This window comes from Taurulus bubalis (genome assembly GCF_910589615.1).
Source record: "Taurulus bubalis genome assembly, chromosome: 6".
Lineage (NCBI taxonomy): Eukaryota > Metazoa > Chordata > Actinopteri > Perciformes > Cottidae > Taurulus > Taurulus bubalis.
Window position 1 is genome coordinate 4,757,371 of NC_136594.1, and position 144,179 is coordinate 4,901,549.

At 43.4% G+C, this 144,179-nt stretch overlaps 6 protein-coding genes across 6 annotated transcripts; 3 read left to right on the forward strand and 3 right to left on the reverse strand.

Annotated features, from left to right (window-relative positions):
* Window positions 1–14,456: 14,456 nt before the first annotated feature.
* On the reverse strand, window positions 14,457–16,905 carry LOC306737339 (interferon regulatory factor 2-binding protein 2-B-like). Its single transcript, XM_079219060.1, has 2 exons — window positions 16,083–16,905; window positions 14,457–15,729 (listed from the first exon to the last, which is right to left on the reverse strand). Exons 1-2 carry the CDS (start codon window positions 16,882–16,884, stop codon window positions 14,948–14,950), a joined length of 1,584 nt encoding a protein of 527 aa, XP_079075186.1. The 5' UTR covers window positions 16,885–16,905; the 3' UTR covers window positions 14,457–14,947.
* A 3,356-nt stretch (window positions 16,906–20,261) lies between these two features.
* On the forward strand, window positions 20,262–21,075 carry LOC306737956 (interferon regulatory factor 2-binding protein 2-B-like). Its single transcript, XM_079219769.1, has 2 exons — window positions 20,262–20,417; window positions 20,579–21,075. Exons 1-2 carry the CDS (start codon window positions 20,270–20,272, stop codon window positions 20,944–20,946), a joined length of 516 nt encoding a protein of 171 aa, XP_079075895.1. The 5' UTR covers window positions 20,262–20,269; the 3' UTR covers window positions 20,947–21,075.
* Window positions 21,076–65,512: 44,437 nt separating this feature from the next.
* map1lc3c (microtubule-associated protein 1 light chain 3 gamma) lies at window positions 65,513–68,288 on the reverse strand (the record flags this gene model as incomplete). The annotated part of the gene is made up of 4 exons (XM_079219304.1): window positions 65,513–65,675; window positions 67,894–68,000; window positions 68,084–68,139; window positions 68,228–68,288. The coding sequence occupies 4 exons, from the start codon at window positions 68,286–68,288 to the stop codon at window positions 65,513–65,515; spliced, it is 387 nt and encodes a 128-aa protein (XP_079075430.1).
* Window positions 68,289–70,374: 2,086 nt separating this feature from the next.
* Window positions 70,375–106,739, forward strand: strn (striatin, calmodulin binding protein; the record flags this gene model as incomplete). The annotated part of the gene is made up of 18 exons (XM_079220176.1): window positions 70,375–70,614; window positions 88,127–88,230; window positions 90,704–90,777; window positions 91,198–91,282; window positions 94,616–94,786; window positions 94,879–95,014; window positions 95,655–95,817; window positions 98,156–98,266; window positions 99,131–99,274; window positions 99,368–99,504; window positions 100,451–100,626; window positions 100,747–100,794; window positions 101,518–101,639; window positions 101,725–101,892; window positions 102,796–102,936; window positions 103,587–103,688; window positions 104,400–104,486; window positions 106,291–106,739. The coding sequence occupies 18 exons, from the start codon at window positions 70,375–70,377 to the stop codon at window positions 106,458–106,460; spliced, it is 2,379 nt and encodes a 792-aa protein (XP_079076302.1). The 3' UTR covers window positions 106,461–106,739.
* Window positions 106,740–110,669: 3,930 nt separating this feature from the next.
* LOC306738492 (BTB/POZ domain-containing protein 3-like) lies at window positions 110,670–115,256 on the forward strand. The gene is made up of 5 exons (XM_079220350.1): window positions 110,670–110,787; window positions 111,106–111,372; window positions 112,254–112,344; window positions 112,517–112,635; window positions 112,725–115,256. The coding sequence occupies exons 2-5, from the start codon at window positions 111,188–111,190 to the stop codon at window positions 113,755–113,757; spliced, it is 1,428 nt and encodes a 475-aa protein (XP_079076476.1). The 5' UTR covers window positions 110,670–110,787; window positions 111,106–111,187; the 3' UTR covers window positions 113,758–115,256.
* A 23,161-nt stretch (window positions 115,257–138,417) lies between these two features.
* LOC306738278 (E3 ubiquitin-protein ligase TRIM39-like) lies at window positions 138,418–140,600 on the reverse strand (the record flags this gene model as incomplete). The annotated part of the gene is made up of 1 exon (XM_079220107.1): window positions 138,418–140,600. The coding sequence occupies one exon, from the start codon at window positions 140,598–140,600 to the stop codon at window positions 138,954–138,956; it is 1,647 nt and encodes a 548-aa protein (XP_079076233.1). The 3' UTR covers window positions 138,418–138,953.
* Between the last annotated feature and the right edge of the window lie 3,579 nt (window positions 140,601–144,179).

Consider the following 144,179-nt stretch of genomic DNA (forward strand, 5'->3'; position numbering starts at 1 on the left):
AAGATGAGTGCCAGGAATTGAGAGAATTATAATAATTGTGTGAGGAAAAACTGTTAAGTATTCTGACAGTTTCATCTCATTTACAAGTCAAGCAGTTTGGGAGTCGGTCCAGGTGATCAATAACACTCCAATCAACACGTAGTTTTAGATGTGCTTAACTGCACATCTTATATCTTTTTTTTCAAAATGGAAACTCTCGAAGTGGGGTTGTATGGATACTCCCGTGTTCTGCGTAGTAAAATGACTGTTTTTGTCAACGGAGATTGGTGTCTTTGACGAGAGCGATGCAGTAAAATATATTTTAGTCAATATCAGTTTTTGCCGTCAGACCGTCCTTTTCAACGTGAAAACTAATCTCATCGCTGTATCATATCACTCATATCGACATATAAATATATATATATATATATACATATATATACTGGATATATGTGTGTGTATTTACTGTACGCATATGTAGCAACGTCATCATGCAGAAAGCTTCGTCAGGTCATGTGGGGAGACATTTTGTAGAAGTGTTTGGGGAAGAAGCATTTAGACGCAAAAACATAGATAGTTTGACCAAAAATGTATAAAAATAAATACTAATCAAACCGTCCTTTTTAGTTAATTTCAGTTAACTTTAGTTCATGACGTTTACTGTCCCTTCAGCTCGCTTCACTTCAGTTCTCTTCAGGCTGATGTTTATTTACAAGATTCACAAGATTCCACCAAACAAACAAAATGTAAAAATGATACGCCAAAGCAAAACAATGAGTAATAAAACGTCTTTCAATCGGAATGAATCTATACAAACAGAATAGACCGCTGCAGCTCGGAGCCCAGGGTGGGCAGGAAACCAGGGGTCAAAGGTCGCCGACCCGGCGGCCGCGTCAGAAAACAAAAGGTGGAAGAAAAGCAACCGAGCAGCCGCGGCTCTTTGATGTGTGATTGACACGACGAAAGCTCCGCCCTCCACACAGAAGAAGAAGAAGAAGAAGAAGAAGAAGAAGAAGAAGTGATACAAGCTGCAGGGCAAAACACTCGCTTCATCTCGCTGCCTGTGTGTGTGTGTGTGTGTGTGTACACACACTGTGTCAGAGCCTTTGAAATGATCAGAGCCGGCTGATTGGCTCTGACCTGCGGCGGGATTAGAAACACATGTCGGCACTTCCGCCCCGCCTCCAGATGAAACGCTGCTGACGAGGCAGGAGAGAGAGAGAGAGAGAGAGAGAGAGAGAGAGAGAGAGAGAGAGACAGAGAGAGAGAGAGAGAGGGAGAGAGAGAAAGAGAGATAGAGAGAGAGAGGTTGTTTATACGCAGCAGCTACACACATTTCATCACACCACATGTGATGTGTCAGTACATTTACACACAGATATACAATACATGAGTGATTATGTGTGTGTGTGGCTTGCATAACACACTTCGTAACAGTGTGAGTCACACACACACACACACACACACACACAGATAAAGTGGTCTGCAGTGTGATGACACCCTCGGTGATACAGTGAGGTGCTGGTGTAGGTTACAGGGTCAAAGGTCAGCAGCTGAAAAGGTTCTCACCAGCGTGTGGAGCCTCGCTGCCAAGTTAAAGACGCACTTATCAGTACTTTCATAAAATAAAATATAAAATGAAGCCACGGAGAGCTATCATCATTTCTGCAGTTCTTGTTGCACATTACATTTTTTTAATTCTTTTTTAAATTTTAAATGTATGTTCTTTCAGCAAGTACGGCAAGATTTTATTGTAGGGCCTAATTTACTAATTGACTAATTTATTAGTTGATTGAAGTGACAAAGAGAAAACGTGCTGATGAGGAAACATGACAAATATATATATTTATATTGCCAGTAATTGCCAATACCGAGTACCAGTATATTTACTAAATAATCCCAGTATTCAGATATTTCTCATTTTCTGACTGTTACAAATTAAATCTGCAACATGATGCTATCGGTGACATTTAAACATTCAACAGTACGGGATGTTAATGAGTAACCGTTCAACCGTGCTGTCAGTTAAACCATTAAAATAAATAATAAACAATACAAAAATCTAAGCAAAACTCAGAGATTGTCACTCTGAGAATAGCACAGGTCCGCCTTAAAGGTCAGTCCACCTTAAGTGTGCCGAAGAACACCAAATATTTGGTGTTTTTCTTCCGTGAAAGTGAAGACCTGTGACTCCACCCAGTAGTCACATGGTGTGTGGTGACGTTTTACCAATGTTCTGCTTTTGGGGGACTTTTTGTGAGTTGATGAACTCGAGCCACAGCCGGAGCCGCCTGATTGGCTGGTGAGGCTGCTGCGCCCGCCCATCCTGACACCTGGTCAGAATACAGACACATCCGATATCTGTGTCTCATATCCGTGTTTCTTTCTCGTGGAGGATTGAAGGCGGCCATTCTTCTGCTTCTGTTTCTTCTTCTTCTGCATGAATAATGGCGTCCCCCGCCACCACGCCCCACTGCCGTCTATTTTTAGACACCCATGTCAGGGAGAGCCAGCATCCTCTGTTGGCCGCCATTCACATGATGGATGATCTCAAGATCCTCCTCCTCCCTTCGTCTTCTTCGCTTTTCTTCCTCCCCCGCTGGGCTCTGATATCACCACGAGCTGGTGCACGGGAAGCTTCTTTTTTCATCAGGGTGGCGAATCTCAAACTCCACAAACCGGATTTTGAGGAGGAGGAAGATGAGGAGGAGGATGAGGAGGGAGAGGACGTTGAAAGTGAGAGCCGATTTCAAAACAATAAGAAATAATCTGACTTCCTGTCTCTGAGATCTGAGTTTGACTTTTATAATGGCGAGAATATTCCATTTAATTTCATTTTAAATGTGGTGTATATTTAAATAAAAAGAGATGAATAAGAAAACAAGTCAAGATGTGTGTAAATAATATGAATGACAATCCACATACCTTTTAAAAAACAACCTATTTTTAGGCCTCTGCTCGAAAATTGCAGATCTAAACTAAAAAAGGTGTATCTCTGCAACCACTAGGGCTATTTGAATATTTTGTTTATTGAGTATTATGTGAGATTCGGTTCAGATGTGTAAATATCAGTCTATATGTTACTGGTTAAGAGTAAATGAAGATGACATTTATACAGTTTTTATAGCAATATAGGTTTAAAAGGCACTTTAAAAACACTGTCTGGCAAATATTTCAGAATAAAAGCCCCGTGCTAAGAAATTAAGGGAATCCGTCTACAGAGAGACTATAGAGGGATTTTATTCTTTCAACAGGAAGGTGTTGATTTAGAAATAAAAATGTACTGTCTATTCCTGTCTGTGACACGCTCTCCAGATATAGACATCAAACTGGTAGCAATGTTGCCGGGATCGTGCCAATATCCCGTCAAAGGATCATTTTCACTGCAGCACGCTCCTCAAATCGCGATACGAGGCGGAACTGAAACGAAGCCGAGCGGCGCTGCGACCGCTCGAACCCGATAACACGGGCGCCGAAATGAAAAGCGCCAGTTGACTGACGCGCCAATTAGACGGAGCTGTTTCCAGGGTTCATGTCGTTGCAGCAACCAGCAACGACACAGGGGGCCGAAAGGTGCCAGTAATCTCTCTGAATACTCACACACATTCATTTGACATGTTTAGCTCATGTTCTGCGACACATTTATATTCCTTCCCGCCAGTTTTACCACCGAAGGAAACTAGCGGATTCATCCCCATTACGTATTAGAAACCCTGCTAATGACCAGGTCGGTTTCATGTGCCTGCAAATGCACGGAATTCAGAAGACGGCATCTGTTCTTCCTTTGAAGCCCCCCAAAAATCTGTCACTTTTCCCCCCGCGGTCCTCAGCCACATGTCGGACAGCCTGTCGGTCCCGACGCTGACGTACGTCCCGCTGATTCGTGCCGTCGGAAACTGGGCGCAGGGACGTGTTGACGGGCGGCATCTCGCCGTTAAGAGTTCGCCAAAAGAACTAAAAAAGGAAAAAAGGTGAGAATTTGAAAGCGTGGGTGTTTTCCTCCAGCGGGGCCTGCAGGGGTTTAGAGTCCTCTAAAAGTCCCTCCGGGTTTGTGGACTTTTATGTCGGCGAGGTGACATACTGCTGGAGCGCTGCGAGGAAGAACAGCAGTCTGGAAACCTCATGACTCCAATGAAAATAACCCAGACTATAAATCCTGTTTTCCAGTCGTTTTCCCCTCCCGCTCTTTGGAACGGCAGCAGGGAGGAAATAAAAAAATGTGTGTCCTTGTTTCAGAGCAGCCGTGACCTGATTTCCACTGCCTCCACACTGCCTGCATTTATCCGCCCGCTATCAGCTGACTGCCAGTCAGATGGGGAATCTCGGGCCTCCTCATCGGGACGCTAATCCGGTGCATCCTCCTCTCTGCGGGGTTAAAAGCGGCTTGTTTTGAGCTCTGGCGGTCCACAGGGAAGCGTACTGGGACATTTGTAAAGGCCTGCTTTCACGTGGGCTTCCGTCACACACACACACACACACACACACACACGCCGTGATGTCCGTCACATGGTGTAAACACTTTGCCGTTTGGCTAAATGGGCGCTACGCAGCGCTAGCAGGTCAACACGGAGAGAAACTGTCTGGAAAAAAAGAGCAGCAGACCGTCTGCCACCACGTGTTTGCTGTTGTACGACGAACCAAAGACCGAAGCTGCACGCACATTCCCCCTGGACTTTGTCTCTCAACAATAGTCCCATACTCACACACACACACAATACACACTCAATTCTCGGTATTGCCACATGGCCACATGGCGAATGTTGTAATTACAAGATAAGATTTGTATTTATTTCACAGCTTAAAGGGCAGATAGTCACAGAAAAGAAGCTGCAGAAACAAAAGGATGACACACTTTGTATATGTTTATTTTACGAGGAAACACTCTTTTTGTACTTTAAACCCCTTTTAAATGTTTTACAATCAAATCAAGCTAAAAACGTTTATGGCCAAAAGTATGTGGACACTCCTGTCGACCGGGGAGTTGAACCCCTCTAACCAGTCTACACCACAGCAAACTCTCAAACCAAACACTTAAAAGTTCCTTTAAATATTTTTCAGGTTTTGTCACTTTTTCTTTTTTTTTCTTCTTCCTTTTGTGCCCCCTTAATAATAATTAAGCCTGGAGCCCCTCTAGCAAATGTTTTCATACATTTGTGTTAGCACTGAAGAAGAAGAAGAAGAAGAAGAAGAAGAAGAAGAAGAAGAAGAAGAAGAAGACGACGACGACGACGACGACGAAGAAGAAGAAGGTATCCTTTATTAATCTCCTTGGATTTAACATACTAAAAAGAAACAAATAACGTAAAATGTACAACTATTTTAAACCATGAATATCACAAAATCTACAGACCTCGTTTTCATAGCTATTGTGCTGCTGCCTTTGACTGATTAAGTACCGTATGTAGTGTTGGTCTTCTGGATGACATTTACATGGCGCTTTTCTAGTCTTAGCGACCACTCAAACAGCAATTTGGGGTTCAGCATCTCACCCAAGGAAACCTTGACTTAGAGACTGCTGAAGCCAGGGATCGAACCACCAACCTTCCGATTAGCGGACGACCACTCGACCCCCTGAGGTTTGTAATCGTTGTGCTTAATGCTTATGATGCTGAGAAATGAAGCCAATGCGGAAGTGGCCAAAAAAACAGCTGTTTCTCTTGAGGCTCCACTTTGACCTCCATGTTAAAATGTCCAACTTTACAAAGTATTTAATCGTGTTTTGGTCTTTATGGCGATGATAGTTCATGACATCCGCACGGGGAGTAACTTTTCATATACCTCCCCCATTTGAATCCTATCAAGGCTTAAATCAGTTATAATTGGGGCATCCGCTATCCACTAATATTATCACTTTTTGCCCATTTTTAGTTGCGTCGTCACTGCCGACATGGCGACTGCCGGAGCCACGCCCCCTTTTGAGCTCCTTCGGAAACCTCGAGGTAAAAGAGGAGGCGTGCCGACATCAGCACACACACACACATCAAATATAGCTGCGTCCTGCCGGGGGGCGGGACCGGAGGCTGAGCTGAGGGAACGTTGGACTTTGATTTGGGAAACAACCCAAATATTGAGCAAGCCTGGTTGAAAGTGCTGAGCAGCTGTAAGACATTAACCAGAGGACGGTTGGCAGGGAAGCAGCTCTTCCCTCCTGTAAGCGGCCCGCGCTGCTGCGGGGGATATTTAATTACAAAGCAGATCTGAAGAAGATGATCCGGGCCCCCCAACGCGGCCGAGAGCCCGGCTCCGCCCTGCGCGGCACAAACCACACAGTATTTAAAAGCTAACGCTCAAAGCTGAGGCTAAACAGAAGGGGCCGGAAGGATGGGGAGCTCCTTTTTTTTTTTTTTTTTTTAAAGAGCAGACCTCTGAGATGTTTGCCAAAAAAGCAGGAAAAAAAAAAGCAGATGAAACAACGAGGCTTAAGGGAAGAGGAAGAGAGAGAGAGAGAGAGAGAGAAACTCTGCCAAAACTTGACACTCCGCAGACCGGATTAATGTGTGAATGAATCTTTAGTCAAAATCAAAGTGAGTCAAAAGAAAAGCTTGAACATGAAGGGCAACAAACAGGGAAGTAGCCAGGATTCATGAGATAACACCTGCTTTAGGATTTGTTCTGATCTTTTCTGAAATGAGAATCACCATCAGTGTTAATCTTTGCCTCCCAAGTCCATAGAGTGTTGGACTGGTTTGGGCAACCCCCCAAAACATATATTCAGAATAAGGGAAAGATAGTGGTTTGGGTTAAAATGACTCCGTATAAAATAAAAAAAATACTTGCTTAAGTTTGGGAAACAAAGATTAAGGTGCGTTTACATGGACCCGAATATTCCAATAATGATCCAATCAGAATAAGAATGCCTCATATATGTCTAGCTAGATTGGAAGGGAAAAGCAAGGTTGATGTTTTTGTAACACTAAACAAAAGCGCCACCTCTGTGTACTTGTGGTGTCTTGTGTGTACAGAACGTGCCACCGTAACAATCAACATGAACGAGTGAAACCAAACAGAACCGACTCCACTAACATGCTTTTCCTCTGCAGCACAAGAGCCTGACGTCACTTATTTCACTTCTTCGGCTGCACAACTGAACCGAGGAGTACCTCAAGGCTCGATCCTGGGCCCCCCTCTATTTACCATCTACATGCTTCCGCTCGGCTGATTCTTCTGAGCTTTATTGTTGGCCAGAAATTACAAACATTGTAGTTTTTTTTTGGCTAAACCCCACATGCACACCAACATATACACACCATTACATCATGTTTGGTTGATAAAAACATCCGTGACCAGATGTTTGAGAAAATGACTAAGCCTTTTTTTTTTTAAGGAAACTATTTATTTATTTGTTAGTCATTTCAGGGTGGGAAAGTCAGAAAGCATTGAGAGATGAGATTTGTTGTTATATATATTTTTTCAATAGATAAACATCTGCACCTGCAGCTCTGCCCAGAAACCTTAACGGGGACCTTTCTGGTCACATCAGTGTGTTCACACACACCTGGTTGGTGTGTACACTTCACGGCTGACTGAGTGCAAACAAGATCTTCAGTTTCCACTTTTAAAAAATCCATTTCACTGCATGCAATCTGTGTTATTCAGAAGACATACTGCATTTTTTTGTCGTTCCAGGTGTTTGCCTGACAAATCTCTCCTGTGTGTGCTTTCACTTTGGACCTTGTATCCAGCCACCAGATGCTTCCTGTCGGGTTTTTTATCTCTGTAGCTCTGACGTGATCAATATCAGATCTGCTCGGCTCCGTCTGCTGCGTAATAAAACTGTCGGCCAGATAAGGTGCACGCCGCCTCGAAACCCGCAGCTCTACTGTAAAACCGCCTCCCCAGCCAGCAAACAGTCCAGCCGGCTGCTCGCAGGTTATAAAGTATCGGCATGGATAAAAGGCATCGCCCCCCCCCCTCCTCCCGCTGTGGCCTTTGCTTCCTGCCAGCTCATTGACGTGGCAAATCCAGCGTCCCCCTCTGTTTACCTTGCAGCAGGGATATCCAGGCAACAGGGGCCCGTGGCTGACGGCGCCGGCTGCTATATTTGGGCCTCCGCTCCGTAAACCTCTTTTCCAGATAAAGAGTCAACACGGCAGCGCGTTCCTTTCTTGGTGCTCGCTGCTGGGAGTTCGCTGATTAATGGCACAGGAGCCTCCGCCCGCCTCGGCGGCTAATTATAGAGAGTGCAGCTGCTGGGTTTGACCCGCCGCCGCCCGCCGTCTGCACCTCCTCCACCGCCCCAACACGCCTTTCACAAGTTACCCTGCCTCCTGCGGATGCCAAGATGGGCCGTCGGGGGGATTTCAGACGGTTCTTAAGCTAGGGTCAGGGGTTAAGGTTAGGGATGATAATAAATGGGTAACTCAGCTTTTTTTTAAACCAACACTGCTCAGTTCAAAAGGTTCTAGGAGAACAAAACTCATCTCTTCTTGGATGTTGACATCAGATGATCTGAATATGGAAAATTAGAGCAGTGGGGATGTGAACCCAGGTGAACACCCGGACACAATGTTGCCGACCTTCACATGTTCTGTGATTAGCTTTAAAGAGAAACTTTAGCAATTTTAGGCTGTACTTTGATAAGACTTGTGGGGATGTGATCTAAAGACACTGAACCACAAGTTGCTCCCCGGCTGCTTCTAAGCAGCCCACTGCTCCTAAATGGCTGTGGATGGGTTAAATGCAGAGACATTTCATGTATGTATGTTCAAATATGTAATTTGACAAACGTAATAAAGTTTTTAAAGTGTAAAAGGGTTTAAAAAGGTATTTTCATTTCATCTCGACCGTAACGTCTGCAGAGGGTGTGGTGGTGGATGAGCTAACATCCATATAGTGTTGGCATCACTCGCTTCTTTCCCTGAACCTACAAACATGCGGTCGTTATCCTGTGCAGATGTAAATGAAAAGCGTTGAAGAAAGGGCAAGGTAATATTCCAAAAATGATTGAGAAAACAAAAAGGCAGCAGCCTTTTCATGCCAGGATTATCGAGTCAACGTTGGCGTGATTGAAATAATCTGATGAAATGTCGCTGAAAATGTCAAATGAAACTCGATAAAAAACACATCTGACAGTCTCTTTATTTATTTTTACGACGGGACCGTGGGACTGAAACACAAAGCATGAAATGTCTTATCTTTCTGTTATTGTTGTTTTTCATGTTTCTTCTTGCTTATTTATTCAATTTGCTTCTTTTTTTCATGCATATCTTCTATTTGCTTAAATTGTTGTTTTCTCCAGAGGGAAAATATTGTTTTATTATCATTATTATGGTCATTTGGGGTTTTGGTTAGTGGTGGGAAGTAACTAAATACATATACTCAAGTACTGCGCTCACAATTTTGAGGTACTTCACGTGAGTATTTCCATTTTGTGTTACATTGTACTTCTTATTCAGAGAAATATTATGTTTCTCACTCCACTTATTTCAGATTCTGATATTTAATAGAACATGTGATCAACAACTAAAATGTGATCTGTTTTATTATAAATAAAGATACCCAGTGGTGTATAAAAACATTCAAATGAGCTCCAACTTCACCGGCTGCAACATAAAAGTATCATTCTGCAATATGAGTACAATTACTTTATGTATTTGAAATATATTGTTATACTAATGCAGAGTATTTATATACACTGTGGTATTACTACTGAATTGAGATTTTCATGCAATTTCTGGTATTTCAAAGTGTCTAGTAGTACATCCTAGTATCAGTATAGGCGTGCATATTGACAGAGCACACACTGGGTCACTGTGTGTGTGTGTGTGTGTGTGTGTGTGTGGCTGATTTGTAAAAGTGCTGACGTGGCGGGGCCAGGCCGAGCATTGTGTGACTACAGCATGTTCTGCCCGGGCCGGGGTCGTCTTTCATGCGGGGGGCCGACTGACCTTTTGAACATCGCCTGGATTTGGACACACTCCAGATGAAGCGAGGCTCGGGGGCTCGGGGGCCCGGGGGCTCGGGGGCCCGGGCGAGGACACAATGACCCGGGGCCGGGCACAGGGTAAACATAGGCTGAGCCCACCCTAAACCCTAAACCCTAAAGCCAGCACAGCAGAACTGCATGGAGGAGGAAGAGGAGGAGGAAGGAGGCACTTGTTGCTAAGGCTCAGCAGCATGTTGGTCATGTGACCACGGAGAGAGCTGTACAGCTAGCAGTGAGGTGTGACCCAGACAGTATTCAGTGCTTCAATGTAAAGTAAATACTCCACTACACGTAAAAGTCCTGCCTTGAAAATGTTATTTCAGTAAAAGTATTTATTATGAGTAAAATATAGTATCAAACTAGAAGTACTCAATTGGTTCTCTGTCAGTGTTTTACTGTCGTTTAGGTTGTTTCTGGATAAATATATAATACTGCTGCATTAATGTGTATTATGTGTTTCATGTGTGTTTAGCGCCTTTATATGTAGTTTCATCTACAGCAATGTGTCATTCTAAAACATATAATGCACTGAGCTCAGAGTCGATCTCCATCTCACCTTCTTCACATGTCGATCGATGGGATATTTTCACAATGTTCATAAACCATGAAACAGCGGACGTGTCTGCGCATACGTTAGCCGTAGAAAGCTAACAAACGAACAGAAACCTTGTTTTTTTTGTTCTTCTCAATGTGTGACCAATGACACATCATGCACACTGGTGAGACTATTGGCCTGGATACTGGGAGGATACGAGGATTCCTCCAGGATGTTTACAGGGTAAGACGCTCCAACAACCCGATGACGAGCCGGTTCAGATCCGGTTCACCGTAGAACAGCTTCAGTTCCACATGTCCCGACATAAGTGTTGCAGACAGATCAGTTATCTGCTCGTGTTTGGAGAAAATGTGAAAACTTAGCAAGAGTTTAAAAAAGAAAAGTCGTTATTCTCCTCCAGTTTGCTTTCGTTTCTGCAGCGTCTTCCCAGTCTCCTTCTGGAGCGTTAGCTTCCCCAACAATCAGTTTATTTGTTAAAAACTCCCGTGACCCGGTTGCAGACAACTGTATTTTATGAAAACTGGACTAGTTTCCCACCTTTTAAGTGTGTAATAAATTAAACTGGAATTTAAAATGAGTAATTCCTCGTTAAACAGTCTTGCATTTTATTGGTTTTCGCGGAAAAGGAACACGCATTTTCGCGTCGCCATGGCGTTACGCTACAAATTGAAAGTTAGGTCCAAGCCATAAAACCACTTAGTTTGTTTTTTCGTCGGGTGCAGAGCTGCAGCCGGTCGTTATGAAATCACAAAGTATTTTCTGTTTCCACCACGTTGTTGCCGTTGGCGGCGCGCTCGGAGGTGAGAACAGCTGAGGTCTGTTGTTCCTGCTCGACCTGCGTTTCGCTGTTCTGCAGCCAATGAGTTCAAGACGTGTTTCCTCCAGCCCCATCCTGAAAGAGGAGGAAGACGAGGAGGAAGGTGGGGGGGTGCTTTGGGAGAGGGACAGCTGAACAAACAGAGGGAACAGAGAGAGAGAGGAACAGGAGGGGGGGAGAAAACCCAGAGTTTTTTTCTCAGAGTGTGCCACGTAATTTGAGCAAACCCATTAATCTCGGGCCACCGGCTCTTCGGGCCTCGTGGGTGTTGAGTTTCGGTGACAGATGAAAAGAAATGAGCTGGCTCCGCTGGAATCTGAGGCCGACCTCACGCCAAAGATGAACCGGCCTGAGAGGGAGGGAGGGAGGGAGGGAGGGAGAGGGCGGAGGTCTGGGGCTGGTTTAGATTGGCCGTCCGATTGGCTGGCAGACATCAAAAGGAGCAGCAGACCGAAGTTTTAACCCCATCTGAGAGGTTTTGTTCACAGGAATGTGACGGTGAAAAACTGAGTGGAAGTCAGTCATCTTCTTTCTTTTTTTCAATGAAGAACAAATTAATCCTCTGAAACCACAGGGACATGTTTTTTTGGGGGGGGTTGGGGGACCTCATGGACCCCTTCAAGGACCCCATGTGGTTCCAAAACCTGAGTTTATGAAACGAAACTAAGTTTAATTTAACAAAAATATCCAGAGATTTCAACTGCACCTCCTGGTCTTCATCGTGCTCCACAAAAAAAAGAGGTCAGAAAAGTGACTAAAAGAAGAACTGGACCCGCCAGATGTTTTGTAACAGAAACATCAGAGAAGCCGTCGTTGGGAACCGTCTGATTAAAAAGGGCAGGAACATAAAAAAAATAAAATAAATACTTTGCAGGTGATCGGACGAATCATCAAACTCGTTGGGAGAAGAGCGGGAAAAAAGAAAGTCAGTGCCGTTCTTCAATGGAGAAAATCTGACGCTATTGTAGCATCCGTGCTAACCTCTTCGGGACCCGCCATTGTTGTTTAGAACCAACAGCCTCCTCTCCGCGTAGCGTCGCACACATACGCCTAAGCCCCGCCCCCATAGATGGCAGTAGCTGATTGGTCCGTCTTATTGAACTCAAACGCGTCCCTTGAAGCCCGATTGAACCCCAGATTCACGCGTGATCTTGCGACATTGCGAGAGCATTAGAAGTAGAATCTTGATTTTCTTTGAACACCTGTACCTCCTCGGTTACTTTCTCTCACAGCTGTAACAGACCGTAAAACGTGCCGGGAGACGTTTGTCCACCTGTTGCAATAAAACGGCGAAAAGTGAAACCTTTAAACTTTTAGTACTTGAACAGCTCAACCCTCGAAATAACTTGACCTACATTACGTAATCAAATCAGCTGCTGACCCGTTAGTCTGTTGACCCGGAATGATTTAGTCTCACCGAGAGACCAAAACACAAGATTAAAAAAAGTGATTTTTAGATGTTTAAGAGCTGCTGTTATCGTTTACACACACACACACACAAACAGCAGTTTGGCATATTTTCTTTAAGGCTGCAACTTATTGATCTGCCTGTGATTGAATAAAAAAAATCTTCAAAATTCTTGTTTTTCCAAACAGTCCAAAACCTGAAGATATTTAGTTCACAAGGATATAAAAAACCCAGAGAAAAGCAACAAATCCTCACAAATTTAGAAGCTGGAGCCAAACAATATTTGATGTGTTTTCTTAAAATCTGACGAGAAATGGTTAAAATGTGTTCATATATTTCTAAAGCTGAAGTTTTGAGAAACACCCTTTTGTTTGAAACCAGTGTGTTGCCTTCACTGTCTCTAATGAGCCAATACAACTTCAGTACACACACACACACACACACACACACACACACAGAGTATAAAATACTCCAGCGCATGCAAATGTGCCACTTCGGCTTCAGGTTTGAACCAGACTCTGCCAGTAAAAAAAAAAAAAAAAAAAAAAAAGTGTCTGAGCAGGAGAAGCAGCCGGGGAGCCAGGAAGGGGTTAACGTTTCCTCCCCGCTGCTGCTGGCGGCTCTGAATGGCGGCTGAAAGCGACGGGGCCCCGGCATAAACACACACAGGCCCCCATTCATCCGCTCGCTGTGTGATCAACCTTGAACAGTGGAAGGCGTGTTATTGCAGCAGCGAGGGGGGAGGAGACAGGAGAAGGAGGGAGGAAGGAGGAAGGGAGGGGGGGGGGGACGGTGACTCAGGAATTCCACCGAGGAGCACGTGACCCCTGAGCAAGGCATTTATGTCCTCCCTCTACTCGGGAGGCAGGGGCCCCTTCTTCTTCTTGGTGTTATTTCTCTCTCCCTGAAGTCAAAACCAGCCGAGCGTGACGCAGAGAGAACATCCACAAGTGGCCGAGTCGCATTATGTCACACATTCCCTTCAAAAAAAATATATAAATAATAATAACTTGATGTTGGAGAGGTAACAATGGCAAAATAAACAAGATTCACAGAGCCCCGTTTGGATTGCCCCCCCGGGGGCCACAAAACAGAGCCCCGAGGCGCCGCCGCCGTCATCCCCGACAGCGCGAGTTATGCGGAAAAACCCAACGTTAGCGGTCCCCGCGGGGCCCGGCGGCTCGTGACCCCCGCGTCTCCTGGGAGTTTTTCACCGAAAATCGGGGCCGTGGGATCTGTGGACAAAGCCCGGGGCCCCCGAAACCAAAAAGACGAGCTCCATTCTGGGCCCACGAGGGATGAAAAAGGAAAAAATAAAAACCATCTAGATCCAAAAACACGTCAACATTGCAGAGTGAAGTGACATTTGGACGCCGCGGCTGCACCAACCACCGCGGCGCCGGGCGGCGGCGCTTCGAAGCATCGCTTTTCCACGGAAGGCTATTTTTAGGCCCTCGTTATCTCCCGACACACTCGCAGGACACGAGGCCCCCGGCAGCAGCGAGCGACCTCAGACCGCCTACGTGTGATTTACTGTACGAAACGTTTATGCAACACACTTCTACCCCCGGCCTTCACCCCTCCTCCTCCTCTTCCTCCCTCCAACTCTCCTGCTTCTCTTCTCTCTCTTCTTCCACCCACTCCTCCATGGAAGCCGGTTTGTGCCTGTTGGAAGGTATTGCATCATGGCTGAATCACAATCGGGCCACGGCTCTCCGACCAACTGCTGGCTCGGCGATTACGGAAAAATAAGCAAACCACACTAGAGGTATTATTACAAGGTCTGAAACTGTATTTGGCAAGTTTTCTTTTTCTTAAAACAAGTGCATACATGTACAGCTAGAAGCATTTTTTTTGTCTTTGTTTGTGTATTTTTTTTTTTTTTGCCAAGTGCTCAGATTAGTCACATTCTATGTTTGACAGGAACGTCTCCAGAACTAAAGTACACCAACAGATTGAAAAGAAACAAGTGTGATGAAGGGGGGCCTGTGATGAAGAGTACATACCTTTCCATCTTCAAAAATATAGAAACACAATGTATTGAAAAAAAAAGAATCAAAAAAAAAAATTATACAGCCATGTTTACGAAGTTTATACTTCCCTTGTGTCCAATATGTACATGTCCGTCAGTCTCTCCGGGGCCTGCTGGATGATTTATATTTGGGGGTGTGTGTGTGTGTGTGTGTGTTACTTTATGTCCTGCTGCTGTTGCCGTAGTCGGATTACAAAAGGAAAAGAGTTTGCGAACAACTGGCGAGCCTTTCAAGGGTCCCGCTCCTTTTTTACCTTTATGTCCCCGGCCAAGATTGTGGCTATTTCCCCCTGCATGAAGGCCCAGGGCACGTTGGAGCCGACCAGCGGGCAGCGCTCGCCGCTGGGGCAGTACACCTCGCCGGTGGCGCCCTGCTGCTTGATGCTCTCCCGGGAGCACGGGAAGCAGAACTTGTGCGACGCCACCGACGGGCACTGGACGAAGTGCGTGTCCTCCAGCCGCTCGTGGCACAGAGTGCAGCACAGCGGCACGCTGCCCGGCGGCACGGAAGAGTCCGGGATGCTCTGCAGCGGCGCCGTGTGGGGGTCCATGCCCCCGGCGGCGTGCGACGCCGGGGCGCCGGAGGGGTTTCCGCTGGCGGGGCCCTCCCTCTGGGCCAGCCGCCTCTGCGAGGCCGAGGACGGCGACAGGGGGCTGCCGCTGTTCCGCCGCGCGCCCGCCGTGGTGGAGTGTACCTGGTTGCCGTCCTTCGGCGAGCCCGTGCCGCCGGCGTTGTCGGTGGCGAGGATGAGCGCCGCCATGGGGGACTGGCCGTTCTGCGCCGCGGTCGCCGACGCCTCGGGGGGCGTGGTGCGGGAGTGCGGGGAGATGGTGGAGGGGGGCGGGGCCGAGAAGCCCTGCAGGGCGCCGGGGGGCATTTTCAGGACGTCGGAGGGCGACGGGAGCCAAGGTTGGCCCTCGCCGCCGTTCATCTTGGGGGCGCTGCCCTCGCCGTCTGGCTCCGGGGAGTTCTTCCTCTTCATGCTGCGTGGGTGCTTCCCCCTGTCTGTGGCTGAGGAAGAGGAAGAGGAAGAGTTAACACAACCACACTAAACACACCCAGCATGCCACTCATGCAGGAGGCACACAATTCTCAAAACACACGCTTTGACTTGCTTTGTTTATGCCGCTGCTGTTCTTGGCCAAAGCTCTGCGCACGCGCACAGGTGAGCACGTCCCGCTTTTAGCAGCGTGGCGTTACACGAGCGTGTCGGGTTTAAAACACACGTCACCGCAGCGTGCGTAAAAATGTGCTGACACATAACTCCTAGTACTGTTTTTTTAAGTTCCTGTTTTCAAGGTGCTGCCAATTAAAAAAAAAAAACTGTTCCACTGCAACAACAAAAATAAAAAACACATAAATACCTGTTTTTGAGGAAGTGGCACTCGTCTCGTAGCCCATCACCCTCTGCATGGCGGCGTGGTCCCTCTGCATGGCGGCGTGGTCCTTCTTGAACCGGCCGTCGAACGTGTGCAGCGCCATCAGGTCCCGGACCGTCTTGCCTTTGCCCATCCAGTCCTTGTGGCCGTCCGACATGTCCGACAGGCTGTCCGGCCTGTGTTTGTCTTTCAGCTCCTCCGGACGCTTGCCGTGCTCCTGCCCGGGGCCGGGCGCCGCCAGGACCCCGGGCAGACCCATCTGAGTCGGGCGGCCGTTGAGCGGGTGTATGGTCGGGATGCCGCCGTTCACCAACGGCACCAGGCTCGGGGGGACCGCGCTAGTCCTGCGGGGGTTTGGGCTTTGGCGGTTGAGCTCCGGGGGCTCGTCGGGTTTCGGGTATCCGTTGGGCAGCGGGAGGCCGTTGGCCTGCCTCCCCGGCTGCTGGTACTCCGGTCCCAGCCGGGGAGGCCGGTCGGAGAGCGGGTAGCGGTCCAACGGCTGCGGCGCGCGAGAGCCCGGGTCCCCGCCGGCCGAGTGGTTTATCTCCTTCCCGGCGTGGTGGAGCAGCTTCCCCGGGCCCGGAGAGCGGCCGTCCTGGAAGCCGTGGGCTCTCTTCAGCTGCCGCGCGGTCTCGATGACAAACTCGATCCGGTCCGCCCCCTCGTAGTTGACACATCCGCGGCAAATGGGCTCGGTAAAATCCCAGATCATGGCCCACGGCATGCGGGGCAAGTCGCACAGGTAGCAGGACTGCCTCCTGGAGGCAGCGACCGCCGCGGAGGACATGGTGCAGCCCCGGAGCGAATGCAGAACTCTCTCCAAAATGTCCGTCAGTTTGTTCACGTCGCTGGAAAAGGAAGGAAGAAAAAAAAAAAGTTGTATTTTCTCTCCCCCCTCAGAAAACGGCAGAGTCACACGGACCGGAGTTCATCGTCGTCGTGTCCTTCGCCTCGGCGCGCGCCTCCGTCTCTGAAGCTCGCGCTTACAATTCAGCTCGATCTCTCAATGTAGGGCCGTGACGTCAGCGCCGACACTCGGCGGCTCGTGCTCCCGGGTTTCTATTTACTGGATTCTTCGACAACCCCTCGGGCGCATGCTCACCGTTTCTCTATCTTTATCCGGGAGAGCTTATTGGTTGCGGGGATCGTGTATGTCTGAGAGGGAGGCGTCGCTCCGTGTCGGATTCAAGACCGAAGTTATCACGTGCTAGTTATTTAGTACACAGATAATACTACCCCAGTAAATACCATGTACTTTATACAATACAATTCATGCATCAAAACACACAAGTAAAAGTACTACTTATTATAAAGAATGACCAATTTCAGAACGATGTATATTTTTGGATTATAATTATTCCTCATGCTTTAATTTAGCAGCTGATAAAGGTGCGGCTAAATAAGTGCTTTATACTGATGCTGGGTAGTGTATTCTATAATATTACATTATTCTGTATTAGTAATCTTCATCTGCAAAGTAACTAAATGTAAAGTAATAAAAGTATATTATTTACCTCTGGAAATACTCACAATTATACATCACTTGAGTAACTGTGCTTACTTACTTTCACTGAAAACATGTATGCACGTAAATATAGTGAATAAAATGTAGTTATACTGTTTACAATCATGTCCAGGTTATGATGGCTAAACTATATTCTGGTAATAGTTGGAAAAGCATGAATCCCAAACCAAAAACAATCCATTTTACACCATGTGTATTTGATATGTATTTTTCCCTGGGTTCTGCTATTTATGTTAAATTCACTCCACGTCAACAGACTGAAGAGTAAGAAAAATTCATAATTTCAAGATGGTTCCCGGTGTTTGTAGCCTGCAGTAATACACGCTACAATTAAGCCAAATTCAACAATATGTGGCAGTAAAACCCAAATGTTAACAAACGGAATACCTTCTTTTTAATTAGCTGAAGCAAAAGCAAGCATTTGATCCTAAAGTTGTCGCCCTCGGCCTTGTTGTCTGCTGTATAAGCTGTTGTTGTTGTTGTTGTTGTCACTTGGGTCCATGTAATCTTGGCCTGCTCTGCTCTACGCCGACTTCACACTTTTGGCATCGAAAATGAAACTTGGCCTCGAAAACAAAATCATGAACTGAAAAGTAAACATTGGCTGGTTCAAATTGGATCCTGGAATCGGAGGCAGAGTGAGAGCTTGCTCCTCCCTTTCCTCCTCTCTGCCCACAGGGAACCAAAGAGGTTTTTATAAATACCAAAACCCAGAGCAGGGAGTTCAGCTGACACGCACACACACACACGCACGCACGCACGCACGCACGCACGCACACACACACACACACACACACACACACACACACACACACACACACACACACTCCTTTTAGTGGTCAACAAGTGCTGAATCCACATACTGTATTTTGGAAGACAAATTTAGATTAAAAAAAAAATCTATACATATATTATTATTTACATCTTTGCTTGCACGTGGCAACATTTAAAATAATACATTCAACATGGCGCGTGAAAATATATTTTAGGGTAGAATGCAGAATGAAAGCAACAAGTGTTGTAGCTTTGCCTGCAGGCTCGCTCTCTCTCTCTCTCTCTCTCTCTCTCTCTCTCTCTCTCTCTGTTGCATTCCAGTCAACGGTGCCAGGCACCCTTGACGTCACAGGGCCAACAGCCAATCACAGAATTCCGCTGTTGTTGCCAAGCAGAGTGCGAGTCCCTTTCTGCCAAACATGGGAGTTGCAGAACAAAATGTAAAAACCAGTTCCACTTTTTTTTTTTTGCTTTGGCAAAACAAACTTTGATCTGAAATATGTCTGACTCACATCTCTGAGATATTAACACATCAAGATGTGTTCACATGTTTATCACTACAACGGTTTTATTGTTCTCTTAACTATACTCCAAAAATCTGTTGCGAATCTCTTCTTGTAGTCACCTTGGTCTGTAATTTAATTTGAAGAGTTTTTTAAACCTCTCTGTGCAAATCAATCTGCTTCTATTAGGTTTTTTTTTTTATTTTTTTTTTTACAATAGTTTAGTTTTCTTTGTTTTTATTCAATTATTTGTTGAAATGTGACCCGTTACAGTCGCTTCTCAGAGAAGAAAGAAAAATAAATAATAAACATTATAGTTTTATTGTCATGGTTTCACTACAGCAACAGGCTGAATTATCTTTTATATTAAGATACAGACACTTTATTTGGCAGATTTTCTCATTTTAGGGCTCAATTATAGACATAAATTACACTATTAGCTTGTTTTTGTCTGGGCAGTGTTTACCATTGTGTGGGAGTATTGCAAACCTCTTATCTGCCACCATCACGTCAACGTTTATTTTAACATCCACCCCACAGTCTGTTGACCTCTAAAACAAACAGCAGATTCCAGCTGCAGTTCGGTCAACATAAATCTAGTTATATATCTTTTTGCCACAAAAAAAGTAACAAAAAGAGTAAATAAGCGTTGGTGTTGAAGTCAGAAGATGCAGAAAAGCATCCGGCTGGTGGGGTCAGCAGCGGCGTCTCTTATGCTCACAGCCCGTATCGCTGCTGTCGGGCTTCACTGCATCATGACATGACCCCACCAGTCAGCTGATGGGAAGACAGGAAGAAGAGAGGAAGTGTTAGCAGATGTGGTTTGCATACCCGGTGTTAACCCTAATATACTAATGGAGCAATAAGACAACGTGGGGCATCACCTCAGTTTCAGTGGAACTCTCTCATCCAAAGTAAAACTTTATTATCACATGTCAACTTAAGCACCTCTAATTGGCTGTTCTACTTGTTTCTGGATTAACCCCATGAAGCAATACACATATAAAACATATAATTGAGAACACATTTTGTGTGTTAACAGCATCGAAAACACAATCATGAACTGAAAAGTAAACATTGGCGTCGAAACACTTGTATTGTAGAAAGTTGTATTTTCACTGAAAAACCCCAAAACGGGAATCGTCGCCAACACTTAAAGCCGCTGTCCTTGGGCTAATGTGGTTCAAATTGGATCCCTGGAATCAGAGGCAGAGTGAGAGCTCTCTCCGCCATTTCCTCCCTTTTCATAAATACCAAAACCATGAGCAGGGAGTTCAGCCTGCACACACACACACACACACACACACATTTTAGTGGTCAACAAGTGCTGAATCCACAGACTGTATTTTGGAAGACTTGAGCTGAAAGACATGTCGGACAAGGACTGGATAGGAAAAGGCAAGACGGTCCGGGAGCTGATGGCGCTGCACACGTTCGACAGCCGGTTCAAGAAGGACCACGCCGCCACGCAGCAGAGGATGGAATACGAAACCAGGGCCGCTTCCTCAGAAACAACAGGTTTTATGCTTTCAGCAGTGGAACATTTTTGAATTGGCAGCACCGTGAAACTTAAAAACAGCACTAGGAGTTATGGGTCAGCACATTTTACGACACGCTGCTGTGAAGCCCGTTGAAACCCGGTTGTGTTAACCCTCCTTCTTCCTCTTCCTCTTCCTCAGCCACCGGCATCCCGGACTCTTCCGTGCCGCCGGGCAGCGTGCCGTGGCGCTGCACTCTGTGCCCCGAGCGGCTGGAGGACAAGCACTTCGTCCAGTGCCCGTCGGTGGAGTCGCACAAGTTCTGCTTCCCGTGCTCCCGGGAGAGCATCAAGCAGCAGGGCGCCACCGGCGAGGTGTACTGCCCCAGCGGCGAGCGCTGCCCGCTGGTCGGCTCCAACGTGCCCTGGGCCTTCATGCAGGGGGAAATAGAAACAATCTTGGCCGGGGACATAAAGGCGGCCATGGCGGCGCTCAACCTCGCGACCGACAACGCCGGCGGCACGGGCTCACCGGAGGACGGCGACCAGGTCGCGCGGCACATCGAGTGAGATCAGTCTCGAAGGCTCCTCTGAATCTGGAAGAAAGCATCGTCAACATGTCGTCAAGCAATACTTTAAAAAGAGGAGGTCTTAAGAATCCACATTAAATACTTGACTTCTTCCTTTTACAGGGATTGTACGAAGGCAATGAAATAAATACATGTAAATAAATAGGAGTTCACAGTTGTTTTAATTCCTCCTCTGTGAGAGGCTTGAAATGGGCCCCAAAACATATGAATGGGACATTAGCCTCTCTCGCTATGAATTGTGGGTAATTCCCGAAAGGCAAAGTCTGCAGAAATGCAGACGTTCGCAAAGTGTCCATATAACGTCTGCAAAAGGAGCTCTCGAACTCGTCTGAGTCAGGACGTTGGGATCGGGTCATTATGACTCGTTCACGTTACCGCGGTGAAGGAGGGCGCGAGTCATTTTGAGACTTGACTCAGACTGGAAAACTCAGATTTAAAATTCCCGCTGCTAGTATTAGATCTAGGCTGGGTTGCACCAACATGGATTACATTAATCCTGGTTTAGAGTTAATCTAGGGTTAGTGAATCTAGGTTTAAACTGGTTTATAATTAATCAGAGATGTGTTGCACATCTTCCTTTTAACCCTGGATTAGTTAAACTAGTTGTAGGTTGAAACCTATTGACTAGGTTTAAAGTTTGGTGCAACTAGATTAAAAGACAAACCTGGTTTAAACCTAGTTTAAGAGTTAATCCTTGTTGGTGCAACCCAGCTTTAGACAACTAGAAACAGAGCGGCACCACCACGCGTTAGTGGTCACGGTTGGAACTGCAGGTCATGTGACATTATTACAATGGCGGTAAACGTAATTAGAAAGACAAAAAAACAGTTTGAATTCGGATAATTTGCCCTTTAAAACTCCTCTCTTTTTAAATTTAATGTTCATTTATTTTGAACAAAAGTAGTGTGTTAAGAGCAGCCACTTTTTATTTTATTTATCTGCATTTTTAATACATAATGCTGCATCGAGCATCATGGCGTGATTGTAAAAATAGGGTGCCCTGATGAGGAATTCAGCATGCCTGGTCCTCTCTGAAGCCTTTTCTCCTATAATGACGCTTTACAACCTGCAGATTTAAACCCCCTCCTCCCCCATAAATCCTCCCAGTCAGCTGACTGATCATCCAGTCGCCTCCTGCCACAGCGTGGAGGGGAGGGAGGGCATTCTTCATGTGATTTCCCTTCCTGAATGGAAACACAAACACGAACTGACAGCACAGACGACATTTCCCACATCCCTCACTCGGCACCCGAACACGGGCAACACACAGGCGGGGAGATGTTATTTTAACATTTTGGGTCTCTGGGTCTCTGGGTTCCATCCAAACTGATCAACAGGTACAGAAAACATGAGGCTCTGACACACGTCTGCAGAGACATATATATATATATATATATATATATATATATATATATATATATATATATATATATATAGTTCAACATGTTTTTTAGTGCACCGAACCAGAACTATAAACAGACTTGTCTCACAGTTTCTGTACAAGGAAACTGTCAATTATGCTTTGAGGGAAACGTATTTTCTCCCAGTGATTATGTTTATGCTTGAAGTGTCATAAAAAAACATTTCTTATTTTAGTCAAGGAAAGTCGGCATCGAGTTTTTAAGCAAAAGCAAAAGTTTCACTTATTTCAATTCACTTCGGTAACTTAAATAACGTAACACACTTCTATTTTAAGCCAATCCATGATGTTTGCACTGAACCTGTCTGAGTAGTTTGGGTTATTTTTAAAAACACAGACAATTACGTGGATGAAATCATGACAGGAAATCAAAGAAAGACAAACTGGAATCGTCTTAATCGATGAATATGAGAACCACTTTGCAAAGATAGCATCACCAGTTTGTCGTTGTTGTTTAGAGGTTTTGTTTAATCCCTCAGTAGACCAGAAACTAAAGTATGAGGACATAATATATTATAACACTCCATTTGTTGCTGCAACGAAAATCCCCCAATTCTCTTCTTTATGGTCTGTTTGACTCTAAATGACCATAATTTACTAAATGAACATCATGCTGTATTGAAGAAGACTTGAAACTAGAGATTGAGACAAAAACTCATGTTTACAATGTTTACTGAGGGAATAAATCAAGAGAAGTAGAGTCATTTATACAGACTTCTATACAACCAGAGGAGTCGCCCCCTGGTGGTCAGTAGTTTTAAGAAACCTCAACAGCGTTTGACACATCTGTTCAGATATATGAATCACAGCCAACAATCAAGCAATGCTTGGTAACTTTCTGTCACTTTTTTAAAAAGTTAGATGGAAAGTGGGATGCAGCCGGGAGGAGAAAAAGTAGGAATACTTTCTTCTAGACGTGGGCGAACTACGTTTGAAGCTTCCTGAGGCCTTCACAATGAGCGCAGTAAGTAAGACACTGCTTCTCAAAGCTGCACGCCCTTCTGATTATGAAGCCTACAGAACAAAGCATTCCCGCGACCGTGTCAGACTTTAAACCGGCCGCAGGATGAGGAGCGCTACTAGCTAACGAAGCTCTGTCAGCCGTGTTTTGCCTGATCAGCGGGGTCTTTAAATAGCCTCCCCGTGGGCCACTCGGATGGGAGATTTGCAGACTTGGCCTGGTGTCTGCAGGGGTCGACCCAGTCAGTTTATTCAGCTTAGCAGTTTCACATGGGGGAAGAAGTCTCCTACGATGGGAAATCGGCCCCCGGGAGAAGGCAGAGCTTTTGAGGTGACGCTGAGGTCAAACTGGAGCTCTAGGAATGATTAACCGTTTACAGTCACTGAAGATATCCCTCATGTTCCTTCCTCGGCAACTTTACTAAGAGGGCTTCTGGTAACTCGACACGCCGTCTGTCTGTCTGTCTGTCTGTCTGCGCTGGAGGTCCGATCGGCTCTGCAAACATCTGATTTAGTAGCTAATCACCTCAGCAGAGTTACACGGATACAATTAAAGCTCCTATGAAACGCTGTGGAAAAGCAACGCTACCATACATTTAGCATTCAATACCAATACCAGTGAAACGCCATGATTGTTGATACCCAATTCCATGTCATGGTAAAAAACTAATAGAAAACAATAAATCACATGTACTTCAACACATTATTTTTTTCTCATACAGTCTTTTGCAAATGTATTATTAGATAATTTTCAAGTTTCTCACCAAAAACTAAACTTTACAAAATTGCATTTGAACACATCACAATAACGTTACAATTTACCTTCACTCAATACGTGTTTGCAGGGAATAGAGCATGAACGCATCATCGTGTAACTCAGTGCAACCTCCATTTTTAACAACTGCCGTAAAAGCTGTGGGCCGGCCAGACAAACAATGAGCTGAAACTCATTACAAAGCCCCGTAAAGCTGAGAGGGATCGCTTTCCCATCGTCATGTGATACGTTTTCAGTTTTGCCGTTTTCCAGGAAGTTCAAGTGCTCATTTCCTGTAGAGTCTTTTCTATCTGCTGGGGAGCGAATCATGTCATCACTGAGGGAAATGATTTATTTTGTGTTGACAGATACGCCCTCAAATGACCAAAAGTATGTGGACACAACACACTTCTGCCTACTTTTATGTCCTTCTGGTCTGGGTGTGTTTCCTGATTCTTCAGCTTTAGCATACAATGATATCTTAGACAACAGTGTTCTATAGCTGTGGATTGTCTTTGTCAGTTTCCTGTTTCAACATGATAATGTGCACAAAGCACCAACTACATAAAGAAACAGGTTTCCCTGAAATCTATCACGTGTATATTTTTGGCCATATCATTTGACATTGAGTTCCAAAAGTGGCTGTGGCTCAGCGGCAGAGGTTGTCCTCTGATTGGAAGATCGGTGGTTTGATTGTATTGTTAGTATCATTGGGCCAGATGCTGAATCCCAAATTGCTCCCGAAAGCTGTGTTCATGGCGTGTCCAAAATCTGAAGGGTGTATCCTCTGTGGAGTGTGAATGTTTTCAGTAAATATGACAGGAATTTGTCATTTAATTTTGGATGTTTCTGGAGAACAAGTGAAAGCTTTGCCCTGATTGTGGCGATGCAGGAATGGACACTGAAATTAGTAGGATTGCTCCTCTGGAGACCTTGAATATCAACAGAAAATTTCAAGTCAGTCTGTCCAGAGGTTGTTGAGATATTTAACTCAACACCAACGTGTTCAATGGACTTCCTCGGTTCCCGCGGGTGTCCACATATTGTTATGCTTTTTTCATTTTTACCAGCTGTTGGCTGATTCCTGTTCAATCAGGAGGTGACGCTCAGATCTCCTTCAGGCCTTCTGAGATTTAAAGAGAGACGTTTTGGCAGATCTCAGTCTGTGCTGACAGACATCATCAATTACAAAAGGCTTGTAAATACCATTTCCAACGGCTCGTCATTAAATAACGTGTTTGGAGTCGATCCCACCGGGACTGCGAAGGCTAATCTGTTTCTCTGTTTGAATCCGAGGCCAATTCTTAATTATTTGGAGCGCCGACAGTTGTCTCCGATTGAGGCGAGATAAAACAGAAATGTGTTTTTGCCCCGAATGCATCATCTGTTCCACATCATCAAAGCCTTTTTCTCTGTGTGCAGCGATGCTTCGTTCACCAAACGCTCTGTTTAAAAATTAAACCCGTTTTAACACATCAAAGCTAATACTACAAAGCTATTTGCTCAATTATTAAGAGCCCACACCCGCCCCTCCTGCTCCGGTGCCTCTACGGCTGTTTAAGCCAAACGTCCACTGACTCATGACTGACTGTAAACACAACAAGTTTACTGCTTTCATCAGGGGAAGGGGAAGCTCCCTAGTTTCTGTTTCAACTTGTTGACTGTTGCGTTCGACATTTGTTCTCGGTTTAGGAAAAGATGATGGTTTGAGTTAAAATAAGGTTTGTTTGGAACCGGATGCGTGAAGCCGGGAAGGACCAAAGTTAAAAAAACTGTTGGAACGGCTAATTTAATCATTTATTACGTTGTGATTGATTCCCATCTCGCTGCTCTGAGTCATCGCATTGACCGGCAGCATGAAGCTACGTGGCTAACGATGAGGGAGGTCGCGTTTACTTTTGTGGGGCGTTCAAGCTCTACTCAGTATAGATATGAAATAAATGTTAGAGAGGGAATTAAATTAACTTATTAAAACTAGCTCTAAGCAGCATATCCGACGAAATTAGAATGACTATTACTTTGACTAAAAGTATAGAAAGACAGAAAGAAGAAACTACAGCTGATTTCCTCTTTTCTTACCATCAGAACTGTTGAGCCCAAGGGTCCTGATCAGGGGCCCCATTTATATCAGGAAAATCAAGAAAAAATCATGATATAAATCCCCCCCCCCCCCCAAAAAAAAACATGTTAGGTATCAAATTAAACATAAAAATCAGGGATACAATAATATAAAATACCCATGTACAACCTCTAAACACAACTCAAACAATAAACACGATTAGGGGTTAGGGTTATCAGGGTTAGGGTGTGGGCTTAAAGGGTAAAGTCGTATTTTGATTGAGGACGCTTCGCATATTGAGACTGCAAACAAACTCTGTGGCTTTTAAATGGCGTCTTTTTGTCCGTTCAGCTGGTTTCTCCAAGATTTTTCCAATCTTGTAGTTTTCCTGAGTATTTTTGCCTGCCGGTCGACGTTTTGGCAGTTCGCACTAAACTCGGCATCGACCCTGCGGGCCGTATTACAGTTCTGTCCCTTCAGGGACTTTTGGGTAACCACCCCACACACCCAGCAGATGTGGTGTGTCTCCTGCTGTCTGCAAAGGGTAAACAGAACCTCGGCGATGCACTTTTATCTCCTCACTTATCAGCACATAACCTCGTTGTCAGGATATTACCAGTAATGAACTGCTTCCTGTTTACCGGGCCGCCGCCATTGCCTCTTTCGTCTCTTCCAGCTGCAGGACTGTTGGCGCAGGACCAACAACAGTCTGTTTACCATTTCAACAAACACATCTCCATCTCATTTAGATGCACAGAGCCGTCCGGGCAGTAAACGCCCCATGACTGGAAACATCCCCGACCACCTTCCTACAAAGACACGGTCTCAGGAAGCGACTCGCTGATCTATTGATAGACTTCTACACACATTTAAATCAATAAGTGCTGGGAACAGACGGCGATGGGACCAAAGAAAGGATGAAAGCATTCCAGCCCGGTTCCAGACCTTTTAATGTCTTTTAGTGTTTTAAATAAGCTCTGAGACGAGCTATAGATCGGCGGCGGTGTATCAAATAGTCAACTTACAGAAACAATAAATAAACCACAGATTTTATTTGCTTCTAAATTGACTTTCCTTAGCAGAAATCAGTGAACATGAACATGATGTCAGGTTAGCCACGACTGTCTTTTAATGGGAAAATCATCCTTTTGCTATGAAACTTGGTTGAATGTGTCCAATACTTTGGTTTCTGCCCAAATCCCTGCAGAGCTCATGACATTTGCATCAGCTGTACTTTGTGTTTCCTGCTAATCGGCTATACGTTAGCACGCTAATGTTAAAGGTATGTGTTAGAATACATGGTAAGCGTTATATCTGCTAACCATTAGCCACGGTGAGCTATTAGCATTTAGTATATAAAACACCTTCACACTTGCATACGGGAGTTGTTATATGTTGAGATGCCAGCACCGTGGAAACGATGCCAATGGAAAGTCGGGCACACACACACTTCCAGGTTTAGCAGAAACGCCATCGCGGTTTCATTACCAGGGTGTCACCAAATGTTCCTGGACTTCATCCCTTTTTTTGTGCCCCCCACATCACCCCGAGATACAGCACCCGTCGTCGCAACCTTTATAAAATGGACGGCCAAGTCAAATAAACCCGGTGGAGAAACACTTTTGGACGCCTCGCATCTGGAATCGGAGCGGTGATGTCACTGGGGGCGAAGTGAAAGGACAAGGGAAAAACAACAAGGCTCTCTTTTTCCTTTCGCCCGCCGCCCCCCCCCCCCCCCTCCTCTGTCCTAATCCTCTTTGCAGGCCTGCAGGGAAAGGTCGGCCAGCTGCCAAGGCAAGGGCTGCTGGGAAAACGCGGCCGCTGCCAAGCGGTGGCGGCGGCCGTGTGGCACACAGCTTTGTTCTGCCAGAGGCCTCGATTGAGACTCGGAGCTTTATGGTCGGACTGGACCGTCGCCAGACTGAAGCCCCGCCCACCTCTCTTTTGTTTACACACTTTAACTCTCTCATTCTGTCACACAGGCATACCCACTTTGTTGCTTTCTGTTTCTCTGCATGCGCACACAAAACCTCTCTCTCTCGCTCTCTCTCTCTCTCTCATTCGGGCCCGGCTCGGTGCCAAGGACTTCCTGCCAAACATCCGTCAGTTGCCATGGCGGCAGAGCGAGAGAGAGAGAGAGAGGGGGGGCAGGGGGGGGGAGGGTTGGAGCATCAGAGCAAGCCAAGAAAAATGACTCATTCCTGGAGCCAGATGTGCCACATCTGCAACCATGGTGGGGATTCTGAGATTGTGTGTGTGTGTGTGTGTGTGTGTGTGTGTGTGTGTGTGTGTGTGTGTGTGTGGGGGGGGAAGTGGGTTGGTGGTCACACGGGGAGGACAGGGCTTTTGAGTCTAGCGGTTTACATTTCCAAATAAACTGCGGAGAGGCGGGAGCAGCTCGGGCCTCCGGAGGGGAAATGATCGGAATTTCCCTTGAAGAGAGAGAAATGTTTTGGTTTTGTTTTGTGTTTTTTTTTTTTCAAAAAAGAGAAAGAAAGCTTTTTTTTAAAAAAAAAAGCAGATGGGAGGGGAGAGCCGCCGCCGCCGCCGCCGCCGCTCCTGAGATTCGGGCTCGTTACCGACTTGACATGATGATGATGATGATGATGATGATGATGATGATGATGGCAGAGTGGAGTCTCTCCAGCTCTCCTCTCGTCAGGAAAACGCTTCCAGACCGCAGACGATTTAAGAGGCAGCAGTCTCTCTCTCTCTCTATCTCTCTCTCTCTCTCTCTCTCTCTCTCTCTCTCTCTCTCTCTCTAATCTGTGAAAGCAGTCACTGGAGGAGACTCGCTCCAAGCCGGTCGACATTTCCTTTTTCCTTCCCCGTCGCTCTTCACTCTTTCCGACGGCGTCTACGGGGACCGACTGCTAAACTCATCAGCGGGGCAGCGTTTGACTTCCAGGAGTCTGTAACGGCCTCGCTGGTTGAATCAAACGTTCCTGTCACCCCCCCTCCTCCTCCTCCTCCTCCTCCTCCTCCTTCCTCCTCTTCCTGAGTGTGGCGCCGGCCTTTCTCCGTTCAGGTGCATTAGCGTTGCGTTGCCAAAAATAACATCAGCGCCACACGGCGAAGTTCAACCGTGATGTAAGCGAGGCCCCCGCAGCAAGAAAGCTGCAAATAATGACGGCTTGCGTAACGTCCCGACAAAGCCACAACCCAAAAAACCCACTGGGATTCGGGCGTCTTTCCAGACGGCTGACTTCAAACACCGAGCGCGACCAGGAGTTCAAAGCCTGCAGAAAAGGCGGACGGTGGAGTATTAGAGGGAGTTTCTCCTCGGTGGGTCAGAGACAGTAAACATGCTTCACGGCAGCACAAGGAAGCGGGCGTCTGTTTCCTTTTGAAGATCGAGGCCTTCAAGAACATCTTATCTGACTCGGGCGCGTCTCATATTTATTGATTAGACGTTGAGGTTCAACCGCTAAAAAGTAAACGGTCCCAGAAAGCTGTGCCGTCTAGAAGCAGAAAGAAAAGATGGCCGCTCGCCAAAATAAAACAAGCGGCATCCGAGCGGCGGCGGGATTTATGTTTTCAGCCAGGAGGCCGTCGCCACAGCGGGGACTGCGGTTAGCTGCAGGACACGTGTGTTCAAAAGCTAATCACACGCAGCAGGCAGCGAAGAAACGGATCCGCAATCAAACTATTTCTCAATAATACTCCAATAATGCACGGCAGCAAAGGCTTCATTCACTTCTTTTATTTCCGTGTTGTGCCGAATATTTGGCCCCATCCCACGTGGGATTACAAGACACGTTTTTATGTAAATTGTCCCGTCTTGCATATGCAAAGCATTGTGGGAAAAAGAAGAAAAAAAAGCGATGACATTTATTTTTTCTCTCTTTAAATAACTGGTTCATTTATGTTCCACATCTCAATCTTTGCACATCATCCGTATTGACAAAATATATGAAGTTGCATCTTCCCAATTGAAGCATCACACTGCTTGCGTGAAAAAATGTACGGAAGAAAACAAAATACAAAAAAACATTTTCTTCATGTAGATTTTGATTATGAATATGATCTCAGCTGACAACATGGAGATCTTTGCTTTTTAGACGGATTATTTATTTATAATTCTATAGTTTTTTTCAGCGTAAACATACTTCATTTAGGTGTAGTCAAGTAAAAAGTATTGATAGTCAGTCTATTGTCGATAGCAGTTATTGTGTTTGGTTCTTATATTGTCAATTTCAAATTGAGCTGGCCAGTTGTTAAGCAAACCCAACATTTTGCTAAGAGACTCCTCTCAGTTTATCATTTTATCATTTTTTTATCATTAATGTGTAATGTTGTGGTCAGAAAATCATTTGTTCAAATACATTCATTGCATCTAACTGATTATTTGTATTGAGTTAATTCAACTTTAATAGTTCAAGGCAATCGGTTTCCTTAAATGAATTGAGTAGCTGCTCTACCATTGTGAGCTGTTGTAACACAAGCTATTTAAGTTAGTCAGACTTAAATCATAGATTTGCTGTTACCTAATTTTAATGAGTTCATACAAACATTACAAATAAGTTTAAATAATGAATATGTTTTAAGTTCAATACAAAGAATGGAGTTAGTTCTAGTCATTTATTTACTTAAGTATACCTAGCAATAAATAAAAGTTAAGGGTACTCCATTTAAGCATTTTTTCCACTAAAAGGATTTGAGTTATTTAACTTGAATGTTTCAAGGCAATCTGTTTCTCATCAGGTTTTACAGTGCACATATCGTAATATCACGTATATATAAAACCCAATGTGTATATGTGCATACATCTTTGGACCAAGAAACCAGCAAAACACCCTCCAACAACTCGCTGCGTCAAAGACGTCAAACAAATGAATTTCTCAAAACTTCACAGAAAGATTTCACATGAATTGTCGTCAAACTCCAATTAAACCTTCCAATCGCCGACAACTCGTAGAAATCTCCATATACAGTGAATATAAACAGCTCAAAAACGTTTTTGTTTGTTTGATTACCATTGAAATATAGTTTCTATGAATTTTGAGTAATTTGTCGGATCCCACAAGCAAAGATGCTAAATTGTTATTTTTAGCACAAAAAAAGAACAAAACAGAAAAAACTCTCCCGTCTGCTCGTGTTCTTACGAGCACTTTTCTTTTTTGGGAGGAGAAGCTTGTAAAGAACTGACAGCCCCAGAGCCTCCCCGAGTCCTTGAGCTGCAGGAAACAGTTTTACGATGTCTAGCACATGAACCCCTAAACACACACACTTTTCCAGTTTTCAGACATTCTCCAGAAGCCCCGCCCTCCACCTCCACTTCTGTTTTTAATCCTCCGGCCGGCTGCTGGATTCCCTCCCCAGGCCTCCCTGCGTGGCTGAAACACCAGCGCTGCAGACGCTCGTCTGATTGCAGTCATTGGAGGCAGATGTGTGTGTGTGTGTGTGTGTGTGTGTGTGTGTGCGGGCCTTTGTTATAAACGCGGCATGCGTTTGATTCTTTCCAAAACAATCAGACAGGATGGAAACAGCATCATCCGTCTTTGTGTGTGTTTATTTGCATATGGTTATCTTTATTGTGTGTGTGTGTGTGTGTGTGTGTGTGTGTGTGTGTGTAGCATTGTTCCTATATTCCTTTTTCTATTCTCGGAGCTGCTCATAAAGCCAGTATAAAAACACTACAACTTTTATGAACAATAAAACTCTCCTCCATCACTGAGTCCCCAGATGACTCCACATTTCTGATGATTCAGAGGTTTAGTGGAGCTCAAATGTGTGAAGGGAAACATTAAAGTTACTGTGAGGAACTTTTTAACTGGTTATGAAACAGTCTCAGTCTTCAGCTGGTGACCCGGGCCGTGTTATTGGGCCCACTGGATCACAGGAGTACCAGAACCAGGACTGAGAGGGGCGGTTTTTGGAAACACTACCACCTTTGTCCACTGGGAACGCTCAAAATCAAACACAAAATTGAACTAGCAGCTTTAAAAAATCTATAATGGGAGGACGCATGGTGGAGAAAAATCCAGAAAATGTATATTTTTGTGGACAAAAGTAGTCCTGGTGGTAGATTTTAGATTGAAGGTCATCAGGGTTCATCCTCTGGGGACCAAGGATACTCAAGTGGAGTTGAGATTAGCGCCAGAAGCTTTTGAGATATATTCGTCTTCACCGACATGCTGGACTAATTCAATAATGAACTCACAGGAACGCGGTTTAGTGCTATCTAGTAATGAGGTTGCGGTTTCGGAGAAGTGTTTGTCGTTTGTCCGTTCTGGGCTCCCGTAGCAACACGACGGACACAAGAACACATCGTGAGAATATACCTCACAAACCTTTCTGAGCATTAGTCGCCTCACTCGGCTCAAAAGAGGAGCTCAGGAGTGTGAGTGAGTGTGTGTGTGTGTGTGTGTGTGTGTGTGTGTGTGTGTGTGAGTGTGTGTGTGTGTGTGTGTGTGTGTGTGTGTGTGTGTGTGTGCCTCACTCGGCTCAAAAGAGGAGCTCAGCCTTTCAACAGGGAACGAGATGCAGAGGATGTCGTCACGACCTGGAGTCAGAGCATCCGCTTATGTAACTGAGATGTGTGTGTGTGAGTGTGAGTGTGTGTGTGTCTGTGTGTGAGTGTATGAGAGAGAGTGTGTGTTTGTGTGTGTGTGTGTGTGTGAGTGAGTGTGTGTGAGTTTATGTGTGAGTGAGTGTGTGTGTGTCTCTGTGTGTGAGTGTGTGTGTGTTTGAGTGAGTGTGTGTGTGAGTGTGTGTGTGAGTGAGTGTGTGTGTGTCTCTGTGTGTGAGTGTTTGTGTGTGAGTGTGTGTGTGTGAGAGGGTGTGTGTCTGTGTGTGTCTGTGTGTCTGTGTGTGAGTGTGAGTGTTTGTGTGAGTGTGTGAGAGAGTGTGTGTTTGTGTGGGTGAGTGTGTCTGTGTGAGTGTGTGTGTGTGTCTGTGTGTGTCTGTGTGAGTGTGTCTGTGTGTGAGTGTGTGAGTGTTTGTGTGAGTGTGTCTGTGTGTGAGTGTGTGAGTGTGAGTGTTTGTGTGAGTGTGTGAGAGAGTGTGTGTTTGTGTGGGTGAGTGTGTCTGTGTGAGTGTGTGTGTGTGAGTGTGTGTGTGTCTGTGTGTGAGTGTGTGAGAGAGAGAGTGTGTGTTTGTGTGTGTGAGTGTGTGTGTGTGAGAGAGAGTGTGTTTGTGTGTGTGAGTGAGTGTGTGTGTGAGTGTATGTGTGAGTGTGTAAGCGTGTGAGTGATTGTGTGTGTCTCTGTGTGTGAGTGTTTGTGTGTGAGTGTGTGCGTGTGTGAGTGTGTGTGTGTGTGTCTGTGTGTGTGAGTGTGTCTGTGTGTGAGTGTGTGTGTGAGAGAGAGTGTGTTTGTGTGTGAGTGAGTGTGTGTGTGAGTGTATGTGTGAGTGTGTGTGAGTGAGTGTGCGTGTATCTGTGTGTGAGTGTGTGTGTGTGAGTGTGTGTGTGTGAGTGTGTGTGTGTGTGAGAGGGTGTGTGTCTGTGTGAGTGTGTGCGTGTGTATGAGTGTGAGCGTGTGAGTGAGTGTGTGTGTGTCTCTGTGTGTGAGTGTTTGTGTGTGAGTGTGAGTGTGTGTGTGTGTGTCTGTGTGTGAGTGTGTGAGAGAGAGAGTGTGTGTTTGTGTGTGTGAGTGTGTGTGTGTGAGTGAGTGTGTGTGTGTGAGTGTATGTGTGAGTGAGTGTGTGTGTCTCTGTGTGTGAGTGTGTGTGTGAGTGTGTGTGAGTGAGTGTGTGTGTGTGTCTCTGTGTGTGAGTGTTTGTGTGTGAGTGTGTGTGTCTGTGTGAGTGTGTCTGTGTGTGAGTGTGTGAGAGAGAGAGTGTGTGTGTGTCTGTGTGAGTGTGTCTGTGTGTGAGTGTGTGAGTGTGAGTGGGTGTGTGAGTGTTTGTGTGTGAGTGTATGTGTGTCTGTGTGAGTGTGTCTGTGTGTGAGTGTGTGAGTGTGAGTGGGTGTGTGAGTGTTTGTGTCTGTGTGAGTGTGTGTGGGTGTGTCTGTGAGTGTGTGAGTGTGTGTGTGTCTCTATCGCTAAATTAATGTCAATGACTGATTTATATTTAGATGAAGATGCTTACTGAGCTCAGATGTACTGCAGCTCAGTCGGTGTGTGCGTGTGTGTGTGTGTGTCTGTGTGTGTGTGTCTGTCTGTCTGTAAACGTACACATAAATTACAAACATAAAAGTACATTTTCTATTCAGCACTAAATCATAGCAGAAATGATCCCGTGACGTTTCCCTCTCGACCACATTCTGTCTTTACAGAGAACCAACGTTCTCCTGAGGAAGAGGGAGAACAAACCCTCTCCTCTAGCGAGGGAGAACACCTGGAGGAGAACCAAGACTGCCTCGACCGGTTGGGTGGAGAGGGAGAGAGACACTCTGCGAACATCAATAATAACAATTACTATAACTATAAAAGCATAATTACAATAGAACTGTAATAGAACAATGCGCCCCACGGTCCTAGTGCCAGCCATGTTCAAGGTCATTTATTGCCATTATTTAACACCAGGCTGCACAACAAGACGCAGTTAGAGTGCATTTTCAGCTGCATCCTCATGCGCCACCGTTTACTTGTGTATTTGAGTATTTATACTGCTACTTTTACTGAAGTATGCAGTCTGAGTACTTCCTCCACCTGTAGTACTACTCCTGTCAATCATGACGTGTCTGCTGTGTATCTCTGGACGTCTAGCTCTTCAAAAACCTGTTTTTTTCCACTCAATTTCACTTCCTCCAAATGGATCTGCACTCAGACTGCTTAGGTCTGCACACACACACACACACACACACACACACACACACACACACACACACACACACACACACACACACACACACACAGTGGGTCAGAGTACACTGGGTGCCCTTGGCGAGACAGATAAGCCGGCTTTATGTGATTACGCAGCTCGGCTATTGTGCAACCCCATGACTCAGTGCTCTAATTGGAGAAGGCAGAGAGCGAGAGAGAGAGAGAGAGAGAGAGAGAGAGAGAGCTTACCAAAATAAAACTCAAACCTGTAGAGAGCTGGAGTGTAAGGAGGAAGTGCTGGGCCTCCATTTACTTACATACTCGGAGACACGAGAGCTTCACGGAGATCAACATGAATCCATTCAGAGCTCCAAATGATATTGAGACAGATATTTCCCTCAGGAGGTGGTGGAGACCAAACCCTGAGCTAAAAGAGGAGAATGAACTGACTTTAATTCCGCAGGCTGATTGCAGGAGATTCAGTCACACAAAAGGAAAAAGGTTTGTGAGGAAAACTGTACTCTGGATGAGTGGTTTCATCCGCCATAACTATCACATTTTACACTAGAAGAACATATTCAATCAGGATCTGAAAGTTTCCAAAGGCACCGAACATGGTAATAAAAAAAGGAGCGCAGAAATAAGTCAACATGGCCTCAAAGATGAAATAAAAAGGAAACACTGGGTTTGTCAGCAGGGTGTTTGGCCCTCGATAAAACAGCCCTGATTGAATCCTGGTGATAAAAATAGAAGGAGCTGAATGGAGGCAAGGAGAGGATTAGTGTTTAGAGAAGAAGTAGAGGAGGGAGGAGGGAGGAGGGAGGAGGTAGGAGGGAGGAGGGAGGATGTCCTCTCCCCGTCAGCACTTGCTGCTCTACATTGTCGCGGCCGTGTCATCTCACCTCGCAGATGAGATCAAGTGATGGGTGGGTCGTGTGACCTCTGACGACCTCTGACGCTGAGGCCGACTGCTGACTCGGCAGAGCAGCCACATGACCTCACTGCACACGAAGAGCAGCTTTACCAAAACACGCTGCCAGTTCGTCAGCAGCTGACGGGAAAAACGTCCAGACCGGGAAACCTGATCTCAAACCTGCAGCGAGACCCGACTTTGAACCAGGAAGTGTCGTCACTCATCGGCCCTGAATGGGCGAGAAAACACAAGTTATTATTTAACGTGTTAAATGCAGTTTTTAATGCTTGGTTTGAGTTTCCTGTTGCCGGGTGGTTGTGTGTGCACCACTGTTCCCCAAACAAGGAGGAAGCACAAATCAATATTTGCAACATAAAGTGAAATTAATTGTTTTGCTCTTTTCTTGTCAGTCACTAGATTTCTTTAATTTGGGACTTTACCTCTTCAAGCCTCTAAGAGTGAAATCCACAAATAATCAGTTTTAGCTAATTTGGTCATAAACATGGACAGTATATAAACTGTAGATGGACGACACGTTCCCACTTCTTCCTTTTGTACAAAAGTGAAACCAAAATGTCCGGTTAGTGAGGGACAATCAAGCCTATCAGAAAAAGAAATACCTTAACATGAAGGAAACCATCTTTGGGACATTTTTATTTCTTGTCCCATCTGCTAGCATGAAGGGAGTGGGGTTATGACCTATACTGCATCCGGCCACCAGGGGCGATCGGAATGTTTCGGCTTCACTTTTGGGTTAACGTCGTCGATCTTTATATTCGTCAAATTGACTAAATGATTGGTAGTTATGACGGTTTGCAGGTGTCAATATTTTAATTATCAAAATCATATTCCAATCCCAATTACAGAAGCTAAAGATCTGCCCTAACTGCAGTTTCATTGACTTTAAGTCCCAAAAAATATATGCATTTGCACATGCGCAGCATATAAGGAAGATAAACAATGTCAACAGTAAGAACACAAATGACAAATAAGTTAAAGGTTAAATTCGGTCAATGCTGATGAAATAAAAAACATGCCCGTTCTCGGATGTCACAACGTCGGCCAATCTAACGTTTTGTTTGTCTGCTCTTGAACTGCCGTGAACTCTGTCGTCCTTTCAGACACGTCCACCTGCAGTAACACCAGTGTTCCCCATCACCTGACCTCCCCTGAACACCTGTTCCCACTTTCCACGTAGCATACAGTATACAGTATACATATATATATATATATATATATATATATATATATATATATATATATATATATATATATATATATATATATATATATATGTGTGTATATACTGTGTGTCTTTTGGGAACGCAGTGCTTTGTAAATGGAGGAAGGCTTGAAGGTGGCAGATTAGGGGTGACCTTGGTCCTTCGTCTCCGTTTCCTTCAGCACAGAGCCGGTTGATTGGAGCACGGCGGCTGAGGTGAGCTGGCTGTGCCAAGAACCCCCCCCCCCCCCCCCCGCCCACCCGCCCTCCCCACCTCCGCCTTACACTACAATGATGGCACAGAGCCAACAACAGGAATGAGTGATCTGTTCCTTGAAGGGCAGCAGAGAACAACATACTTCTGGAACAGAGCGAGTCGGGGGCTGAAACTAAAAACTCACCAAGCTGGAAAACCCGTGGAAGACCTTCTGAGCTAAATACTAATATTTCATATGTTTAACAGGTATCATGGTGAGCATGCTCAACTCAAAACATGAGGTTTACATGTTGTTGTTTTTGACCTGTTATGCTGCCCATTTTGTCATACCATGGAAATTCGTCTTTTGAGCCGAACCTTAAGCATCCCTCGCTTTCTGGTTATTTTCCGGATTTTCTTAAATATGTCACGGCATTGTTCTGTTGTTCTATTGTCAACAAAACACACAAACCAATCTCACTGGACTTTGGAGTTCAGAGTGCTCCGATCTAGGCCCCAAGTCCTAGATGTGAAAGCACCTTCAGAGGCTCCAGAACCGAACCCTGCGGGATGCCACATGCCGTTCCAACCTGCTCAAATGTAGCATGGCAACAACATGGCTCATACATTATCTTACAAATATTTCTACGGGGACCTGGCAAAGAAAATGCCTGACAACAAATATACAAACTGAAGAAAAAGAAGTTCAGTATAAAGCTCATACAGTTAACAAAACAGCATTCATCACCTTAGAAAAGGCAAGAAATATAATCAAAGAAACCCATCAAATCTTTTCACAGGATAGTTTAACTTCAGCTAAAGCACCAATGACAGATTTAGTCATTTAGAGAAAACAGCACTTTTCCTTTTATATACAGGCATATTTTTCAGCAATAACAGGAAGGTGTTCAGAGAATTACGATTTAGCTTTATGTTTATGAGAGAGTGTTTTTTAACCCTCATGTCACATTCCTTCCTTGTGATGCTGGATGTTTGGTTAATGAATTCTTGACATGATCTGACTCTCGGGCCACCAACCACAGCGATGAACGATACGTCTTCCCATTGCATGACATCAGCGGTAAACACTGTTATCGCACCAATCCCGAGGCCAGCAGCATGGGGTTATGGGTAAAAGGTTTTTAATGTGTCACCAGCTTTTCAGAGAGCGTGCTGCTCCGTGTTAGTCACTGTTTTTCCTGCTTGAGTTAACCTTTAGCTGTTGAACTGGACTCGGCGGTGAGCTATTAATAGGACGGAGGTGGTGAGACGATGAGGAAACGGAGGGCGCGTTGAGCGTGAAGCGTGAAGCCTTTCAGCAGCAATAAATGATTACAAATCAAGTTAAGATAAATCCATCATAAAACTGATGTAGCAATCTGGCGGTTCAGGGAGGGAACTCTAATTATTACCTTCACAACACAAAGGGTGCCTTTCATTCCTCTGACACAGAGGAAAAGCTGTCCAATTTTCTGCTGACGGACGATGGAAAGTGCGCCTCAATTTGGAGGAACACTTAAACTGGCGCGTTAAAGCGGCGGCCAATCATCTCAACCAGCGTCAGGCCAACACACTGAATACTAAAATCAGGTTTCAGGTTTTAATCCAGCGGCCATTGGCGAGGTCGTCCAGACAGGAATGCCTCATCAGCTATTTGGTGGTTCGTACATTTATGGTCCCCAGAGGATGAACTGCGATAACTTAAGTTATTGACTATTCCTCCAGCGCCGTCGTCATCCTTGCCATCAACTTGAGCTGAATGTTTTTGTTTTTTTGTTGCTCTAATTATCAAATATTAACATGCTAGCACGCTGTTCTAGCATAGTGACCATGACAAACAACCTACGCCGTCCCAAAAAAAAAACAGGGAAAGAACTATTGACTCGGAAAGAACGCAAATAATCCCTCTCACCACTTGTTCTCACTTTATTGACGTCTCCATCAAAGTTCAACTTTTCCGAATCGAACATTGCCAATGAACTTCCAGAGGCTAGCATTGCCACCACCGTGACTGTAGACTTTTGCTTGTTGACCCCGAGGCCCAACGATCCACAGAATTTCATCGAAATCAATGAACAAAATGTTTACACAACTGTGTTTTTGTAGCCGGTAAAAGTGAGCATGCAAAACCCCACAGATGATAAGAAGTCTGATGTGTTTACAGTCCCTGTTCATTTAATGGATATATTGATTATAATCGATGCGCTGGGTGTCTTCACAAAGGGATTAAACAAATGTTTCTTCCTCTGAAACGTAAGTCTGTAAATTACATCAAGAGTTTTTTCTTTCAAAAAGACGTGCACATAAATAGGTTTTCGAAAAGGCCGAATGGTCACGAGAAATTGACATTCATGGATGAAAAGAAAAATACCCAAACTGCAGTAGTTTGTTGTGCTGGTTGATACTCAGCTGGTTGATACTCAGCTCGCCCTGGTACTTTCCAGGTGCGACCGGTTTCAAAGCCTTCCTGCTCTCAGCTGATGTCGCTTGGCTGTCGTCGACCAATTTACAAACTCCCATTCATGTCCTTCCATAACAGTTCACACACCAGTGAACACACACAACGCCGCAGCCAAACATGATCGAGCTGAACTTTGTTCAGGGATTCCTGTTTGGGGAGCCAGAATCGTGGATGACCTCATTGTTGTCGGGGATGAATGGTTTGTTTGAAACACACACACACAAAAAAAACAACAACAACAAAAAAAAAAGCATCTGGAAAAAAGCTTTCCCAATCAGTCTGAAGTCCTCTGGGATGAGAAACACTGAGCAGGCCGAGTGTTTATAACAGGGCGAGTGTTTATGGTGGATTTCCTGCCATTGCCACCCTGACAGCAGGTGACCAGCTGCTCCTCCAAACCTTCATGTGTTCACTCAGAGGTTTCTGTCTTTGAACAATGGAGGGAACAATTACAGGAAAAGGCAGCCGGAGCGGAGGCCGTCACCACCTCTCTGCTCGTTTCCGCCTTCCCAATGCCGATGTTTATTTGAGTTCACAGACCCTTCAATGTGTTCACAGCGAACACAGAAGCATTAGGCACTCATGTTCAGACTTTTATTTATTTTTAACATAGACTGTACAAAAGAAGTGGAAGCAGCAACAGTGATGTCACCCCCTTTTGGTTTGGACTACCATCCTGAACAGGCGGTAACCTCCAGTTCTGAAAAGTGAAGCCAAAGCTAAAGGGTCTTAAACCTGCATTCTCCCTACTGGCCAACGGGGGCGAATCCTTTGGTTGTATAGAAGTCTATGCTTCATGTGTTAAAGCTGCATTCTCTCTACTGACCAGCAGGGGGTGACTCCTCTGGTTGTATAGAAGCATATGCTTCATGTGTTGAAGCTGCATTCTCTCTCCTGACCACCAGGGGCGACTCCTTTGGTTGTATAGAAGTCTATGCTTCATGTGTTAAAGCTGCATTCTCTTTCCAGAGCACCAGGGGCGACTCCTTTGGTTGTATAGAAGTATATGCTTCATGTGTTAAAGCTGCATTCTCTCTCCTGAGCACCAGGGGCGACTCCTCTGGTTGTATAGAAGTCTATGCTTCATGTGTTAAAGCTTCATTCTCTCTCCTGGCCACCAGGGGGCAACTCCTCTGGTTGTATAGAAGTATACGCTTCATATGTTAAAGCTGCATTCTCTCTCCTGACCACCAGGGGGCGACTCCTCTGGTTGTGTAGAAGTCTATATAAATAACTCTACTTCTCTCTTGATTTATTCCCTCAGTAAACATTGTAAACTTGAGAGTCAATCTCTAGTTTCAAGTCTTCTTCAACAGCATGATGTCAATTATGATCATTTAGAGTCAAACAGACCATAAAGCAGGGTATGATTTAGGGCGGGGCTACAAGGTGATTGACAGGTCGCTCACTCATTTCCTGTCATCTCGCCGCTTATGCTGTCCAACAAAATAAAAACGCCAAATATAATAATGTCATTGTCATCAGCCATCGAGACATTGTCATAGCACATATTGATCGTCCCAAACATCGTGACATCAAGACGTCGTCCGATTTCTATCGGAATCAGAATCCGGTCCGTCGGCCGGCTTTGACGTCCCACGATGCCGTCGACCGTCCTCTAGTCCGCCGCGATGTGAGCGGAGCTCCACACTGCCGCAGTTTGTTCTGCTGCATAAAGACGCCGCCGGTTCCACAAAAGCTTCCAGGCTACTGTTACCGACCAGGACTCTTTTTTCTTCTTCTTGCAGACACAGAACCTGAGACTTTCACATTAGCCGGTGCTGGTTTCTGACGGATTCCTCATCCTCTTCAATGCTCCGTGTGTCTCGCCTCTGTGTGTCCAGGGAGGACCGGGCCTCTCGCCTGTCCCGCTCCCATTGTCCCCCCCCGCTATTGAGGGAAGCAGCGTAAACCAACACTGCCGTTCCCATTCGGATTCAATATGGCGGAGACCCGACACCATGTGAAGCGACGGCTCGGCTTCTCTCAGAGGGATCTGGTTGCTAGGGGCAAGAAAATACAAAATAAAAAGAACACTCTGAGCTCAGGTCCATCGCAGCGTCACAGAGAGGGAACGCTGTCAGCAGGGTTGAAGGAGAGGAAAGAGTCCTCCTCTTCATCCCTCACCCTGCGCCGATGAAGATGCCTCAAGACGTGTTTTTTAAATTGTTCTTTCAAACTTCCCGGTGCAGAAAAAACACCTCATTCAGACTGCAATCAATCATCTGCAACAATTTCGGCCTCGGTATGTAAGCTCAATTAATGCAAAGAAACGTGCTGAGTCAGCACTCTTCAACAGTCAGTTCACTGCAGGTTCATATCATTTTGCTTTGGGGTTATTTAGGGGTTCCCGGGGGCATTTAACTACTTTTTCTTTGTTCTGCAACGCTAATTACATCTGTTAAATATATGACCTTTGCTTTCTTGCTCAGTATTTATTTATTTCATTTGTAAGATGAAATATTACACGTGCAGATTGGCGTTCGTATTGAACGGCACTAAACAAACAGGTTTATACTCCATGACTGATGATGTTCACTCAAACCGGATAGTGACAGATAATAAATTATGATAGCTTCCTCCATTCTGGGCTCTTCCGGCTCTCCGTTGCCTGGAAAGGGAAAACAGTCAAAAGTGGGGTCACCCTTGTATAAGCATGAGATTGGAAGAGAATGGGAGGAGCTATCTCCTCAGTTAAATAGCAAAAGAACGAAGAGAAACGGATGTTTTTAAATGCATAAATATGCAAATATTTTTTCTTTCCGCTCCTCGTAGCGAAACGTTTCACTTTCCTTTGCCGACTGAACTCCAGATATATTTTTCTTTGGTTTTCCCGGCTGTGAGCGAAAGACTGAGTGACAGTTTTGGCCGAATTTGCAGAAAAAGAATTAAAGGCACGGAAAGCAAACCGTCCTATAAACGCTCCACGTGTGACCCACTTGGCCGGCGAGCAGGAACAAAGCTGCAGTTTCCACTGAGTCCCGCTGACTGGTTGAACCTCATGTTTTGGTTAAATGTGAATCACATCATTCTTTCCTGCGATCATAATTTCCCCCTGGAACCAAACAGCTCCAAGTCAACGTCTCCGATTGAAACAACAGCAATCGAGTCGAATGGTTTGTCAGTGCTTTCCAAGAATGACTCACCTGAGAGTTTTTTTTCTTTTTTTACCAATGTTTGGTTGAGCTCAGGCCACTGAAGCTACCTGACGGAGGTTTGATGTAGTCATGAAATCAATGCTGACGAGGGGTGTGAGCAGAAGTCACGGCGGTTTGGAGCGGTTTCGGTTCAGTTCGGGGAGGGTATAATACACTAGGTGGTATTTTAGGATCTTGGAGATGTAGTTATTTAGGGGCACAGTATGAACAGGTGTGCACGTGTGAGGTGAGAAAAGGTAGGAAGTATGGGAGGCCTCTTTGCCGTTTTGAAGCCTCGAATTCGCGATTTTGGCCGCCGCCATCTTGGATTACGACCGTTGCCATGTTGTTGTTTTTTTGCAACTGATAAACGGAAGTTACCATATTTGTCGCAGCCTATTGATGTGGACGCACAGCTGCAAGCAATCTCATGTCAGTAAAACAAACTATTACCATTTTCCAAATGTCTTTTGAACAATTGTACCCAACAGCAATAATATGTAAGCGTACAATTCGGTCGTCAGACATCTTTCTTTGTTCTGTTAGAGACAAGTTGTTCCCCTTTTTTCTGCGTTTCCTCTTCTAACTCGGTGAGGTTTAACTCGCTCCCTCCAGACGAAACGCTTTCCTCGCTACGATAAGCGATTCAGACTTTTAAAATTCATCCCTTGATGTCAGTGAACCTCACACAGCCGGCCGCCGCTGCCGCTCCTCTGATTACCCGGCGGCGGAGCGCCAGCAGAGTTGTTAGCTCTGCGTGGGGAATACAGGGGGGAACTTTCTGCTTGAATGGAAATACCACAGCGCTCCTATTACCCACAATGCATTATTCAACCAGTCCGCCGCTGAGCCTAATAGAGAGATTTAAAGATCCATACGGACAGTTCTGCATGTTTTAGCTGATTAACTTCAGTATATTTTACATAAATTACATGCAGAACTTTTTACAAAAAGTTCCGTCTCCTTCAGTCCAGCAGCCGAAGTTCAAAGGGTCATTTTGCAGTCATTAGCTATGACTCATTTGAGTTATTTAGTTGTTATTTGTCTTGTGGAAATGGAAAAGTAATCAAATACATTTTGGGAACGCAACTACCTAAAAATTTACAGTACTTGAGTAAATGTATATATTTACTTTCCACCACTAAAGAATATCATCAGTTAAAAAAAAACTCTTGTTGCAGGATTTAAAGGGGAAAGTCTGTTTTTAACAAGAAGCTTTATCCTGCATGTGAGGGACCTTATGGGTTAAATAATGACTTAAACGGCAGGTCCTGTATTAATTTTTTTATTTTCAGGTGTTCCTCATCAAATGTTGGTCCAAGTACGTATGTCGTCAAAATACTTAAAACCTTTTTGCACAACTCACATCGACCGAGCTAGTCCTAGCGTTCACATTGTTCATAACGTTATGGATTAGCTTGCTTTGGTAACGTAAAGATAAAGAATGAGTGGGCGCTTCCTTTTGGAAAAACCCGAAAATGAACATGCAGATGGAGTCGACCTTTAAAAGACTTCAGGCTCTGAGCCTGCAGACACAGTGTTTGTATACACACACACACACACACACACACACACACACACACACACACACACACAGCCATGTGTTTGCTGCTGACGTCTTGTGCGTCGGTCCCGCCCAGTTCTGACCTACTCAAGTCCGTGAAACTCGGTACATAAAAGAGGCCGTAACAGGAGGGCGTGTCCGCTGGGCGCGCCGACCAAAACAACCACAGGGCAGACCTTGAACTGAGGCATGATGGGAAATGCAGGGGAAACCACGGGCGCGGCAGACCGCCCTAAATATAGAGCAGGGTGCGTGAAACTTTGAGAGGAGGCTGCGTGTTTACATGAACCCTTAATTGTGTGGCAGCCATGTTGGAAATACACACGAAGAAGAAGCGGAACCAGACCACAACGTTTTAAATCGGCCGTGAACTGAATACAAACACTTTGATGCTGGAGCATCATTTCACTCAGCTTTTTGTTTTACATCTGATGGAAAACCACAACCAAAGTAGAGCAGAGTGACTCTTGCCGTTGTTGTGTGGTTTCATCTTTAAGTCCAGCGCGTGCTCAGATATATTCTTGTGACATCATGACCAAAGAGGAAGCCTCGTAAACCCACACGAGGTGTCGAAACGAACAAAACACGTGAGAATAAAAACTGCGTTGAGCAGCCAGAGAGGCAGATATTTCACTCAGGAGTTGGCGGAGAAAACGGAGCAAAAAGAGAGAAAAGTGGACATTCATCACGTTGCTCTGCGACTGCCGGGTGTGTGTTTGTGTGTGTTTTGGTGTGGGTTTATGTGTGTTTTGGTGTGTGTTTTGCTGTGTGTTCATGTGTGTGTTTTGGTGTGTGTTTGTATGTGATGCAGTCGCATAATACCATAAAAAGTCGAGTTACAAGCCGCTACTACGTTCGGTCAGTGTCCCCGTTAGCTCCCCGCTGTAGCCAGCTAGCACTCATGCTAGCGCTCATGCTAGCTCTCTGACAACCACCAACGGTAGCGGGACCAGCCCTGACTCGACAGAAGCAGCAGAAGCAGCGGGGAGCTAGCAGCAGCTAGCTTGCGCTGCTGCTAGCTTACGCTGCTGCTAGCTTACGCTGCTGCTAGCTTACGCTGCTGCTAGCTTACGCTGCTGCTAGCATGCTACAGCGGAGGGGTGAGGGGGGGGAAACACACCGGAGGTAGAAGCGGCTTGTAACCTGACTTTTACGGTACTTTGTGATATCCGGGAGATTAGGATCAAACTGTCTCTCATCCAGGAAAAAATGGTCCGTTACGAACTTATTGCCTCATAAAGAATAACTACAGTGCAGAGTTGAGAACGAGGTGCACTTCCATCTGCGGGGACATGAGGGACGTGCTCCTTAGTCAGATTACTTCCATCTATATTGATTTATTTCCGCTGGATGGCGAGTTGCGCTTCAGGAAATGGAACCTTTTGTTGTTCTTTTTTTATTCGCCGGGCCCCGGGAGAGACGGCGGAATATTTCAGTTTTAAGACCGAGCAGAGGGGGAAATAAAGATACCAATCAAATCAAAGAATTTGCATTCTCGAGTTGTTTCGCCGCGTGTAGTCGTGCCGCCTTATTACCGTCTCTGAGGCGCTCCACGCCGCACCGACCTGTAACGTGGAGCGCTTTCACACCTGAACACACAACCACAACAGTTTCGATCCGTTAACTCCTTCCTGGAGGCGCGATGAGCAGTTGGTTGGTTTTATGTTTTGAAACGTGTGTGTGTGTGTGTGTGTTTTGCGGGGGTGGGCGGCTTAGCGTACTGTATACATAAACACACACACTCAGCAGTAATGGAAACCAGCAGCAGCCGGAGGGGACGACACTGTGGACGGCAGAGAGAATGAACAAACAAACAAAATGAAACAAAAAAGATGGAGGGAGGGAAGAAAATGTGAGAGAGATTAAAGCTTCAGCATGACATAAAAGGAAAGCGCAACACAATCAACGTGCACTAACGAGTAATGTGGCCTGGAACTGGTGCTATTTACACATCTACTCAATACCGTGGCATTTGTTTTTTCTCATCACTTCTTCTCCACCACATTTCACTGCGATGTGTGCAGAGAAAGCGCACGAAGAGTTAATAGAATGTGATGTTTTGTTGTGTTTGTTCAAACGATTAGTCCATTAATCAATTTGTCAATTCAAAGAAAATTAATCAGCGACTGTTCCGATGGTTTCAGTCATTTTTTTAAAAATAATTTCATGTTTCAAGCTTCACAATTTGCTGCTTTTCCTTTCATATCATCTGATATCTTTTGCCTCGACATGGCGGTCAACCTGCCGACGGCTGAACATTTTTATTTAGAGTTTTACTAGGAGTGTTTTTAGTGTGTTTTACAGTATTACCACTTTTACTGAAGTACAGGATCTGAGCACTTCCTTTACACTGTGAATCGTTCTGTTCCTCTGGAGGGATGCACGCCTTTTCCCTTCCGGCTCGACAAAGAGCGACAAATTTCAGCGACCGAGCTGACGAGCTGATGGCGAGGACGTTACATCAGAGGGGGAGAGAGAGAGAGAGAGAGAGAGAGAGGCCTGAGAACAACTTGTAGCCGCAGAGCTATTTCTGTCAGCCTCCCAGAGGAGCGAGGACGTGTATGAATGTGTGTGTGTGTGTGTGTGTGTGTGTGTGTGTGTTTAATGCAAGGCGAGCTGCAGAGCGAGATATGCACTTGCATTCCAATGAGAGCGTGGCTGTGCAAACCAAAGAGCTGTCCTTTCTACACGTCTCATCTTAATCTTCACCACACACACACACACACACACACAATGTATTACTCTACTTGAGAGGACCCTCACAGACCGTGTCTGACTTTCATTAAACATGTTTATAAATGGAAGCGACACAGAGGAACTTTATCTCACTGCACACAAAGGGGTCAAAACAACCGACAGTAGAAACAAGCAAATAAGTCACGCAAGACGAATCATGTTGGAGACGACAGCCGGACAATGAAGACGAAATGAAGTGAGAGATGAAGTGATGAAGGAGGGGTGAAGATCGGCCTGAAAAGCCTCAGCTTGTCCTCAGAGAGAGTGTGGAGCTAAAGGCTCCACTTTGTCTCTAACTGTGTCAGCGGGTTCATCAGCTGCTGGTGGAACCACACGGGGAGCCAACAGACCAAAAGAGGCCCGGTCCCCTGAACGATCCCGTACATGTAGAGCACACATCAACACGTCTCATGGGGGACGTTTCGGGGGCCAGAGAGGATGACGCTCGCAGCCGTCGCCCCGATATTTGCAGGATATATTTGGGCTTGCACAGGTTTCCTGCGCTCCAGCTTCACTCCTCCTCCTCCTCCTCCTCACACTCCTCGCACTCCTTCCTGCTCCTGTGCGCTCGTGTTGTCTCGGCTCTCGGATTTCTTTTTCTTTTTTCTTTTTCGTGCAATAATCCTCTCGAAATTCCCCAACCAATATCTCTGACTCTCAGAGATACAAGAACCACAAAACACACACACACACACACACACACACACACACACACACACCCACACACACACACACACACACACACACACCGACTGAGCTGCAGTACATCTGAGCTCAGTAAGCATCTTTATCTAAATTCAAATCAGTCATTGACATTAATTTAGGGGTAGAGAACACACACACACACACACACACACACACACACACACACACACACACACACACACACATACACACATGCACACACAGAGGCATTCTTACAATAAACACACACTTGTAATTACATGCAAGTCACACTCGTCCACACAAACACACACACATACACACACACACACACACACACACACACACACACACACACACACACACATACACTCGTCCTTGGCGCACCAACAGTCCATGCTGGGGAAGAGAAAGGACACCCAGCTTCCACATCCTCCCTCCTGAGTCGTCACTCATAAGAAAAGGCCAAAGCACATTTTTCTATTTTATTCTACGACTTTCATACCCACACACACACACACACACACACACACACACACACACACACACACACACACACACACACACACATCAAATAACTCCATTATCCCTCTCCTGCGGCTCTCTCCAACAAGGCCAGCCATTCATCTGCCACACAAGCCGACGTGCCCGGAATCAGATCGCTGCTCTTCTTGGAGCCGCTAAGCGAGCAGCACAATGATCAGAGTGTCCCGTGTGTGTGTGTGTGTGTGTGTGTGTGTGTGTGTGTGTGTGTGTGGCATGCTCACACCTGAATGCTAATAGGGGAGCATTACGTTTTGTGAGCCAGTGAAAGGAGGAGGAAGAGGAGGAGGAAGAGGACAAACAGGTGTGGTTTGGTTCGACAGGTGAGTTTATTAACAGCAGACTGAGAGCTGCAGTGAGGTCATGTGACTCATGAAGTGAGGTCATGTGACTCATGACCTCATAGCAGCAGCGTTCTCAATATCTAGCATGTGTGTGTTTGAGGAGAGCCACGGGGAGAAAGAGAAAACCTAAATGTGCTCGACCTCGGCACCGTAAATCAGAAGGTGGAGAACTTGCAAATAAAAATAAAAAACACAACACTTCTCGTCTTAAAATTGTAGTTTTTGTATGAATTGATGGTGAGTGGATTGTTCAAACTTCCACATTCTTACATATTTATTAAAATGACTGAAGAAAAAGCGGCAAATCGTGCACATTTGGGTTAAATGTTACATTTGTGTTACATAAAATAAGTACTTTTTTAACGTGTCAATGTTACGTAACGGGCGATAGTTAAAGTACGATTAGCTTTCATTGTGTGTTGATTCTGGCGGCCCCTGTGGACGCAGGCGGTAGTGTTTCGGAGCACCCGTCTCATTTTACATTACATTTAGCTGACGCTTTTATCCAAAGCGACTTACAATAAGTGCATTCAACCAAGAGTACGAATTCAGAACAACAAGAAACAAGAAAGTATTTCTTCAATAAAGTTAAACTACGAAGTGCTATCAGTAAGTATTTATTTAAGTGCTACTACGGTGCTGCTTTCCTTATTCAAGGTGTAGTCGAAAAAAGATGTGTTTTTAGTTTGCGACGGAAGATGTAGAGACTTTCTGCTGAGCAGGGTCTGACGGTCCTGGTCCTGGTCCTAGTTCTGGTCCTGGTCCTGGTTCTGGTTCCAGCCACATGGCCCAGGCCTCTCAGCAGCTGGAGTCTGAGCTGAGAGACTTTCAGATTTCGACTTGATGTTTCTGCCGCTGAAGCACGACTCGCATGCCGTGCGTGCCTGTGTGTGAGAAGCCGCTGACAGGAAGTATTCCGCTGTTGCGACATCAGCCTGAGCAGGTTCTGCTTTTCTTTTGTTTGTTTGCCAACAGCAACGGTGACAATGTGGCCGCAGCAGCGGTGACTCAGCAGCTTCCCCCAAACGGCACAAAGACACAAACCGTCCGTCCCACAAGCCGCCGCCGCGCCGCGGGAGCGGTGACATCACCGTCTGTCGGAGAAGCCGGGCCGCAGGCGCCGGTAAAGAAAACAGTCTTGTGACATCGCGTGAGGCGATGTTTAGACGTGTCAGCCGGAGGCTGCAGGTCACAGCAGTTTGACTTCAGGGGGTCTGATGGTTCTGCTGGTTCTGCTGGTTCTGCTGGTTCTGCTGGTTTGACGTCACGTCTTCATACATTTAAGCTCAGGAAGAAGAAAACTGTGGAAGGTTTTAGTTTCTTTTTTTAATGTGGAGACTGAAAGAAAGTTAGTTTTACTTTCTTCAGCAGAAATACAAAGTACTTTACTTGAGTATTTTATGTTACTTTATACTTTTAACTCCTACATTTATCTGACAGCTTTCATTACTTTACATATCACAGTTTTTCATCTTCTTCCTGTCCAGGTAAAACCTCGTATCTCCAGATGTGTTGATGTTGAATGTTCGTGATAAACTGAAGGATGACGTGGTTCCTTCATGTGTTGATAAGCTCCTCCTACTTCTTCAGATAAATAAACTATTTATAACTCTTTAAAAAGCCTCTTGGATCAGCTGGAAAATGCATTCGTCACAAAGCTGGAAACAGGTTTTTCTTATTGATGTAGAATAAACGATATTACAGGATATACAGGAGTAAGTAATAGCAGTAATATTTATCCAGAAACATCAGATATAAAAGTAAAACACTGACAGGGAACATTTTCCTGCACAATAAACCCTCATTTGACTTCACCCCAGTGCATGCAGGACACTTGCTCTACTGGTATTAGTGTTCACTGAGGGATCTGAACCCTTATCCCTCCGCTGCTCTTCATTCAGCTCTCCTCTCCTCCTGCATGTAATCACAGCTTCACACTCTCAGCGACGTTCCCAGGGAACAGGATGTGATGTACGTGGCGTCTGACGGGGTGTGAACACGGCGTGACGCTGAAGCTAATCAGGTGCGCTGCGCTCCAGCAACCTGCAGTGTTTCCGTCACACCGAACTGGTTTTCTCACCGTGAAAAACCAATCAAACCAGCAGAACCTGAACGCCTTCTCTGCAGTTTCACAAACGACCGGCTCTGAAAAGTTTCTCTCTTTTAAAGCTGCGATGAATCTCCTCGTGTGGAGCCGGACCCCTGCAGGCGGCAACCGGAACGACATCCCATAATACAGCAACAAGCGGACGTTTCAGCCTCCTTACCCCAGATCAGTTTTCACCCACACGATTATTGTGGCCAAAAGACACGATGAAAACATTTTTTTATGGCTATATTTATAAAAGCAAAAATGGAAAAAAGGAAATGTTGGTTTATTGTGAGTTTTGTCTCTGTTTTGGCCAATTAATTTCTCAAATATACGAGTGTATGGAGGTGGAGAGAGTCTGTACAAAAGCGTGATTTAAAAGGTCTTAGGTTATTCTCACAATATTAACATAAGTGTATCACTAACATGATGTCCAATGTTACATTTTTGTAATATCCCAGTTATCGTCAATATTGCCATACTGTGACACACCCATGTGGTAAAACGTTGTTTTTATTGCTAAATACATATAAAATAATTTATTAATACACATTTGTTGATGGTTTCCAGCAAGTGTCTTCATTTCTAAATTATGAAAATGTCAATAATTAAGCTTCCATTCCATGTTTTTTTTTCAAAAAAGTGTTTCCCAAACTTTTTTCCTGGTGACCCAGTTTTAAAAAATGACAAACTTTCTCGATCCAATTCGCTAAATCGTGAGAAGAGGAAAATGTGTGCATAAATGAACGCTTCTGACCATTTTCACAGAGATCTACAATCACAACTTTGTTTTTTTGTCTCTCTCTCATCAGTAAAACTTGCGTTTCATATCAAAAATGAACCTAAAATGAAAGACAATGGAAGAAAAGCCAGTCTTTGAGAATATGAATGCACTATAGAGCACCGAATGTGAATCAGTCCGCCGCAGAAAATAGTCCCCTACAAATGCACTATTTCCTCGAGTTTATTCAATAAAAGAGAAGCTGTAAGAAAAAGAAATGAAAGTATGTATTTGTGTTTTTAAAGAAAGGAAGTGAGACAGTATTGTGAGACGCACGAACATGTTATGAATTTTTGGGTCTTTTCTTGTAATTTGCTGACATAAAGAAAAATATAGCACACACACACACACACACACACACACACACACACACACACACACACACACACACACACACACACACACACACACACACACACAAAATAGTATTTTCCAAACCTTTCGCATTACTTTCATCATTATTATTCTGACTCCAGCTTTGTGCAGCCTCATGGCTCCTCCTCCTCTTCCTCCTCCTCCTCCTCTCATCAGGCGACCTTCACGCACCCACGCTCTCATCCCGTCTGTTACCTGGCAACCCAGATTTGACACGGGGCAGCGCGTTGCCATGTTAACGAGGATGTGTGTGTGTGTGGCGCTTTCTATTGTTTTGAGATTAGAGGGACTTCAGTTGTTTTATGAAAATCACGTTCAGTCCTTCAAACAAAAGAGCACTTGTTTGATTATAGTCGTAGTTTAGTAGATTCATGTAGAATTTAGTACATCATATATTTAGAATATACTGATTATTTTTACTTAAAAAAATGAAACATCTGAGCAGTATGATGCAATGCAATACAACAAGACGATAAAATAAAAACAGCAACAGAGTGTTTTAATAAAGACGGGATTTGTTCCTACAGATGTTCTTGTGAGTTTGTTCTTGCAGTCCAATAAAAACAAAAAAACTGTTGTTATTCATCGCTAAATCAAGTCTGAGGTCCCACCTAACAACACAAACAGAGGAGGAGGAGGTCCAGCAGGGTGGAGGAGGTCCAGCAGGATGGGAGGAGGTCCAGTAGAGTGGAGGAGGTCCAGTAGACGGGAGGAGGTCCAGCAGGATGGAGGAGGTCCAGCAGACTGGAGGAGGTCCAGCAGGGTGGAGGAGGTCCAGTAGAGTGAAGGAGGTCCAGTAGAGTGGAGGAGGTCCAGTAGAGTGGAGGAGGTCCAGTAGACGGGAGGAGGTCCAGCAGGATGTAGGAGGTCCAGCAGACTGGAGGAGGTCCAGCAGACTGGAGGAGGTCCAGCAGGATGGAGGAGGTCTAGCAGGATGGAGGAGGTCCAGTAGAGTGGAGGAGGTCCAGCAGGATGGAGGAGGAGGTCCAGCAGGGTGGAGGAGGTCCAGTAGAGTGGAGGAGGTCCAGCAGGATGGAGGAGGTCCAGTAGGATGGAGGAGGTCCAGTAGAGTGGAGGAGGTCCAGTAGACGGGAGGAGGTCCAGCAGGATGGAGGAGGTCCAGCAGGGTGGAGGAGGTCCAGTAGAGTGAAGGAGGTCCAGCAGGATGGAGGAGGTCCAGCAGGATGGAGGAGGTCCAGTAGAGTGGAGGAGGTCCAGCAGGATGGAGGAGGTCCAGTAGAGTGGAGGAGGTCCAGTAGAGTGGAGGAGGTCCAGCAGGATGGAGGAGGTCCAGTAGAGTGGAGGAGGTCCAGTAGAGTGGAGGAGGTCCAGCAGGATGGAGGAGGTCCAGTAGAGTGAAGGAGGTCCAGCAGGATGGAGGAGGTCCAGCAGGATGGAGGAGGTCCAGTAGAGTGGAGGAGGTCCAGCAGGATGGAGGAGATCCAGTAGAGTGGAGGAGGTCCAGTAAAGTGGAGGAGGTCCAGCAGGATGGAGGAGGTCCAGTAGAGTGGAGGAGGTCCAGTAGAATGGAGGAGGTCCAGTAGAGTGGAGGAGGTCCAGTAGACGGGAGGAGGTCCAGTAGAGTGGAGGAGGTCCAGTAGGGTGAAGGAGGTCCAGCAGGATGGAGGAGGTCCAGAAGGATGGAGGAGGTCCAGTAGAGTGGAGGAGGTCCAGCAGGATGGAGGAGGTCCAGTAGAGTGGAGGAGGTCCAGTAGAGTGGAGGAGGTCCAGCAGGATGGAGGAGGTCCAGTAGAGTGGAGGAGGTCCAGTAGAGTGGAGGAGGTCCAGCAGGATGGAGGAGGTCCAGTAGAGTGGAGGAGGTCCAGTAGAGTGGAGGAGGTCCAGCAGGGTGGAGGAGGTCCAGTAGAGTGGAGGAGGTCCAGCAGGATGGAGGAGGTCCAGTAGGATGGAGGAGGTCCAGTAGAGTGGAGGAGGTCCAGTAGACGGGAGGAGGTCCAGTAGAAGGGAGGAGGTCCAGTAGGATGGAGGAGGTCCAGTAGAGTGGAGGAGGTTCAGTAGGATGGAGGAGGTCCAGTAGAGTGGAGGAGGTTCAGTAGAGTGGAGGAAGTTCAGTAGGATGGAGGAGGTCCAGTAGACGGGAGGAGGTACAGTAGAGTGGAGGAGGTCCAGCAGGATGGAGGAGGTCCAGTAGACGGGAGGAGGTCCAGTTGGGTGGAGGAGGTCCAGTAGAGTGGAGGAGGTCCAGTAGAGTGGAGGAGGTCCAGCAGGATGGAGGAGGTCCAGTAGACGGGAGGAGGTCCAGTTGGGTGGAGGAGGTCCAGCAGGATGGAGGAGGTCCAGTAGGGTGGAGGAGTTATGTATGTGTGTTGCATCAGCATCAGAGGATCAAACAGCCGAGTCTGTTGGAGCGATGCGTTCGAGGACCAGCGGGAGAATTTCTCTCCCCAGACAGATCATAACAAACTGCATGACCACATGCTGCAGTTTAGACATCTGGACATCGGCTCCTTGTCGGTCCTCCAGTCCTCAGCGAGTTTAATGCAGATCACTCACCTGTCGGTCTCACCTGTTTCCCACCAACGTCACCTGTGTGTTTCCCCTCCTCGTCATAGTTTGAAGCCTCGGAGCACTGAGCAATATCCGCTATTTGACGCATTGGGGGACATTCTTTTTGCCTAAAACCTCACCAACTTGTTACCTGTGAAGACGGAGCTTTATTTTGAAAATACTGCATGTAACAAGCGGAAACCGCTGGTTGTGAAAAATAAAGAAACGTATTAAGATACGTTGACCTTTGTTTTCTTCACACGCCAGTTGAGATGCATTCACTGCTCGATAATAGTAAAGAAGAATTGGTCGGCCATCTTGAAACACACTTTCTATATTCACAGGGATTATTCATTGGTGTTCAGTTTGTCTTCTGCAGTCTTTAAAATATTGACGTCGGTATATTTCGTGCACATTTGCCTTCTTCCCTTTTTGAGGAAGAGGAGAGGAAGAAGAGAGGAAGAAGAGGGCCGGCGCTGCGGGGTGACGAGGTTCAGCTGGCTCGCTCTGTAAAGCAAACATGGCTGCAGTCGGGAGGGAAGACTTCAAAGCTCAGCGTGACATCTTCAGATAAAGACTTCAAACGGAGAGACGAAGGCTCTTCTCGTCTTCGCTTTCTGGAAAACAAACACGGCGGCGGCCGATTGGTGCGACGCGTTGGAGGGTGCTCGTGAATCTCAAGTTGATACGGATGAAATACATCTGACTAATAAATAATAGATTACAGTAAAGAAAGAAGGAAAAAAATACAAACTCTGGTCCGTGGGAGTTTCAGACATTGACATGTTTTCTATGAAACATGAAGGAACTTTGGAACCGATAATGATAAAGACCAGCTTTCAAATTGTGTCTGAACCGTGAGATTATACGCATGTGTGTGTGTGTGTGTGTCCTCGTGGCAAAATGGGGTCCTGGAGACGCCAACTGTCACAGGAACTCGACCACAGAAGCGGTTTAGAGTTCTTTGCCAGTTGTTTCACAGATTTTGTGACCATCCGAATCGTAACCCGTGCAAGATGGAGTCACGGAACTTTACAATTTAGAGAAGAGGGCAGATGAGATCAAAATGAAAGTAAAGTTTTAAATAGGCCCCGGGCCTGATTTGTCCATTTTGGCTGGCCCAAGCAGTACCCGAATGTCTGTACCTCACTCTGGAAAAAAGAGAAATTTTCAAAAATGTTCAATACAACGTTTCACGTTGAAATAACTCAAATAATCCGGGCTCATAAACCATCGAGTGCCGATAGGAATGCGTCTAAAACCCCAAATATGAGTCGGCCTTTTTTGCATTTCCGTTTCCCTCGTTTTTCGGCTGGATGCCTGAAATCCGGTCCGTGGTTCACGCGAGCCGAGGAGATTTTATCATTTAGTTCGACGACATCAAATTTGTCGGTTATTCCCCTCAAGGGAATTTTGAAGCTTTCACGTCTCTTTAAAAATAAGAAGAGGCTCAATGAGACGACAAAACGCCATCAGGGCGACTGTAACTGCCTGAAGCTTTGTGGTGTCTACGTTAGCCTTTTACCTGTGGCGGTTACATTTAATGAGGTGGTGTTCATTTCTGAAGATTATCTTCCTGAACAAAATGCGTAAAAGTCGGGTTACAAGCCGCTCCTACCTCCGGTGGGTGTCCCCGCTGTAGCAAGCTAGCAGCAGCTAGCGCTACTGCTAAATGCCCGCTGCTGCTGCTACTGCCCGCGTCCCCTCTGCCCGAGTCGGGTGTCGAGCCGGGGCTTGTCCCGCTACCTTCGGTGGTTGTTGGGTAGCTAGCGGAGAGCTAGCAGGAGCGCTAGCTGGCTACAGCGGGGAGCTAACAGGGACACTGACCGAAGATAGTAGCGGCTTGTAACCCGACTTTTACAGTGTCCTAAACATCTGTTTGTCTCAGAGCTTTATTATTCACAATAATCCAAAATCCAATAGAAAAAGAGCCGTTGGCTTTTTGGCGAGGGGAACCAGTGCGACGCTAACTTCCTGCAAAAACACACAAACTCCATTAAATAGACTAAACAATGTGCCATAAAACACAATTAGACACACAGATGTCAGAGGAACGTCTCACTGGAACACTTGTTTGCCGGCCCGGTTTGTGTTATTTTTTGGGGAATTTCCTGTCCTCAGTAGTGCCTCACATGGCAGATGTGAGGGAGCGAGATGGGATGATGACAAATGCGTCGACACATGTCGCGAATTAAGCCTTTTTCAGAGGTGGAGGGTCTCAGATGATGCGCCCAGATTCCTCAGGGACGAGTTCGCTTTACGACCAGCGGCAGCAGAAGATTCCCAAATACATCCGGCCGCACAGCATCACTTCCACTTTCTGTGTGTGTGTGTGTGTGTGTGTGTGTGTTTGATTTTTTGTGTGATTCAGAGGCCAAGACCTCAGAGTCAAACAACAAGGCTGACATCAACAATAAGAGAGGGAAGCAGGAAACATGAAGCCTCCCCGCTTCCCTCTCTCTATCTCTTGATTGTTGTTGAATTCAGAACATAAACAGGAAGGAGGGGTGTGTGAAAAAAAACAGAGAGAGAGAGTGAATGAGCGAGTGAGCAGAGAGAGAGAGAGAGTCATGGAGGTCAGATTGCATCATCACAGTTTCCCTCTCGCTGGGCGCAGTCAGCTCTCGGCCATGTAAACAGGAAACGGAGAGAGAGAGAGAGAGAGAGAGAGAGAGAGGAAAAGAGGACAAAGGCAAAGGCTTTCATCATCTGAGAATTTCCCCACACGACCTCCTGAGAGGATAAGAGAGATTAAAATACACTGTTATTATACGTGTGCATGCATTCCTCAGATTGCAAAAGGGCTTTGAATCCAGAAATAATCGTATAAATATGAGGATGATTTGGCTTTTCAGAGAGTCTTAAAGGAGCAGTTTGTGAATATGGTTTTGAAGGCTCAAGTTTGACGTTTTGAACGTCGCCATCTTGGTTTTTGGCCGTTGCCATTATGTTTATTTTTTGAAGAGCAAATAAGATATTTTTCGGCAACAACATTTTTTTACAATTAACTTTCATGAGGTGAAAACTCACTGTGAAAGAGTACGGACAACTTCCAGACCAGACAACGCTGTGGGAATGACATGTCAATCACAGTTAGCCCCGCCCTAAAGCGTCCCCTGCTTTATGGTCTGTTTGACTCTAAATGACCATAATTTACTAAATGAGCATCATGCTGTATTGAAGAAGACTTGAAACTAGAGATTGAGACATAAACTCATGTTTACAATGTTTACTGAGGAAATACATCTAGAGAGAAGTAGAGTCATGTATACAGACTTCTATACAACCCGAGGAGTCGCCCCCTGGTGGTCAGGAGAGAGAATGCAGCTTTAACACATGAAGCATAGACTTCTATACAACCACAGGAGTCGCCCCCTGGTGGTCAGGAGAGAGAATGCAGCTTTAACACATGAATCATAGACTTCTATACAATCAGAGCAGTCGCCCCCTGGTGGCCAGGAGAGAGAATGCAGCTTTAACACATGAATCATAGACTTCTATACAATCAGAGCAGTCGCCCCCTGCTGGCCATTAGAAAGAATTCAAGTTTAAGATACTTCATCTTTGGCTTGAACTTTTCAGAATCTGAGGTTACCACCTGGTCTGGACCTGGTTAGCCTAGCTTAGCATAAAGACTGGAAACAGGGGGAAACAGCTAGCCCAGATATTTTCAAGTTAAAAAGATACGGTCAAACTGTATTCATCCCGAGGGCAATTGTGCAGCGATTGCGTGAGAAAAGTGCAGAATATAAATAGTAATTATGTATTTGATGCAAAAATCACACTGAGGTGCAATTTCAAAATATTCACCCACCAACACAACTTACTACACAGGGTACGGCTTTATATTTTGTTAAATTAGTGTGTACACAAACAGAAATGTAAAAAAAAAAGAAAAGTAATTTGTGTCTAAGGCGATTTACAACTTTATCTTTACAACGATCACAGAAGTTTGCACCATTGTGTCGGTGATGAAACCAAAATAAATGTGTATTTTCCTGTATATAGGTCCCTGAAATAAATTATAGGATATTAGTAAAACACTGGCCAACATGTTTAGTGATGACATCCATGCATTGGAACGCACACAACACATACGTATAACGTGCAACGTTGGGTAATTTTGTTGGCGCAGGCTAAATATTCTGTCTGTGTATCGAATGTATTAAATATTCATGTTTAAGGCGGAGAAATTCACGTGTGCACGTGCAGCACCTCCCGAAAGCTGTTAGTGTGTAGGTCCAGACTGAAATACCTCGACAACTCCTGGATGGATTGTCCTTAAATGGACATTCATGGTCCACAGAGGATGAATCACAGTTACTCTAATGATTCTGACAACTATCGGATGTTTAATCTTAAACTCAGCATTCATTATTGTGCCAGAGAAAACAATAGAGTAAATATATATAAACACGTATAGACAATAGAGTGATCATTATTTAGTGTATAAGAAGTAATACTAACACCAGAGCCCAACAACAAATAAAAGAAATAGTACGAAAAATAATGGTATTCCTAAATTACTCTCAACCTTCAAGTGAGCTTAATTTATTTTTCCCAGTTTAAACCCAGCAAAACCGCAACATCTGATTCTCTGCTGAAACACACACACACACACACACACACACACACACACACACACACACACACACAAACACACACACACACTCAGTTTAACACCAGACACGTTAAACTGTAAAACTGAGGAGTGCCTGTTTCTTGTTGATTGGGCTTCAGAGGTCACTTCCTCTCAGCGTAAACACTGTTGTTCCTCAGAGGCTCTGCTGAGATGTGACGTCAGAGACTTCACTTTCAACAGACAGAGAGGATGCTGGGACGGCGGTCTGCTGCCTGGAGCCACAGCGCCCCCTGCAGGTGAGTCAATTTATTTGATTTAGTTCCTCACAGCTGTTTTCATGGTGTTAAAATCAACCAACATTCTTTTTTCTTTTTTTTTACAGACTCTTCTCATACTTTTATTTCTTTAATAGTATTTAGAAATATATGAAAAATACATAATCATTGAATGTTCTCTGCAATATGTTGCAAATACAAACTATGCTAATAGCAAACTTTACATCAGTGTTTTCAATCTTTGCAGGCTTTAAATATTGTTGATAAATTAATGACACATCATGTCCAACGTGTTGGTTTCTTACAGTGTATGATTTTACAGGGCAAACATTTCCAGAGGAATTGAATGTTCAGACGAAGGCTGCGACGGGTGGAATTTAAAAATGATTATTATAATTATATCAAGGTTTGTCTTCAAGATGTTTGGGCGTCGTCGTTATGATAATAATAATAATAATAATACTTTGATTTTCTATAGCGCTTTTCTGAATACTCAAAGACGCTTTACATAGGAATCATTCACTGATGAGAGGAGCTACCATGCAAGGTGCCACATCAGCACTATCTAACATTCATATGTGAATTCAACATTCTGGTTCAACATGATGTACACTGTAATAGCTCTTATTGTTAAAAACCCTCACACTCCTCCTGAGGGAAGACCTCCAAATGCAATATAAAGTCAGAATGTGAGTCTTTGTCCTGCTGCATAAAAGGTGTGTTAATGGTGTACTATAGAAGATGCACAGCAAGTATAATATTATGTGCACAGTATCCATTATCATATAATTGTTATAGTAGGTTCAAAATGGAGGATGATTTATATCTGTGGTTTCTTGTATGTGTTTTGTCCTCTTCTGATTGTTGGTATAGTTGTTTGTGATGCTGTTATGTATTATTATTATAATTATTATTTTAATTTATTTTTTATTTTACTTTTGTCTTCTATTTCTACTTTTTTAATAAATATTTTTCTTGTAATTATTATATATATATATATATATTTTTTATTATAATTATTTTTTATTATTCTTCTTTTTTTTCTTGTCTAGTTAAAGGTAACGTGTACCTTGTATAAACTTAAAATGATTGAAAGAAAATATAATATTATTACAATACAATCATAACTGGAACAGTAACATGCTTCAATAAATATTAAATAAATATTAATAAGTAGCAGAATATTACGATTCACACTCTGAGACTTTCGAGCACTTAATCAAATAGTTGTAGTGCTTCACAGACGGTGATGTCGTCCCGCTGATCGTGGACAGATGAAGTATTTGGTGCTTTGAGTCAAAGCGCTTGTGGCAGTTTTCCAGAGTAGTAAAATTCTGTCTCATGAGAAATATTAGAGACGCCTGTGAAGTGTTTTGGTGTTTAAATAACCTTCAAACTCACAAATCCGTTACTAAAACTGGCCCATCGCCAACCTGTGTGTGTGTGTGTGTGTGTGTGTGTGTGTGTGTTGTTGTTGTTTACACACATTCACAGCTTGAATACGTATAACTAACTGGTTCCAAACACAGCTTCCTGTCCTCTGCTGTGACCCAGACAGACAGACAGGACTGAAATGAAAGAGGACGAGGAGGACGAGGAGGACGAAGAGGACGAGGAGCAGAAATCTGAAGCCAAACAAGGACAGAGTCTGGTTTCGTGGAGGTGATTGTGTCATGAATATTTAAAAGCTCATTCCAGCGGGGCTGTGAAGGGAACACATGAACTTTTAATGAGCCGCAGGTTAAATGGGACATTTTATGTCCATAAATGGCTCATTGAGTGTGGCTTCAATGTTGGGTGAATATCAATAAGGACGGAGTCACTCTTCCTCCCTGTGTAACTGCAGTTTACTCTCACTTCTTAAATATAATAGAGACCCAAATATGCCACGATGGCAGCAGTTGTATGTATTACAATATGGCTGTTTTCTTATATATGCACATGACTTTTAAGTTTATTTTGTACAGGATCAATTCTGATATGATTCTTTATAAGAACATTTAAGAACATTTTCCTCTTTACCTTTGTCTTGTAGAAAACACTTGATGTGTGATGACCCTTTAGGACTCATAACACTAAACTGAAATAAGACAATACGAGTGTGTGTGTGTGTGTGTGTGTGTGTGTGTGTGTGTGTGTGTGTGTGTGTGGAATAGCAAAGATACATTTTGCATATATTAAAGTAGAACGGGTGGGCCCCACATTTGGGTAAAACAAGTTCGGACCCTACAAAGGAGGAAAACGAGTATGTGTGTGTGTGTGTGTGTGTGTGTGTGTGTGTGTGTGTGTGTGTGTGTGTGTGTGTGTGTGTAATAGTAAAGATACATTTTGCATATATTAAAGTAGAACGGGTGGGCTCCACATTTGGGTAAAACAAGTTCGGACCCTACAAAGGAGGAAAACGAGTGTGTGTGTGTGTGTGTGTGTGTGTGTGTGTGTGTGTGTGTCCACAGCTGCAGCATTAGGATGCTCCTCACACACTCTCCGTTACCGTCTCCATGAGCTGCTGATGACGTGACTCATGTCAACAGACGTGTGAGAGACTTCTTCTGTGGTGCCATCGTGTCCGTCTGTGCGGTGACGAGCCTTCAGACGGCTGTTCACCGTCACTGTGGCTCAAGAGGAAATAGTTCCAGCAAGTCTTATGACAGCCTGAAATTAATACTGACGCCTATGTATGACCTTCAGAAGTATCCAGACCATCAGCGAGAACCAGAACCAGGACTGAGCTGGTCAGACTGCAGTAAAATGAGAGGTTTATTAAAGGACCCTGGTGGTCGGAAACACTACCACTTTTGTCCACCGGGACCGCCAGAATCAACACAAAATGAAAGTTTCTCATATGAGCTTTTAGCAAAAATACAAAGGTACTACCATCAAAATGTATTTAAAGTACCAAAAGTAAAAGTATTCATTATTCAGAATCGTCCATTTTAAGTATAATCAATGTTAATTTCCCTGGATTATAACTATTGAAAGATTATTGTACGTGTCACTTAAATGCAGAGCTAATTTTAATTACTTTATATTCTGCTGGAAAGCTTGTGAATTTTACCAAGAGATCAAAGAAAGTCTCATCTCAATCTAGAATAATGCATCCCAATTGAATTGTTGATTCTATTTTGATATTATTAATCTGGATCTACAAAGTAACTGAATCTCAAAATGAATGTAATGCAATACATTGTACAATATTTACCTCTGAGATGTAATGAAGCTACAGTAAAAAGTTGTATATAAAATAGAAATACTCAAGTGAATTACCACAAAATGTGCACACAACTACTACTTGAGTAAATGCACTTAGTTCATTTCCACCACTGACGTTGTGAGATGAAACTCATTTATATGCTTTCCATGATTATTTCATTATTTTAATTAAAAGCGAGGGTTTTACCACGAGACTCTGGACTAAATGGCCAATATTACCAGTTAGAAAGCTATAGATTGACGCTCATTCAAACTTTACTGACTTTGGGAAAACTAAAGTAAAAGAATAAAAGTCTCTAATGTACATGTTTTATATACTCCCCGATTTCCTCCCCTCTAAACTCCAGAGGCTCCCTTGCGCTGTTAATTGATGAGTAAGACAAAAACCCATTTCCCAAACGAGACCGAATGAGAGTGGATCCAGACAGGCGTAATGAGTGTGTGTGAAGTCGGGACCATTACAGCTGCACAACAACAGGCTTCATTAACTGCAGCGATTGGCTTTTCCAGCGGCCCGCGGTCACCGGCTGATTGCTGCGGGGCCGTGAAGCAGAACCTCCGACTCCCGTCGCACAAACGTTCTCCCAGAAACACAAAACACACAGCTTTCACTTGAACTGACCCTCTGACACGAATCGGTCCGCTCATCCGCTCTGCGGCGTTATCGCCGTTATTTCGACCCTAATGATAAAATAACACGAGGCGACAAAAAAAAAAGAAGCAATTAGCTTTTTAATTGCGCTTTGGTGGCTTTTTTTTTTAACAATCTGCACAGAAAGGAGTTTAGGAAACATAAAGAAAAGCAATTGAGCGTCACTGCTGCTGAGTTAAGACTCTGTCTTCTGTCTACACAACTTAACAATAAATGTATTTATTTAATAAATGAACATCATATTGTGTTGAAGAACATTTGAAACTAGAGATTGAAACATAAACTCGTGTTTACAATGTTTACTGAGGGAATAAATCAATAGAGAAGTAGTCATTTGCTATAGACTTCTATACAGCCAGAGGAGTCGCCCCCTGGTGGCCAGTGAAGAGAATGCAGGTTATAGGACACTTCTGCGTTGGCTACCCTCGGCTGGTTAAGCCACTCTATCGCCGCATGAGGCAACATTCTGGTGATTGCAGCGTTACGAACTGTGTCTGAAGAGAGATCCAAAAATACACCTGCAGTTACCGCTAATCGCCATAGGTGTCGCCAAAGAGAACAAAAGGGAGATCTTCGAGATTCTAACTAAGGTTTTACCGATACTTGGAGGTAAAAGTACACCAAATAATTAAAATCTCAAACCTTCACAGGTGGTGTGAAGGGAATAAAATGTCCTCCTATGAGTTGATTAGATATAAGACCTTATTGATAACATATTTAATAACTGAAGTCGTCAAACTGACAGCTCTGTGAATTTGAACTTGCCGAGCACGCTCATGTTTAGGTATATATATATATTTAATGTAACGGTATGTCCGTCCGGTTCACCGTCTTAGTTTAGCCGTCAACACGGAGCACAGCTGAGGCTGATTGGAACGTCATTAGTTCTGCAGGTATTTGGTCTTAAACCAAAGTATTGGACTTATAGTTTGGACCAGATGTTGGAGTGAGTCGAAAGATGAAATATGAGATCCCCAAAGCTACAGATTTTGCCGGTCAGGTATACACACACACACACACTTATATATATATATATATAAATATAAATATAGGGCAGACTGATGAGTCTGTGTTTCCTCCTCGGTTAAGCAGCTGGTGGAGATTCAGTGGACGTAATCAGTTTTGTTAATTCAATTACAGCTAATGGACCATAAACTAACAAGTGAGATCCAGGAAGAAGAAAAAAAAACACTCGTCAACTCTTCTAATGACGTCTGTAATGAAATCTAGTAAAAGGAGGAGGTAACGACTTAATCGCTGAACGAGCAGATGAAGGAGAGAGAGAGAGAGAAAGAGAAAGAGCGCCTCCATGTGGACGTTGTAAGATCTGATTTACTTTGAAATTAAAAATTAAAACATCTGTCCAGCTGTTCCTGTGACAACATATTTCGGTCTCAGGGCACAAACAGTGGCTGTTAAAAGTGAGGATCTGTGTTGTACGTTTGATTGTCTGGTTTTCTCTGAACGAAGTCTCGACCAGAGGAGACTGAGCAGCTCTCTGCTGCCATCTAGTGAGCAGAATGAAATAGTCACTTCATGGGAAGATTTATATCAACTTCTTAAAAAAAAGAAAATGAAACAAAGATGTTATGACAGAAGCTGAACTTAGTTTACACAAGGTTGTCTGCTAGAAACACATGGAACAAAAATAAAGCAGAATATAAAAACTAAAGCTTGCTGAAAAACAAAAAAAAACTTAAAGAAAAAAAAGTTTTTCCTCCATTGGGAATTTTTGTAAGACTTATGTAAACAGTCAATACATTTAGGTCATTTTACTTTGTGTTAGACTGAATTCAAACATTTGAGTCAGAAAAGAAATGGCTTCTTAATGAAAGTAATAAACTAGGGAAGTTTAATTTTACTTTATTCATCTAGAGTTTACAAAACATATCTTAAGGCTTCATTCTGTGAATTAGAAACTTCTCAAACAAACAGAAATCCTCCCTTCAGTGAAAACTTCCCCATTTCATGCATAGTTATAAAACGTTGTAATCTTAAAAGCATGGTGCAAATTGATTTTCTTCATGGCCGTTGACTGCGAGTTATGATATGAAGAGATCCCTTTCTTCAGAATCCTTTGACTCAAGGTCAACAAAATTAAAGAATTTGTAACCAGGAGTCATTCAACATTGTGTTCTGATCCAGGAACGTCTGCAAATTAGCTCCCATTTCATATGACAATGCATTATTTTCATATTTAAAAACAGAATTCCCCCCAAAACGTATTAATGCAAGTTAACTGGTGAAGTTGTGACCTTGACTCTGTATGAATACACAAACCACCAGTTAATTACACATAAGATTTATTGGATCCAATACTTCAATTAAAAACACACTATATTTATTTCTATTTACAGCCGATCTGGAGGCGTGGCTAACGGCACATTGAGTCTAAAAGCCGAACATCTCCTGCGAGGCGTAGGTCATGTAGAGGAAGCCGTCCTCGTCCTGGTGGTCCTTGTACACCTGCGCCATGGTGAGCGACATGCTGGCCAGCCCGCTGTTGTTGATGAGCAGGTAGAAGGCCTGCGACGGCAGCAGCGCCATGCGGTTCCTGGGGGCCGAGGGGAGGTTAGTATGAGGGCGCATACCTGGGGCCCTCACGCGGGACGCCGACTCGGCACTACAATGTGGCGCCGCCATTGTTTCGTCTCCTGCGGCCGCATGCCATTCTTAATGCCGAGCATTTTTAAGTGTTGGTTGTGTTCACATTGGAGAAGTGATAAGAACACATACACAGGATTGTTAGTATGCAGACTTTGAGTGTGCTCGCACTTCCCCCACAATGCATTGCATTAAGAAATGAAGTACTGCGTGACAATTTGAGATAATCAGCTCCAGGAACACGTCAAAAAAATATCCGAGACCATGTAAATGGAGCCAAGTTAAACTCAGCATTTCTTTTTTTAATATGAGATTAATCTGCACTCCTTGGTTTAGATTTTTTCTTTTGTTCAGGCTTAAAAAACAAAACCACACTTTCAGAGACAAACGGTACAAACTCACAACAACAAATCCAAAATGTTATCTAAATGAGCGACTAGTGACCACAGAATAAGTATAAAACTAAAGACGGTCAATGTCAGCTTTGACTCATTTCAGTACCAAATAAATAATCATCCTTTATTTTGTTTCATTCTGGAACCTGATTGGCTCTAAACCAGCTGTGATGTCATAAAGTCTGCAGATTAAACTGAGATTTAAAAAGAGAATAATGCGCCAACAAACTCTGGAACAAAACACAAGGCGCCAATTAATGTTTTGTAGTTTGATACTAGTAGAAAACCTAGAAAAAGTACTGCAAAGAGCAGCCAGCGCACCATTAGCATGTAGCATTGATTTGGGACGCAGCCTCTTGTGACGCCTCACATCCGTTACTCGTGCAACGACGCCTAAATTACAATGTCGCTCCAATTGAACCACGAGCTGTAACTGATCCCAGAGCAGCCATGTGACGCGTCAGTAGAGCGTTTCTCTCTGAAAGAGGGAAGAGACTGCAGCCGACTTCCTGCTGCGTAATCATGAGCAAGACACAATGAAGGAAGCAACACAACTGAAGAGATGCAGAGACTCACAAAAAAAAAAAAAAAATCTGAGATCCATTTATATCCTCAGTTATCTGGATTCAGTTCAGATAACGTTCATTATGGAAGAGAAGCAGACGTATTATCTTCCTCCACCTCAAACGATCACAGCACTGAAAGATTTAAGGATCTCTCCAATGTGTTCAAACTACAAAAAAAAAAAAACACTACTGAGGGAACGTCCCCACTAAAATCTTTATAGCAGGTTTGTGGGGAAAGAAGTGACGTTGAATTATCAGATTTAATACATTTCAAGGATCTGAGCTCAATGAACTTTAGTCCATTTACATCCTCCAACTTTAAACTGGGGCGGACGTCCCAAAGACAGACGCCTCACAACCTCTTTAAATAAAACTAAAATATATCTGCATATGGAGATAAGACAGAAACTGTTCTTGTGAATTAAAAAAAAAAAAAAAAAAAAAGTACATTTTAGAGACACATCCTTGCAGGCAAAGAAACCAACTTATATTTAAAACAATGTGACATCAAGTTAAATATGTTAATCAATGCACTTAAACATGTTCCAAAGTGACAAAACAGTTCGTAGTGAGACTGATGACGAGGGACGGACTCAGTTTCTGCTGAGTAATCATGACCAACAAGACTTCCAGTGAATTTGAGGTTTATATTGGCATTTCCAGAAAATAGACCAGTCTGTGCAGAACGCCAGATGTTCTAGCCCATTCTTTCACATAGTAACTTCAAGCTTTTGCGTGAATTCATAGTTTGATTTTTTTTTCTCCAACAAATGAAGAAACCATTAAGGAAAAAAAGTTCTTTGCCCTGAATATCCTACTTTAAGAAACTTTAAAATACATTTTCCACACTATTTTGAGATGACACAACTAGCCAAACTAGGGGGGGGGGGGGGGGGGGGGGGTGTCTTATGATAATAATGAGTTTGAGCGTTTGGTTGAACAAAGAGGATTGTTCGTAATTTATTTTCAGGCATTTTTTTAGACCATTAATCAAGCAAACCAGCACGTTAATCAATAATATAAACAAAGACCACTTTCTTCCATCACTGCATTGAAGTATTTAAAGTTAATGTCACCCTGTTTCCTGTCGCAGCTCCAGCAAATAGTCAGAATCCAAAAGTCTCGATGATTAAACACATTTCTCTCCCACTCTGAAGTCATTATTCATCCCTTATAATAAACGTGAAGACACCGAGGTGCGCGTTACCTGATGATGGTGACAAACTGGGTCATGGTGAGCTCGTGCGGCACCAGGAACTTGGTTTTGTCCAGAGGAGGAAGATACTTCTCCCGCTCGTAACGCTCGATGATCACCTGGAGCATCATGCGGAAGTTACAGGACATTTAGAAGCAAAACGATTTACCGGTTCAATAGGAGAGTTTTACCGCAAACTTACCGGGATTTTGTTGGGGAATTTCGACCTGATCCCCGCCACCTCTTGTTTCCTTGTAGCTGCACAGAGAAAAAAAATTATCAGTTTTTTTTTTTCCTTCAAAGTTGCCAATGGAGTTCCCTCACATTGTTCTGTGGAGACATTTACCGAAGCTCTTCCTCTGTTTGAACGGTTTGTTCTGCCCCAGGGTTTTGTCAAACGGAGGCATGCTGTGTGAGTGTGCGCGTGCATCCACGCGCACCTGTGTCTGTGTGCGTGTGACGGAGCTGGTGTGCGGTGCGACCCGAGCGGGCGTTAAATAGGGCGGAGACGCGGCTGCGGCGCATCAGCTGATTAGCGCGTGGCCGCGGGACACACAGTCGGAATCATCCGCGCGCGCACACACACACAAAATGTTACTTATATAAGTAAGAGCATGTAAGGGCCTTAATATAGACCCTTTTTCCAAACATGACAGAATAAACATTATAGATGGGACTTTTTGTAACTCACTTTTTTGCAATGTTTCTTATACAAGGAACCAATAAAAGAAGGAAAGGAATAAAGGCTCACAAAATGTTTTAATTGTGTATAAACCATCATATATGTGTTTTACCTTTGGAAAAAGAAGAAGAAAAAAACAAAATATATGATGATATGATATACATATATTTTTTTACTAAAAGTCGTTTATTTTTTTATTTTATTAAATTAAACTCTAAAGTTATAACTAAGCACATACATGAATAAATGCACTCGGAAGTACATTAATGAGTTTCATGAACTTGGATTTGCTTCCCACAAAGCTAGTCAGGCTGTTTGGAGGCGCACCTCCAGCTCTTCTCTAATGGGATCATTTTCTTGTCGTTCATCCGATCAGCCAATGGCGTAAGAATATATACGATAGTGGGCGGGGCTAAGAGGTGTTGATGTCACCGCTCAGGTGTGTCAAGTGGTTTTCAGTTAGCCATAGTGATACCGGTAATGAAATGATTGTGCCTTCAAAATAAAAGCTTGCCAACGTGATCGAAGTCTTAACTGGAGATAAATGTGTGCATGTTAAATGTTTAGCATGTCCTATCACACAATAGACATGTGTAATACTGGAATGATGTCATATGATCAATCAAATAGGGCCGAAGTATTAATCACTAAGATTTGTTTTCTGTTTGATTTGGGTAATTTGTCAGTCAATGTGTGTGTGTGTGTGTGTGTGTGTGTGTGTGTGACATTTTGTAATAAATTAGCACGCATAATAATGATTTCTATACTGGCCGTGTTGGTATTTATCACATAATTCATATGTAGGCTACTTTATTATTTACAGTACTTTGCTGCACATGTACATTAACAAAGCCAGGGACCCCCAATGACTCTGACTCTTACCCAGGACAGTTTCCTTCAACAGCCTTGCACATCTTTTTTTTTCTACACACTTAAAATACCCATTTATAATATATACCTGTTTTAAAGTATTGTTATAGATAGATAGATAGATAGATAGATAGATACATACATACATACATAGATACATACATACATAGATACATACATACATACATACATACATACATACATACATACATACATACATACATGCACACCTTATTCATCCTCAAGGGGAAATTAGTTTGTCACAGTAGCAAGCAAAGTTACACATAGAAGACACACAAAAAAAAATCAGGAATGAAAAATACTCATTAAAAACAACAAAACAGCAGAGCATATTAATTTAGGAAATTAAACAATAAAGAAAAGGCAACAATGCAAAGTATGTGAAGTGTATATGAAGTGTATATAAGTATGTACAGTGACTAACTAAACAACAAAAGCGGTTCAAGGGCTATTGATGTTGATTTTGAGTCAATTGATGTTTGTTGGTTTTATTATTTGTCTTGTTTTATTCTATGCCTATGTTGATTGTTTTTAATTGTTTTATTGTGTGTCTATGTTTATTGTTTGTATTGTTTCATTCTAATTGTATTATTTGGTATTGTCTTATTGTTTTATTGTTTGTCAATATGTTATGCAGCTTTCACTGAGTCAAATCCCTTATATGTGCAACGTACTTGGTCCGAATAAACGATTCCGATTCTGGTTGCCTTTTATTTTGAAATTCCAAACCCGGAAGTCCCGCGTTCGTGTTGATTCCGGTCGCTCGACGGCGCTTCTCATCATCTGACAGCTGGTCGAGACAGGAGTCGTGGTGGCCAGCAAGAGGGAGAGAGGACTGTTGATGGATCCGGTTTCCTTCAGGAGGATCTATTGAGTGTTCCGGGACTCGAACCAGACGCCATCGCAGCGCCGGTCCGGCCATGGACGAGCAGGCGGGGCCCGGGGTCTTCTTCAACAGCGGCGGCGGCGGCGGCAGCGGCAGCGGCGGCAGCTCGCCCGTTGGTGGGAATATCAAAGCTCCGCAGACTGGCGACGTCGGGGGCGGGGAGGCGGCCAGGGCTCAGTACAACATCCCGGGGATTTTACACTTTCTCCAGCACGAGTGGGCCCGCTTCGAGGTGGACCGGGCGCACTGGGAGGTGGAGCGGGCCGAGCTGCAGGTGAGCGAACCCCGCGGTCACTCAGGTGTCCATTGTTGTGTTAGCGAGCGGAGCCTCGCGCCGAACCGCGTCGACAAACTACGGTTTTTCATGTTTCACCGCCTATCTGCAAACACAACAACCCGGTAAAGTGACAACCACAAGTTAGCTTGACTGGAAAAAGTCCGTTATTTAATTCGGCATAGGTGTTACCCAGAAACCAACGCGTGTTTTTACGTAACATTTGTACTTTAGCGGACGCTTCGCCGCTCGCCGCGTGACGCACATTCTGTCTGACATGTAAAGTTTTGTTGATGGACAGTTCTGGTCCGCAGCTCATTGTGATGCCGAATTAAAGGACGAGCCCACGTGGGTCCAGTGCACGTGTTGAATTCTGCCATGACGCGCACGAAAAGATATAATTGCTTTTTTATTTAAATGTCTGTTCCTGTCGGTGTTGTGCTTTAGGATGCAGCTGCTACCTGCTAACCAGGTTAGCTGCGGCTGAGATTTTTTTTTTTTACTTCTTCGTTGGTGTCGAGTAGTTGTAGGACACTGCACGTTTCGCTTATATGTTTATAATCGATACATCTGCGTTGTTTTTAAGTGCTGTCGTGCAGGCAGCTGGAGACGTAGCGTGTGCGTGTCGTGCGTGATGTGCGTGAGTCACGAAACGTTGGCGTGATAGTTTATTTGGGGAGACCTGGTCCAGTTCCCTCTGGAGTCTGCGTCAGGCCTGCAGGATGCTCATAACGAGGCTTATAGTAGTATTATCTAATCCAGGATGACCTTCTGGACCTGAATCATTGGCACATTAAGGAGGAAAACAAAATCGGAATAATAAAGATATTTTTGTGACATTGATGATGAAATATATTCATGATTCTGTGCTGGACGACAATAACAATAACTCGCATGTTCATAGAGTTAAATGGACTGGCATACAGTAAAGAAACTGGGACCAGGAAGTGTTCAAGACCTTTTTTTCATACTGGTGTCAGCTGCAGTTTGGGCACTATATATATATATATATATATATATATATATATATATATATATATATATATATATATATATATATATATATACTACCGTTTCAAAAGTTTGGGGTCACTTAGAAATGTCCTTATTTTTCAAAGAAAATCACTGTTTTTTTTCAATGAAGATAACATTAAATTAATCAGAAATACACTATACATTGTTAATGTGGTAAATGACTATTCTAGGTGCAAACGTCTGGTTTTTAATGAAATATCTACATAGGTGTATAGAGGCCCATTTCTAGCAACTATCACTCAGTGTTCTAATGGTACATTGTGTTTGCTCATCGCATAGAAGACTAATGGATGATTAGAAAACCCTTGTGCAATTATGTTAGCACAGCTTAAAACAGTTATGCTGGTGAGAAGTTATAAAACTGGCCTTCCTTTGAGCTAGTTGAGTATCTGGAGCATCACATGTGTGGGTTCCATTATACTCTCAAAATGGCCAGAAAAAGAGAACTTTCATGTGAAACTCGCCAGTCTGTTCTTGTTCTTAGAAATGAAGGCTATTCCATGAGAGAAATTGCGAAGAAACTGAAAATTTGTCTGGGTGACCCCAAACGTTTGAACGGTAGTGTGTATCAAATCCATCCAGACGCCCACAGCCTCCTCCATGTTCATCCCACCTGAGGACGGACCGGCAGGAGATCACCGATCCTGCCTCTAATAGCCAGACTCTTATCATTGAAGATGTTCATGAAGGTCTGCAGGAATACACGGATCCACCGAGCTATGACTCTGCTGCTGTGACTCACCAGACATTCGCTGCAACATCCTCCATTGTTCGGCCTTTATTGGACCCATCTGGCGTTGTCACATGAGTCCTTCAGGTGATCCTGAAGGGCATCGGAGCGTTTATCGTTTCCAAGCTGGTGCTCCAGCCGCGCGTTCAAGCTCAGTGCGTTTTTTTCTTCTTCTAAAACGAGCTGTTTTATTACATAAGTAAGAGTCATCGGCCGACCCCGCGGCGCAATAACATCCAATAAGGGGAGTCACTTCCTGCGACAGTGAGCTGTTGAGTGCTGGCTCTGTGTGGCGTCTGTGCACCGGTCACCGTTTTACGACAACCTCCCGGCCTCGGTGCCTCCGCTGGCTGTCGGAGGGCTTTTCTGTTAAAAAGGAAAATGGAGTTTTGCTTCGCAGAGCAGAGACTCTGCAGCACCGTTTGAGTTGTTTTCATTTTCCTTCCCATTGAGCCGATCAGAGCTGCAAAAGCAATTTCTGCTGCAACAGCTGGCACCAAAGATGGGAAAGATTGAATTATCCCCCCCAAAAAACACACAAAAGATTGAGTGTGAGTTCGCTGAGGAGACGGTGAGACCTTTAAGATTCAACCTCTCACCTGTTGAGCTAGTTTGTTGACATCGTTTCCAACCAATCCTCCATTTTTTTAAAGCTGATTTTGATATTGAAAGTAAAAAAAACAGATAACTTGGATAAGGAACCACATTTTTGGTGAGGAACCAACCGTTTAATTATTTAGATGTGTACATTTTACAGTAAAAAAACAACCCAAAAACTAGATGAAATAAACCTTTATTGATCCCCAGTAGAGAAAAAAGACAGAAATCCATACAAATGAAAAGTGTAATAAAAATCAAAACAAATCATTCATTCATTCATTAGGTTTATAATTCGGAATATAAAAATAAGAATACAACACAAATATAAACTGTGTAAAAGCCCAGCAACGTGCAGTGTATGTGAAGTAATATACAATATGATTGAAGTACTTCTCTGTGTTGATATGGAAGTATAATGTACTATATCTATATTTGAGATCTCTTGTATCAGATCAGATGACCGAGTGCAGAGGAATTCTGGGTAAATCGCCAAACAACCACCTTTCTTTATGGTCAATTACACTCCAAAATAAATAAAGCACTTTTTGGCCCTGGGGGTCCGGTGGGAGGGGCTGCTGGGGTGAAGTCATGCGTGAGCTTCAAGAGCGAGATACGCGCAGGATGTTTGGACGCTCGGCTTCCTTCCTCTCCGGACTCGGCTATAAATACACCGCCGAAGAGGAGGAGGAGGATGATGACGACGGACACAACAAGAGGAGAGGAGGAGAGATGGAGCGTCTTGACATGAGCGCACTGGGCTCACCCGACACGTTACATTCCTAAAAACCTTCTCCACAAAAGAGGGTTTCCATGTCAGATCATTTTAATTTACAGTTTTGAGTTGCGCTCCTCTCGTCAGGAGCTAAAGGGCCTAGAAGCCGTTTTGAACATCGAAGGCGGTTGTGGGTCAGAACCAAGAGACAAAGCCGTGAGACATTTGTGTGCTTAAGAGTTTCAGTTTCTCAGGAACTTCACTCATAAAGTTTCTGAGCTGCTTGGAGCTCGACAGAAGAAAAGGAGCCTGACGCCTCGTTTATGTTGTTAACTTTGGTTTGTGACGAGTTTATTCAGTTGATGGGTCCCTCATTCTGTAACTTATGTCAAAGTACTTTTACCACAAGGTAAACAAATACTACAACTAAAGTATAATAGATGTAAAAGTCCTGCATTCAAAATCTGAATTGAGCAAAATTAAGTATTATTCAGAATGTGCCCCTTCAGATTCATGTATATGATATTATTACATGAAATTAGGCAATTTCAAGTATTTGTTTATGCTAACAGGTGGCATACATCATAATCTAAAATCTATTATTCATCATTTATATTTTACATTTATAATTTAGTAATGTGTGTAGCTGATGTTGGCAAGTAAATGTAGTGATTCCAATATTTATATAGAGTATTTATATAGAGTATTTATATAAAGTAGCATAAACTCAAAGTGCGGCAACATTTTCTGCTCAAGAATAAATCAACGCAGCACTGCGTTCACTGTCCCGTTGTACGTTCTTGCTCATCGACGGTAGAAAAATACGGGATTGGGAGCACAGCGGCATCACAGATCCCCAAAAGTGAAGTCAAAAAACCTCCATCGGCCCCCTAGTGGTGTTGGGGAGCACTTGATTTTAATTATCATAATTTTAAGAATCAATAACGCTGTTGACGATGTTCACGGTGCCCAAAAAAACGTGATTTTGATTAATTGTGCATCCCTCGACGTCTCAGACCGCACATGGTGCACGTGTGTGTACGCCATCAGAGTAAAAGTGTTACGGTGCACAAGACCTTCGGCGTGTCATGCCATCACTGCTGGAGCGAGGAGGAATCCTCCCGCTCTTATCTTTCCGCTGCTTTTGCTTCTGCAGCCTTAGCGTCCTTCGCTAATTAAATGATATTTCCCGGCGCAGAAAGACAGATGTGCTCGGGCCTCTGGTGCTCTGTGTGTGTGTGTGTGTGTGTGTGTGTGTGTGTGCGTATGTGCGTCACAGGGTTCACATCCTCCCACGTAGTGCAGCCGCGCACGTGTTTCCCACAGGAGGTTGAGCTTCAGTTGAGCTTTTTATTTCTTTGGTTTGTGTGGATTGTGCGTTTTTATTGTGCAAGGAAATCCACTTCCTTCACTGGATCTGTGTCTTTATTTAGCAGAAGCCCATAATTGATATAGTGTGCTAGTTTTTCTTAAGATGCTCTGCTTTGATCATCAAAACATCTCGTGTCCTTTTATGATTTATAGCTTCATTGCAACAACTTTTCGGGTTCGTTAACAGCTCGACATGAAGGGTCACGGAGACACAAAGTTTCAATGTCTGGGAGAAAAAACAAACATATTATAAATAAAATGATTGCATCCCTTATGTATCATTCTAGATGTTGGTGTTGAAATACACAAAGCGAGGAAGAAAAGACAGAATCCTGAAGAACGGTATTCCGGTTGTATCTCCTCCCACTGCTCCCAGTTCATCCATCTGCTTCTTCCCATCACCACCTTCTATCAATGTGTAAGAAGTGGACGTAGTCATGGCGACGTCACCCGTTGGTTTGATGGATGGACGACCATTTTCAAGCCTTGAGTTTGTCGATTTCGCCGTCGGCCATCTTGGATTCCGTCCATCGCAATGTTGTTGTGTTTTTTTGCAACTAATGAACAGAAGTTACTGTATTTGGAATATATTTACAGGCACGCTAACATTCCACTATTATTCCTAGTATGTAAACAGCTTATTATATTATAAAAAAACGGAATACATTTTGCATTTAAACATACGTTTGACCTTTAACTCCAAAACATTGTGTTCAGCTAATTCCACCAACCCTGCCCCGCCTACTTCAGCAGATGCCCCGCCTACTTCAGCACAAGCCCCGCCTACTTCAGCACATGCCCCGCCTACTTCAGCACCTGCCCCGCCTACTTCAGCACATGCCCCGCCTACTTCAGCAGATGGGCGTACACCTCTGTACTCGGCCACGAGTGGATTTATTCAGTTTGGTAAACGGACTCGGCCGCCTCTCGCCCAACGGCGTGCCGCTGCAGTGCATTGTGTGTAAATAATGCAGCTGTGTGGCTTCACGCATGAGGAGGGAAGAGGAGTGTGTTATGTAACGCTGAACCTGACGATCCTCGGCCCGAAGCCGCGACAGCAACCCGTCCTCCTCCTCTCTGAGCAACAACACGACCTCGTTCCTCCTCAATCCGCCGTATAAGGAATGGCATGCGCACCTGCTTGTTTTCTCAGACGGGCGTCCGCTGCCACCCCTTGCCCCGCCTCGGCGCTGGAAGAGGGCTTTGTTTTGCCGGGACTGCAGCCAGGGCACGATCCCCGTCGGCCCGACGGGAACTGGGAGGGAACGCCGCCCAGCCGGGGCCGAGGTTTAGGAATGAAATCGGGTCGGGTAGCGTTTATTCACCTGGAAACCCCGTTAGTCACCAGAGTGGAAGCTGCTGCTCCGTACAGCGCAGTGTAAAGTCAAATATGTGATTTACAATCCAAAGCAAACAACAACAACAACAACAACAACAACAACAAGAAAAACGAGGAATCTCCAACCAAAACAGAATAATCTGTCAAACAAGTCAAGTCAAAAAGGGAGCAAAAACAATGAACCAAAAAAAGCCTTCAATAAATGATCAACAATGACAGCAAATGACAAGTTACATTATTTGCCACCTCGGGATAATCGCCTCGTCTCTGGGGCCGCGACTCACTTCCTGAGCGCCGGCAGGTTCGTCCAGAGGCTCGTGGATCTGACTTGGCGTTCGGAGCGAGTTAGTCGGATCCATTTCGATGGCGCCGGTGGGACACACACACACCCACCCACACACACACCCACCCACACACACACCCACACACAGAGCGCCCGGACTCTCCAGACCGCCGTGAAGCTTTGATGACTGATTCAGTCCGACCGGTGACCTCATTCCAGTCTGACCTCTTCTGAGCAGATCAAACCCTCTGCTGCCGGAGAGGGAGTTTCTTTTTTGTATTACTTACGTGTGTGTGTGTGTGTGTGTGTGTGTGTGTGTGTGTGTGTGTGTGTGTGTGTGTGTGTGAGAGAGATCTGAGCTCTGCACACGAGGGGGAAGCCCCTCTGGATGCTTCATCAAGTCCTGCTGGTTGTTGGCACCGTCTATCCTCCTGAAACGGGGACGTTAACGTCAGCAACTTCACTTCAGGTTTTCTCTGCGAGGAAAAATAACATAAACTCCAGTCGACAGAAGAACGAGGTGTTATGTTTTCATCTTTTGGCTTTGATGACCTTTGACCCCCTCGAGTGTTACAAGGTGTGAGGCTGATAATTACCAGGAAGTGTTGATAACTCTCTCTCACACACACACACCCCAAGCGTATCTGGGGTGTGTGCAGAAACACAAACACACATTCATGCACAGTGAATTCCTCTGCTCTGATAGATTGTGTGTGTGTGTGTGTGTGTGTGTGTGTGTGTTTTACTGACTCCATTAAATCCGGCGAGCAGGACTCCCAGCCCGCCTCAGACTCTGAAATTAGATCCACTTAACGAGTGTGCTGATCAGAGGAGATAATGACGCTGTAATATTGGATAATAACAGTCTTTTCCACACAGCGGCAGAAACCTCAAAGTCCAGGAGAACAATTTAAACCTTAATTTCCTCTCCGGGAGCTTCTGGGTTTAAAGTGTCTTTTCTCTGTTTTGGGGCTATTGGTCGGTCCAGGTATTTGCAAATCTATTGGACTTTAAATAGCCTGAAAGATTAATATATATCAACATATGTTTCCATCATAAAGAGGTGCATCTTCCTGAGCGTATTCAGTATTTTCATGCTGCAGATGAGAGGCTGCCTGCTTTATGGATATTATTAGGACACCACTCAAATAAAACTAAACTGTTGGGTGAAAAGTACTCGGCTCGGGTTAACCGTCAAAAATCCCACTGTGCTGTGGTTTCATGTGAATGACAGATGTGGCGTTGGGAGATGTCAGAACTCACAAGTCTCATGCGCCGATGAGCCAGAATAATGCTTCACTCCGCACTCGCTCTCCACCAGCCGGCCTGAACGCGAACGAACATATGTGTGTGTGTGTGTGTGTGTGTGTGTGAACGTTGAATAAACTCCAGCAGAGGGAACATGATCCCTCCCTCCTCAAACCTCCTGATGAGACATAATCCGGCCGAGTTTCTCTCGCAGGCTTTCTCTCTACATTGCTGACATACTTTGCATACTTTTACTTTCTCCGAGAGGAAAGCGTCTCACTGCCTCGACCGTCCTCCTGGTTTCATCTGTACTGGAGCGAGTCCAAGTCGAGTCCTCCTCAAATCAGGACTTCCGTGTCACGTTTTAGTCAAGTTTCAAATTTTAATTTGATATAAATCTAAAGCTCGTGATAGTGGGCATTTAAAAAAAAACAAAAGTTTGAGATTAAGAAGTGGACATAGTCATCCCGTCACCCGTTGGTTTGTGGACCGACGTTTCGAAGCCTCGATTTCGCCGCCGCCATCTTGGATTACGGTCGTCACCACGTTGTTGTTGTTTTTTAACGTAATGACGCCCAAATCATACTCCACTTTCCAACTCATGTTTACAATGTTTACTGAGGGAATACATCAAGAGAGAAGTAGAGTCATTCCTATAGACTCCAATACAACCAGAGGAGTCGCCCCCTGGTGGTCAGGAGAGAGAATGCAGGTTTTAGACACTCGACAGAACCGGAGGTTGCTTCCTGGTCTGAGCATTTCATCTTCACTGATAGTTTGGACCCATTTGGTGTTTAGATAATGGTTCTGCTTGTAATCTCGCTCAAACTTCTGTTGATCGATATCTTTCTGGATTTTCATAGATTATCCCGGCGTGGCATGAAATATTGTATCCTCATACGCCAGAACACAATACACTGTTATTGTGGTCACTGTCTCCGTCATGGAAAAGGATTCCTCCTCCGACGAGGACATTCTTTGTTCTGCTCCTTCCTCCTCCTCCTCCTCCTCCTCTTCAGCTCTGCTCTTGAAGGCTTTATGTTGTTCTAATTAAATTCTTGTCAGCTTCAGAGGAGCATGCGTGTCGCTCCCCGAGGGGAAGAAGTGACTTCGTCACGCCGCTATTCCTGTTCATCCCAAACCTCCCGCCCTCTGGGCATCATATCAAAAGACCTCCTCCCATCATCCTCGGTCTGCGTACCCCTCCCCTCCTTCCATCCGTCTCTTCAAGTCCGTTGTGAAACGTGCTGCCAGCAGCGTGGGAAGTTCAAATGCGCCAAATAGAAGGGAAGAGAAAGGAGGATTGTGGGAAATTTGAGCTCATTACTGTCATGAGCTGAGGGATTGTATGGAGGAAGCGCTTGTTTTCGTCCTCCTTCTAGACTCGGTCGTCCTCTACGACGGTACCGATTGCCGAACACATATAATAGCCGGTGCATCCAAACATGCACTCATAGATGTGAAGTTGCTAATTTACCTGATCAGGTCGTCTCACGACTCGTTCACAACAGATTAGAGCTCACTTACCCACCAAACGGGCAAATTTTGTTTAGTTTTTTTCTTCTCAAAGGCCGTTAAAAATCTCCTGTGTTGAACGGTTGAGTGGAGGATGTGAGCGCTGCTGAGAGGCGACGACGGAACGTGAAATAAATGGTGAAAATACAGATTAAAGGCTGAAGTTGCACTAAAAGAAAAGAGTCTGCCATGTAAAAATCTGAGATGTTTTATTGAGCGCCACCATTTTTAGGTGGTCATGTTGAGATTTCTTTTTTAAATAACTATGTAAAAAGTCTTAAGTAAAGGCGGTTTACGTTTTCACAACCTTGTGCTGTCGTCATTCCAAGGAAATACATTTACAACACATTTTACTTTAAAAGTAAAGTCAACAATTTTGGACGCTTGTCAGTGCCCTCTAGTGGACACACCGTGTCATGACGACCTCAAACACACAAACACCTCATGGAGGTTCCAGGTGTTCACTTGGGTCGACTTCGGGGCGTATTCCTTTCATATCTTCGACTCTCGATGAGAAGGAGGCAAGATCGCTCACTCCTTCGCTGCTTCCATCATCTTTTTAATTGCGTTGGTGAAAGCATACCACGGGTATGAAGGCTTTTCCCTGAGAGCGGATCAAGACTCAGACAGACCCCCACCGCCCAAACCTGTCTCGGCAGCTTATCCTCCCTTCGCCCTCTCATCTCTCCGTCTCTTCATCTCCTCTCCGAGGAATAATCCCCTCGCTGCTCCAGATTTAAGCAGCGGGAAATCCCCCTCCCACAAGAGTCTCTTCTTTGTGTCCCAAAAAATATTGCCGCAGCATTAATACGGCGTCAGCGAGAGGTCATACAGAGTCATCGGGCGTCTTATGGCCGTCGTGGTTATGGAAGGCGGTTACATTGGGTTGCAGAGTCTTGGATGACTGTTATTGAGAGAGGAAATACACAGTTTGACCTTTTGTGTTCGATGTATAATATAATTGCAGCTTTCACCAGTGCTTTTACATGTTTCAGCCCATTTACTGCAACTCATCGCTGCTTACAGTTCCCAAATTTCAGTATTTATCTTGATTTCATTCTTTCTAGCTTTCTTTTTGTTTCCATTCATTTCCTTTTTAAGTTATTTGAGATCACTGGATGCATGACGGAGGACAAACACTACTTTCTTTGGTGAGGAAGACTAAGGTTTTATTTAGTGAAACGGAATATTTGAGCGGCGTACAGTCACGTGAGGGATTTCAATCAAATCCTTTGCATTTGATTGGCCTGTTGAAAAGTGGGCGGGCTCACGAATAGAGAGCTGGAGCCACGTTCATTCCCACGAAAGTGGCGCATGACGCACAAAAGTTTGACTACAGAGTTCAAAATTACCTCGATCTTCCTCATCGACGGGCCCATAAAACAAGCCCCGCCTCCCAGCCTCGTTCTCACGCTCATTCACATGAACCGAGGAAAGAAAACAACTCTGAATTCGGCTAATAGTGCATTTTACAACTCGTTTAAATAAGTGCGACACAAATGTTCGTACTGGGAAGTTGATTCACCTCTTTTTCCCATTTACGTCCATGTGGAAAAAGTCATTTTTGGGGACCAATGGCGTCACGTTACGGACATGGAAGTTATAACTCAAACATTTGGCCACTAGGTAAAATGTGTTGTGGCCACACACGCCTCCCTTTTCACTAAAAGCTAATTGATTGATCCATTGATTGATTGATTGATTGATTGGATGGCATGAGTTGATGTTGGTTGGTACTAGCTTGTTTTATTGTTGGTAGATGCTCAGCTTTGAGTCTTCCCACGCCGATGTGGACAGCAGCTCCCCAGAGGCTTGTGGTGTGTGTGGGAATGCACGGAAGTGAATATTGATTTCATGCAGAAATGAACTCCTGTAAAGTGGTATCTGTAAGAATAGACATCGGTATTAAAGAGACATCAAAGAACTCGGCGTCCCGCTCACTTTTTAAGTTATGCCTGCAGACGCATCGACTGGTCTCTCTTACTGTCAATCAACACATCAATAGCTCTCGTCCTTTATTGTTTTATGACTTTGATATCGTGATAATGCAATAGCATAATCATGCAAGTGCAAACTTTCAAAGAGCAAAGATTCTTTGAGCCTAATTCTCCATAAGATTCAGACATGGGAATATATATAAAAATAACAATGACCAAGTGTCTTAATGGGAAATTCCTGCTCTTGGCAAAATTGTTGGATGCTTTTTTTTATTTTTTTTAAACACGCATGCATTAAAAAAAACAAGATGTGTGCGGTCACAGTGAGTATGTCCATTCTTATACAGTCTTTGGTTGTAACGCTCTCATAAAAGGACAATGAGTACTACTTTAAATATGCAATTCAAGCACACGTCATATTGAAGATGATATAAAGGCGCTGTTGCTGTTGAATGAGGTGCTATTATATGTATATTGTCCTTTTCATTTGAAGTTATATCATCAAGTGGAAAAAGTTCCATCAGGTCGACTCGGAAGTAGATTTATTTTTTTAGAAGCTTCTCATGTATTAAAAGAACTTCTCTCTGTGCAGCTTTTATGAATCAAAGCGGGTCTATTTGTATTTCTGTGATCCGATGTGGAGCACCGACTCGCTCTAAAAAAGAAGAAGAGGCTGATGGGAATTCTTACCAAGTGGGTTACCCAGTTTGCCCTGCATTTAGACTGAAGGCTCCCCTCAGGGGTTGCCCTCCCTGACCGATAGTCCCTCCTCTGAGGCTGAACTCCTCCACCTGCTTTTGAACCACGAGGGTTTCTGTTTTGGGACTTTTAATCGGTTTATTAGTTGTTCCAAACGTTTTCTGGTCATTCTTACGGCCACACAGGAAGTGGATGTTTACTTCTGGTTGGTTTTGAATGAGTAGATGGAGAAATAGGCGGTTGGTGGTATTGATAACGAAGCAGATGATACGAGGCTCCTTCTGGTTTCTGATGGGATTTCAAGTCTTCAGACAGAAGGGCTGCTACCCGCCTGCGTCTGTAAAACGGTGGATTTTCTTTCTTATAAATTCCTCGCAATAAAAGTCCCCCGACATTTTTGCTGCTTTTACTCATTCCTGCAGTATTAGTATTGTTTTTAATTGAGGAATAGCTGATGGCACCGTACAAATCCCCCTTTTTATTGTTGTTATTTAAAAGCTTTTATTATAAAGCCGCAAAATCGGCTTTATTCAGCGGTCGGCAAGACATCGCCCCAATCTGCTTGGAGGCGGGTCAGGCCAAGTGTCAATGGTGCAAATGGACTTCTATACAACCAGAGGAGTCGCCCCCCTAGTGGTCAGGAGAGAGAATGCAGCTTTAAGACACTCACCCAGGACTGGAGGTTACGTTCAAACCAAAGCCCACGAAGGAAAAACAAGAAAAAACATTGATTTTGAGACCTGATTCATATCCTGTTTTAGGACTCGTTCCTGCAGCACTCCACTGACACACATGACTACAGTAGAAAAGTGCCACAAGCTGACATGAACACAAAAATCTGCGTTTTGAACCAGAATTGAAATAAAGATGTAATTATGGCTACTGTAGACGTTGTTAATAATTCAATTTGATTGTTGGACCATGCGTTGTTTCCCGCTCTGATGGGATTTCACATCCTGGGATTTCGATACGCAGCGAGCATGACGGGAATGTTCTTTCCAACCCGTTTAACAGATTCACTGCAGCAGATGATTTCCAGCCTAACTGGAGTGGAATAAAACAACACGACTGCGCCAAGAGAAGAAGAACAAGTCGAGGTCATCAAAGCGAATTTAATGCTAAAACCGGTGGAAGGCCTTGTAATGATGGACCTCTGCTATCGATTATCTTTCCTGCCTCCACACTGGGCTGTGAAGCGTCTCATTGGCTGCTGCTGGAACATGACATTCAGATGTTTAGTCAAATCTATAATTATGAGAAGACGACTCCCACACAGAAGCTTCTTAGACATCACCCTTCCCACGAGTCACTGCAAGTGTTCAGGATCTAAACGGACTTACACTCAAGAAACTTGTTTTGTGTTTTAAGAACGTAGAGATCGTGAATCAGTCGGATGAGTTTTTGTTTCCAGCATTATGACAATTCTGCCAGGAGGAAATTGGGATTTTTGTAATTAAATCATAGGAATTAAATTTAGCTTAAATGACAACATGTCTGACCATTCAACTTATTAACACACTGTAAAATATTTACAGTGAAAAACTGTCAAATCACAATATATATATATATATATATATATATATATATATTTATAATATATAATAATCAGCCCAAACCATAATTTGTGCATTTATTTCTTGTAAAAAATACATTTATTCACTGTTAATTGTACAAACATTGTACTGATAACGGAAATACACCGTTATATGAACAATAATCAATTCCATAACTTTTGCATTTATTACTTAAAATATTAATTTAAATGTTATGTTGTCGCTGTTAAATGTACGGATCATTGTGCTGACAATGTAAATATTTATATTTAAAACTTATTATAAATATAACAGCCAGCCCTGGAATATTTTCATTTATTATTTGTAAAAGAAATCACCGCTTGTGACTGTTAAATGTACCCACTATTGTACTGATTACAGAAATACACCTATATATATATATATATATATATATATATATATATATATATATATATATATATATATATATATATATATATATATATATATATACACATACATACATACATACATATACACATATATATACACACACATACATTCTGCTTCCTCTAAACACTGATGAACAGTTTTTTCTGTACCTGTAGAAACCCAAAGATGGTGCAACGGCTGCTCTGCTTTTTCATCGTGAAGAAGACCTACAATGTGTAGCAAGACGAGTCTTTGTCGCTGAATTAGACTCTGACGCATCGGCATGAGTCACACGATGACGGCTTTGTGGCCTTTTTATTCAAATGCAGCAGCGCTTCTGCTGTTTTTCTCTGAAGGTCCGTGTTATCAAACCTCTTCGTTGCTATAGCATTATTATTGTATCCTTCTGAATATGCCCGCAGATCAGTGGTGGAAGAAGTATTCAGGTAATTTTATTAATCGAAAGCTCTTAATACCACACAGTGAAAATACTCTGCTACATGTAAAGGTCCTGCATTTAAAACCTGTTTAAAAACAGTGTGCAAAAATCCCCCTGCGCCTATTATCAGACAAAAAACAACAACATATTATCTCCAGAACCACATCGTTGTTTAACTTAATTGAAATTGCTTTAAAGATGCATCTGGTGTAAAACATAATTAAAGTAACCGTTAAGTTTAAGTATTTACGTAAACTAAATTTTTTAACCGAACAACACAGTTTTTTGACTGAAACTCCTTTGAACACCCATATGCTGTGTTCGACTATTTTTGTTCCATATTCTGATTCTTTAGGCCCTACTCTTTCCAAAAAGGTGTCTTATTACTATGTGGGCTGCTGTTGGGGCACCACAATACAGTTTGAAAAACTCGGTGTCCGCTCAAGGCATTTTTGCGTTTGTGTTTATTGTATGTATTTGCTGAACAAATACATACAATAAACACAAGTATTGGAATTAATTTGGGGTTCCTACGACAACTCAAACACAGGGAAAAAGAAAAATTGGTTCTTCATGGTGCTTAAAGGGTGTAAACATGTAAATAAGTATTTTCAGTACAATGTATAACATTTGTCAGATAAATGTAAAAAATACAATATTTACCTGTGAGACGTAGCAGAGGGGAGTAAAGTAGCATCATACTGAATACTCAAGTACAACTTCCATGTACCAGTACCTGAGTAAATATACTTAGTTACATTGCACCACTGTCAATTAGTCAATTAATACATTAGTTAGTTGATCAACAATAAATGAATACGCAACTATTTTGGTTATCAATTCATCATTGAATGTTGCTTTTTCAAGCAAAAGCACTAAATATTCTCTACTTTCAGCCTCTTAAATGTGATTTACAGCTTTTATTTTTATATTATTTTAAACTGAATATCTTTGACCTTTTCAATTGTTAAGAAATTCAATTATACATCAATAATTGAGGAAATAATCTGCATTTTAGACAATAATTCAAATACTCAGATACATGATAGTGGCACTCCTCTACCACAAACACACACTTCAGGTCCACATGTACATTTTTGTTTTTGCCTTAACCAGCAGTTGACTCTTAAATCTCAGTTGTCGGATTGCTCTTGAACACAACAGCCGTTGTCCTAAATCATCTTTTGATGATGTCATGCGAGCAGAAATTCACCACAGAGCCCCAGAGATTAAAAAAAAAAAAAACTGCACGAAACGAAGCAACAAAAATCCCAGGATGCAATGCAGTCAGATATTTGTGTTTGTGCGTTAACATCCCAAAGCAGGTTTGATCTGTGATGTCAGGGAGTCATCTTCACGCTCAGCTCTGCGTGATGAAGAGCTGGAAAGCGTTTCCCAAACGGAGCGCTCGTCTTCTCCGAATAAAGTTTACCGTCATCGTCTCTGAGAAATTTGAGATGCAGTCGCCCCGAGTGTGGAGCGACCCACTTATGATGTGTGTTGGACATGAATGAAGGGCTCAGTGTCCTACTTCCTCCTCTGTGTGTGTGTGTGTGTGTGTGTGCACAGTGTGTGTGTGTGTGGGATTTAGTTTGCAAACATGCAGTTAGTGTGTGAAATGGCCTGGAAGTGACGCTCACAGAGCAGAGCAGCAGCCTGCAGCGGCCGCTCCGCTCCGATCAAAACAATGAATCACACGTTCATGTGTTCACTAACTGGATCTCCTGGTTCTGGAACGTTGTGAGCGATGGAACTGGAGATGAAACGTTGTTGTTGTTTTACAGGCCTGTGTGAGCGTTTTCTTCCGGGACTCGAGCGGCGACCTTCGTTGCCAAAAGCTGCAGTTCCTCAAATGACCACTGGAGGCAACAGAACTACTGAGTTAGGTTCAGGAAAAGATTGTGAAATACTTAGTTAGGTTTATGCAGCAACACTACTTAAGTTTAGGAATACAACAACAACTAGGAGGAGCAACAACAACAACTAGGAGGAGAAACAACAACAACTAGGAGGAGGAGAAACAACAACAACAACAGCAACAACTAGGAGGAGAAACAACAACAGCAACAACTAGGAGGAGCAACAACAACAGCAACAACTAGGAGGAAGAGAAACAACAACTAGGAGGAGAAACAACAACAACAACAACTAGGAGGAGAAACAACAACAACAACAACTAGGAGGAGAAACAACAACAACAACTAGGAGGAGGAGAAACAACGACAGCAACAACTAGGAGGAGAAACAACAACAACAGCAACAACTAGGAGGAAGAGAAACAACAACTAGGAGGAGAAACAACAACAACAACTATGAGGAGAAACAACAACGAGGAGGAGGAGGAGCAGCAACAACTAGGAGGAGGAGAAACAACAACTAGGAGGAGGAGGAGCAACAACAACAACTAGGAGGAAGAGGAGAAACAACAACAACTAGGAAGAGGAGGAAGAGGAGAAACAACAACTAGGAGGAGAAACAACAACTAGGAGGAGAAACAACAACTAGGAGGAGGAGGAGAAACAACAACAACAACGAGGAGGAGGAGAAACAACAACAACTAGGAGAAACAACAACGAGGAGGAGGAGAAACAACAACAACGAGGAGGAGGAGAAACAACAACAACTAGGAGAAACAACAACAACGAGGAGGAGGAGAAACAACAACAACTAGGAGAAACAACAACAACGAGGAGGAGGAGAAACAACAACGAGGAGGAGGAGAAACAACAACAACTAGGAGGAGGAGGAATAAGAGAAACAACAACAACAACAACTAGGAAGAGGAGCAACAACAACTAGGAAGAGGAGCAACAACAACTAGGAAGAGGAGAAACAACAACAACGAGGAAGAGGAGAAACAACAACAACGAGGAAGAGGAGAAACAACAACAACGAGGAAGAGGAGAAACAACAACAACGAGGAGGAGAAACAACAACGAGGAGGAGAAACAACAACAACAAGGAGGATGAGGTGTGACTTCAGGGCTGATGTCATCACCCAGCTGGGGAACAGCTGGGTCTCTGCTCACTGAGCCTGCAGCTCCAGAACACTCGGTGATATATATATATATATATATATATATATATATATATATATCTCTCTCTCTCTCTCTCTCTCTCTCTCTCTCTCTCTCTCTCTCTCTCTCTCTCTCTCTCTCTCTCTCTCTCTCTCTCTCTCGCACGCCGTTACCTCGTTGTTTACGACCTCGAACCTTTGAGCCGCTTCCCGTGTCGGATCTAAATGAACTGAACAAGTTTCAGGGTTCTCTGCTGCGGTCTCACTCGTTGACCTCTCCTCGGGTCACATGGCGTCTGTTCCCACGCTGAGAGGAGACGTTTAGACGGATCAGACGCAGAGACGCGTCAGTCGGTCACGAGTTGCCTCGGTCCTCGACAGATTTCCCAGGAGGCTTTGGGGCCCGCTGACCTGACGGAAGAGTGAGCTCTAATTGAAAGATGCTCAATTTACACAAATACCTGTTTAATCTGGGAAAAATGCACTAAAAAGGAAAAATACACATGTGGACAGATGGATTAAAAATGTACTTAATTGCTTAGATGCTTTAGGGCGGGGCTACAGGGTGATTGACAGGTCTCTACGTATACGGCGTATATGTTCACTTCAGAGGTTTTCATGGAGTTCCTCTGTTCCCTCCAGGCTCAGATCGCCTTCCTGCAGGGAGAGAGGCGGGGCCAGGAGAACCTGAAGAACGACCTGGTGAGACGCATCAAGATGCTGGAGTACGCCCTCAAACAGGAGAGGTGAGCGCACACACACTCACTCTCACACGCTCACACACACATACACATACACGCTCACCCACGTTCACACTGTGTCACTCACTCTCAGACACTCACACACTCTCACACTCACTCTGACACTCACTCTCTCACACTTACACACTCTGACACTCACTCTCTCACACTCACACACTCACTCTGACACTCACACTCTCACACTCACACTCTCACTCTGACACTCACACTCTCACTCTGACACTCACTCTCTCACACTCACACACTCACTCTGACACTCACACTCTCACTCTGACACTCACTCTCTCACACTTACACACTCTGACACTCACTCTCTCACACTCACACACTCACTCTGACACTCACACTCTCACACTCACACTCTCACTCTGACACTCACACTCTCACTCTGACACTCACTCTCTCACACTCACACACTCACTCTGACACTCACACTCTCACTCTGACACTCACTCTCTCACACTTACACACTCTGACACTCACTCTCTCACACTCACACACTCACTCTGACACTCACACTCTCACACTCACACTCTCACTCTGACACTCACACTCTCACTCTGACACTCACACTCTCACACTCACACTCTCACTCTGACACTCACACTCTCACTCTGACACTCACACTCACTCTCACACTCACTCTGACACTCACACCCACACTCTCTCACACACTCTGACACTCACTCTCTCACACTCTGACACTCACTCTCTCACACTCACACACTCACTCTGACACTCACACACTCACTCTGACACTCACACTCTCACTCTGACACTCTGACACTCACACTCTCACACTCTCACTCTGACACTCACACCCACACTCTCTCACACTCTCTGACACTCACTCTCTCACACTCTGACACTCACTCTCTCACACTCTGACACTCTCACTCTGACACTCACACTCTCACTCTGACACTCACACTCACTCTCACACTCACTCTGACACTCACACCCACACTCTCTCACACACTCTGACACTCACTCTCTCACACTCACACACTCACTCTGACACACTCTCACTCTGACACTCACTCGCACACACTCTCAATCTCACACTCACTCTGACACTCACACTCACTCTCACTCTCACACTCTCTCTCACACTCTCTCACTCTCACTCTGACACTCACTCTCACACTCACTCTGGCACTCACTCTCACACTCTCTCACACACTCTCTCACACACTCTGACACTCACTCTCACACTCTGACACTCACTCTCACACTCTGACACTCACTCTCTCACACTCACACACTCACTCTGACACACTCTCACTCTGACACTCACTCACACACTCACTCTGACACTCGCACACACTCTCACACTCACTCTCACTCTCAGACACACACACACATATGCAACCATAAATCCTAAATCAAACCCTTATTATACTCTTTTTTTAATTCAATTATATATATATATATATATATATATATATATATATATAGAGATATATATATATATATATATATATATATATATATATATATATATATATATAGAGAGAGAGATGTTGGTAAAATCAGTTCTATGTGTTTTTAAATGTCAAAAACTATAATAATACACTTGAAAAAAAAACAATTAGATAAATAAAGATAAATGCATAAGTAATAGAAGGTTTTATATATACATTATAATAAATTTGAATTAGGAAAAAATAAATAAAACTAACAAGCACAATGACAACATAATTGCATAACTTTACCTACACATTTTCTCTCCTACATATCAAATAACTTCATTGTTTTATTGACAATAACACAATGTATTACTTTAAACTCAGGGTCCGACCTCAATGATCTGAATGAAGTGTGACGAGGAATTTGAAAGGAGTTGAAGTGACTCCGATTGACTAATGCGATCAGGGTGGGAGTTGATCCCTCCACCTCAAAGAGCGGCTTATCCTCTTATGGAATTATTGGTAACAAATCTCATAATCTGGCGACGGATTCTCGCGCAGTTTGGTTGTCTGAGTGTTTGATTGACAGGTCTGGAAGCTGTGAAGAGGGGTGTTGTGGGAAAACCATAACAGACAGGGCGGGACACTGCAACTCTTGTTTAGTCTGAACAGCACTTTAAAGGACCATTGTGGTGTTTTTTAATTCATTAGTTGATTAATTACAAATTGCTACATTGCTGATGATCGTTTTATTTTTTTATAATTCAAACTTTTAAAATATTTGTTTCCTCCCTGTTATGCAGCGGTTTCAGTTCATGTCTATTATAGATCCACATGAATATTTTACATTCAGCTCCCTTTAAGTGAACAATTATGAGAACTATATATTACTCTTTAAAAAAATCTAATCGGTTGCAATAAGATAACATCTGAAAAAAATAACCATGTGTTAAAAAGTATTGTCTTTTCTTTTTTTTGCAATACATTTGTTGTGTAAATAAAGAATAGTGATGTTCTGATATCTAATTGAACCAATGTGTCACCCTCAGGGCCAAATACCACAAGACGAAATATGGAACGGAGCTGAACCAGGGAGAGATCATACCTCCCAGTTATGATTCAGGTGAGACGAACCTCTCTTCTCTCTGCTCGGCATGCTGGGAAATGACGCCGCCTGACGAGTGACCGGGGTTCAGATCGGGGTTCAGATCAGGGTTCAGATCAGGTTCAGATCAGGACGCCTCTCGGTCGCCTCCCTGTGGATTTATTATGCAGAGAACATCCTGAAACACTCCGGGTTATTCATCCCATCTGGGGACCCGGCAGGAGGAGCTGGAGGAGAAGAGAAGGCCGTCTGGAAGAATGAATGGACAGAAAGAAACCTGTTGTTTATTCTCTCTCTGTCTCTCTCTCTCTCTCTCTCTCTCTCTGTCTCTCTGTCTCTCTGTCTCTCTCTCTGTGTCTCTCTCTCTGTCTCTCTCTCTCTCTCTCTCTCTCTCTCTCTGTCTCTCTCTCTATCTCTCTGTGTCTCTCTCTCTCTCAGATGAGGGGAATGACAGCGAGACTCCCAGTCCTCCAAACAGCAGCCATCAGCTCAGCTGGAAACAAGGACGCCAGCTGCTCAGACAGTGAGTTTACACACACACACACACACACACACACACACACACACACACACACACACACACACACACACATGAACACACACACATGAACACACGCGCACACTAATTTAGACAGTGTCATGGGACGGCTGAAAGTGTGTGTTTTAAGTGTGTGTGTTTGTCTCAGAACACAAAGCTGGAAGCAGCAACTCAATCTTCTTAATGGAGATTAACTATCTTAATGGGAATACAACCCACTAATCCACTGGGACCAGTTGGAGCCGACAGCGTTGAGATCTGGTGCTTAAAATGTGAAAATACACCATCACAAGCAAAAGTCAAGAGTGTAGGACTTAAGTAAAAGAACGGAAGTATTAGCAGGAAAGTATGAATAATAAATATGACATTATGAATGTAAATATAGAAGAAGCAGCTGGTAAAGTTGGAGCTAATTGATTCACTTAACTGCTCTGTAGAGCTTGTGAATAGTTTTATCTTAACTTATGCATTATTAATCTGATTCTGAATCTTCACAGTAAATTATTCAACAAAGTTTTTTGAGTAAAAAGTGCAATAAATCTCTCTGAGATGTCGTGGATTAGAAGTATATAGAAAATGCACTCGTATTTAAGTGTAGTACTTAAGTTAAAGTACTTAGTTACTGTCCACCGCTGCTGTTCAGGAGTTTAATAGTTAATAACATCGTTTTTTATGCACTGGTTTTATGCACTGTTTTTTTTTATGCACATAAAAACTGCAATCTGCAAAGTAACTCCAGCACAACAGCTTTTTCTTCCCTGTTAAATGTTTTTTTGGTGAGTTTTTCCTTATCCAATGTGTTCAGATAGTATAAATAAACAGTAAAATGTGTGATTTTAGGTGATACAAATCCAACCTAATTGACTTGGGAAGGGGCAGCAGCAGAACCCGTTTGAGACAATCAAATAAAACAATATTAGTTAAAGCGTATGACGTATTGAGAAAGCATCTGTTTATCTATTTATTAAAGCGGTTTGTTATCTGTATCTCTTCGTCATGTTTAAAGTGTTGACACCCGTCATCATTTAGCAGCTGGACTACATGGATCAGACCATCGATTGCTGCATCTCTAGTTTGTTTACCAACACACGGCTGAGACCGACTGGTTGAGAAGTGTTAAAATAATTTGGGTCCATTATGAATGAAATGGACTTTGGCGGGTCGCCACAGTTTAGTGTGTGTGTGTGTGTGTGTGTGTGTGTGTGTGTGTGTGTGTGTGTGTGTGTGTGTGTGTGTGTGTGTGTGAGGTGGCAGTGAATGGAGGATTGTGTGGAAGTGTTGAGGCCTTCTGCGATCGGAGAGGCTGGTACAGAGACCGACCTCTCTCTCTCTCTCTCTCTCTCTCTCTCTCTCTCTCTCTCTCTCTCTCTGTCTCTCTCTGTCTCTCTCTCTGTGTGTGAACAAACACACTAGATGCTATTCAGAATTAAACCTCCGTCCTCTGAGGGTAAAACCTCTCGCTAGAACGCTGCTCTCAGATCAGCCGGCTCCTCAGGGTGAAGGTCCAGTACAGAGATCAGCTTGAACATCTGGATTCTTATTGGACGCTGAGCTCCTTAAAGGGTAAACTTTACTTCTTTGCTCAGCTATTTTGTCATGTGAGACTAAACCGAGCTTTCACTTTTGATTTCTCTCATCAAATAACGTGCCAACATTTCTAGTTATAACTTATTTGCGATATACAAAACAAACAACTTAGTATGGTTCAACTGGCTGAACAACCAGTCGGTGTGTGTTGGTTATGAACGTGGTGGCGTGGCCCTTTAAGGACGGCGCTCCATTGAGATAATTGTGGTGTTGTGCAGCTCAGCGGGTACAGCAAGGCACCGACGCTGCAGGGAAGAAGACGCTGAGAAACAGAATGAAGAGAAAACAGTTGCTTGTATATGACTTATTGTGGCCTGGGTCTTATCTGTGTGGAGGTTTTCCAACGCGGGTCATCAGATTTATTGGATGAGATGAATCTGCATCCTTTTGATCCTTTCTGAAGGCGGCGCTCTGCAGGAAGGAAAGAACACGGCTGTATTTTAACATGAAATCGCATAAACATGAAAGTTTGATTTGAGTTTTCTTCATACTAGACTGTATATAAGAAGTCATCGTCGTGACGCTGGTTTTGAAGCCTTGAACTCGCCAACTTGGCCGTAGCCATCTTGGATTTTGGCAACCAGGAAACGAAAGTGACCATATTTGGAATGCGGAGGACGCCGCTCTGGTAGCAACCCGTCAATCACACTAAGCCCCGCCCTAAAGCGTCCCCTGCTTTATGGCTTTTATTGCATTGTTGTAATTAAAACACTTCAAAGTGAATCACAATACAAGACATGGCTAAAGATGTTCGGTTCAGACGAACGTAACGGACACTGCTCCAAATTCAGCAGCTCATCATCAGATGATTAACCCTCGATCGTTCTCTATGTCCCCTGAGCCTCCTCTGACCTGTCCCCTGTCTCCTGTCCCCTGTCTCCTGTCCCCTGTCTCCTGTCCCCTGTCTCCTGTCCCCTGTCCCTTGTCTCCTGCCCTTCTTTTCACTTGTCTCCTATCCCTTGTCACTCCTGTCTCTTATCCTTTTTTGTCTCCTGTCTCATGCCCCCTATCTCCTCTCTCCTGTCTCTTGTCTCTCCTGTCTCTTGCCCCGTGTCTCTTGTCTCCTGTCTCCTGTCCCTTGTCTCCTGCCCTTCTTTTCTCTTGTCTCCTGTCTCCTATCCCTTGTCTCTCCTGTCTCCTGTCTCCTGTTTCCTATCCCTTGTCTCTCCTGTCTTATGTCTCCTGTTTCCTATCCTTTTTTGTCTCCTTTCTCATGCCCCCTCTCTCCTCTCTCCTGTCTCTTGTCTCTCTCATGCCTCCTCTCCTGTCTCCTCTCTCCTGTCTCCTGACCCATGTCTCCTGTCTCCTGACCCTTGCCTCCTGCCCCGTGTCTCTTGTCTCCTGTCTCCTGTCCCTTGTCTCCTGCCCTTCTTTTCTCTTGTCTCCTGTCTCCTATCCCTTGTCTCTCCTGTCTCCTATCCCTTGTCTCTCCTATCTCATGTCTCCTGTTTCCTATCCTTTTTTGTCTCCTGTCTCATGCCCCCTCTCTCCTCTCTCCTGTCTCCTGACCCATGTCTCCTGTCTCCTGTCTCCTGACCCATGTCTCCTGTCTCCTGTCTCCTGACCCTTGCCTCCTGTTTCCTGACCCTTGCCTCCTGCCCCCTGTCTCTTGTCTCTCTGTCTCTCTCATGCCTCCTCTCCCCTGTCTCTTGTCTCTCCTGACCCTTGTCCCCGTCTCCTACCTCCTACCTCCTGCCTCCTGTCCCTTGTCCCTTGTCCCCGTCCCCTCAGATACCTGCAGGAGGTGGGCTACACAGACACCATCCTGGATGTGAAGTCTCAGAGGGTGAGAGCGCTGCTCGGTCTGACCGGAGACTCGGGGGAGAAACCTTCGGAGAGGAAAGCCGAGCCGATGGTCAACGGCACCGAGCCGTCCTCCCCGAAGGACAGCGGCGTGGTCAGGTAGGAGACGAGAGGCGGGACCCTCTCCCCGAAAAAAACAGTTGTGTCGTCGCGTCTCTTTCTCACCTTCCCTCTCGTCTGTCTCCTCCCAGTAAACCCGACATGTCGGACTCGGCCACCGTGCTCGAGGCCTTTAAGTTCATAGAGAGCGCCGCGGCGGAGTTCAGCGACGAAGACGAGGACGAGGACAGCGAAGGGCCGGACAAGACCATCGTACACATGGCGACAGTAAGACACCAACACACCTTCAGTACCACGCAGGGGACGTGTTCAGATCCTTTACTCCAAGTATTATCAGCTAAATGAAAAGTCAAAGTACTCCTTTTTACTGTTTTACTATTATTTATGATGTTTATGGATTAATATCACAGCTGCATGAATGTGTATGTTGCATTTTTACTGCTTTTAACTCCTTTATATCCTGTTGTCTAGTTTATTCTACATCAATGCATCACATCGTAGCGTAAGAACCTCGTATCTCTAGAAATAATTTTCAGCTTTGTGACGATGCATTTTCCAGCTGATCCAAGAGGCTTTTTAAAGAGTTTATTTATCTGAAGAAGTATAAAATAAGACATGAAGGAAACACAGTTTATCACAAGCATTCAACATCAACACATCTGGAGATACGAGGTTTTACCTGGACAGGAAGGAGATGAACAACTGGAATATAACTAAAGTAAAAAGTGCAAACTCCTTGCATTGTTATTGTCACAGAGATGATGCAGGTTTATGTGAACATGTGTGCGATTATATTCCAACATAAGGTGGTTTTATGGTTGCATTCTTACTCACATTCTGTGACTCGAGCTGCAGAGAGGAGACATTTCCTTTCCCGTCTGACGTTTCTTCCCGTAACGTTTCCCAGATGGTGAGGAAGAAGCCGTCGTCCACCCCTTCCTCCACGGCCTCCGACCTCAGCGACGACCCCGACACAGAGGAGGCTCTGAAGGGGTTCGATTTCTTGGCGAGTCCGGACGAGCTGGACGGGTCGACGGAGTCCAGGAGTGGGGAGGACAGCGGAGACTGGGGTGAGGAAGTTAAATTCATGGGTTCACCAGTCATTCCAGTCATCTTCTCCTGGTTTAAGATTGTTTTGTTTTTTTACCACACAGGCCTCCTCACCCTCCAAAAACAAACGTACCAGGGGATTACAACCGGCGTAAACACCGAATAAAGCAGTTTAGAAATGAATACAGTTCACTCAGATCCAGACGTCCAATAACTCATTGGTTTAAAAACATGAAGTTAGAAACATCCCAGATATAAAACGTAATATGACGCCCTTGACCAACTGAAAACGGACCGCTATTATTCAGGATTGGGGTGATTTAAGTACACAACTCAACAAGATACACAACAGGTCGAGTCGGTTTTAGACATTTTAATGCGGACATATAATACCTTTTTAAATACCGTACACGTAAAGTTGAGTATGAACCTGAAACTTGTTATCCACGTATGAATCAAAACCTCATTTGAAAAGAAATGTGTTTGTGAGTGTTCCTGTGCCGACGCACTTTCCTGTCTCTCTTCGCAGTATAAATACAACTCTTCTTCATAAAAATAAAGGTGGCGACCCCGCCCTCCGCACTTCACTCCACAATCCCTTCGTTTTCTGCTGTTCCTTAGCAACGCATTCAGTGTCGTCCGTGACGACGAGAAAAAAGAATAGCATCCCCCACGCAGCTGGTGATTCACCACTTCACCGTCCAGATAGTTGTAAAGGAGCGCTGACTCGGCGCAGAAGGTCTCGCCGCACATTCAGGGCGAGGGGAAAAAAAAAACTTTGCCGATTTCCTCTCACTCTCTTTTTTTATTTCGATCTTCTGATGCCGCTGTTGTTTTAGGCGTCTTCACCCTCGGCTGCGTTATGATGTGGTGTTGTCATCCATCACTCCCTCCTTTTTTTTTTTGTAGATGAAAAGAAAATCACGGAGAAATCTGATTTTTAAATCGGAAAATTTAAGAGAAAGAAAAATGAATGTTTTGTCACCGTGATGGTCGTGATCATGTTGGTGAAATGGTGTTTTCTTCCCTGTTTAAGGGGATGGTTCAAATGTTTTGAAGTGGGGTTGAATGAGGTACTTGTGCATAATTATAATTATTATATGTATATTTAATATATATAATAATGTCCTGCTGTGGATGAGGGCAGCTGCTAATTACTAGTTGTATTATACTACACTTAATTGTACTCATTTATGTCTGTTCATGTCTCAATACTGTCTATTCATTCAAATGTTCTTGCACAGTCACATTTGATGTATGACTTGTGCTATATCAATAAAGTTCGATTTGAATAGTCACTGCAAAACAGCCCAATTACCCCTTTAAAGGTTTCCGTGGCTTCTTTAGTTCAACGAGTCGCTTCCAGAACTGCAGAGAACCATCAGAGTTTCATATTTATTGATTTATTTGTTTGTTTGTTATATCTCACCTTGTTTGTGTCTCGTCTGTTTCCACGTATTTGTTTCACACCAGAAGAGGCTTGTGTTGACGTTCCTCTTGTTTCTCATTCATGTTCAGCAGAGTCTAAAAGTACACATTGCTCATTATATGGTATTTATATACTAATACAATAGACACAAAACACTTTATTTTGTAATTTTTTGTTGAAAGTTACAGGGAATTCATATTAATATCCTATTTGTGTAGTTTTAGCCCCCGGTGAGCTGCAGAGGGAGTCACAGTAATACTGGATTAACGTTTTAACTGGAGTCGGGTCGTGGTTAGCGTAGCTTAGCATAAAGACTGGCAGCAGGGGGAAACGGGAGCCCTGCTGCCAGTCTTTATGCTAAGCTACGCTAACCACGTCCTGACTCTAACACAAACAAAAAAATTGATCTGGTCGGTAGTATTCTTAAAAATCATTTTTGGTTATGTATCATTTACTTTATAATTGGTCGAGCCGCCTGCCCGTTTAGCTGATCATTGCTCTTCATCAGAGTCTTCCTCAAGCTGCCAGCTGCCCAGCTAGCAGTAACAACAACAGCTGTGTTCGTTGTTCATGTTCATAGCGATCATTTTAGGGTCGGTGTTGAAAACGTGCCGACTTCCTCGCTAGAATTAGCGACTTCTGGAGCTAATGCTGCTACGTTCATTGGAAAAGAGTTGAAACGCTTGCTGGTTTCTCACCAACGCTTGAAGTATTCATTTAAAAGCAATGTTACTTTTGTCTATATTTGCATTTTCCACTTCTAAACCAGAGGTTTAGAAGAAGTAATGTCCAGAAACATTACTCCTCATCCCATCTGCCTCAGTAGTTTATCAAAGTAAAGTCTGATGTGTCGTAGAGCATACAGACACGTATAACAGGTTTCTACCCCACCTTCCTCCTCCTCCTCCTCCTCCCCCCTCGGCCTGTAGAGAAGGAAGAGTCTCCCCTGGGTGAAGTGAACTGGGACGTGGACCAGGAGCTGATAGCGCAGCTCAAGGAGCGGTACAGGAAGGAGCGCAAGGGCAAGAAGGGGGTGAAGAGTAAGTCCTGCACCGGCCGGCAGCTCCGCCTCTCTCCTCATCCCGGTTTATGTTTTTGTTCCTTTTGATTCTTCTCTGTTTTTTCTGTTTCCTCTCCTCTCAGTCTGCCGGGGCCTCACTGTGCTGCTGACTGATTTAGTCCACAATTTAGTCACAGTAATAACTCGGATAACTTCCACTCACCAAAACTATAATAACCCTGTGATCTCCCTTCATCAGCTGTTTGACTCCGTCTGTTTCTGAGGTTTCAAAGTGTCGTCTGCGTCTCTGTTTCCTCTGCCTCCTTTGTTTTGTTTTCTTGGTTGCATTTGTGTCCCTTTTTATTTTCATATATATATATATATATATATATATACACACACAGAGCCATCAGTCCAATCTCTCCCTCTTGATTCCCATGGAAGCTTTAGAGTTTAAATCCATTTATCAGCACCAGAGAGATCCGTTCACTGGTTTTCTCTAAGTGGATTATGATGTTGACACGATGGCAGTTTTTCTGATTTTGATGGAATCGGATGAAGTTCGGTAACGATAAGAGTTCATTTCTCTGAAGATTCCTGTTTGTTTCCTCACTGTCTGCAGAGTTCTTCTTCTCTGGTTTTATTTCCCTTCATCTCCTCTGTGCAGAGCTGCTGCTGCATCATCTTCTTCTTTATCTACGTCCTTCATTTTGATTTAATTCTCTTTTTTTTGTGACAATATGAACTCATGAGACTTATTTTGCCTCCATTGTGCTGATAACCGTTTTTCTCCTCTCTCTCTCCTTTTCTTTACATTGTTCCTCTGCCTTTTTCCTGACTCATATTTTCTGTTTCCCCTTCTGATTGTTGTCTCCTCTTCCTCCTCCTCCTCCTCCTCCTCCAGGGCCAAACCGGTCCCGGCTGCAGGACATGCTGGCTAACCTGCGGGAGGGTGAGGAGCCCTCCTCCCTGCAGCCTCCAGTGACGCCGCCCTCCCGCCCCAGTGTTCCCAGACTCAATGAGCAGGAAGTGGGCCGACCTGACGACGGTAGCCGGCCCTCCTCCTGCGTCTTCTGCTCATTATTAGCTAGTTATTAATAATCTCTCTCTCACTCCCAGCTGCCCGTTTTTGTCTCCGCAGAGGCGATGACGTTCCTGCCGTCCACCGGGAAGTCGTTCATACTGGGCCGAGTGGACGAGGCGGTCTCTAACGAGCTGGGACTGGGAGAACTGGCCGGACTGACGGTCGCCAACGAGGCCGACAGCCTGGCGTACGACGTGAGGAACAAACATGGAGTCTGAGCGTTAGAAGCAACAAAGCATTAAACAACTCCAGCCGTCAGGCCCCACCCCTAATGACACATTATAAATCACAATTAAGGGCTACAGGCAAACAAATTCATTATTTAAAGCTGTAATTATTTGAGCTTTTTTTATTTCCAATATTCCATTTTAATTATATTATTATTTTTTTATTAAGAATGACTTTGAAAAACCCTTTTAAAGTTTAAGGAGACTTCCTCGAGTCTCGTCATCGCTTTACATTTTTACACTGAATAAATTCTCACTACATTCTAAAACTGTTTCCAGTCTTTATGCTAAGCTAAGCTAAGCTAAGCTAAACAGCTGCTGGCTAACACTCTGAAAACAAAGTGCTTTTCCCAAAATGTTACTTTTTCATTTCACTTTTTCATTTTTAATTCGATTTGTAATGACTTTCCATTTCATTTACCTTTTTTTTATTTTAATAATAATAATACATTTTATTTGTATAGCGCTTTACAAGGTAGTCAAGGCCCTTTTACATGGTAAAAAACAAACAATAGAAGCAACAACAATATAAACAAGAGAAATGACATGACTCTAGGAGATGTAACCTTTAGATTGGACGAAAATAGTTTGGAATAAAATATAAAGTTTTTGTTTGGATTTTAGTTTTTGGGTGAACCTTTCCTCCTTATTGTTCCGCTTCATTCACAAACTGGGATTGCGGCTCAGAAACCAGCAGCTGAAGCCTGGAGGGAGTTCCCTTTAAATTATGACCGCAGAAACGACATTAATGACACTAACTTTGTGAGTTCTCCTCTCAGAGAAAAGATCTTTGATTCAGTTTTCTGTAAAGTTGACACGGTTGTTTGCCTCACACATCTCTGAGTGTTGTCTAGTGGAGTCATTCTGCTCTGAAGCCCCACAGTGCCTTCATCCCGTGGATTCTGTCCCTCAGATCACCAACAACACCGACGCTCTGAGGAAAACCTGGAACCCCAAGTTCACCCTGCGGAGCCACTTCGACTCGGTCCGGAGTCTGGCCTTCCACCCGGTGGAGCCGGTCCTGGTCACGGCCTCCGAGGACCACACCCTGAAGCTGTGGAACCTCCAGAAGACGGCGCCCGCCAAGAAGTGAGCGCGAAATACGTATCTTCATGCATCCGCATGCAGCGATCTGAATGCGGACGGTTCCAGAGACGTTTAGTGTTTTCTGTTGATGCTAAACTCTGTTGTGTGTTTTTAATCCTCCAGATGTGCTGCGTTAGACGTGGAGCCCATCTACACATTCAGAGCTCACAGGTGAGATCCTCTTCACCTGTTTGTGAAGCTTCTCTCAACCGTGGACTGTTCTTACACACTTTGACTTCAGCAAATTAAAGTCATACTCCTTATTATTATCTTTGTATATGCATTGTGGGTTACTTACATGAAGAAAGGTTCAATAAAATATGATAAAACTTACCAAAAATCTAGAATTCTGACTTACTATCGGTAAAAAACTAAGAAGTAATCCTTAAATTCGAGTCATAATTCATAATTTCATTCATTAAAAGTCTTAAAAATGTTAAAGCTTTAATGAAACTGCACTCATACACATATATATAATATTATTAATGTACATTTTTGGGGATACTGGTACAAAACCTTAAACAGGGTTCTTACGGTCATGGAAAACCTGGAAAAGTCATGAAATTTTTAAAATGGTTATTTCCAGACCTGGAAAAGTCCTTTAAAAAAAAGAATGAAATCCCAAAAGTTTTGGAAAAGTCATGTAAATGTGTTATATTCATGTGATATTTAATCATATGTAATAATGAATATGCTTTTAAAAGAAAGACGCTCAAAATATAAGCAGGCATACATACAGGCATCTATATAAATGTTTATTCTTTAAATCAAACTATTGTCTCATTCATTTGTGTCATTTAAGGTTTACTGTATGCTTTGTGTTCTCATTGTTAGTTTAAATAAAGTTTAAAAGTCATGAACACTGCTAAAGTGAAGGACGTGTCCCCCGTGCAGCGGCGCCGTGTTGTGCGTCACCATGAGCTCGAGCGGTGAGCAGTGCTTCAGCGGCGGGGTGGACGGCACCATCCAGAGCTGGAACACCCCGAACCCCAACATCGACCCCTACGACTCGTATGGTACGTTCCGGAGACGGTTCCTTCATCCTCCACGCCGCTCACGCTTCTCTCTCCGTCTCTGATGTTTCGTTTTTCTTCCCCGCAGAGCCCTCCGTCCTGCGCGGGGCGCTGCGCGGCCACACGGACTCGGTGTGGGGCGTGGTCTACAGCTCCGCCCACCAGCGCCTCCTCTCCTGCTCGGCCGACGGGACGGTCCGGCTGTGGAACGCCGCCGACACCTCGCCGGCTCTCGCCGTGTTCAACGAGAGAGGAGGTGAGAGTTCATTATCACGGTCACTTCCTGTGGGTGAATAACCACTTCATTTACAGGACACCCTACAACGAGCGCTTCAGCGTTCATCATTCATTCATCGGACGCTTACTATACATTTCCAATCCAGGCATAACACTTTAAAAACACCTATTTTTAGGCCCTTTCCTCGAAAATGTCATGCCCAAACTAAAAAGGGTGTATCTCTGCAACCACTAGGGCTATTTGAATACTTTTTGTGTTGTAATAAAAGGTACACATGTGAGATTTTTTTTCAGATGTGTAAATATATGTTGTATACTATATGTTACTGGTTAAGAGTAAATGAAGATGACGCACAGCAAAAAAAGAAAAGGTTTCAGGTCCGCCTAGAAAATGGGGCCCATTTGGGCTATTTACCAAACCATATATTTCACTTGTATATTACTTATGGTGTTCCATGCATCTAAATACAGCAGTTTTGGTTTTTTTTTCAGAAAACAAGCTATGATTTACAGTTTTATATAACAATCGCTGAGTCTTCCCCCACTACAAGTAACAGGTCTGCATTTAAGATTAACTTAAGTTTACTTTTACTTAGTTTGTAGTATCAGCAAAATTTACTCAAATCACTTAAGTGAAATGTAGTGTTCAGTAAAAAGTTCCCTGCCAGTGTTGTACTATTAACTATGGATTAATATTACTGTTTATTTAACATTTCAGTGCCGTAGATGTTTAAGTAAAAAACAGTTAAGGAGCCGGGGGAGGGGAGTATGTTTTACCGACTTCAGAAAATGTTCATATTTATATACACTGGATTATAAAACTAGCAACATGTAACAATGTGACACAAATCTCAAAGAATACTCTGCATGAAGTCCTCTGTGTACCGGCGTGTGGTTAAAGCGCTCCCTCTGCTGCGCTCAGAGCTCGGCGTGCCGACGTCGGTGGACCTGGTGAGCAGCGACCCGGCTCACATGGTGACGTCCTTCAGCAGCGGCCGCATCGGGCTCTTCAACATGGAGACGCAGCAGCTCGTCCTGCAGCTGGAGTCCGCCGGACCGCCAGGTAAAGCCACCGACCAATCACAAGGCTCCAAGGGAGACCACAGAATACTACGGCTGGATGCAGTACTTTTACCTGTGCGATGTAGTTTTACATCGTTGTGCCGCTTTTTTTACTTCAGTGCAGGATCTGAACCGCTTTTGTTCATCTTATTATGTATTTAGTTTAGTGCAGAATGTTTTTTAAGATGCTATCAAACTGAAAGTCATGTTGTTTTAGAACCACTGATGGTTCCTTCTGAAGATACACATTATTAAAAACACAAATATGTAGTTTAATGTTTAAAAATATGCTCGGTATTTTCCTAAAACGGCTCACTGTTGTTTTTTAATCAAACAAACGGGAGGAAGTAGTGCATCGGTTGGGGACTATTTTCAGCGGCGGATGAATCCACATTTGTGTGTGTGTGTGTTCATGGTGATGGAGGAACATGTGACACAGCTCTCTGGTGTGTTACCATGGAGATGTATGCCACAGAGGAGGAGGAGAAGGCTTTAAAACACACAATACCTGTTCGTCAAAACATTCGCTGTTGGTTGATTAAAGTCAACAAATCTAACTTCACTTCCTGCGGCTCGCTCCCTTGCTCCCTCGCTCCCTTGCTCCCTCGCTCCCTTGCTAACGTTGTCCCTCTCTCCTCCGCCCCCACACAGAAGCTCCCTGCAAGATCAATAAAGTGCTGAGTCATCCCACGCTGCCGATCACCATCACCGCTCAGGAGGACCGGCACATCCAGTTCTTCGATAATAACACAGGTAACATCATCTTCATCATCTTCTTCATCATCTTCTTCATCATCACCAGCTGCTGCAGAGGAGGCGTTTCTCTTACATTTAAAGGAACACGCCACCAATTTCACACAGGGTTTTCTCAGCTTGAGCTTGCAGGCGATGCATTTCTAACAAAAACCTGCATTACAAACTTAAGGTTTAATGTTTATCAGGCGGGGAGGCTCTAATATGAAAGATGCTACCGAGTTGCATTGTGGGAAATGTAGTTGTTTGGAGCTTGACCGATATCAGTCGGGATTTCTCTGCTTCTGCTGCTTCAATTCTTCTTTTTATCTCTCAGGGTCTAAATAAGAGGTCGAGATTAGAGACTGTAGTTCAGCTATATTAAAAACATATCACACTTATTCATCTAAATATGAAATTCAGTGCTGATGTTGACATTTTCTTAAAAAAAAAAGAAAAGAAAACCACAACCTACAAACTAATGAAATAATAATGTCAAGAATATTCATGCACTTTTCATCTGATAAAAGACAATGAACAGATAAAATAACATTATTTAACATATTGATCGATGTACTATATGTTACCTCATGCGTTGATTACAAGTGGAGATAAAAAGTAATTTGATCTTTTTGATATTTCTCAATAAAAAGTGACTCACCGTGTTTTTATATATTTTTTTCTTCACATAAATCCGTATCAAAGTGACATTCTTCTCCTCCTGCCCTGAAGGTAAACTGATCCACTCGATGGTGGCTCACCTGGACTCGGTCACGTGTCTCGCTGTGGATCCCAACGGACTTTACCTCATGTCTGGAAGTGAGTGCTCGAAGAAATATGATATTTATTGTGTTCAGATTTACACACGAGTCTCCACCAGAGCCCTGGAATGCGCCCATTCCTCTCTTTGCAAGATGAGAAGATCGAGGATCAATTAAGTGTGTATTAGTACACAAAATACACAGTTTGCCACATTTTCTGAATGCAGAAGACGTTGTTGTTGATTTAGAAACATTTAAACATTTAATTGGTACAAAATAATCTGTCGTCTGCTTCAAAAGAAATATGTGAAAGTACGTGAAAACAGAAAAAAATGAAGTCCTCAAAATTAAATTATACCCTTTGAAAGTTGGCGAAATGCGAAAGAAAACATTCAAGAATACATTTATAGTATGAAGTTCCAACAAAATGTATGTAAATAATCCTGAGTGGACAATCATGCTTTAAGATAATGGTTTGGCCAATCAGGCGTCTCTGGACACGCCCCCCTCCTGAAGTCCTCTGCCCTCATTCTCTCTCTCTCTCTTTCTCCTTCTCTCTCTCTTTCTCTCTCTCTCTTTCTCTCTCTCTTTCTCTCTCTCTCTCTTTCTCTTTCTCTCTCTCTCTCTCCAATTCAATGAGCTTTATTGGCATGAATGTAAAAAAACGACAATATTGCCAAAGCATTAAAACAACAAGGTTACAGTAAATGTGTTAAAAGACGAGGAAACGGTTGTTTCTTGTCTCAATGAAATTATTAATAATTGTGTCTCTCTCTCTCTCTAACTCTATCTCTCTCTCCCCTCTCTCTCGCCTCTCCCCCTCTCTCTAACTCTCTCTCTCTCCCCCTCTCCTTTTCTCTCTCTCCCCCTCTCCTTTTCTCTCTCTCCCCCTCTCTTTAACTCTCTCTCTCTCCCCCTCTCTTCTCTCTCTCGCCTCTCCCTCTCTCTCCCCCTCTCTCTCTCTCCCCTCTCTCCTCCTCTCTCTCTCTCTCTCCCCTCTCTCTTGCCTCTCCCCCTCTCTCTCTCTCTCTCTCCCCTCTCTCTTGCCTCTCCCCCTCTCTCTAACTCTCTCTCCACCTCTCTCTCCTTTTCTCTCTCTCCCCCTCTCTTTAACTCTCTCTCTCTCCCCCTCTCTTCTCTCTCCCCTCTCTCTCGACTCTCCCTCTCTCTCCCCCTCCCTCTCTCTCTCCCCTCTCTCTCTCTCTCTCTCTCCCCTCTCTCTTGCCTCTCCCCCTCTCTCTCTCTCCCCTCTCTCTTGCCTCTCCCCCTCTCTCTAATACTCTCTCCACCTCTCTCTGCTTTTCTCTCTCTCCCCCTCTCTTTAAGTCTCTCTCTCCCCCTCTCTTCTCTCTCTCTCCCCTCTCTCTTGCCTCTCCCTCTCTCCCCCTCTCTCTCTCTTTCTGTCTCTCCCCTCTCTCCCCCTCTCTCTCTCCCCTCTCTCCCCCTCTCTCTCGCCTCTCACCCCTCTCACCCCTCTCTCTCGCCTCTCTCTCCCCCTCTCTCTCACTCTCTCTCTGTCTCTCTCGCCTATCTCTCTCTCCCCCCTCTCTCCCCTCTCGCCTCTCTCTCTCTCCCCCTCTCTCGCCTCTCCCTCTCTCTCTCCCCCTCTCTCTCTCGCCTCTCCCTCCCCTCTCTCTCTCCCCTCTTTCTCTCCCCTCCCTCTCGCCTCTCTCTCTCTGTCTCCCCCTCTCTCTCTGTCTCCCCCTCTCTCTCTCTCCCCTCTCTCTCCCCCTCTCTCTCTCGCCTCCCCCTCCCCTCTCTCTCTGTCTCCCCCTCTCTCTCGCCTCCCCCTCCCCTCTCTCTCTGTCTCCCCCTCTCTCTCGCCTCTCCCTCCCCTCTCTCTCTCCCCTCCTCCCCCCCAGGTCACGACTGCTCCATCCGCCTGTGGAACATGGAGAGCAAGACGTGCATCCAGGAGTTCACGGCTCACCGTAAGAAGTCGGAGGAGTCGATCCACGCCGTGGCGTTCCACCCGACGCGCTGCTTCATCGGCAGCGCCGGCGCCGACGCGCTCGCCAAGGTGTTCGTATGACCTGCAGCTCCCCCCCCGCACTGAAGGTGACTGTTTACCGGACTGCTCCTTTAAGATTTGTTGAATATCCCTCCCTTCGGACTTGGGCTGGCCCGGGTCACGAAACAAGCGAACCTCTGGACGAGACGATGAATGAAGCGGCGAGTGGCAAAAATATATAAAAACACAAGAACTCTCGGTACATTGTTTTTTAGTGAAAGCTGGAATTATAATTTTTTATTTTTCTTTAACATAAAAACTCTCCGCCGTCACCGACCCCAGTAAACACAGCCGGTGTCCGTTGTTCATGATTAATGTGCCTTTTTGTTTCTTCGCAAAACATGAATTATTTTAGGTGTCGAGGAAAAAAGATCGACCTTTTTTTTTTTTTTTTTTTTTTAAATAAGAAAAACACCCGATTCTTAAAAAGAAAATTCTGCTGTCGGAATATTCCACGAGCTTCTCCAACATGTGAAGACTGAATCCACTCATTTCACCTCAAGACCACGCCCCTCTCTGCACAGGATTCAATGGATTTGTTTTTTAAAATCAATTTGATGTCATTTTAATTTCCCCCCAGTTAAGTTGTTGCCTGAAGAAGACTTTTTATTCTGTCTGCCTGATCACGAACATCGGAAGAGTTTAATTTCAAAATGAGAAAAACCTTCGACACGTCAGAGATAAGAACAATTGTTTTTTTAGCAGCAGTGAAAAATGTTAAAGACATTTTGTGTTTTGTTTTTTAAACGTCCTAAATTGTGAGTTTAAAGGATCAGTGTGTGGGATATAGAGCCCTCTAGTGGTGACGCCGCAGATTGCAATCAACTGAATACCCAACGTCATAGATGGTGGTAGATATGAAGCTGACAAAAACACAATGATTCTTAGTTTCAGGGGATTGTACACTAATAAAAACATAGCTATGAATATTAGATTCCATTTCCGCCAAGAGATCCCTTGAAATCCTTCACGCTGGCCCTTTAAGAGCGCTGCTGGGGTCAGAAAATCATGGATTTTATGATTTATTTCAAACTTCCTGTCTGAATAATTCAACAACACCGACTTACAGCTCTTTGGTGTTGTGTTTAAAGTCACATTCCCACCCCCGTTCTGGAGCTTTTCTTTCATATCTGACCCCGTATACCGACAGAGGATGAACACTAGGGAGGAGTTTGTATTTTCTGGCTGTCATTTTGAAATGAAACGCTGCAGAGTGTTGAAGCAGCAGAGCTGTGACGTGTCAATGATAGCTGTAATTTACCGTACCGGGCCTCCGCCACTTTGACAGGTTTAGATCAAATCAAGAGCTTCTCTCCAACGTTTGAGGAAAAAACTACAACAACAAGAAATGAAATATTTCAGGTTTTAATTCTTGGCCGATGAGTTTCAGGTTAAAGTTTTGTTCTTTTTCTTTTGCACGGTCGTGAAATATTTTGTATGGAATCTCTTCAGATTCATTAGTTTTGATCAACATTGTGGTGGCGAGGCTCCGTTTGAAAACCTGCTGCTTTTTTTTTTAATTGTGTATTTATAGTTGAACGTTTGTGACAAACTGCAGCGTAAAAAAAAAAAAAGCAACAACAAAAAAAACCTGCAGTGACGCTTTTTCTCTCATTTATCTGTTTTACTTTGATCATATAAAGTATTTATTAATTACTTAATGACGCCAAATGAAAGCCAAAAGATCAAAGCGAGGCGGCGAGACGCTTCCTACTAAACCCGACAGTTGTTGTTGCTACGCTAACTAGCTCGTTTTGTCGTGCAGCACTTTTAGAAAACAGCTGTTTAGCTCCCAAACTGCACACAAGCTCCTCTCCAGGTCTGTAAACGCTTTATATGCTGACTGTGTGTAATTATTATTATTATCATTATTATTATTGTTACATTATTGGGAGCGATTACTAGTTTTTTAAACAAGTTTTTTGTGTTTTGGTGACAGGCTTGTAGGAAACAAGTAGTTTTTTTTTTTTAGACGTTTTCTCTGTTTTACTTGAAAAGTGAATTTTATTCGTTTGGGGTGTCATAAGTAGTACATAGACATGACTTTACCTCTTAGCACTACATAACACTTTGTCTTTTTTGCCTTTTTACCAAAATGATCATCTCAAAAGCAACGCAGACGTGTTCGTGGGATGGAGGGAAACTTTTGGGGGAGTTTGTGTTGCGCTTTCTTTTCTTTTTAACGTAAAAAAAACAGATGCGTGTACAGTTTTGAATTATTGAAGCAGATTTATTTATAAATGTGGCGTAATTTAATCGTTTACCGCAACGTGAGACTTCTAATTGAGCCGAGAGATCAAACCTTTATCTGAAGTTTTGAATTTGGCTTTTCCTGCAGAATGCCGTGGAGGAGTCTGGTTCCCCTCATCGCAGTGAACTGTTCCTTTAAAACAACGCTTTTAATTTGACTCATTCATTTAGAGAACCGGATAATTTCAGGTTCATCCGAAACACGTCCAGTTTGGATTTTTCTTCTCCAAAATACACTAAATTATCTGACTTTGGCACAAAAACATGTTTCCAGGTTGTTTTTCATGAATAATTGTTCCCTCTTCACTTCCCTTCCACACAGCAGCATCAGGCGACATTGTTAACCTTTCACAATAAAATACACAAGTGGTGTGTTTTTTTTCTTTTTTCATTTCTTTTTCATGTTATTTCACTCACAGGGGCGCACGATGCTCTCGCTGCGATTACCCATAACGCACTTCTCTGCTTACGTTCGTGTGTATTTTTGCAGAGCAATAATATTTCTGATATTTGAACATTGTACAGAGGAACAAAACGGAGAGAAAAAGACGCAGCTGGCTTCTTGTGGACGGAATAAAACCTTTCAACCGACAGGAAAGGTTCTTCACAGACACGAGATTCAGTGGGAAATACGACTATTTGTAGACTCGGCTACAGTCAGAAGGAAAGGAGAAAGATGTTGAATGGAGTCTGGTGCCGTTATAACACCGTTATAACACTAACTGTCTGCAAATAAAATAAAGTAAAGGTGTTTTTTTTGCTACATATTTTTGGTTTATATCCGACAAGATCCGAACCAGAATCAGAATAAACGTTAATAACACCAGACTCCTTTCACATTTACTGTATTTCACTTTCACAGCAATAGAATCGGTCTTTTTTTCCATTCCTTTAATCCCATTTACCATTTTTTCCACCTAGTTTATTGAACGTTTCAGAGCAGGTTATCGTCGCTAAGCGGTCACACAGTAGTGATGTAGGCAGCTGAACTCTTTTCAGATTTATATTTTGTTGTCTTCGGTGGCCAAAAGCAGAGCTGAACCTTCGAACTGAGTAAAAAAACCTTTTTCAGTTTGCCTGTAAATGATTGTTGTCCTTAAATGTGTACAGTGAAACTATTAAAGAGATTATAGATGCTGTACATTAAGTACATACAGGTGTTTCTTTTGTTTTTTTCCATTGTTGTTGGGTTTTTTTCAAAATGGGAGAGCGATTTATCAGTAACAACAATAAAGAAATATGTTGTATATCATGATGGTGACGTGTGTTGCTTTATTTGTTTTTTATATCCGACCCCGTATACCGATGTTTTTTTTTTTCCCTAGATAGAAGCTGCAACATGTTAGCCTCTAATTGCACTAGTAAAGCAATTAAACATTTTTGCATTTTTTCAGACATCACGAGAAAAAAAAAAGACGATTTAATAAAATGTTTAATTTATTACGGAAGACGTTTGAATAACAGAGAGAAAACTACAATAGTTCAATGTACTGACAATAAAAATAAACCTCAGACAAACATGAGAAAAAGGTCAAAATATATCAAACTGAAATATGTTACCTTTTAAAGAAGTTAATTGAAATGCAAATTAACTGTAAAGGTGTAAAAGAATATAGAACACTTAATTCTACATTTCTTATTCTACATTATATAATATATATTATATAGTGTAATATATATTATAATATATATATGTATATACACTATAAGTATATATATATATATATATATATATATATAATATATATGTATATACACTATATATAATATGTATGTATATATATATATACATACATATTATATATATACACATAGTATATGTTCATATATGGGGAAATGAAATACAGAATATATGTAATTACTTGTATAACTGTATTATAAACAGCGGGAGACGTCAGTTATTCGGTGTCGCTGCACCTTCCGGCCGCCAGGCGGCGCCGCTGCGTCGTCCAGGATGAGACTCCGCCCGTCAACGGGAACAGAAGAAGCCAGCTAGCTACTGTAAACAAAAGCTGAGCCGCTAGTCTGTCAAACAAACTCCAAACCTGCGTCACGTGGACAGAAGATATGACAACAGAGACGTCTACACGACAGTAAAGTAAGTGGAAACTGAGTTTATCATCAAATAGTTCAACAATAACCGAGAGATTAACTCGGGAAAATGACCTTTTAGTGAGTCAGCTAACTAACTAGCACGAGCATGCTAAAGTTGGGACTGGAGGGACGTTGAGTAGCTGGCTGTGTGTTTTAAACTAAAGTATTTCGACTATTATATACATAGTTAGTGAGGTTTTATCGGTGTAACGTCAAGCAAAACAGAGTTAACTCAGCCAACATCGTCACCTCCAGACTTTTGAGGTGTAAAGTCCTTTTCCGTGTCCCAATATGAAGCGCATTTCCCGGGTGTTCTCTCCAGACTCGGCCGGTCCGGCAGCAGCAGCAGTTCAGTCCGGGACCCGGAGCTGCCATGACCCGGCCTGCAGTCTGACTGGAAGATAATGGCTGCAGAGCTGTTTCCCACCAAGAAGCTGGTCCCCTCCGCCTCAGCGAGCAGCACCTCTTCCTCCTCCTCCTCTTCCTCCATCCAGCAGCACCAGCAGCAGAACCTCACCAACAACAACACGAGCAGCGCCGCGCAGCGCTGCTGCAACTGGCAGGGCCTGTTCCCCACCATCCGAGAGAGGTCAGCAGAGGTCAAGCTGAGGCGTCAGCACGTCCGGCATGTTCACAGCGTCACTTGGGTCCATTGTATTTGTACTCATAGCTTTTAATTACATCTTTTTTTATAAACAGAAGAAGGAATATCACGTGAGAAGTATACTTTTTACTCTCTCATAAAACACGAGAATGTAACTTTTGCTTCCAATACTTTTATGTACATTTTGCTGGTGATACTTAAATGTTGCCTGTGGTGTATTTTTAGACTCTGGTGTTTCTGAGTTCAAAGGATCTGACCCACGTCTTCAATCGGCACAATTCTCATTGGTTAAAAGCGTCCTGAAAGACTGCAAACTTCATTAAAACGACCTTGACGAGGTTACAGAAAGGTCGGCGCTAAACAGTTTGTACTGAACGGGGAAGTCCGGTTCAAGTCGGCAACAGACTGGACTTAAAATCAAGAGCGATTGCTTGGTATTTAAATAATTTAAAAAAAGGATCAAACTGAATCCGCTGTCACTAAGATTCATTCAGACGCTGATTGGAAAAGAATGAGGACATTTAGTTTGTCTTAGACCGTTACAGTTACATAGGGGACTTGATTTAATTTTCCCAAATATTTTCCCAATGCAAGAGAACATGCAGAGCATACAGAGCACACTGCATTAAACATAACAAGTTAGGAAAAAGAAGAACAAAATACACAAATAAAAATTTAATAAATAAAGTAAATATATAATTCCCTCCACCCAAAGAAAAGACTTGATTTTTAACCGGTTTTGTTACTTTGAATTTTATCTAACAAGACCTTGAATATCATGAACTACAGGTGCATATGTTCTAGTGTGGGAATACAAAGATTATCTTATTTTCATATTGTTATGATGTTATTTTGTGTCCATGTAGGAATTCAGTCATGTTCAACAATGAGATGATGGCGGACGTTCACTTTGTGGTTGGGCCGCCTGGCGGGACGCAGCGAGTACCGGGACATAAGGTAAACGCCGCCGCTCGCCTCTGAAAAGGTTCTATAATAAGACTGTTAAAAAAAAATGAATAAGTTCAATTGTACAAGTAGTGTATATGAAAAAGTCAAACGTAAAAGAGGGTGAGTCAGAGTAGCATCTGTTGTAAGAGGGTGATCTCACGCCGTTCCTCTGCTCCGTCAGTACGTCCTGGCCGTCGGCAGCTCCGTGTTCCACGCCATGTTTTATGGAGAGCTGGCGGAGGATCAGGAGGAGATCCGGATCCCCGACGTGGAGCCGCCTTCCTTCCTGGCCATGCTGAAGTACGTCGCCCTCTGTCTCAGTCAAGCACACCTTCTACTTCTCAATTGTGTCGCACCGTGAAATGACCCCCTTCCCTCTGCCTCCTCAGGTACATCTACTGCGACGAGATCGACCTGTGTGCCGACACCGTCCTCGCCACCCTCTACGCCGCCAAAAAGTACATTGTGCCCCACCTGGCCCGGGCCTGTGTCAACTTCCTGGAGACCAGCCTGAGCGCCAAGAACGCCTGCGTGCTGCTCTCCCAGAGCTGCCTGTTCGAGGAGCCCGACCTGACGCAGCGCTGCTGGGAGGTGATCGACGCCCAGGCCGAGCTGGCGCTGCGCGCCGAGGGCTTCTGCGACATCGACTCGCAGACGCTGGAGAGCATCCTGCGGCGGGAGACGCTCAACGCCAAAGAGATGGTGGTGTTCGAGGCGGCGCTGAACTGGGCCGAGGCCGAGTGTCAGCGGCGAGACCTGGCGCCGACCATCGAGAACAGGCGCCTGGTGCTGGGGAAGGCCATCTACCTGATCCGCGTGCCCACGATGGTCCTTGAGGACTTCGCCGACGGGGCGGCGCAGTCCGGCGTGCTCACGCTCAACGAAACCAACGACATCTTCCTGTGGTACACCGCCGCCAACAAGCCCGAGCTGCTGTTCTGCACCAAGCCTCGCCAGGGCCTGGCGCCGCAGCGCTGCCACCGCTTCCAGTCCTGCGCCTACCGGAGCAACCAGTGGCGGTACCGCGGCCGCTGCGACAGCATCCAGTTCGCCGTGGACAAGCGCGTCTTCATCGCCGGCTTCGGCCTCTACGGCTCCAGCTGCGGGTCGGCCGAGTACAGCGCCAAGATCGAGCTGAAGCGCCAGGGCGTGTCCATGGCCCAGAGGGTCATCAAGTACTTCTCCGACGGCTCCAGCAGCACGTTCCCCGTGTCGTTCGACTACCCGGTGCAGATCGAGCCCGACACCTTCTACACCGCCAGCGCCGTGCTGGACGGCAACGAGCTCAGCTACTTCGGCCAGGAGGGCATAACGGAGGTGCAGTGCGGGAAAGTGACCTTCCAGTTCCAGTGCTCCTCGGACAGCACCAACGGCACCGGGGTGCAGGGAGGCCAGATCCCCGAGCTGATCTTCTACGCCTGAGCCGGGCAGTCGGGAGGACGTGGGCTTTTATTTTTGAAAGAGACGAGTTCGGGGAGGGAGGGACTCCGGAATTTGCTGCTGAGCCTCGGAGGCGGTTTGATTGGAACATGAAGGCGCTATTGAAGAAGTCTGGAACCTCACATTCCTTCACACCTCTGTCGTTGTTTTTGTTTACAGCAGCCGTTGTTGAGTTAAGGTCATCACAGGAAATATTATTATTGGGAAATTGGATAAAACGCCCAGAAAGGACGGTCTGTTTTTTGGGCGAATGCAGTGAGTTCCATACCCGATAAATCAAAGTACTTCATCACAGTTTGTATCATGTTGAAAATCAAATATTGGCACAAAGCAGCAATTATTTACAACATTGCTCATAATGTCCAAATCCGCTCGGAGACGTTAAAGGGAGTGTTACCGCAATATCACCAGAAACTGCAGATTCATACATGATGTGTCATAATCCCACAAAAATATATACACACACAACTTGTATTTGTTCTACTATACATTGGATCTGTGGCACTCTGAGTTTTTTTTTAAAGAAAAGTGCGTTTCAAAATGACATTTATTATTATTATTATTATTAACTCCCAATCTCAGCATTGCTGTGTGCTGATTGGCCGATCCGACCTCGTGTGAGGAGGCGGGTCTAAAACTGACACGTCAACGCTGTACCCACAATCTGTACACGAATCCCCGAAGAACGTCTGCACTATTTTCACGATCAATTTTATTAATGATTAATCCATTTTGTATTTTATTATTAATCATTTATATCCCAAACGAGTTCATGAACATTTTACTACAACTCCAACTCGACGACATTAACATGCACTTACAATAAATATAAACACAGAACCCAGCAGCTCTGAGTTTGAGGGTTCGCAAAACAGGTTTTTACGGTTTCCTAACTTTTTTAAAGACGACGCGTTCAGTTTTATGAATCACGGAGTCGTTAAAAATGTTTAAATGTTACTCATTTAGCTTTTCCTCGCATGATGATCAAACTTTGGTTTAAATTTTTTAAGGATCTGGAAACGTTCCTGTTGTTACTAAAACTGAAGGACTTAAAAATAAAACACTACTTTTCATTAAAACAGGTTGTCTGAAAGGATTTTACCCCTAACTACACTTTCTTTGTTTTATTTTGTGTTGTATTTAAAGAACTGTATTCCTCAGACTTCACTGCTACTGATGGTCAACAACTCCTGTGCTTTTATTTTGAAGGACATGACCTTATGTTTGTACTACATCCTTATTTAATGTCTCATCCACGTTGCAGACGTGTAAATAGTTCTGTGGTCTTCTTCTTTCACTGGCTCTTAGAAAATGGAGGGAGAGAAACAAAATAAACAGTTTTTATATGATTCTATATTGAAGAAACATATTTTTGGACGTCTTTGTTTCCTGTTATCTGATCCCAACCAGAATGTGCAGTGAGTCGGTGGCCTTATGAATGTGTTGTGAAATGATGTGGAAATAAAAAGTGGAAAAACGTGGTTTTGTTCTGTTCGTGCTGCATCCCAGCAGTGGTGATGGATCTCCGTACATGCGCTCACGTACAGTACTGTACTTGAGGGGAAAAAGTGTTGGAGCAGGGTCGTCCTGCGATCGGAGGATCGGCGGTTCGATCCCCAGCTCCGCTAGTCGACGGTGATGTGTCCTTGGAGCAAGACACTCAACTCCAAGTTGACGAGAAAAGAGACACAAGTACAGTCCATTTAAAAGGAGGCAATACTATATTTCTCAGATGCATATATTTTAAAAGCAACGATTGATCAAACATGATTAATAAATAACATGATTGATGAATAGCCAAACAAAAACAAGTGAAATACCTGACCGTTCTCTCACCGATAACTGGTATACATTTGCAGTAAAAAATGTGTTCTTATTGTTAAAATGTACAGTTCCATATTACCCCACTAGAGAGCTCATAGTACCATATTACCCCACTAGAGAGCTCATAGTACCATATTACCCCACTAGAGAGCTCATAGGACCATATTACCCCACTAGAGAGCTCATAGTACCATATTACCCCACTAGAGAGCTCATAGGACCATATTACCCCACTAGAGAGCTCATAGTACCATATTACCCCACTAGAGAGCTCATAGTACCATATTACCCCACTAGAGAGCTCATAGTATCATATTACCCCACTAGAGAGCTCATAGTATCATATTACCCCACAAGAGAGCTCATAGTACCATATTACCCCACTAGAGAGCTCATAGTATCATATTACCCCACTAGAGAGCTCATAGTACCATATTACCCCACTAGAGAGCTCATAGTATCATATTACCCCACAAGAGAGCTCATAGTACCATATTACCCCACTAGAGAGCTCATAGTATCATATTACCCCACTAGAGAGCTCATAGTATCATATTACCCCACTAGAGAGCTCATAGTACCATATTACCCCACTAGAGAGCTCATAGTACCATATTACCCCACTAGAGAGCTCATAGTACCATATTACCCCACTAGAGAGCTTATAGTACCATATTACCCCACTAGAGAGCTCATAGTATCATATTACCCCACTAGAGAGCTCATAGTATCATATTACCCCACTAGAGAGCTCATAGTATCATATTACCCCACTAGAGAGCTCATAGTACCATATTACCCCACTAGAGAGCTCATAGTATCATATTACCCCACTAGAGAGCTCATAGTACTAAATTACCCCACTAGAGAGCTCATAGTACCATATTACCCCACTAGAGAGCTCATAGTACCAAATTACCCCACTAGAGAGCTTATAGTACCATATTACCCCATTAGAGAGCTCATAGTACCATATTACTCCACTAGAATACTTATAGTACCATATTACATGTTGTCTTGAGCTAGGCAGCGTGGAAAGTATTGCCTGGAGTGCCGTATCCAGCCCTGGCATGACCCCTGATCGACGTCGCCACAAGCCTCCACCATTGCCTGTAGAAGGGGTATGCGTTGGTGGGGCTGGCGATCATACACCTTCCAACGCCATGCAGAGAAGAATTCCTCAATAGGATTCAAGAACGGAGAGTATGGGGGGAGATTGATCTCAGTTGTTTTACACGGTCTGTGTTTCTTTCAAAAGGGACTCTGTACAGCTGCTTCATCCTAATCCTGTTGCGTTTCAGTAGACGAGACAGTGCAGAGAGACTCACTCTGTTGACGTTTTGGAATATGGTGTCTGCTAGTATGTGGGCCTGCAGTTCTCGCAGTCTGATGCAGTTATTTGCAATGACCACATTTACAATGTGGGTCTCCTGCTCTGGGGTGAACAGTCGACCTCTTCCACCAGATATTGGTTTTCCTGCAGTTCTGTAAAAACATTTACGTAAATGGTTTTAGTGATAGATCCTTCTCATTATGAAAGTACAGTACATATTACTGTACCAGTCTACAGCACTTACAGTTACTTACCGGTTCTCATTTCAAAATACCCGGATGATACCTGCAACAGTATAGCGGCTCAGATTTGGTTGAACCCGTTGCCCAGCCTCCCTCATGGTCATCCCATGGTTGACAACATGGTCAACCACAGTCGCTCTGATCTCATCAGTTATTGTGTTCCTGACTCCCGTCCTCTTCCTCTTCCCCGTCCTCTTCTTATCCCCCGTCCTACTTCACCTCTTCCTCCTCCTCTTACTTCTTCACGTCCTCGTCCTCCTCTAATTCTCACCCCTCTTACTCTCTGTCCAATATTGGCCTCCATTGTTGTCCAAACCAACTGTTTACCTGTGGCCTATTTATAGTGCTCAAGCTCTGACTTGTAAGTGAGCTCATTATCTAAAAGTGTTTTCACATGTGTCAATGTGGAAAAGCAATTGGCAAAATAGTGTAGCAATGTAGAGACCAATGTTTACAGTTTTGCTAGAAGTGTGTTAATGAATTGCAAACTGAGTGTAAAGCAGTGGTTTGTGTTTACAGTTTTGCAAAAAGTGTGTTATAAAATTATAAACTGAGAGAACGTGCATTCAGTTTGGCACACTTGGTAAATGCATTGGCTAAAAGTGTTAATGGTTTCAGAAATCGTGCTTCAAGAATCACTGTTAGTGTTTAAGCATTCAGAAAAAACTGTAAGGAAAACTGGGAGGAAGGTCCGAGCACCAGTAAGAATGAAATCCAATACGTCCTGGACCTGTGAGCAAAACTCCACACACTGGGTCGGATGTCACGTGAGAATTTGCTCCAGGCCCAGGAGCGTCAAAAACGTCTGTACGACAGAGGAGCCAGGCAGAGACAATTCACACCGGGAGAGAAGGTACTTGTATTGCTTCCTACTTCCAGCTCTAAACTCCTCGCCAAGTGGCAAGGACCCTTTGTGGTCACACGGTGAGTGGTGGATGTCGACTATGAGGTAGTGCGTTTTGACAGGGGCGGAGCTACACAGATCTACCACCTCAACCTCCTAAAAGCATGGGCGGGGAGAAGCCGGGGAGCCATCCGGCCTAAGGCTGGCGGTGGAGGTATGTGGTGGCGGGGGTGTGGTTTAGGCTCAGCTGCAGAGAGAGAGAAAGAGTGGAGGGGGGATTCAGGGAACAGGTGCCGGGATGAGGGATAATCAGCCTCAGCTGTGTGCAATTTGTGTGTGTGTGTGTCTCTTCCTTTTAAAAGACAGTTGCCGTGGGAAAAGAGTGGGTTGGAGCAGAGACGACGTAGTCAAACCAGCTGATTGCCAGGAGCAGAGACAGATCAATAAAGGATATTAACAACCCGCAAATCCAAGACTTGTTGCCCTTTTGTGCCGTCCGAGACTCACAGGAGTGACGAAGTGCGTTACAGTCAGTAATCATTTGTGTCACTCAAACAGCTTCAGGGTTAAAACATGAGCATGAAAAGTATCTTTAAGTATGTGCCACTCTTATAAAGGTGGCTTTGTTTTCTACTGTAAGGCTTCTTAAAGAGACCTGAGAGCTCTGTCTGTTACGCTCAGCGACGCAGAGAGAAGTTGAAATTGCCTTCAGAATGTAAATTACTGGACAAAGGTTGCAACTGTACTGATTTATAATTGTTTTAGTTTTAAATTAAGATCTTGCTTACTTGTGGACTGTGGGTGTAACTCTGTTGATCTCTACAGGTGTTAACAGGGTGGATGTCTTTCCTCTAATTATATTATGTTAAAGTGACAGTGTGACATTTAGGGGGATTAATTAGCAGCAATGGAATATAATATTTATAACTGTTTTAATCAGTGTATAATCATAATGTTTTTGTTATCTTAGAAAAAGCCATTTACCGTAAAAGTCTGGTTATAAGCCGCCACTACCTTCGGTGGTTGACCCTGCTAGCTCCCCGCTGTAGCCAGCTAGCGCTGCTGCTAGCTCCCTGCTGTAGCCAGCTAGCGCTGCTGCTAGCTCCCAGCTAGCTCCACGACAACCACCGAAGGTAGTAGCGGCTTATAACCAGACTTTTACAATATATCTACGTCATCTTCCACATTCTGCCATCTTGCACCGTCATGTTTCTACGGCAGCCCAGAAGGGACACTGGCTCTGGAGAGAGACATTCGCCTTTTACATGATCTGAAGGTACGGATGCGTTCAGAAACCTGGTGATAAACTACCGGAGTATTGATAAGCCCCGACATTAGTACTCTTTAATGTTTTGGTGTGAAAATGTTTTGGGGTTAGTAAACAAAATAATCTTGACTATTAGTCTTTTTTATAAGAGTTGAGCTCTTCTGTCATCTCAACGCTGTAATGAGGCTTTAACCTGCTGTTGAAGAGTGATGATGATGATGGAGGAGGGACACAATGAAAGCACAGATCACTTTATACTAATACCATTTCATTTAAAACAGTAGCAGTACAAAAACACACAACCAATGAATTCAGTTCACTACGTTGTAGCTTTAGTAAAAAGACACTTCTCTGGTCTCTGGGTCATTTCCATCTCTTCACACACCTTCGGGAGAGATTTGGGGTCACGTGTCTGGATAAACCATACGTGTAATACATGAATCAGAAGCGCACAAACAAGAAAGTAAACCACGTGGGGCTAAACTGAACAAAAAGTAAATAGTCACAAAATGTGTAGGTCATTTAGGAGAAACTCCCACTTCACACAAATCAATTAAAATGTACCTGTTCACAACAAACTAAGGTGACACAATAAAATGCCCATGTAAAAATAGCTGCTCTATCACAGGCAGCAAAACCGGTGAACCTACAAATGATAAACAGATTAAAAGGGAACTCCATTCTGCTAAATAATACACATTAAGATTGTGACTATTTACCACCTCACATATGGGGCAAGAAGTTCACTGCAAATGTAAAGCGCACCAGCAGACTGTTTAACAGTGCTAACCATTTAACTTTTTTTTTTAAGGTTTAACCTGGAACTTGTTCAGAGGGTTCCACCTAGAACCCAACATAAAGGGTGAATCTAGAAACATCTGTGAAAGGTTCCACCAGGACCCTCTTTGAGAGATGCTACAGATAATCTTCTGAGGTGTAGTGGTTCCCCCGAAGCCTTCTGTTGAGGCTTTATTGAAACCCTTTCTTCTCGTTAGCACCCTTAGAAAACGGTTTCTAAGGGTGCTAATGAGAACCCACCAAAGGGTTCTACCAAGAACAATTTTATGTTCCAAGGGTTTCAGCTATATCCCATCCAGAGGGTTCTGCCATGGACATGTTTATATTCCAAAGGCTTCATCTAGAACCCACCCAAAGGGTTCTCATATAAACCTTTTTATATTCCAAGGGTTTCAGCTAGAACCCTTCCAGGGGGTTCTACTGAGAACCCTGCCATATTCCCAGGGTTTCAGCTAGAACCGACCGAGAGTATCCACGAAAGTTAAACACGTTCACAAATAGTGATGATACTTCAGGAAGGTTGACACATCCATGAAATTCACTAATCAGTTATATATATATAATATTATTAATACATATATATATATATATATATAATGTATATATACATATAATAATAATATATATGTGGCTTTGCCTTAAACAGAAACAAACAAGTGTGATAATCATCAAAAAACGTATTAATCGTTTATAATTATTAAAAAATATATATATATATATTTTGTAGAGTATGTTGCAAAACAAAATCATGTCTCTCGACAACCTGGACTGAACTGATATGAAATCATGTGACAAGAAGTTATAGTTTGTAAGCAGTTTATCATATATTTGAAGAATTGGACCACCAGTAAAATCGCATCCAATTCAATAAATAAAATGTGTTTTGATTCAACACTATAGTCCCGTTGACTTCCTTGCTTTCCTGCAGCATCCTGTATTAATTGTTGTTGTAAAGTATATTTAGTGTTTTTATATACGTAGACCATTTATTGCATGAATTACATTTTATTTCTGCACTTTGACGTTTAAATCCCATGAAGGAAGACTGCATCTGATGGTGATCAGTATTTCTTAAAAGCAATTTATTACATCAAAGTTAAATCATTGCACAGGTACAAATAAAGCATGCATTATGAATACTCTGCTACATGTCGCTGTTTACAAAAACGACATGGCAAGGAAGGTTATCTATAAAGCACATTTCAGCAACAAAGTCATTCAAAGCACTTTACATACAACATCACAAAGCAACAACAAAAACATAGTAAAAGAACATTGAAATACAATTAAGAAGAGAGATTAAAGAGCTAAGAGATTAAAATAAAAACTATAGCTGTAACTTTGTAAAGACCTGAGATAATAACTTTTGGTACTGAAGGTAAATATGTCCACTTCAGTGTTCTTCTTTCTGTTTCCATCCAGGTGAGTCTCCCTCTGGTTTGACTGCATCTGAAGAAAACCACATGAAGTTATTTCTCAGAAATATGAGTAGGAAGTTGTTTTGAGTCGAGGTCTTTTCCCCCATGCAGCAGACTGAAACCTGGCTCACCTTCACACCTGGTCTTCCTGCTCCTCGGTGTCTTCTGGCTGTGCTGCGATGTCATCATACACGGGATAAAGGTCTAACTGATGGGGAGGGACGAGAAGATGAGAGTCAAAGGCCTGCAGATGGAATTCAGAAACAAGTGACCCTTTGTCGCTCCCTAGAACGACCACTGGACAATCCTTCATTAGCAACCGTAGCTAGAGGACCAGAGGCCTGTTGAGCTTTCAGCGGTGTGTTTGAAACCTGAAAGTCTGACAGCAGATATCCTCAAAGTTTAGATTACAGTGTCTCAGTATTCTACGCTAGAGGAGAGTCAGTTATAGATTACCACTGTGGAAGCTCTCAATCACAGCTGAATACATAGATGATTGAAACAAATCCTTCATTTGCTGCAAGGTAAGATACTATTTAGCATGTTAGCAATAGTTAGTTAGCTTAGCATGTTAACAAACAAAAGTATTATATGATATGAATCATTGTTAATGTGTGACAAACACGGAGCCCTCATCCTGAAGACCGTTGTTTGTTCCTGGTGTGAAACGAGAAATAAATAAAGTTATTTTAAACCAAATGACGATCTTTTCCTCAACATAGTATCTTTTTTGCCTAAACCTAACTAAGTATTAAACAATCTTTTCCTGAGCCTAACTAAGTAGTTGCTGTTGCCTAAACCTAAGTTTTGTTGCCTAAACCTAACTAAGTAGTGTTGTTGCCTAAATCTAAGTACCCGACATAGCAGTATGCAAAAGCTTGACAGGCCGAGCAACAGTAACCAAGGGGGAGGGGCTTAGCACAGGGTCAATAAGATCCTATATTTAGGGTTCGAGCGGCTCACGTAGTCAGTCCCGAGAGGACCCTGTTGCAATTGCTCGGACGAAATCGAGCGCACATCCATCTGATATCGGTGTGAAAAAAAGTTAAAAGAAATAGCTCTCTAGCGCCCCCTAGAAATTGGACTGGCGACGCCCCTCACCCAGAATGTCTGATTGACTTGAAAAAAATCACACACGTCCATCTCCACCTGCTCTACAAAAAAGCCTCTCAGACCCATAAAGTCTGCCTACCAAAGTTTTCCGCCATTTTGAATTTAGTGAAAAACACACTATTGAACTTTTCTCCTTCACGCGTCGTCCGATTCGTACCAAACTTGCTGAGCATCATGACTGGAGTTATTTGATATCTCATTGCGTTTAGGAGATAACAACCAAAGGACCTCTTAGGGTGGTGTCTTGTTTTTCAATACTCATAACATTAAAACTATTTGGACACATTTCTCAAAATGTGCTGTACTTAAGCAATAAGGTACGAGAGGCAGTACTGTGTCGTGCAATAATGTACCCTTGAACTGTACATTATTGGAGACACAGTACTGCCTCGAGTACCTTATTGCTTTTATAATACGGATACCTGTGACTTTATAAATAGTAATAGTAAGCTCCCTTTCAGCACAAAATAGTTGTAGCCACCAAACGTTGTGTATCGCATTTCAGCGAGAAATTTCAGAGAAAATAGTCCCGGGACTCACGGGACGCACATACGGGACTATAAAACTGACCAGGCCGGTTGGAAGCAGGATGGAGGATGACACGCAGCCACCGATGTAAAGAAGTGCTCTCACTGCTTCTGTCCGTCTTTTCTCCGTCATTTTTCTCCTCCATGATGTTTAGAGAACTTGCCTCGCGTCGGGAAATTACCGACGTAATTATCTCTCACTAGAAATTATCATGATTTTGTGGTCAAACCCTTTTCATTCCTCATCTCATTTTAGGGAGGAAGTGACGTGTGTGTTGTCGTTCGTTATGCTAGTGTTGGGGATGCTACGTGAGCTTGCTAGCTGTTCCGTTTGAGCTAACGTTACTGTTAGCGAAGAGCCCCGTTGCAATACTGTGAACACTCAAGCAATACACCTGCAAGTTAAAGAAACCAACGTCTGCGAGTCGTTACTGCGGACGTTACAATATCAAAGTTTACACGAACATGTTTGGTAACTGTCAAGCTTGAAATAACAACTACCGGTCGCGCAATTTAAATCTACCTGTTATTTTAAGTGTGCACTGATATGGGTGACTGTAGCTCAGGGGGATGAGTGGTCGTCCCGCAACCACAAGGTACCCGGGCGCCTCACAGGGCTGCCCACTGCTCCCTATCCAGGGATGGGTCAAATGCAGAGAAGAATTTCCCCAAGGGGATTAATAAAGGATACTTTCTTTCTTTCTTTCTAAACAGGCTGTACAGTACTTTATGGCTGAATAAACTACACCTCGTGACTCACTCTCAACCAATCAGAATCCTTGATTTGATCTACCCGTATTATAAATGTGCATATTGTATCCCCTAACATGCAATAAATCTTTCGTATGATTTAAACACTAGGGGGCGCTACAGTCATTCGGGCAATGACTTTTTCACCTTTATTTGCATTTGTACTATTGCAAACTCCTCCTACAATTTTTATGCGATCGACTTCAATTCTGTTCAAGGATGATCTGAACACCCTTGTGAGTATGGGTTGTGCTTTGTTTGCATTTTCGGTCAACAGCCTTGACGTGGCGTGGACCCAAAGACACACCCATTTTGTGCGGTTCGCTATGTGAGAGAAAGCTGTTGTATCTCCTAGATACATCATGCTATCCGCCCAAAACTCCTCATGCATGATGTCAGTCCAGGCCTGAGCACATGTACGTGAAGAAATGTTCACATTGTCATAGCGCCACCTACAGGCAAAAGGAAATCAGCCAAACGGCATCGGATTTACATGCATTTTACATGACCTGGTCTACACTTAATATAGAGAAACACGATGCATGTGTATGTTTACATTTTTAGCGCCACCTACTGGTAAAATAAAATCTAATGTTTTATATTATGATGCATTACTCCTTGTCTACTGGCGTGGGATGCTCAAAAACTCATGCAACGAAATACACGTCACGTGTTTCCTTGTTAAAAAGCTCATGTAACTCCACTAGACTTCCTTCAATCTGCTTCAGACTTGTCGTGCTTGCTAAAGGTCACGGCCTGAGGATATCGACAAGCCTATTTTCACTCGTAGTCAAAGCACCATTTACTGGCGAAAGGAAATCAGCGTTTAGTGACAAACGACATTGGATTGTAATGACATTTGCACGACGGGGTCTAAGCCTCACGTAGAGAGACGTGACGCACGTTGTCAAGCGTGTCGTCTAGCACCACGGGGCGGATGCGGGTGAAGTGCTTGCAAAGCAAAATTTCCCGCGTCACGCGCTCCACGAGGGTAAAAGATCGCCCGACCGTTGGGCCGGAGCGAGGACCCGCCCACAGCTGTTAGCAGCTTTAATCTTTTAATTGCTCTTCAGCACAAAGTGTGTTTGCAGTAAATGTGGTTGGAAAATGTGTGAAGGTAAATACACATTGGTGGTTTATAAAAAGAAAGATTACTAGTAAAGTACCTCCACAGCCTCTATGGGTTCATGTGGTTCAGTGGTGGAGATCAGAGCTTTGTTCTTCCTGAATTGAATCCAACAACAAACACATACACAAATTAATACATTAAACATCTATTGACAACTCCAAAACTATGAAAGGAAATATGCAAAGTAAAAGATCAGTGAGGATCAGTTCTTGTTGTTTCACCTCATCCACAGATACAAAAGAAGCAGAGAAATCAGCACCACAACCAACAGAGTCCACCTGATGATTCCGTTTAGCACCGTTGTTGTTAGATCTACAAGTGGAGAGAGACAGTTATTAGATAAATAGATTTCAATTATTCATGAATAAACCTGCCAGATGATGCTGTTTGTTAACCAGACGATTAGTGTCACGGAGGAACTCACCTGCTGGTATAGCCAGATAGAAAGTTGAGTTTCTACGTCCTATGGTGTTCTGGGCTTCACAGTAATAATTCCCATTGTGTTCAGCTGTGAAGTCAGTGATGATGAAGATCTGTCCTGATGCTTTTGGTGAGTCTTCATCCTCCTTGTACCAGGTGTAGTTAGCTGCTGGATTAGCATCACTGCTACCGGTCAGAGTCACTAAACTGCCCTCCACTATCTCAGCAATGGGACTCACTGACACAGAGAGAAGCTTTGGAGCATCTGTAGGAGAAATGAATAAACATAATCAGTACACTGAAACAAATTTGGAGTGCCATTTACTTTAAAAAATAATAATAACAATCAAGTAAATTCAAGTAAATTTTACTTGAAATTGACTTCCTGAGACATAACATTTACTCAGCATTTGATAGTAATCTTTACTCAGCATTTGATAGTAATCTTTACTCAGCCTTTGATAGTAATCTTTATATATAAATATTTCATATACCGTCATATAGCCTTTCAACATTTGAAAAGATGTTGCTGAGCGAGTTAATGGAGGAGTTTAACTCCAGCTACTAGGAGCTGGAGAAGTGGTGGCACAGCAACATTCCTCTCACTTCCATGCTTGATGGCTGGTCCAACCTTCCCATTGAGGTATATGACAGACTCCTTTGTGAATCTGTGAAATTTGTGAAATTTCCCTGTTGTCATAAAATTCAATTGGGTTTTAACTATCTCTAATTTTCCTGCGAGGAACTCTTTCCTCTAACCTCATCCAGCGAAGATACGCAGCCATGTTGTCAATAAAACGGAGATAAACCTCCTCCAGGGGTGGTTTAAATATAACCGCTAATCCAGGTTTAGTCTAGGTTTAAAATAACTGGTGCAACAGATTTGATTTTAATCTAGATTTAAATGGAAATTAAACAGAGATTGCCAAAGGGTTAGATTTACCCAGGATTAATTGTAAACTAAGGTTAAACTAGGTTTAAAGTTTGGTGCAACTGGATTAAAAGACAAACCTGGTTTAAACCTAGTTTAAGAGTTAATCCTTATTGGTGCAACCCAGCCCAAGTGTACCAACGTAAAAACAGCTGTTCACCACTCGCAACAGCTTTTCAGTTGGCCAGTGGTTCTTTTCGGCGTCAATGAATGAATGTTTTTATTCGAAATACGTGAAACCGCCAGAATCTTACAAAATGCCGTGATATGAATGTTTGGCCGTACCGCCCAGCCCTAGGTGCCAGGTTTACTTGTATTCCCCAAGTACATTTTACTTTGTTGTGTCAGGTTGTACAGTCACTGCAGTAGTTTAGTTAATATTACTTGGTGTGAATTATCCCATTTACTTATCAAAATAAGGATTCATAATTACTAACAAACACAAAGTAACACATTAAATAAAAGGTGACCTTTTAAAGTAAAAGGATTGAAATAATAATTTATTGTAGAATTTACACTTATAATCAGGGTAATAATTACATGGCCAAAAAGGTCATTTTTTTCAGTGTATGTACTGGATCTCAAAACAGAATAAAACCCTAAAATCCCCTGAAGCTGCTCAGTGAATTCCAGCAGACTGAATGTGAAGCAAGTAGAGCTGAAGAAAGTAGTTATGATCAGCGAAGTCTTCTCCTGCAAAGACTGAACACATTGAAGATGTTTGTTATATTTTAATAAATGTTTCGCTCACATTTCACATCAATAGAGATGACTTTAAATCTCTTCCTCCCCAGCTGGTTCTCAGCTTCACAGACATACAGTCCAGAGTCAGAGGACTGGATGGAGCTGAAGACAAGCTGAGGTTCTTCACTGAGAGGAGGTTGGTTCTCCTTGTTCCAGGTGTAGTTAGCTGCTGGGTTAGCATCACTGCTACAGGTCAGAGTCACTGAACTGCCCTCCACTATCTCATCAGAGGGACTCACTGACACAGAGGGACGCTTTGGAGAATCTGAGGAGAAATGAATAAACATAGTTAAAGATTATAATATGTTATTAAAGACAATTAACTATTTTCTTTCAGACTATCCCTATTATTGGTCACAGCAGCAGTCCAGAGTGCTGATCCTGGAGCTCTTCACAGGTGAGACTCCTGCTGGTGGAAACTGACAATAACAAGCCTTTAGTCATTTAATCCTCAACAACTCCACACATTCTTCTCTTTAGAGGCTGCTTGTGTCGTCAGCTGAGTCTGTCCTCTCACGTCTAGATGCTGGACGAGTTATTCATCCTTTCTTCCACCAGCTGCAAGATCACTTCTAGTTCTGCCTGATAAATACTTCTGTTGAGTCTACAGAACAGATTGTATTAAATTATGGGAGTGAAGCTTGAGTTTCATTTAAGGGAAATAAAAACAAGCTCTTATACATATTTTCATCAGGTCTTCCTCAATGAACTCACTTTTAGTATTTCTTGATGCTCACAGACATTTTATCTGATTATTGTTTTTCTTATGATGTTTCTTCTGCTGGTAATAGTTTAACGTGTGTGTGTGTGTGTGTGTGTGTGTGTGTGTAACTTCTACACATAGACTGAAGGGGCCAGGGATTGAACCCCCGACCCTCTGATGAGTGAACAACAGTTCTACCTCCTGAGGTAGAACTGGCTCCTGGCTCCTGAGTTTAACAGTTAAACTTAATATTTTTAGTACCTCTAAATTAATATGTGGTGTCAAATGAAATGTTGTTGAACCTCACAGACTGACACAGTGGAGGAAACTTACACACTGGAGGAGAACACAGATTCTCAGGTCCTCTTACAGCACAGGAATAACTGTCTGATGAATCAAAGGAGACTGAAATAGAAGAAGATTCTGTCCCGATCGTCTTTCCATTCCTGTACCAGATGTAGGACGGATCATCAGGCAGAACATACCTACTGAGACACGTCAGATTCACCCTGTTAGAACCTGACCTGCTCACCTTCACCTGGACACCTGGATCTGAGAAGAAGGAACAGGAAAGTTATTTTATTTAACTGTTAACACACAAACAAAACATTTATATTCTAGTGTTCTAGATGTTGAACCTTTGGAGATGATTAACATGTGAATTAAAATGTTACCTGTTAAAGACAAAGTGACTCCAGGTGAACCAGTATATTTATCTTCTGGTTGGTTTGTTGTGATCATGAACTTGTACTCAGCTGAGTCGCTCTCTCTCAGGTCTGTGATGATCAGAACGCAACTCTGATCATTACATCTGTTCAGCACTCGACCTGAATACTCAGAGTCTGTCATCAGATCCACAGGTTCACCATCTTTCTCTTTAGTGAACCAGAATCTGTTCCTGATGTCACGGTCCTGTATTCCAGATGGGTATGTGTAGCTGCATGTTATTCCCACTCTTGATCCTTTCACAGCACAGACCTCAGTAGGAATGTAGGTCACTCCCCATCCGTCCTGACTCTGTATCACTGCAACACAACAGAGCACATCAGGAACCAGTCACACTCAGAACAACATCAGAGGACAGACTCTCATGTAGTGAAGGAGCTTCAGTGTGTGAAGCTACGTTACTCAGAACATCCCACTTTAAGTCAGCGAGAGACGAAGTTTATCTGAACGAAGATTTACTCTGTCACGTTTCTTCTTATATTTTAATGTAATATTTAATGTTATTTCTGGTTCGTGCCAAAAGTGAACAGAGATTTGGAGAAATATGCAAATCATTGAGTTTTACTTGAAAAGTAAAGAAAGAGTCAACGATGTACACGTGATCTCTGCAGGTTGAAGGAACAGCAAAGTATTGAACCTGTCATTAAACACAGTGAGCAGGATAAAAAGATGAAGATATAAAAGATAAAAGATTATTTTAAATAAGTCTGCTTTGCTCTGTGGTTTTCTGTCTGTGGTCAGGCTGCTGCTGAGAAATGTAGAACTCTGAGGCGTTGGTAAAATGTAGATAACAGATGACTGACTGAGGGCTTTTTTTAAACATTTGACTGGTACAGGTTTTAAAGGTCGACACAAACACACACTTCAGATGTGAATTACATTTACAAAAGTTAAATTACTCTTCTAAAACCCCCAAAATCTAACTTTTCCAAATCTGGCAGTGAATGAATTAACTGTAAAACTCCTGTAATCTGCTACAAAGAGGCAAAGCAATCACAAAGAGATTAAAGAACAACTGTGATCTGCTACTTCACCACTAGATGTCGCCAGTCCTCCACACTTCCCCTTTAAGAGACGCTGTTACAGCCTCTCTGTCTCATGAATGGAGACGCTGGCTGAACGATTGTAGGAAGTTCCTCAATAGGATGAATTTTATTAAAATAATTATTCAGAGCATGTTTTCTTTGTTAATGTTCGTACAGTCATTACTTTCATCCACATAAACACAACTTTACTGTCAAGACTTCAATCAAAAGAATATAAAAGTTAATCTTGCACCACATTTTAAAACATAAAATCTGTTTATGAACTAAAAACACAGCTTCCTCTGTTTTTCTGAGCTGCACTAACGGCCTCACATATAAATATAGATGTACAGTACCTTGTACAGAGAGAAGGAGGAAAACGAATCCACTGGCTGCTGTTGAACTCATAGCTGCTCCTCTCTGTTGAATCACAGGAAGATTAAAACACTTCATGTCTTAAGTCACCGTCAACATTTCACATTAAAAAGCAGGATGTTGTCATGAAGTCAGATTGTATCTTCTGTGCTTGTGATGAACAGTTATCAAGATGTTTAAAACCGGCCTGGCTTCCTGTCTTCTTACATTTTTAATATTCATGATCAGACCAATGATTGTAAATCCTCAAGTTAAAATAAAGAAATTATTCTTGCAGTTTTGCAAACAAAGCATGAACTTCATGAACTGATGTTGCATGAAAATGACAGTGAAAGAGTCTCTGTGTGTCTCTGACACAACTTTAGTGAGATTTACAATTTTCTTCCTCCCATATTTCAAGTCTAACTTAATTCCAGTCCCAGTCTAACTGGGATACTGGGCTGGATGCTGATAACTGGTCCATGAATACAGACATGATGTACATAAAGTATTATGGTAATCATGATTCTCAAGGAAAAGTGCACAGAGGCTTTCATCAGTGTGGAGAGCGGATTTTACGGTGAGGTTGATATCTAACACATCACAGCTTCCTGTTTGAGCTTCTGGAGGAGTTGTAGTCAAATTAAAAAAACATGTGAGGTGATTGATAATACTGATTACGAAACCTGCTTCCTTTATTACTGCAGACACACTACAGACGTGTTCCATGAGAACAAAACCATAAAGTTAGTCAAATCAACAATGTTTAAGTAGTAAGGGAAAACTACTGCTGAGATATTAAGGAGGTAAATAAGTGATAACATGATGAAGCATTGCTATTTAAAACTACAATACATAAATAATAATTATAACATTTATATATAGCTGTGTGAGGCTGTACTAAGGCAGAGTGCTGCTCTAAGCTAAATGCTAACAGCAGCATGCTAACATGCTCACAATGACAATGCTAACAAGCTGATGCTAAGCAGGTTTATCTGTCAGGCATGAAAACGGGTCAGGGGTGAAAAAGGTGAGAAGGATATTACCCCTCTAGGGGTAATATCTGAGTCAATGCCGAACAGCGTCACTCGTCGAGAAGCTGACAAACTATGATCATTATGGGTTTTAATTATTCTTTTGTCAATACCCAAGTGTACATATATATATATATATATATATATATATATATATATATATATATATATATATATATATATATATATATATATATATATACATATATACATACACACACATACACTACCGTTCAAAAGCTTGGGGTCACCCAGACAAATGTTCAGCAATTTCTCACATGGAATAGCCTTCATCTCTAAGAACAAGAACAGACTGGCGAGTTTCACATGAAAGTTCTCTTTTTCTGGCCATTTTGAGAGTATAATGGAACCCACACATGTGATGCTATGCATAGGAAGGCCAGTTGTATAGCTTCTCTCACCAGCATAACTGTTTTAAGTTGTGCTAACATAATTGCACAAGGGTTTTCTAATCATCCATTAGTCTTCTATGCGATGAGCAAACACAATGTACCATCAGAACACTGAGTGATAGTTGCTGGAAATGGCCTCTATACACCTATGTAGATATTTTATTAAAAACCAGACTTTTCCACCTAGAATAGTCATTTACCACATTAACAATGTATAGTGTATTACTGATTAATTTAATGTTATCTTCATTGAAAAAAAACAGAACATTTTTTCTCTGAAGGACAAGGAAATTTCTAAGTGACCCCAAACTTTTGAACGGTAGTGTGTGTGTGTGTGTGTGTGTGTGTGTGTGTGTGTGTGTGTGTGTGTGTGTGTGTGTGTGTGTGTATATATATTTTGTAGACTTAATACTTACAATATGCAATACTGCTATACTATACTGAATATTGTTTTGCTACTACTACATTTCACTTCATAACATTACACTTATATGCCATAATATGTATAATGTACTAGCCTTTTTATTTGACCATATTATGTCATACTGTTATACCACTTTACTTTGAGGAGACGTCACTGTTAGTCTAGAACACTGAATAATGTTTCCACCAGTAAACCTGAACATGCACACCTCTCTCTGTGTGACAGTGATTATAACCGCATAACTATATAGATTATAATTAACTAGAGGATACACTTTTTTCTACACATAGATCTTAAACCCTTAAATATAAACAGTAGCCAGGCCACCCTACGGAGGAAACTCATTTCATTTTTTTTATTAAAATAAAAGTTGGATAAAATCTCCATTGTCCTCTCCTTATATGTAGTCAGGTGTCGGTAGGTAGAACTTATATGTAGTCAGGTGTCGGTAGGTAGAACTTATATGTAGTCAGGTGTCGGTAGGTAGAACTTATATGTAGTCAGGTGTCGGTAGGTAGAACTTATATGTAGTCAGGTGTCGGTAGGTAGAACTTATATGTAGTGAGGTGTCGGTAGGTAGAACTTATATGTAGTCAGGTGTCGGTAGGTAGAACTTATATGTAGTCAGGTGTCGGTAGGTAGAACTTATATGTAGTCAGGTGTCGGTAGGTAGAACTTATATGTAGTCAGGTGTCGGTAGGTAGAACTTATATGTAGTCAGGTGTCGGTAGGTAGAACTTATATGTAGTGAGGTGTCGGTAGGTAGAACTTATATGTAGTGAGGTGTCGGTAGGTAGAACTTATATGTAGTGAGGTGTCGGTAGGTAGAACTTATATGTAGTGAGGTGTTGGTAGGTAGAACTTATATGTAGTGAGGTGTCGGTAGGTAGAACTTATATGTAGTGAGGTGTCGGTAGGTAGAACTTATATGTAGTGAGGTGTCGGTAGGTAGAACTGCAGTGCCGCTGACTCGCCGCTCTCCTGTCTGACGTCACACGCTGCCACGGACTCTCCGCTGCCAGTAATCTCACTCGCTGTCTCTCCAACAACGTTAGCTAACGTGTTAGCAGGCTGACTAGCTTGCTATTATTAAACTGCTGGAAGGGAAATGAAGCCGCTGTAGACATCTTAACGCTGATTGGCCAAGACTCGCGACGTCAAAGATCTTCTCTTGCTAAGATGATCACGACCTCAGTCCCACTCCAATCTCAGAAACGGCGGACAGTTGACACCCCTCCCAAAAACAAAAACTCTTCGGATCTACGTGATTCACGTGGATGACATATTTTGGTTTCAAAACGGCGAATTTCGTTAAAAGGTGAGGGATTTTCATGTCTGATCTGTGTTAACAGGCTAACGTTTGGTAATTAGCAGCAGACACAAAGTAGAGCAGAGTGTTGCATGTCATCATGAATCTAACTGACAGCAGCAGAGAAGCTTTTTTAAAGTTTGGCAGCAACGATCTGATTGGCTGTAAGGAAACTGTGCAGAATCTGGTTGGTTCATTTAAAGGGAACGCCCACAATCAGCTGATGGAGTGATCACAGGGAGAAAAAGAGACAGCGAGATTATTATTTGACAGGAGTGTAAAGAGAGTCTTCTTCATTTTAACGTTCTGCTTTAGATATACACAAATGTAGAAGCTTCTACGTGTCTTTAAAAAAATTCAGTTGTATTTTGGGAAGTGTAGTTTTGGGCCTAAAATGTCAGGATATCTGGACCTCTGCTGCTTGGATATGTTCTGATCTTTCTTGTATCTGTCTCTCACACGTGATTCATTTGAGTCATCTGTCATCATGCATGCTATTTATGAAATACTTTTCCTCTGCATAACTGCTGTTATTAGTAGCTGTGACTCTACTGTGATTAGGATCTTAAGTGAGAAAACAACAGGAAACCTACGATCGTTTTTTCCCGTGTTTGCTAATTTTGTCCGGATGTGGGTGTAACTCCACCCACCTGAGGCCTCCAGGGGACTAAAACAAACCCCACACATATTACCAGACCCGGGTCTGGTAGTGTGGATTGAATCCAAGTTTGTTTGGAGTCTTTGTTCTTGAAAAGAACTGTGAACTGTATAAGTTCCTCTGAGATATTTGAGACAAAGGGACTAGTAAGAGTACCGATGTCATGCAGCCGGAACGTCCATTTACTGTTTGAGTGAACGGTTTGTGAAGATCAGGCAGACCCAGAGTGGGTGGAGCCTGTAAGACGCATTTTATGTCTTTTGAGGCTGCAGCGAGACACTGAATTTTGTCGTGAGCGGTGAGATTTTTACCATGAATTAATGTGGACAGAGGTTGTTCAAGCTGAGAGTAATTTGGAATAAATGGATGAATGGCTTTGTTGTTGTGTTGGAGCTGCAATGAGACATCATCAACATACTGCAGAAGAGCAGACTGGAGACAGAGTGAGGCTCTAAACTCAAACCAACAGAGCGCCACTCTGCTGGTTTGCCTGCGTCTCTGATCTTTTTAACAGGAAAAATAGGTGTTCTTACCGGAGAGTCAGGACAGGGAACAATGACCCCGGCCTGTAAGAGGGAGTTGAACATGGTGTAATACCGTCAATGGCCTCTTGGCGCAGTGGGTATTGATGCTCATGTGGACGGAAGTCTGAGCGAGGTGTGATGACCACAGGTTGGCAGTTTCTGATGAGTCCCACGTCATCTTTGTGCGATGCCCACAATGTTGCTGGAACAGAGCTGAGGGGAAATAGAGGAGACATCAGTCACAAACGTGTCAGGTATCCATGACATGAACAGATCTGAGAGCAGGTCTGTAGAACGGTTGTTTAAAGAAGCCTGTTGAATGAGAGCGCATGGTGGTTGGATCAGCCGTAGGCTCCAATCTGTCAGCGTCTCACACGGGGCAACCAAGGGTCCCAAACGTCTCCATTGGTCCGTTGGTGCTTTAGACAAGGAGATGTGTGGGAAGGAACCAGGCGCCTGGAAAGAGGCGCTGCATCTGTTTGATGGTTCTGCGTCTCACCGATTGCAACCCTGTAGGAGTGGAGACAAGGCTTATGCCAAACGCACACATGAGGTCTCTGCCCATTAGATTAATGGGACAGGAGGAGGACAGTAAAAACAAATGTTTTGTCGTTATGTCAGGTCCAGCGTCAGATGAGTCACTGTGTGTGTCTGTGTGTGTGTGGATGTGTGTGTGTGCTTGACATAGGTGCCGTGAATTTCTCAACAACTGTTAAACCTGAAAATGGCATTTTTTTTAACCTGAAATAATTTTCAGATGGTGTTTTTTTCTGTGTATGTGATACATGCAAGCAACATTTCTGTTTCTTAGGATTTATTCATCCAAAAACAGGCAAACAAAAAGAAGAAATAAAATCATAACCAATCAGTGCCTCTCTTGCTCTGGTTCAAAAGAACAACAGGCTGCTGCAGCTTAACAATTTGACAGCAAACATGAAAACAATTAGAACAGATTACTGTTTAATTGCAACTATTACAATAGTAGTAAATCAAAGAGAAAGTTTGATCAACAAAAGGTAAAATATTACATACATTATTAACATAAAGCATTAACATTAACTAAAGCATTGACATGATTACATTATTAAAAAGAAAAGCAGAAAATCTTCACATTTGTGAAGCTAAAAACATTAAATGTTTTTACATGAAAAATGAAGTAAACCATTAAAATAGTTTCCATTTCATTTTTCTGTTAATTGATTTCAGATTTCTTGTATGTTTTGTTTGTAAAAATCTTTTATTGTGAAAGAGCCACAGAATACAATGCATTTGTCATGAAATACAACTTATGTGTAAACCAGGCTTTTCTGTTCAGTGTTCGATGCTCAAGTCAGTTCTTGCTCAGCCCTCGTGTTCAACTAGTTTGTTGGTTTCTTTTTTATTTACAATCATGTTTACAGGTTTCTTTGGTTCATAAGTCATCTCACCAATATTCACAAAACAAATGAAAGTTGTCCAAAGTGACTAATAGTTATTCAAACCACTTTTCACACCAAAAATAACATTAGCATCTATTCTATTTATCAACACAATAACACATACTGTATTCTGTGAACACTGTACAAATGCAATAGGTCTCACTCTTAATGAAGCTTCATGACAAAACTATTAATCAATATGTTTTCTGTGGGTGCACATCAGATATAATTAATTTAGCTGATTTACTCGAAGTCAAACATCAGCTTTGTGTATTCGGTGTCTTTAAAGAAGGCGCTTTCTTCTGGAAGTGGAAATAAATGTCTGTGGATTTAACAAAGGTTAAAATGGATATTCTCCATATAATGTGTCATGATGCAGAGTTTAAGAGATGAACGCGTCCCACGAATGTGTTTATATGTAACGGGATACATTTAATAAAATGTCTTAATGACGTGAAAATCAATCACCACAGAAAACAGACTCTGTATGAAATAAGATGTAAAGTTAAACTGCATGATATTCACACAGAATATGTACATTTATTCTTCAATGAATAAAATCATTACAATAAACAAAGAGAATTGATTAGTTTAATGTGACAGGAGTGATGATCAGAGGTTCAGAGTTTGTAGCATCATCATTATCAGAGGGACTGAAGTATGGGAAGAGTTTCTCCTTGAAGGAGCAGCCAGTAAAGGAGTAGATAAGAGCTGCAGCTTCTACGTCATAGAAGGAGACCAGACCCTCCTCATAGTCCACAAACACCCCCACCTTCTGAGGCCCAGACTTCAGGGAGAGAACAATTAGAGGGTCTTCAACAGCGTTGTACTCATTTCCATTTCTCAAACATAAAGTCCAGTAACCCTTCTGAGGGCTCTCTGTGAGTTCTCCCTTCCTTTTGCTCAACTCTCTGGTCACTCCTAAATACCAGTCAGTCTTTCCTTTAACTTGAACCTCAAAGTAAAATCTGCCTGAAGAGAAACTCTGCTTTCCTAAAACACAGAAACAATGAGTCATGAGACAGGATGAGTTCAGGATGAGGTCAGGATGAGGTCAGGATGAGTTCAGGATGAGGTCAAGAGTCACGTCCACTGCAAACTTCTGGACCGTCAAAACACCTGATACTTTTGTTTGAAGTTTGAAATGTTTACAACTTTATTAAGGTGTTTACACAGGTGTGTGTGTGTGTGTGTGTGTGTGTGTGTGTGTGTGTGAGTGTATGTATGTGTGTGTGTGTGTGTGTGTGTGTGTGTGTGTGTGTGTGTGTGTGTTATTATCATAAGGCCTTGAGGCAATCAGATGTAAAACGCAATATTTGTGATTGATTAAAGTTGTAAATCGGTCAGATTTGACCCGAACACGACAGGAGGGTTAAATAATGTGAAACAAGCACCAGGCACTCGGGACTTTATTGAGTGACATTCTAAGCTCATGGATTAGTGTAAAGAAAGTGTTTTCTATCAACAGAAGATATTCTTTTCATTCACCAATTGTCAATAACCCCAATGTTATTCCTTCCTGTGTTGACCCTGGTTTTAAAGAGTGAAACACACATGGAATCCAGGTGATACATTACCTCTATGAAAGTGGTACCATGAAGTCGTTTAATCAACTTCAGGATGAGGACGGGCTTCTCAAGACACAGTTTCTCAGATTTTTACAAATATGCAGTTTTCTTTGATGAGGGAGGTCATGGACCAGAGCAGATGGAGACACTAATTCACCAAGTCTGCCACATTAAGAGGAAAAAAATAAACTACATTTACCATAAACTGTTCTCCTTAAGTGAGTTAAGTACTCACAACAGCAGACAATCATGGGATCGGGACCTTAAAACTCACTGATCACCAATAAAAAACAATCATAATAAATATTATTATGTAGTAATCACAAATCCCAGAAAACTCAGTTTAAGATTATACATAAATTACAAACTACCGCATAATGCAGTAGCAAATATGACAATGAATGTTCCGGCGTATGTTAATAGTGTAAACAGTATGTTGTCACCTATGTGCATTTAATGTGGCTCTGTCCGAAAATTCATAATCTTTTGGGTTGAAATTGGGAACCAAATATCTTTCATAATTCAATGTCCTATTGAGCTCAATCCTCTCCAAAGTATCCGAGGCCTACAGGCTGCCTCACCTGTATAAAGATAGAGAGAACCCATAGTCTTCTATGGGGTGACATTTGCAGAGTGACCTGTATGAATTGAAACTAAAATGGTTGTAAAAATTTGGGATTGCCACTTTAAGATCCAAGGGACCCCTAAAGTTTTAAGTGCACAATATTAATTCAAATTTCATTGTTAGAGCAGGTTAAATATGGTGGATTATGATTTAGGTCTGTGTTGTCTTCTTGTCTGTTTTCTGTTTGAGTCTGATTGTTTTTATAGTAGGTTATTAAGCTATGTTATGTATTATTATTAGTTCACGTGCAACCTGTATGAACTGAAAATAAAATGATTGAAAGAAAGAAACTCCAGTAAAGATCTCCACAGCAGGTAAAGACTAAACGTTTTGTCCTGCTGCTAATTCACTTTCTCTTTGAAACATGTTCAGGCAAAATAAATGTGATTTGCATCAAGTGAACATTTTGCCACTTTCAAACTTTCAATTCTTCAGGTTTCTCCGTTGCCAGTCTGTCTTGTTTTGCCAGGAATCCCACAATGCCTTGCGATGTCAACAACAACTTTATTTAGTTTTTAAAACAACAATCATATATATACAGATGTATTTTACTCATAAGCATCTCACCATGTTTCACAAAACAAAACCTGACCAGAAATCAATCAAACCCCTTTTCAAACCAAGTATAAAATGCTGTTGGCATCTATTCTACTTTGTTGATTAACTTTTTATGTCCAGTATTACAATGAAACAAACTTTATTCTGTAGAAACTATAAACATTTAAAAAGTCTTACTCTCAAATGAATCTTCATGACACAATGAAATAATCAGCAATATGTTTTCTGCGGCTGCACATCAGATAGAACAAAAGAATTATAATAATAATCAAGATATTTTGTTGTATTTCTATTTAGTTGCTGCTGGAAACCCTGACAGATAATTTCAGACAGACAAACAGCTGACAACCTCACTGTGAGAGTAGTTGATGTGGAGGAGACCTACAGGGAACGAGGCTGCATGTGTACATGAGTATCTGTGCATCTTTACAGTTAGAACATAAGATGTAGACAGTGTTGAGGCTGAGCATGTTCCCTTGAAGGAAGTGGGATAAAGTGATTAGTTTACTCTGACAGGAGTGATGATCAGAGGTGCAGAGTTTGTACCAACATCATTATCTTCAGGACTGAAGAACGGGAAGAGTTTCTTCTTGAAGGAGCAGCCAGTAAAGGAGTAGATAAGAGCTGCAGCTTCTACGTCATAGAAGGAGACCAGACCCTCCTCATAGTCCACAAACACCCCCACCTTCTGAGGCCCAGACTTCAGGGAGAGAACAACTGGAGGATCATTAAGAGCTTTGTACTCATTTGCATTTCTCAACTGTATAGTCCAGTAGCGATTCTGAGGTCTCAGTGTGAGTTCTCCCTTCCTTTTGCTCAACTCTCTGGCCACTCCTAAATACCAGTTAGACTTTCCTTTTACTTGAACCTCAAAGTAAAATCTGCCTGAAGAAAAACTCTGCTTTGCTAAGACACAAGAACATTTAGAAAATCTCTTTGGGTTGTTTGGGAGATTCTTCTTCACATCACCATGATTTACTTGCTTCCCGTCATCAGACAGGACGAGTTGAGGATGAGCTGTATCAGGATCAAGAGTCACATCCACTGCAAACTTCTGGACCCTCTTCAGCTCATCTTCAAACAGCTTCTTCATCTTTTCACTGAGAGTCTCCTCCAGCTGAGACACAGCTCTCCTCACAGTCCCCTCATATGATGCTGGAGGAACACTGACCTTTGTCCAGTCCTTGGTGGGTGGTGGGAGGTGGATGTTTAGGGACTGGAAGCTCTGGAGAAGGTGGAGGTGGTCTTCAGAGAGGGAGAGCTTCTCCACCTCAGTGCTCCTCTTCATCAGCTCAGAGATTTCCTGTTCCAGCTCTTTGATGGAGTCTTCAGCCTGTTTCTTTGTTGTTCTCTGCTTCTCTTCTATTGTATTGATGAGCTCGTTCAGTTTTCTCTCAACAGACTCCTTCAGATCAGTGAAGACCTGAACACCTTCTGCTTTCTCTCTGTCTGCATCTTCCTCACTGAGCTCCACTATGTGTTTGACCTCCTGAATCTTCAGTCGTCTCTTCTGGATCAACTCCTGAATTTCAGCCTCTGTCTTCTCCAGCTCGACCTTCTTTCCTTCACATTCTTCTTTCAGAGGAACAACATTGTGCATCTTGTGGTCTAACACAGTGCAGAGCATGCAGACACATGTCTGGTCGGTCTTACAGAACAGCTCCAGAGGTTTATCGTGCTTCGTACACATCCTGCCTTCCAGGTTCTCCACAGGGTCCATCAGCTGATGTCTCTTCAGGCCTGACATTGTCAGATGAGGCTCCAGGTGAGTCTCACAGTAGGAGGCCAGACACACCAGGCAGGACTTCAGGGCCTTCAGTTTGGTTCCAGTGCAGACGTCACAGGGAACTTCTCCTGGTTTGGACTCTTGTTGCTCTGAGCTGCTGCTGCTGGCTTTCTGTTGAGCCGACTGTCTGAACTGAGAAACCATCTGAGAGAACAAAGTGTTGACGTGCAGCTCAGGTATTGAGGTGAAGACCTTTTTACACATTGGACACATGTTCTGGTTGTTGGTATTCCAGTAATCATTGATGCACTTTTTGCAGAAGTTGTGTCCACATGGTGTGGTGACTGGATCAGTGAACACATCCAGACAGACGGAGCACAGAAACTGATCTTCAGAGGGCAGATAGTTTGCAGCAGCCATGTCTACACACATTGGGGAAGAAAAGAAACACATTTTAATCAAAATAAAGTGAAATTATTTGTTAAAAAAGGAAATCATGCCGACAGACTCAACCTTGCTCCTGTTGCAAAGTAGATGTGGGGGGAAAGAAATCAATTCAGCATACAATCGCGATATTTTACGTGGCGATATTGTATCGATACACGGAAGCCGAGTATCGATCTTTTATTTAATCAATTATAAATTTTTTGGTCTTAGAATAATAAAATAAATTTGCTCTTTCAGTCCACTAGATGGTGCTGTGTTGTCTTCTGGTGAGGTCAGCAGAGGTCCCGGATCAGCGTGATCAGTAGGAAGTTGGTCAAAACAAACATGGACACATCGGAGAAAGAAATTAGAAATGCAGCATCCGCATTTAAATCAAACTTCTGGATTTACTATCACTCGTAGCGTCGCTACACAGGACAACATTCGCGACACCGCGCTGGTCAAAGACGTTAAAAAAAGCATAGATCAAACTGGCTACGGGTACCTTAGTAGCGCTGGAAGTGGCCGGTGTTACCGATAAACAGTAACTGGATATGTGAAATGACTATGTTAACAGCTAACAGGGACGCCTGTTTATCCGTAACACCGTCATCCCGACGCAGTTCCTGGAGAAGTTGGTGAAATTCCCCTTGCTCCGACGTTTTGGGGATTTCCACAACAAGTATAAAGCAGAAATAGTGTTTATTTTCATGGTGGATGGCGGAAAGGAAAACTGTTTGCGCGGAGATAAGCCCGGCCCCCCTCTCCGGCGCTATCGAAAGAGCTATCGTTTCCGCTATCGACCATGGAATAAATAACCACTAGTTCTGCTTTATACTTGTTGTGTAAATTCCACATACGTCGGAACATCAAACTCCATGGTGTCTGTCTGGGTTCATAATATTATCCGTAGTCCCACAACAGCGTCTCAATGATGGCCGCTACCAGCTCTACTTCAGGCGGACCAGCAGCAGTTTGATTCAGCAACGGCAAGACGGCGGTGATGACGGGCGGAGCTTCTCAACGCTGATTGGCTGATGCAACTTTTCGGCAGAGTTGGACAATTTCAACTCGCACGAATTGTCCTTTGGGGACAATTTGCGGTTGAAAAAAGGTAATACATCGCAATATATCGCAATACTCAATGTGTCGCAGTATCGTGACAATATTGTATCGTGGGACCTCTGGTGATTCCCACCCCTGTTGCAAAGCAGCACAGAATAAGTCCAATGTGAATTAAAGAACAACACTGACAACAAAGCTCTGCTCACGTGATGACAAACACATCACATTTCCTGCAGCTGCTTCACAATAAAAGTCTCCCGCTAGTAAAAAACCTTTATTTTGAAACAACTAGAGGAAATAGAGGAAGTGATCAATGAACAGAAACAATAGCAGGAAAGTCGGAGTGAGACTAAACTTAAAACCACAGAGATTCAGTTTCAAGTTACTAAAGTCCTACTGAGACACTTTAAAGCTGTTAAAGTGAGTTTCTGTGTAGTGGACTTTGGACAGACAGCCATAGATATATTGTTAATAATTAATCAGGTATGAAGTGATCAGAGAGGAACTTCCTGCCTGAGTAAAGCTAAAGTTTGGTGTTAATCCTGGTGATTAAAGGTGTAAATATGATCAGATGTACTCACCAGTGTTTGGAAGAGACTCTGTTGTGTTGTTGAGGAAAACCTGATGAAGTCACTTTGAATTGTCTTTGAGAGAAAAGCAGAGACTTGTCTCGACTGCAGTGTTTCTGCCACTCTGACTCTTAACTCTGGTTTCTGCAGTGTGACGTAGGAGCTCTCCTCTTCAGTGTTGCTCCGCCTCTTACCTGCAGCTCTGTGAGTGAACACCTCACCTTTACCTCCCTCTGAATCACACAGAGTAATCTGGTTTTGTGCCTCCGTTGTTTTAAATCTGAGGAGATTAATGTCATATTTACCAATTACAAATTTACAAATTACTATTTACATCAGAAATACATAAAATGGACTCTCAAACGGCTAATTGGAACATTTAAACCTACCACAAATTAATTTAACAAACTAAGTCTGTTGTTTTAAAAAGGGACTTATGTGCTTCAACTGTCTCTTTGTTTTTACGGCGATAGTTTGGATAGTGTGAGACTAAACTTAAAACCACAGAGGTTCAGTTACAAGTTACTACAGTCCTCCTGAGACACTTTAAAGCTGTTAAATTCATAGTTATATTGTTAATAATTCATCAGGTATGAAGTGATCAGAGAGGAACTTCCTGCCTGAGTAAAGGTAAAGTTTAGTGTTAATCCTGCCTGGTGATTAAAGTTGTAAGTAACACAATGTGTTGTCTGGCTTTAGAAACTGTTTGTCATCACTTTTGTTGTTTTTGTTGCATGTTTCTTGCCTGCCTTAAGCTAAATGTATCTGGTTTCCGGTTTTAAGTTGAGATGCTTTTATTTTGAAGGCGGCTTGCGAAGTTAAAAAGGAAGTCGCATTGTGCGCAATTTAATGTCGAAAAAGCTACGGAAAATATGGTAAATTTTGTATACAAAAGAAACAGTAACGGTATTAGCACTCCCCCGAAGAGGCACACGATTAGTTAAAATTGTAATAAATGTAATAACCTTGTAAGTGTTAAGGAAATTAGCATAAGTGTTGGCTCTATGTGTATATGCTATTAATGCTAACGAGGAGTAAGCTAACATAATTATCGTTTTTGTGCCTTTGTACACAGCTCATACGTTGGTTTGGGGGAATTTATCAATACATTTTAAATCATCAGTCAAGTGCAGGACTATCTTTTGGAGGAGTATGCTACAAAAGGTGCAGATATGATCAGATGTACTCACCAGTGTTTGGAAGAGGAAAACCTGATGAAGTCACTTTGAATTGTCTTTGAGAGAAAAGCAGAGACTTGTCTCGACTGCAGTGTTTCTGCCACTCTGACTCTTAACTCTGGTTTCTGCAGTGTGACGTAGGAGCTCTCCTCTTCAGTGTTGCTCCGCCTCTTACCTGCAGCTCTGTGAGTGAACGCCTCACCTTTACCTCCCTCTGACTCACACGGAGTAGTCTGGCTTTGTTCCTCTGTCGTTTTAAATCTGAGGAGATATATTCATATGCAGATATATATATTTACCAATTTATTTCAAATGACTATATACATCAGAAATACATCAAAGTTACTCAAATAAAGGGCTACTTGGAACATTTAAACCGTGTTCACACCGGACGCTGCGCGAATTATCTCGCCGCGTTCACACCAGACGCGAAAGATCGCGTCGCGAAGGGGGCGTGGCTTAGCTCCGTTGCTTGTCTCTCACAGAGAGATGCAACTTTCATTTCTGCATCGAACATGGAATAAATAACCACTAGTTCTGCTTTATACTTGTTGTGGAAGTCCCAAACATGTCGGAACATGAAACGCCCTGTGTTTGGGTTCATAACATCATCCGTAGCCGCACACAGCTCGGTGAATTTCACCGACTCCTCCAGGAACAGCGTCTCGCGTATCTCCGTAAAACGATACCGATTATGCCATCCACCATGGAAATAACCACCAGTTCTGCTTTATACTTTTTGTGTAAACTCCACATATCTC

Bases quoted from the DNA above. Each gene is read 5' to 3' on its own strand.
- LOC306737339 (XM_079219060.1), bottom strand. From the start codon at position 16,884: ATGTCCTCCGCGGCGGTCGCTGCCTCCAGGAGGCAGTCCTGCTACCTG. The intron at 15,730-16,082 runs GTATTTATGTGT...CCTCTTCCTCAG, and splicing joins TGCCACTTCCTCAAAAACAG to CCACAGACAGGGGGAAGCAC.
- LOC306737956 (XM_079219769.1), top strand. From the start codon at position 20,270: ATGTCGGACAAGGACTGGATAGGAAAAGGCAAGACGGTCCGGGAGCTG. The intron at 20,418-20,578 runs GTTTTATGCTTT...CCTCTTCCTCAG, and splicing joins CGCTTCCTCAGAAACAACAG to CCACCGGCATCCCGGACTCT.
- LOC306738492 (XM_079220350.1), top strand. From the start codon at position 111,188: ATGGCTGCAGAGCTGTTTCCCACCAAGAAGCTGGTCCCCTCCGCCTCA. The intron at 112,345-112,516 runs GTAAACGCCGCC...CTGCTCCGTCAG, and splicing joins AGCGAGTACCGGGACATAAG to TACGTCCTGGCCGTCGGCAG. The intron at 112,636-112,724 runs GTACGTCGCCCT...CTGCCTCCTCAG, and splicing joins TCCTTCCTGGCCATGCTGAA to GTACATCTACTGCGACGAGA.